General features: G+C 39.2%; 1 protein-coding gene across 1 annotated transcript; it reads right to left on the bottom strand.

The window, feature by feature from the left end:
- Positions 1–57,850: 57,850 nt before the first annotated feature.
- On the bottom strand, positions 57,851–142,272 carry LOC126094919 (RNA cytidine acetyltransferase). Its single transcript, XM_049909566.1, has 20 exons — positions 142,072–142,272; positions 141,886–141,977; positions 126,965–127,136; positions 126,625–126,809; positions 122,566–122,776; positions 105,371–105,575; positions 99,887–100,008; positions 97,816–97,952; positions 97,494–97,629; positions 95,020–95,168; positions 94,739–94,820; positions 94,545–94,661; positions 94,290–94,466; positions 94,039–94,180; positions 88,819–88,963; positions 83,228–83,451; positions 72,715–72,887; positions 63,607–63,843; positions 63,379–63,515; positions 57,851–58,134 (listed from the first exon to the last, which is right to left on the bottom strand). Exons 1-20 carry the CDS (start codon positions 142,177–142,179, stop codon positions 58,047–58,049), a joined length of 3,039 nt encoding a protein of 1,012 aa, XP_049765523.1. The 5' UTR covers positions 142,180–142,272; the 3' UTR covers positions 57,851–58,046.
- Between the last annotated feature and the right edge of the window lie 1,907 nt (positions 142,273–144,179).

Genomic DNA, 144,179 nt, shown 5'->3' with positions numbered 1-144,179 from the left:
ATGCCCTCCAGTCTTAGCTGAACCCCTTACACCCCTGCCCCAGCACCTTGGTCTGATTTCGACCCATCAGTGAACCGAACAATGTCCCCCGTACGGTGTTGAAATGTTTTATACCACTGCTTCCTGTTTCCAATTATTATATTGTAAGGCTTGTTGAAGCAGTTGGGTGTTATTATATAGTTAGCCAGCATTTCCCCAGCCATTCCTATATTTACCTCACTCACTATTTTGGCATGTGATTCTGGATATCCCAATGAGATCCAGTTTTTACCAGTTTTAAGTCTCTATGCACCAGCTGCTGCCTCCATCTTGACCCAAAGATGTAGTGGAGGCATGTCCAGAAAGGTTTCCATCCCGGCAGTTGGTGTGCTGCTAATTCTGCCTGTTATGGCTAAGCAGGCCAGTCTCTGCCCTTAGCAAGCCCCTTAGCTGCAACCTGCTGTTCTACCTTCTTCCACCACACTACGGCTCCGTAGGAAATCCTAGGTCTAACCACCATGGTGTATATCCAGTGCATACCTCTGGGGCTTAGGCCCCAGTTTTTGCCACAAGCCCTTCTGGTACTCACTAGAGTACCTTTCACCTTGGAGCAGATACACTTAATGTGAGGGGCCCATGTTAGTTTCTCATCTAAGGTTACTTACCCCTTGATATTTCACTACCCCTTCACAGATAGAGTTTCATCGAGCTTTAGATTCCAACTTGAGTGTTGGATATGCCTCTTTTTGAATGGCACCACAATAGTCATCTTAGGATTGACCCTTAGATCCTGTTGGATGCACCTGTCTTGCACAATGTCCAATGCACCTTGTGCCATATTTCTAACCGTCAGTAACTTCGCCAAGTACTACTATGACAAGGTCATCTGCATATCCTTGGCAAAAGCATTGTCTGGAATTCAGTTCCTCAATGAGTTTGTTCACCAATAAAGAGGACAAAACTCCTCCTTGTGGACAACCTCTAGTGGTGTTAATTACCATCTTTTGATTCATCATGGTAGCCTCTACCTTCCTTCCATTAAGCAAGGTCTAGTCCACTTACATATAGTGGTACCTAGGTCATGCACAACTGCTGCCCTTACCATAGAATCAAAGGTTGTGTTACTGAAGGCCTCCTCGATGTCCAGGAAGATGCAGAGTGCTATTTCTTGAAAGTGAAGTGTGTTCTTCACCCTCCCAACGAGTTGATGGAGAGCTGTCTCACATGATTTACCTGGTTGATATGCATGTTGGTTTGAATAACGAGAGTCCCTACTTAGCCTCCTCTCGCCAACATATACATGCAGCAGTCAGGCAGCAGTAGCCGACTGTGACAGATGCAGCAACAGATAAGTAAACCGCTTCTGTGACATTTACGAGTTTCTAATCAGGAGCAAATTTTATTATATCATCGGCGTGCTTTAATAGTTTAGTTTCTTGAGTTTCTGTGTGTACATTTAAAATCTAATAGCCACAGTTCTCGCATTTTCATCTGCATCATAAAGTAAACCGATTTTGTGACATATTAAAAGTTCCTTATCAGGGGCAAATTATTTAGTTTCATCTGAGTGCTTCGGTAGTTAGGTTCTTGAATATCTGCGTATTACTAGACACAGTTCATGCATTTTTGACAGTGTCTACAGTAGAGTTGCGAAGCACATGCCGATAGTCCATTTATCTGCAAAGTTCAGTTTTCCACGGTCTTTAGTATGGACAGAAACTGCGATTGTTGTGTGCGGATGCGAGCTGAGTTGGTAACACTTCGCTCTCATTTTCAGGCTGTGATGGCTTCGGTTACACAGCTTGAGGCTGCAGTGGATGGGCACCACTGTTGTGGGCCCGCCTTGGGGATCCAACAGACGTCCAGTGCATCAGAGTCCTCCGATTGGTCCTCACCGGTGGCCAACCCAGTTACTGCTCGCACTAAGGCTGACCCCTCACCTGTGGTCAAGTGGGAGGGCGAAGCAGGCGGTGAAAGACTTCCCAGGGGGCTGCACGTAAGGCCTCCCCGGTTTGTCTGACAAACAGGTTCCAGGTGCTGTCTGTGACTGACACTGTCGCTGACCCAGATGCTGTCACCTGTCCTGTTTCAGAGGAAACCACTCAGCCTGCAAGATCCGGGCAATCACAGAGGGTGGGATTATTGGTAGTTGGGAGCTCCAACATTAGGCACATTATGGGGCCCCTTTGGGACTTGGCTGACAAGGAGGGTAAGAAAACCAATGTGCATACCGGGTGGAGTCATTCCAGAAGTGGAAAGGGCCCTCCTGGATGCTATGAAGAGCACTGCGTGCAGCCAACTGCAGGTGGTTGCTCACATTGGTACCAATGATGTGTGTTGATTTGCATCAGAAGAGATTCTCTCTGGTTTCGAGCAGCTAACAGAAGTGGTAAAGGCTGCCAGTCTTGCTTGCAAGATGAAAGCAGAGCTGACCGTTTGCAGCATAGTCGACAGGACCGATTGCAGACCTATGGTACAGAGCCGAGTGGAGGGTCTGAATCAGAGGCTCAGACGGTTCTGCGATGGTGTAGGCTGCAGATTCCTCGACTGGCGCCAAAGGGTGGTTGAGTTTTGGATTCCGCTGTCCACTACACGCAGGAGGCAGCTACACGGGTAGCAGGGGCTGTGTGACGTGAACTAGGCGGTTTTTTAGGTTAGAGGGTCTCGGGAAAACACAAGAAGGGCTTCAGTCACAAAAAATTCAGGCTGAACACAGGAAGATCATAGATACAGGAACCATTGGTATAACAGCTGTAAATTGTCATAGCTGTGTTGGGAAAGTACCAGAGCTCCAAGCGCTAATAGAACGCACTGATGCTCAAATCGTTATAGGCACTGAAAGCTGGCTAAAGCCTGATATAAGTTCAGCCAAAATTTTTGCGAAGAACCTAATGGTGTTCCGAAAAGATAGGCTAAACACGGTTGGTGGTGGCATGTTTGCTGCTGTCAGAAGTAGTGGAACTTGCTGCGAAATTGAAGTAGATACTTCCTGTGAGTTAGTATGGGCAGAGGTCATTGTTGGCAACTGGAATAAATTAATAATTGGATTCTTTTACCGACCTCTCAGTTCAGATGATACAGTTGCTGGAAGGTTCAAAGAAAACGTGAGTTTGATTTCAAAGACGTACCAGACTCATACGATAATAGTTGGTGGTGATTTTAGTTAACCCTCGATATGTTGGTGAAAATATGTGTTTAATTCCAGAGGCACACTTAAAATATCATCTGAAATTGTGCTAAAATCATTCTCTGAAAATTATTTCAAGCAGTTAGTTCATGAGCCCACGTGAATAGTAAACGGTTGTGAAAACACACTTGACCTCTTAGCAACAAATAATCCTGAGTTAATAACCAGCATCAAAACTGATGTAGGGATTAGTGAACACAGGGTTGTCGTAGTGAGAATGAATATTGTAATCTCCAAATCCTCAAAAAATAAGCGAAAAATATACCTATTCAAAAAAGCAGATAAAAATTCACTTGACGCCTTCCTGAGAGACAATGTCCACTCATTCCAAATTAATAATATAAGTGTAGACCAGATGTGGCTTAAATTCAAACAAATAGTATTGGCAGCAATTGAGAGGTTTATACCAAATAAACTAACAAACGATGGAGCTGATCCTCCTTGGTACACAAAACAGGTTAGAACACTGTTGCAGAAACAACGAAACAAACATGCCAAATTTTAACAGATGCAAAATCCCCAAGATTGGTAATTCTTTACAGAAGCTCGAAATTTAGCAAGGAGTTCAATGCGAGACGCCTATAACAGTTTCCACAAAGAAACTTTGTCTCAAAACCTGGCAAAAAATCCAAAGAGATTCTGGTTGTATGTGAAGTATGTTAGCGGCAAGAAACAATCAATGCCTTCTCTGCATGATAGCAATGGAGATACTATCAAAGACAGTGCTGCCAAAGCAGATTTACTAAACACAGCCCTCTGAAATGCCTTCACAAAAGAAGACGAAGTAAATATTCCAGAATTAGAATCGAGAACAGCTGCCAACATGAGTAACGTAGAAGTAAATATCCTCAGAGTAGTGAAGCAACTCAAATCACTTAATAAAAGCAAGTCTTCTGGTCCAGACTGTATACCAATTTGGTTCCTTTTGGAGTATGTTGATGCTTTAGCTCCATACTTAACAATTATATACAACTGTTAGCTCGACAGAAGATCCGTACCCAAAGACTGGAAAGTTGCATAGGTCACACCAATATTAACGACATGTAGTAGTAGTAATCCACTAAATTACAGGCCCATATCATTAATGTCGATATGCAGCAGGATTTTAGAACATATATTGTGTTTGAACATTATGAACCTCGAAGGAAATGGTCTATTGACACACAGTCAACATGGGCTTAGAAAACATCGTTCCTGTGAAACATAACTAGCTCTTTCACATGAAGTGCTGAGTGCTATTGACAAGGGATTACAGATCGATTCTGTATTCCTGGATTTCCAGAAGGCTTTTGACACTGTACCACACAAGCGGCTCACAGTGAAATTGCATGTTTATGGCATGTCGTCTCAGTTATGTGACTGGATTTCCAATTTCCTGTCAGAGATGTCACAGTTCGTAGTAATTAACGTAAAGTCATCGAGTAAAACAGAAGTTATTTCAGGTATTCCTGAAGGTAGTGTTATAGGCCCTTTGCTGTTCCTTATCTATATACATGATTTGGGGGAGAATCTGAGCAGTCGTCTTCGGTTGTTTGCAGATGACGCTGTCGTTTATTGACTAATAAAGTCATCAGAAGATCAAAACAAACTGTAAAACGATTTAGAAAAAATATCTGAAAGGTGCAAAAAGTGGCAGTTGATCCTAAACAATGAAAAGCATGAGGTCATCCACATGGGTGCTAAAAGGAATTCGTTAAACTTCGGTTACACGATAAATCAGTCTAATCTAAAAGCTGTAAATTCGACTAAATACCTAGGTATTACAATTACGAACAACTTCAATTGGAAGGAACACATAGAAAATGTTGGGGGGAAGGCTAACCAAAGGCTGCATTTTATTGGCAGGACACTTAGAAAATGTAACAGACCTACTAAGGAGACTGCCTACACTACGCTTGTCCATCCCCTTTTAGAATACTACTGCACGGTGTGGGATCCTTACCAGACAGGACTGATGGAGTACGTCAAAAAAGTTCAAAGAAAGGCAGCAGGTTTTGTATTATCGCGAAATATGGGAGAGAGTGTCACAGAAATGATACAGGATTTGGGCTGGAAATCTTTAAAAGAAAGGTGTTTTTCGTTGCGAAGGAATCTTCTCATGAAATTCCAATCACCAACTTTCTCCTCCGAATGCAAAAATATTTTGTTGACACCAACCTAAATAGGGCAGAACGATCACCATGATAAAATAAGGGAAAAACAGAGCTCGTACAGAATGATACAGGTGTTCATTCTTTCCGCACGCTATACGAGATCGGAATAATAGAGAATTGTGAAGGTGGTTCAATGAACCCTCTGCCAGGCACTTAAATATGATTTGCAGAGTATCCATGTAGATGTAGATGTAGATGCATTAACCAGTTTTTCCAATGTTGTAAGAATGAAGGGCAGACTGATTGGTCTCATATCCTTGGCCTTGGTATGATCAGTTCTCCCTGGTTTGGAATAAGTACAACCTTCACTGCCCTCCAGGCATTGGGAATGATTCCTGCTGCTAGGCTAACCCTGAATAATCTCATAAGATTCTCTCCTGCCTGTTGCAGGAGAGCTAGAAAGATTCCATCTGGGCCAGGTTAATTGAACGGCTGGAATGTTCCCACCGCTCATTGGATTTTACTGAAGTCGACACACTCCCTGGCCGATTCCCAGTCCTCTCTTTGAATTGCTGAGAACCATTGTCTCCCAGGGATCACATTCTGGTTCTATGTTATCCGTTAGAGAGCCAAAACCACAAAAGTCAGTGGGTGAGTGGGCATATGTGCATCTCTGCTTGCTCATAAGCAGTTGACTCATGAAAGATGTTGATCATTCCTATGCTGTATCATTATCGGTGATGAGAAATGGTGTCTCATGCTGACATAAGGAAAGGAAAGGAATAGTTGAGCACAAAAAAGCAGCAGCTACCTATACAAAGACCTGCATGCATCCACAAAAGATAATGTTATGCATCTGGTGGAACAACAGTAGTGTGGTGTGCTATGAATTACTTCCATGAGGTGAAACCATCACTGCTGCATTTATTGTTAACAACTGGAATGTTATCCAATGCACTCCAAGAATAATGACCAGGAAGACTGTGTGAAATGACGATAATGCAAGATAATGCCCGCCTGTATTCTGCTACCCTGACAAAAAACAGAATACAAGAGTTGGGCTGTGAGGTCATTCCACACTTTCACCTGTATCATTACTAGTCATCTCCTTTCATGTTCCACTGATGGTAGGTCTTAAAACAAACACAGGACAGGCACAGATGAAAGTTAAATCTAAGATGTTCTACCTCTTCCACTGAGCAAAAAGTTGCACACAGACAATCAATCACTCACAAAAACAGTGTGGGTGATGGTCTGCACGTGTGATAATTTCTGCTTAATGAAGGTGGCTCATAATAAGCAATTAATGTGATGATTGGCTTGTATGATAATGTCTGCACAATGAATGGAGCAGAATTCCTTAAGAACATAAAAAGATGAAGGCAGGACAAGAGAAGCAAAACAAAACACACTTGCAGACATCACATATAATACTAGTGTAAATAGTAACACTTGAAAATAGGCATAGATTCGTGAAGCACATCATGCTGTGCATGATAAAGCAGATCTGGTGCAGTGTTTTATTACTTAAATTGTCCTAGGATTGGTTGGGGTTAAACCACAAGGTTTGGGTTCCACCTCTTAGATATGGAGCACCTAATCTAGTCCATATTCAGACATTTCTACATCCACATCTACATATACAGGGTTATTACAAATGACTGAAGCGATTTCACAGCTCTACAATAACTTTATTATTTGAGATATTTTCACAATGCTTTGCACACACATACAAAAACTCAAAAAGTTTTTTTAGGCATTCACAAATGTTCAATATGTGCCCCTTTAGGGATTCGGCAGACATCAAGCCAATAATCAAGTTCCTCCCACACTCGGCACAGCATGTCCCCATCAATGAGTTCGAAAGCATCGTTGATGCGAGCTCGCAGTTCTGGCACGTTTCTTGGTAGAGGAGGTTTAAACACTGAATCTTTCACATAACCCCACAGAAAGAAATTGCATGGGGTTAAGTCGAGACAGCGTGGAGGCCATGACATGAATTGCTGATCATGCTCTCCACCATGACCGATCCATCGGTTTTCCAATCTCCTGTTTAAGAAATGCCGAACATCATGATGGAAGTGCGGTGGAGCACCATCCTGTTGAAAGATGAAGTCGGCGCTGTCGGTCTCCAGTTGTGGCATGAGCCAATTTTCCAGCATGTCCAGATACACATGTCCTGTAACATTTTTTTTTGCAGAAGAAAAAGGGGCCGTAAACTTTAAACCGTGAGATTGCACAAAACACGTTAACTTTTGGTGAATTGCGAATTTGCTGCACGAATGCGTGAGGATTCTCTACCGCCCAGATTCGCACATTGTGTCTGTTCACTTCACCATTAAGAAAAAAATGTTGCTTCATCACTGAAAACAAGTTTCGCACTGAACGCATCCTCTTCCATAAGCTGTTGCAACCGCGCCGAAAATTCGAAGCGTTTGACTTTGTCATCGGGTGTCAGGGCTTGTAGCAATTGTAAATGGTAAGGCTTCTGCTTTAGCCTTTTCCGTAAGATTTTCCAAACCGTCGGCTGTGTTACATTTAGCTCCTTACTTGCTTTATTCGTCGACTTCCGCGGGCTATGCGTGAAACTTGCCCGCACACGTTCAACCATTTCTTCGCTCACTGCAAGTCGACCCGTTGATTTCCCCTTACAGAGGCATCCAGAAGCTTTAAACTGCGCATACCATCGCCGAATGAAGTTAGAAGTTGGTCGATCTTTGTTGAACTTCGTCCTGAAGTGTCGTTGCACTGTTATGACTGACTGATGTGAGTGCATTTCAAGCACGACATACACTTTCTCGGCTCCTGTCGCCATTTTGTCTCACTGCGCTCTCGAGCGCTCTGGCGGCAGAAACCTGAAGTGCGGCTTCAGCTGAACAAAACTTTATGAGTTTTTCTACGTATCTGTAGTGTGTCGTGAGCATATGTCAATGAATGGAGCTACAGTGAATTTATGAAATAGCTTCAATCATTTGTAATAGCCCTGTATATTACCCAAGCCACTATACGGTGCATGATGGCAGGTACCCACTACAAGTCATTACCTTTCCTGTTCCACTTGCAAACACAGTGAGAGAAAAAGACTGTCTTTACACTTTAATATGAACCCTAGTTTCTCTCATATTTCCACACCTTAAATAAAACATACATTGGCAGCAGTAGAATCATTCTGCACAGACAAATTCTTGTTCTTTAAATTATTTCAATAGGGTTTCATGATAACATCATTATCTTCCCTCCAGAGAATCCCATTTGAGTTCATGAAGTATTTCCATAATACTCATGTGTTGATCAAACCTACCGGTAATGAATCTAGCAGCAAGCTACTGAATTGCTCTGATGTCTTACTTTAATCTGACATGGTGGGTGTAATATGACAACCCTTTTGGAATCCTGTATCCTTTTCCAGTCTCATCCCCACTCTCCTGAAGAGGGCATATATGTAATATCAGTAATTTACACCAATTTAAATTGCTGCTTTGACTTTGTATTTTCTGGTTATCTGGATTCGAATACACTGAAGATTTTTTTGTGCAGAAAATTAATAATTTGCACTAATTTAAGCAATTGTTTTGACATTGTTTACATTGGGTCTCACCAGAATGTAGAATGAAGGAAACATGTTGGATTAAAAGCTAATGAACCATCACATTTTGCACATAATAGAAACTACAGGCACATGGTAGGGATAAAATTGCTATTGTAATTATGGAGGAATTAACAATTTAAGTTCCAATATTCCCAAGTCATCAAGAGAGAGCTACTTTTATGTTTATTTTTCAGTCAAAATTAAATGTGTTCATGTTCTAATTGGTGTTAGTTAATAGACCTGTAATTACGACCATATAGAAATGTAAAATTTTATTCATAAAAAATTTAATTAATTAAATCTAGGCCTTTTATTCAATAAAACTAATTGCTCTGTTCACCTGAAAATGATAGGATTATATTCCTTTAAGTCAGTAAAGTAATATATGCAAATTAACAAATAGAAATAGATTCTTTCCTGTCTTTGTATGAAATTATTCACTTTTATTTCATGTAAATTTCTATGTAATTTGGGATATGTATGTAAAAACTTTAATTGTATAAATCCAAAATTCAATATGTAACAGTGACAGTTTTTGTTTAAAACCATGTAAATAGAGGTGATTTGTACGCCGCCATAGATCAGTCTTGGACCTAATTTTGTTTCAACAACATGTAGTCAGACTTTGTACATTTGTCGCTGAACACCTAGCATGCAAAATAAAATTCTCTATGAACAAAAAGTACTGAAACTTTATTTCTACTGAAACTTATTGCTACCCTTGCTTGATTCCCATGTTGTGGTGCAGTAACATCAAGATGAGTCCATGGCAGCATTAAGCAGCAGCACCCTGGATTACAAGAGATACATATTATTTTATTGGTGGAGGATTTCTGTGATACGACATGGTATATTGATCATTAATTTTTGTGCCAAGCAATGACACACATCCCAAACTTCACCCATAAAAACATTTTTGCCGTGTTATAGTACAACATGGTGAAAGGAGCTGAGATGTGTATAAAGCTGCATTATATGCTAATGGTTATTAAGTTTCAGGTAAAATAATTGTTTACAATATACTGCACATATACCAGTATTGGGTAATGAATGGAAACAAAGACCTGTATGGAAAAAGTGGACGTCTGAGAATATCAGTGGGCCAACACCAATAGCCAGCCGCATGGACTGCCAGAGGAATTGTTGTTGTTGTGGTCTTCAGTCCTGAGACTGATTTGATGCAGCTCTCCATGCTACTCTATCCTGTGCAAGCTTCTTCATCTCCCAGTATCTACTGCAACCTACATCCTTCTAAATCTGCTTAGTGTATTCATCTCTTGGTCTCCCTCTACGATTTTTACCCTCCACGCTGTCCTCCAATACTAAATTGGTGATCCCTTGATGCCTCATAACATGTCCTACCAACCGATCCCTTCTTCTGGTCAAGTTGTGCCACAAACTTCTCTTCTCCCCAATCCTATTCAATACTTCCTCATTAGTTATGTGGTCTACCCATCTAATCTTCAGCATTCTTCTGTAGTACCACATTTCGAAAGCTTCTATTCTCTTCTTGTCCAAACTATTTATTGTCCATGTTTCACCTCCATACATTGCTACACTCCATACAAATACTTTCAGAAACGACTTCCTGACACTTAAATCTATACTCGATGTTGACAAATTTCTCTTCTTCAGAAACACTATTTATGTAACAGAGTAGTGAAACAGTTAACTGTTAGAAAGTGTCATTGCATGCTTAATTCAGGCAAAAATAATTGCGTGTGACATACTTTGAAAATATAGTAGGAAAGATAGTTTTTGGAAGTATGCTTCTTTTTTTATCATCTAGCCAAGTTGTGCAAAATTAGTCAAAATGAGCAGAAGCAATATATTTTCTGTACATGACCAAGATGGAATCACAACAAGATCAGGTCGGCAGCTACATGCATTGATGCCAACTCTAAACACTCAAAGCCACGAGAATTCATCTAGTAGTATTATTTCATCTTTCCATGGATTTCAACAATCATAAAAATACTACAAAAATTTTGTAAGTTACTAGATAGTAAACTGTCTGAAATCAGTTTTAGAAATATAGACAATACTCTCATAAAAATGGACCAGAAACTAGAAGCAATTAGGGAAGATGTTAATAAGGCAGATAAACAAATAAACAGAGTAAATGAAAGAGCAGTCAATGTAAAATCTGAAGTGGATTGTTTGAAGAACTTTGCAGTTACTGAAGTACAGCTAGTTACCAAATGTGTTGATTTAATCAATGAACGAGTAAAAAGAACAGAAAACATTGTCATTGACGAACTCGACAGATGAAAATCATATTGCTTAACATACAGACTTACATTGAGACCAAAAATAATTTCATTGATGAGAAACTAAAATTAAATTCTATACTTGTTTCAGAACAAATTTCTTCAGTAAACAGCAAAGTGAATGAAGTATCAAATGATTTTCAAACAGTCAACTCTTAAGTTGAAAATCTAGAGACTAATATGTTTAGTTATGTACACAGTTGTAATAACATGTGTCAAAACAATTGCAATAAATTATTATGAAAATTTTCCCAGGTGATTTTAAACTAAACCCTGTCAAGTACTTGTACCAGTGCAAGGTCAGCTTTGCACTGGGCATGCCAGAATATATGAAAGTGAAATTTATTAAACAATATTTAGATGGAGAAGCTTTATCCTGGGCTAACAAGCATGTTAACCCAGAAATGACATTTGCAGAGTTTGAAAAATTATTTTTAAACAAATTTTGGTCAGAAAGTAAGCAGGCATGAATAAAATCAGAATTTTTGAATGGAAGTGGATTTCGCGAAGGTGAGATGTCGAGAATGCGAGAATTTTGTGAAAAGCAGTTTATGACTTTAGCACACTTAGATAAACCACTTGAATTAATCCAAGTTGACGTGCTGAAATGGTGCTTACCTAGTCGTGTTCAGTGGAGTCTTGTTTACAGACCAGATGACTCTACTGAGGAATTTCTGAAGTATGTAGATAAATCAGATTGTGCTTAGGAGAACAATTTTCAGACTGGGGGCCATCACAACACCACTAGAATAACAACAACAGGAACAATAATAAAAGATATGATGATAATAGAAGTAATTACAATTTTGGTAACAACTATCACAACCAGAGTAATAATAATAATAATAATAATAATAATAACAGGAATGAGCAGAGTGGAGGTAATCAAAAGAGAAATGGTAACAAATCTTACAAAAATAATAATCAGGGAAATCACCAAACCTATCAGTTTGAGGTGAAGAGCAGTTACAGAAATCAGGATAGAGGTGGGAGAGGAAGGTGAAATTCAGGTGACAGACACTGACACAATAATTATGATAAAGCATTTTGCGACTTCATGCTGATGGAAATGGGTGAAGATATCAGTCAAGTAGAAAATAAATTTAAACTTAGTACAGATGATTTGACTAACTTATTTGATGAAAGTTGTGTGTTTAGTAATAGTAACATTTATTATGATGCTGATGAGTACAGTTTAGTTAGTTTATTTTGTGATGATGAATTTTCAATATTGTCCGAAAAAGATGTGGAGGAAAGCAAGGATCATATACCTAAGTTGAATTATGTTTATGTGCCTGCTGACACAAGTTCTAGTACTTTTGATAGTGATTGTGATGTCGAGACATGTGTAGTTGAAGTTGAGGTTTATCTAGGTGCAGATGATTTTGCCAATGAGTATTTTGAGACTATTGATGCTGATGCTGTATTTTATCAAGAATTAGATGGTATGGTTTATGTGGAAGTACTAGACAATAATATGAGTAATGGAATGGTAGGATATGATGATTTAGAATCCGAAAATCAGGTAAATGAAAATCAGTTGATACTCATTGAGGTCAGTGAGATATTACGTGACTGTTACAGTAAGGAAGCTCAATATAAGTTAATTAGTGATAATATACTGAAAGTATTGGAAGAGAATGAGGAGTATACAGGATAAGATGATTACTGTGATAGTATTAAATATACACACTCTAGTTGTAAACTATCTTTAAGTACTTTACAACATAAGTTAGGAAATGAGGTTCAAGTAAATGCTGATTTAAATTGTAGGGATATTGAAGATGATTTCTTGACAGAAGAGGATGGAAGTAATAAGCATGAAATACTCGGTAGTCCCTATATTGAAATATCTATAGGCAACTGGAAAAGATTTTGTCTATTGAACACTGGTAGCCCAGTAAGTGGTGTGTCTGATAAATTAAGAGATAGATTAAAGAACACTGAACAGTGTACTGAATTTCCAATTACTGGTGTTAAAATAAAAGGAGACACTGTTACACTTAGTAAATTAATCAGTAGGCAAGCATTAATTTTATTTAATGTCAGTAATGTTGTATTTGAACAGGGATGTCTGGTAATAACTGACCTGAATGAACACATATTGTTAGGGATGGATGGGACACTGAACGCTAATGCCAGGTTTGGTTAGGGAAATATGAGGTTAGATTCTATCAATCCAAAATCTGGTTTCATTGTGAAACTGAGTTATACATAATGTTTGATGAGAACTGTAGCAATAATTTAAGAGGAGTGGAAGTATTTGATGTCGGAAATTATTTATATGAAGATAATGAGTATTTTGATAACCAGGTGGTTAGTGAATATTTTTCTCAGTTGGTATTGGACAAAGTTAACTCAGCAGGAAATTTAAGTAGTTATGAAAAGAATGACTTGGAGGGATTCCTGTGGGAATATAATAGTATTCTAACAAAGAGATAGAGGGGCTGGCCAGTACTTACCTCAGCTCAGTACAGCCGATAGATACACACAAAACAAAACCGAAAATTTATGTTCCTAGCTTTCGGAACAAATGTTCCTTCATCAGGGAGGAGAGAGGGGAAAGAAAGGGAAGAAGGGAAAGGAGATTCAGTTACTCACAACCCAGGTTATGAAGCAACAGGGAAAGGAAAATAGGGAGGGTAGCAAGGATGGAGGCATGGTTGTCAGAGGGAAGCCAAAGATATTCTACTGTAAGAACTGTGCCAGCTTCAAACCAAAGAGGATGCATACAGAAGTAAAGAGGTATATAGTATAAAGATAAACACAACTATGCAGGATGAAAAGATGCGTGAATGGCTAAGAGGAAAGGGAAAGAGGAGAAGACTGAAGAGTAAATGGGAGTGAGGTTGTTTAACGTAGGTTCAGTCCAGGGGGATGGCGGGATGAAAGGATGTGTTGGAGTGCAAGTTCCCATCTCCGCAGTTCAGAGGGACTGGTGTTGGGTGGGAGAAGCCAAATGGCACATACGGTGTAGCAGGTTCCTAGGTCCCTAGAATTATGCTGCAGGGCATGCTCCGCTACTGGGTATTGGGCATCTCCTAGGCGGACAGTTCGTCTGTGTCCGTTCATGCGCTCAGCCAGTTTAGTTGTTGTCATGCCGATGTAAAAGGCTGTGCAGTGCAGGCATGTCAGTTGATAAATGACATGTGTAGTTTCACATGTGGCCCTGCCTTGAATTGTGTACGTTTTACCAGTAGCGGGGCTGGAGTAAGTGGTTGTGGGGGGATGCATGGGGCAGGTTTTGCAGCGGGGTCGGTTACAGGGGTAGGAACCGCTGGGTAGAGAAGGTAGTCTGGGAATATTGTAGAGTTTAACAAGGATGTTACGGAGGTTAGGGGGCCGACGAAAGGAAACTCTGGGTGGTGTGGGGAGAATTTTGTCAAGGGATGATCTCATTTCAGGGGTTGACTTGAGAAAATCATATCCCTGGCGGAGTAATTTGTTGATGTTTTCGAGGCCAGGATAATATTGGGTGACAAGGGGGATGCTTCTGTGTGGTCTGGGGGTAGGAACATTGTTGTTGGACGGGGAGGAATGTATTGCTCGAGAGATCTGTTTGTGGACAAGGTCTGCAGGATAGTTGCGGGAGAGGAAAGCACTGGTCAGGTTATTGGTGTAATTGTTGAGGGATTCGTCACTGGAGCAGATACGTTTGCCACGAATACCTAGGCTGTAGGGAAGGGAGCGTTTGATGTGGAATGGATGGCAGCTATCAAAATGAAGGTACTGTTGTTTGTTTGTGGATTTGATATGGACAGAGGTGTGGATGTGAGCTTCAACAAGATGAAGGTCAACATCCAGGAAGGTGGCTTGGGTTTTGGAGAAGGACCAGGTGAAATTCAGATTCGAAAAGGAGTTGAGGTTATGGAGGAAATTAAGGAGTGTTTCTTCACCATGAGTCCAGACCACAAAGATGTCATCTATAAACCTATACCAGGCCAGGGGAAGCAGCTGTTGGGTCTTCAGGAAAGCCTCCTCCATGCGGCCCATGAAGAAGTTGGCATAGGACGGAGCCATCCTGGTTCCCATGGCCGTTCCCCTGATTTGTTTGTAGGTCTGGCCTTCAAAAGTGAAGTAATTATGGGTGAGGATGAAGTTGGTAAGTGTGATGAGGAACGAGGTTTTTGGAAGATCTTCGGGTGGGCGTTGGGAGAGGTAGTGCTCAAGGGCAGAGAGACCATGGGTATGTGGGATGTTTGTGTAAAGGGATGTAGCATCTATGGTGACAAGAAAGGTTTCAGGTGGGAGAGGAGTGGGAATGGATTTGAGGCGTTCTAGGAAATGGTTTGTGTCTTTGATGTAGGATGGGAGTCTGCGGGTGATAGGTTGGAGGTGCTGGTCTACCAGAGCTGAGATACGTTCGGTTGGGGCTTTGAAGCCTGCTACAATGGGACGGCCAGGATGGTTCTCTTTGTGGATTTTGGGTAATAGGTAGAAGGTAGGGGTACGTGGCTCAGGTGGAGTGAGTAATTCTATGGAAGCCGTTGTGAGGCCTTGTGAGGGACCTTGGATTCTTAGGATTTTTTGCAGCTCAGTCTGGATGGAGGGAATGGGATCCTGGGTAACAGCTTTGTAGGTTGAGGTGTCGGAGAGTTGACGCAGTCCTTCTGCCACATACTCCATACGGTCAAGTACGACAGTTGTGGAGCCTTTATCCGCCGGGAGGATGACAATAGAGCGGTCTATTTTCAGCTCCTTAATGGCACGGGATTCAGCTGGGGTGATGTTGGGGGTTGTTGGGATGTTCTTCAAGAAGGACTGGGAGGCAACACTGGATGTGAGGAATTCCTGAAATGTCTGCAAGGGATGGTTTTGGGGGAGGGGAGGAGGATCCCTTTGAGAAGGCAGTCGGAACTGTTCTAGACAGGGTTCAACACTGGGTCTAGTATTTGGGGGCTGTGTTTGGGTAGTGAAGTGGTATTTCCAGTTGAGGTTCCGGGTGAATGAGAGGAGATCTTTAACCAGGGCAGTGTGGTTGAATTTAGGCGTGGGGCTAAAGGTTAAGCCTTTTGACAGAACAGATGTCTCTGGAGGAGAGAGGGATCTGGATGAGAGGTTTAGGACTGAATTGGGACTGGCGATATGTGGCATTTGACTGTGGTTATAGTTGAGATTTGGTCTGTGTGGGGTATGTGCTGGGATGGGGAGATTGAGTAGGGTGGCTAGGCTAGGTTTGTTGGCTATGAGGGGGGTTTGTTGAAGGTTCTGTTGTGGTTGGTGTTTGTGAGGGATAGGGAGAGGGACCCCACTTCTTAGGTGTTGCACTAGCACTGTGGATAGTTTTTTCAGGTGTTGTGTGGCATGGAACTCAAGTTTGCAGCTGGCTTCTAGGATGATGTTCTTGAGTGTGTTCTCCAAGCAAGGGTTTGAGAGGTGGAGGACTTTGAAGAGAGATAGGAGCTGTTGGGAGTGGTGGTTACATGAAGTAGTGTAGAGATTCAGGACAAGTTGGGTAAGGGCTAAGGATTGAAGGTTCTGGAAGTCCAGGAGAGACTGGTGGAAGGAGGAATTGCACCCGGAGATGGGAACTTTTAAGGTAAGCCCTTTAGGGGTAATTCCAAAGGTTAAGCAGGACCGGAGGAAAAGTATGTGGGATTGCAATTTGGCTACGGTGAATGCATGTTTCCGGAATGAATGTAAATAATGTGGTATAGGATTAGGGTACATAGTGGGTAGCTGGTGGGTAGGGAAATTAAATAACTAAAATTGAAATAGTAATCATAAGAAGGAATAAAATGCGGAGGGAAGGACGAGAAAGAAAGAAATTGTGTTGGTAATGTTCAATACCAAGGAAGACCACTAAATAAGAAAAATACGGAAAAAGTTGACCAGACCAAGCAAGTATGTCCAGATCAGGGGAAAAGAACACACGTTGCTCAAAAACAGAGATAGCAAGTGGCGAAAAAAGGATCGCGCGTGCTGCAAAAGATATCGCGCGTACCGCAAAAAAGATCGCGCGTACCGCAAAAGCGATCGCGCGTGCCGCAAAAAAGATCGCGCGTGCCGCAAAAAGATCGCGCGTGCCGCAAAAAAGATCGCGCGTGCCGCAAAAATGTCCCAAAAAAAGCCAGCTGCAAACTTGAGTTCCATGCCACACAACACCTGAAAAAACTATCCACAGTGCTAGTGCAACACCTAAGAAGTGGGGTCCCTCTCCCTATCCCTCACAAACACCAAATCAGGGGAACGGCCATGGGAACCAGGATGGCTCCGTCCTATGCCAACTTCTTCATGGGCCGCATGGAGGAGGCTTTCCTGAAGACCCAACAGCTGCTTCCCCTGGCCTGGTATAGGTTTATAGATGACATCTTTGTGGTCTGGACTCATGGTGAAGAAACACTCCTTAATTTCCTCCATAACCTCAACTCCTTTTCGAATCTGAATTTCACCTGGTCCTTCTCCAAAACCCAAGCCACCTTCCTGGATGTTGACCTTCATCTTGTTGAAGCTCACATCCACACCTCTGTCCATATCAAATCCACAAACAAACAACAGTACCTTCATTTTGATAGCTGCCATCCATTCCACATCAAACGCTCCCTTCCCTACAGCCTAGGTATTCGTGGCAAACGTATCTGCTCCAGTGACGAATCCCTCAACAATTACACCAATAACCTGACCAGTGCTTTCCTCTCCCGCAACTATCCTGCAGACCTTGTCCACAAACAGATCTCTCGAGCAATACATTCCTCCCCGTCCAACAACAATGTTCCTACCCCCAGACCACACAGAAGCATCCCCCTTGTCACCCAATATTATCCTGGCCTCGAAAACATCAACAAATTACTCCGCCAGGGATATGATTTTCTCAAGTCAACCCCTGAAATGAGATCATCCCTTGACAAAATTCTCCCCACACCACCCAGAGTTTCCTTTCGTCGGCCCCCTAACCTCCGTAACATCCTTGTTAAACCCTACAATATTCCCAGACTACCTTCTCTACCCAGCAGTTCCTACCCCTGTAACCGACCCCGCTGCAAAACCTGCCCCATGCATCCCCCCACAACCACTTACTCCAGCCCCGCTACTGGTAAAACGTACACAATTCAAGGCAGGGCCACATGTGAAACTACACATGTCATTTATCAACTGACATGCCTGCACTGCACAGCCTTTTACATCGGCATGACAACAACTAAACTGGCTGAGCGCATGAACGGACACAGACGAACTGTCCGCCTAGGAGATGCCCAATACCCAGTAGCGGAGCATGCCCTGCAGCATAATTCTAGGGACCTAGGAACCTGCTACACCGTATGTGCCATTTGGCTTCTCCCACCCAACACCAGTCCCTCTGAACTGCGGAGATGGGAACTTGCACTCCAACACATCCTTTCATCCCGCCATCCCCCTGGACTGAACCTACGTTAAACAACCTCACTCCCATTTACTCTTCAGTCTTCTCCTCTTTCCCTTTCCTCTTAGCCATTCACGCATCTTTTCATCCTGCATAGTTGTGTTTATCTTTATACTATATACCTCTTTACTTCTGTATGCATCCTCTTTGGTTTGAAGCTGGCACAGTACTTACAGTAGAATATCTTTGGCTTCCCTCTGACAACCATGCCTCCATCCTTGCTACCCTCCCTATTTTCCTTTCCCTGTTGCTTCATAACCTGGGTTGTGAGTAACTGAATCTCCTTTCCCTTCTTCCCTTTCTTTCCCCTCTCTCCTCCCTGATGAAGGAACATTTGTTCCGAAAGCTAGGAACATAAATTTTCGGTTTTGTTTTGTGTGTATCTATCGGCTGTACTGAGCTGAGGTAAGTACTGGCCAGCCCCTCTATCTCTTTGTTAGTATTTGTTTCACATCTCTATATGAGATTTTCCATTAATCATTTAGATCACCTATATGGTCCACATCCTTCATTGTTTTGTCCCTTTTGTTAGCTATCACTTACGTCTGTCATCTTAACATTTTCTCTTCTTCAGTGTTTTATATATCCATAAACAAATATTTTCGTCACCAACTGTGCTAGTTTCATCTTCCTCCTATTATCTTGTTCCGTTTATAGTCCTCTTCTCTTTTTTATTTATTGATTTATTTATTCAACATTCCATAGTTTTAACGTTCGTTATTCACTGTTTTCCAGCCAACAATCACTGCCAACAATCTCTTCCACACCTACCAGTATCATCCATTTCCGTCGATTTCTTGTTGCTGGCGATAATTTTGTGCCATTGGCTATCTTTCTCTGCCACAAGAAAATTTTTTTGGGACATTTTTGCGGCACGCGCGATCTTTTTTGCGGCACGCGCGATCTTTTTGCGGCACGCGCGATCTTTTTTGCGGCACGCGCGATCGCTTTTGCGGTACGCGCGATCTTTTTTGCGGTACGCGCGATATCTTTTGCAGCATGCGCGATCCTTTTTTCGCCACTTGCTATCTCTGTTTTTGAGCAACGTGTGTTCTTTTCCCCTGATCTGGACATACTTGCTTGGTCTGGTCAACTTTTTCCGTATTTTTCTTATTTAGTGGTCTTCCTTGGTATTGAACATTACCAACACAATTTCTTTCTTTCTCGTCCTTCCCTCCGCATTTTATTCCTTCTTATGATTACTATTTCAATTTTAGTTATTTAATTTCCCTACCCACCAGCTACCCACTATGTACCCTAATCCTATACCACATTATTTACATTCATTCCGGAAACATGCATTCACCGTAGCCAAATTGCAATCCCACATACTTTTCCTCCGGTCCTGCTTAACCTTTGGAATTACCCCTAAAGGGCTTACCTTAAAAGTTCCCATCTCCGGGTGCAATTCCTCCTTCCACCAGTCTCTCCTGGACTTCCAGAACCTTCAATCCTTAGCCCTTACCCAACTTGTCCTGAATCTCTACACTACTTCATGTAACCACCACTCCCAACAGCTCCTATCTCTCTTCAAAGTCCTCCACCTCTCAAACCCTTGCTTGGAGAACACACTCAAGAACATCATCCTAGAAGCCAGCTGCAAACTTGAGTTCCATGCCACACAACACCTGAAAAAACTATCCACAGTGCTAGTGCAACACCTAAGAAGTGGGGTCCCTCTCCCTATCCCTCACAAACACCAACCACAACAGAACCTTCAACAAACCCCCCTCATAGCCAACAAACCTAGCCTAGCCACCCTACTCAATCTCCCCATCCCAGCACATACCCCACACAGACCAAATCTCAACTATAACCACAGTCAAATGCCACATATCGCCAGTCCCAATTCAGTCCTAAACCTCTCATCCAGATCCCTCTCTCCTCCAGAGACATCTGTTCTGTCAAAAGGCTTAACCTTTAGCCCCACGCCTAAATTCAACCACACTGCCCTGGTTAAAGATCTCCTCTCATTCACCCGGAACCTCAACTGGAAATACCACTTCACTACCCAAACACAGCCCCCAAATACTAGACCCAGTGTTGAACCCTGTCTAGAACAGTTCCGACTGCCTTCTCAAAGGGATCCTCCTCCCCTCCCCCAAAACCATCCCTTGCAGACATTTCAGGAATTCCTCACATCCAGTGTTGCCTCCCAGTCCTTCTTGAAGAACATCCCAACAACCCCCAACATCACCCCAGCTGAATCCCGTGCCATTAAGGAGCTGAAAATAGACCGCTCTATTGTCATCCTCCCGGCGGATAAAGGCTCCACAACTGTCGTACTTGACCGTGTGGAGTATGTGGCAGAAGGACTGCGTCAACTCTCCGACACCTCAACCTACAAAGCTGTTACCCAGGATCCCATTCCCTCCATCCAGACTGAGCTGCAAAAAATCCTAAGAATCCAAGGTCCCTCACAAGGCCTCACAACGGCTTCCATAGAATTACTCACTCCACCTGAGCCACGTACCCCTACCTTCTACCTATTACCCAAAATCCACAAAGAGAACCATCCTGGCCGTCCCATTGTAGCAGGCTTCAAAGCCCCAACCGAACGTATCTCAGCTCTGGTAGACCAGCACCTCCAACCTATCACCCGCAGACTCCCATCCTACATCAAAGACACAAGCCATTTCCTAGAACGCCTCAAATCCATTCCCACTCCTCTCCCACCTGAAACCTTTCTTGTCACCATAGATGCTACATCCCTTTACACAAACATCCCACATACCCATGGTCTCTCTGCCCTTGAGCACTACCTCTCCCAACGCCCACCCGAAGATCTTCCAAAAACCTCGTTCCTCATCACACTTACCAACTTCATCCTCACCCATAATTACTTCACTTTTGAAGGCCAGACCTACAAACAAATCAGGGGAACGGCCATGGGAACCAGGATGGCTCCGTCCTATGCCAACTTCTTCATGGGCCGCATGGAGGAGGCTTTCCTGAAGACCCAACAGCTGCTTCCCCTGGCCTGGTATAGGTTTATAGATGACATCTTTGTGGTCTGGACTCATGGTGAAGAAACACTCCTTAATTTCCTCCATAACCTCAACTCCTTTTCGAATCTGAATTTCACCTGGTCCTTCTCCAAAACCCAAGCCACCTTCCTGGATGTTGACCTTCATCTTGTTGAAGCTCACATCCACACCTCTGTCCATATCAAATCCACAAACAAACAACAGTACCTTCATTTTGATAGCTGCCATCCATTCCACATCAAACGCTCCCTTCCCTACAGCCTAGGTATTCGTGGCAAACGTATCTGCTCCAGTGACGAATCCCTCAACAATTACACCAATAACCTGACCAGTGCTTTCCTCTCCCGCAACTATCCTGCAGACCTTGTCCACAAACAGATCTCTCGAGCAATACATTCCTCCCCGTCCAACAACAATGTTCCTACCCCCAGACCACACAGAAGCATCCCCCTTGTCACCCAATATTATCCTGGCCTCGAAAACATCAACAAATTACTCCGCCAGGGATATGATTTTCTCAAGTCAACCCCTGAAATGAGATCATCCCTTGACAAAATTCTCCCCACACCACCCAGAGTTTCCTTTCGTCGGCCCCCTAACCTCCGTAACATCCTTGTTAAACCCTACAATATTCCCAGACTACCTTCTCTACCCAGTGGTTCCTACCCCTGTAACCGACCCCGCTGCAAAACCTGCCCCATGCATCCCCCCACAACCACTTACTCCAGCCCCGCTACTGGTAAAACGTACACAATTCAAGGCAGGGCCACATGTGAAACTACACATGTCATTTATCAACTGACATGCCTGCACTGCACAGCCTTTTACATCGGCATGACAACAACTAAACTGGCTGAGCGCATGAACGGACACAGACGAACTGTCCGCCTAGGAGATGCCCAATACCCAGTAGCGGAGCATGCCCTGCAGCATAATTCTAGGGACCTAGGAACCTGCTACACCGTATGTGCCATTTGGCTTCTCCCACCCAACACCAGTCCCTCTGAACTGCGGAGATGGGAACTTGCACTCCAACACATCCTTTCATCCCGCCATCCCCCTGGACTGAACCTACGTTAAACAACCTCACTCCCATTTACTCTTCAGTCTTCTCCTCTTTCCCTTTCCTCTTAGCCATTCACGCATCTTTTCATCCTGCATAGTTGTGTTTATCTTTATACTATATACCTCTTTACTTCTGTATGCATCCTCTTTGGTTTGAAGCTGGCACAGTACTTACAGTAGAATATCTTTGGCTTCCCTCTGACAACCATGCCTCCATCCTTGCTACCCTCCCTATTTTCCTTTCCCTGTTGCTTCATAACCTGGGTTGTGAGTAACTGAATCTCCTTTCCCTTCTTCCCTTTCTTTCCCCTCTCTCCTCCCTGATGAAGGAACATTTGTTCCGAAAGCTAGGAACATAAATTTTCGGTTTTGTTTTGTGTGTATCTATCGGCTGTACTGAGCTGAGGTAAGTACTGGCCAGCCCCTCTATCTCTTTGTTAGTATTTGTTTCACATCTCTATATGAGATTTTCCATTAATCATTTATAATAGTATTCTCAGTGACAAGCCAGGTGGGGTAAAATATTACATGTGTAAGTTAAAATTGAGACCACATGAACCATTTGTCATTAATCCATGTGGAGCACTTATTTGTAACAGGAAGGTTGTTGAAAAGGAGATGCAGAAATTGCAGAGTTGGGGGATAATAGAAAGGAGTAGCAGTCAGCACAACAATCCTATGGTTGCAGTAACTGAGAAAGGCGGTGGTGTTAGAATAGTACTTGACTCTTGACATTTAAATAAATTTTTGGAAAAGGGAACTGACCACCCAGAATCAATAGAGGAATTGTATAAATTTCATGAAGCAAATTATTTCACGAGTTTGGATTTGACATCAGGATTTCATCAGATTACTTTACAACCCAATTCTAGGTTATATACTGCAGTTTTGTATAATGGGAAAAGTTTTCAATACTGTGTAGTACCTTTTGAATTAAACTTATCAGTTGTTGAATGTACCAGGGCTTTGGATATTTTTTTTTTGGAATTGAGTTACTTTCAAAATTAATCATTTATGTGGACAACATTCTGGTAGTCAGTAAAACCTGGGATGAACATATGGAAATTCTGAAAGCAATTGCAATAAAATTTCGGCAGGGGGTATGACATTAATATTGGGAAAAATGTAAATTTGGAGTAAAAGAGGTGCCATTTCTTGGGCACACTATTAATAAGAAAGGAATTCTGCCTGATAATGACAAATTGTTGGCCATTGCAGATTTCTCCAAACTGAGATCAAAGAAGGAACTTAGATAATTTTATGGTCTAAGCAGTTTCACAGGAAATACATAAGGACACAAGTTTTAAATGCTCCATGTCTTTTTGTGCTTTTAAAAAAGAACAGTATTTGAGAATGGGCTGACAAATGTCAAGCAGCTTTCGATGAGATTAAAAGACAGTTTGTCAATAGTGAAATCTTACACAGACCAGACTTAACTTTACCATTTTGTATGATGACAGATGGATGTGATTATGACTTAAGAGTTTGCTTATTTCAACAGAAGGAAGCTGAGGGAGTCACCATGCACTATGCTATTAGTTTACCTAGTAGAAGTTTACAAAAGCATGAAAAAAATTATGCAGTCACCAAGAAGGAACTTTTAGCCATTCTGTGGGGGTTTTAAAAATTTCAAAATTATTTAGTTGGACCAAAGTTGTTGTATACACAGACCATAAAGCTTTGTGCTACATCCAGGAGTGCAAACTATATCACAGTAGGATTACCAGGTGGGCAGTTTGTTTTCTTATAGCAATTTGACTATTTAATCCAGTACATTAGAGGTGATCAGATCATAGTTGCCGATACTCTGTCTAGATTAACACTAGTAGGTAACCTAGATAGTAAGAATATTCAGGGGAATATGAATTTTAAGATCATGTACATTCAAGGGATTAAAGAAGAGAAAGAAATTGCAAGAATCTGTAGACAACTGAGATGTAATCAAAATCAGGATGAGACATGGAAACTAGTCAAGAGCTACTTAGGTAAGAAAGGATGTGATGAGGTAAAACAGTATTACCAAGTGTTGAAAGAAATTTTATTTAGAACAAGTAGACCTGATTTGGATAAGTGGAAGGTTTGTTGGCCTAGACAATATATTGACACTTTGATTAACTACATACATAAGAGTTATGGCCATTGTGGATCCATGAAGTGTATCAAAAAGATACAGGAAAAGGTGTATTTTGATAATATCTCCAGGAGGGTTATGAAGTGTTTGAGTTCTTGTGATTGATGTCAAAGAGCAAAGGTTATCAACTAGAAGCTTAAAGGATTCATGCAAAGCATAATTCCACAAGGAAAGTCATAACTGGTGGGAATTGAATTATCTGGCTACACATTTGCTGCTGTTGACCTGTTTTCAAAAAAGCTACAAGTAAGAAAATTATTCAGTGTTTTACTAATGACTATTTTAGGAACATTGGCAAACTACACACTTTACTGTCAGATAATGAAAGTCAGTTCACATTTCATACGTGGAAAGAATTTGCTAACAATGAGAACATTAAGCACATTTTAATATCTGTGTATTCTCCATCATGCAGTCCTATGGAGAGGTATACGAGGGAAATTGGTAGGTTGTGCAGAACATACTATTCCAAGGTTCATACAAATTGATACACTTATGTAAGTCAGTGTGAAGACATTCTAAATAGTTTGCAATGTACCTCACCTAGATTCAAACCATATGAAGTTCATTTTAATCAGAAACCTGTTAACTTACAAGGTGAATTGATTGAGTTTGCAACTTGTACAGAGTTAACAGCTGAGGAGAGGGAAGAGGTGGTGAAGAAAAATATGGAGGCATATCATAGTAAGATGAAGAAGAAGCATGACAAAAATCTTAAAGTTACACAGTTTAAAGTAGGAGACCTCGTATTCACTAAAAGTTATGTACAGTCAAAAGCAATTAACAAAGAAACAAAAAAGTTATTGGATATATACATTGGACCATTCGAGATCTTGGAGATACCACATCCAAATGCATTTAGGCTAATTTATCCAAAGTCATGTAAGCTGTTTGGTTTAAGAAACATCACACAGCTGAAGCCATATGATCATATTTTATCAACCACCAGGGGGGTACACTCTCCATCTGTACCATGTGTCTGGCAAGCACGAGGGCCCCAGCTAATGTAGTATCTGCTTCAACATCTATATACTTCGGTACACCATTCCTTAATTACACCGTTTACTCTTAGTCTCTAGGTACATGTCTAAATCAATTCTTGGGATATGAAATGCTTCACTGATTTGAAATTAGTATCTTGTTGTTGTTGTTGTGGTCTTCAGTCCTGAGACTGGTTTGATGCAGCTCTCCATGCTACTCTATCCTGTGCGAGCTTCTTCATCTCCCAGTACCTACTGCAACCTACATCCTTCTGAATCTGCTTAGTGTATTGATCTCTTGGTCTCCCTCTATGATTTTTACCCTCCATGCTGCCCTCCAATACTAAAATAGTGATCCCTTGATGCCTCAGAACATGTCCTACCAACCGATCCCTTCTTCTGGTCAAGTTGTGGCACAAACTTCTCTTCTCCCCAATCCTATTCAATACTTCCTCATTAGTTATGTGATCTACCCATCTAATCTTCAGCATTCTTCTGTAGCACCACATTTCGAAAGCTTCTATTCTCTTCTTGTCCAAACTATTTACTGTCCATGTTTCACTTCCATACATGGCTACACTCCATACAAATACCTTCAGAAACGACTTCCTGACACTTAAATCTATACTCGATGTTAACAAATATCTCTTCTTCAGAAACGCTTTCCTTGCCATTGCCAGTCTACATTTTATATCCTCTCTACTTCGACCATCATCAGTTATTTTGCTCCCCAAATAGCAAAACACCTTTACTACTTTAAGTGTCTCATTTCCTAATCTAATACCCTCAACATCACCCAACTTAATTCGATTACATTGCATTATCCTCGTTTTGCTTTTGTTGATGTTCATCTTATATCCTCCCTTCAAGACACCATCCATTCCGTTCAACTGCTCTTCCAAGTCCTTTGCTGTCTCTGACAGAATTACAATGGCATCGGCGAACCTCAAAGTTTTTATTTCTTCTCCTTGGATTTTAATACCTACTCCGAATTTTTCTTTTGTTTCCTTTACTGCTTGCTCAATATACAGATTGAATAACATCGGGGAGAGGCTACAACCCTGTCTTACTCCCTTCCCAACCACTGCTTTCCTTTCATGTCCCTCGATTCTTATAACTGCCATCTGGTTTCTGTACAAATTGTAAATAGCCTTCCGTTCCCTGTATTTTACCCCTGCCACCTTTAGAATTTGAAAGAGAGTATTCCAGTCAACATTCTTTCTCTAAGTCTACAAATGCTAGAAACGTAGGTTTGCCTTTCCTTAATCTTTCTTCTAAGATAAGTCATAAGGTCAGTATTGCCTCACGTGTTCCAGTATTTCTACGGAATCCAAACTGATCTTCTCCGAGGTCAGCTTCTACTAGTTTTTCCATTCGTCTGTAAAGAATTCGTGTTAGTATTTTGCAGCTGTGGCTTATTAAACTGACTGTTCGGTAATTTTCACATCTGTCAACACCTGCTTTCTTTGGGATTGGAATTATTATATTCTTCTTGAAGTCTGAGGGTATTTCGCCTGTTTCATACATCTTGCTCACCAGATGGTAGAGTTTTGATAGGACTGGCTCTCCCAAGGCCAATGGAATGTTGTCTACTCCAGGGGCTTTGTTTCGACTCAGGTCTTTCAGTGCTCTGTCAAACTCTTCACGCAGTATTGTATCTCCCATTTCATCTTCATCTACATCCTCTTCCATTTCCATAATATTGTCCTCAAGTACATCACCCTTGTATAGATCCTCTATATACTCCTTCCACCTTTCTGCTTTCTCTTCTTTGCTTAGAACTGGGTTTCCATCTGAGCTCTTGATGTTCATACAAGTGGTTCTCTTATCTCCAAAGGTCTCTTTAATTTTCCTGTAGGCAGTATCTATCTTACCCCTAGTGAGATAAGCCTCTACATCCTTACATTTGTCCTCTAGCCATCCCTGCTTAGCCATTTTGCACTTCCTGTCGAACTCATTTTTGAGACGTTTGTATTCCTTTTTGCCTGCTTCATTTACTGCACTTTTATATTTTCTCCTTTCATCAATTAAATTCAATATTTCTTCTGTTACCCAAGGATTTCTACTAGCCCTCGTCTTTTTACCTACTTGATCCTCTGCTGCCTTCACTACTTCATCTCTCAAAGCTACCCATTCTTCTTCTACTGTATTTCTTTCCCCCATGCCTGACAATTGTTCCCTTATGCTCTCCCTGCAACTCTGTACAGCCACTGGTTCTTTCAGTTTATCCAGGTCCCATCTCCTTAAATTCCCAACTTTTTGCAGTTTCTTCAGTTTTAATCTACGGGTCATAACCAATAGATTGTGGTCAGAGTCCACATCTGCCCCTGGAAATGTCTTACAATTTAAAACCTGGTTCCTAAATCTCTGTCTTACCATTATATAATCTATCTGATACCTTTTAGTATCTCCAGGGTTCTTCCATGTATACAACCTTCTATCATGATTCTTAAACCAAGTGTTAGCTATGATTAAGTTGTGCTCTGTGCAAAATTCTACCAGGCAGCTTCCTCTTTCATTTCTTAGCCCCAATCCATATTCACCTACTACGCTGCCTTCTCTCCCTTTTCCTACACTCAAATTCCAGTCACCCATGACTATTAAATTTTCGTCTCCCTTCACTATCTGAATAATTTCTTTTATTTCATCATACATTTCTTCAATTTCTTCGTCATCTACAGAGCTAGTTGGCATATAAACTTGTACTACTGTAGTAGGTGTGGGCTTGGTATCTATCTTGGCCACAATAATGCGTTCACTATGCTGTTTGTAGTAGCTTACCCGCATTCCTATTTTCCTATTAATTATTAAACCTACTCCTGCATTACCCCTATTTGACTTTGTGTTTATAACCCTGTAGTCACCTGACCAGAAGTCTTGTTCCTCCTGCCACCGAACTTCACTAATTCCCACTATATCTAACTTTAACCTATCCATTTCTCTTTTTAAATTTTCTAACCTACCTGCCTGATTAAGGGATCTGACATTCCACACTCCGATCCGTAGAACGCCAGTTTTCTTTCTCCTGATAACGACATCCTCTTCAGTAGTGCCCGCCCGGAGATCCGAATGGGGGACTATTTTACCTCCAGAATATTTTACCCAAGAGGACGCCATCATCATTTAATCATACAGTAAAGCTGCATGCCCTCGGGAAAAATTACGGCCGTAGTTTCCCCTTGCTTTCAGCCATTCGCAGTACCAGCACAGCAAGGCCGTTTTGGTTATTGTAATAAGGCCAGATCAGTCAATCATCCAGACTGTTGCCCTTTTGCAACTACTGAAAAGGCTGCTGCCCCTCTTCAGGAACCACACGTTTGTCTGGCCTCTCAACAGATCCCCCTCCGTTGTGGTTGTACCTACGGTAAGGCTATCTGTATTGCTGAGGCACGCAAGCCTCCCCACCAACGGCAAGGTCCATGGTTCATGGGGGGGGGGGGGGGGTATCTTATCTCACCTATATTGACAGGAACTGACAATAATATGAATTTTGAAGAGAAGTATAGCCAACTGTATAATCCACATGTATTTATCTGCTTAACACACTAGTTGATTGGCAGGAACTATGGTATAATCTTGGTCACTTGTATAACATTTGGTATTATTTCATATCTTTATGATTTTACAATTATTCAACATCATGTGAATCTGAAATACTTCATACATACATGATTCAATGCTCAGCATGATTGTTATGGAGACTTTTAGCAAAAATTGACATAACTTACATTGCACACACATAGCCTGCTATTTGAAGTTTATACACGAACCATATTCTATGGATTTCAATGATTTACTTATTATTTACTTTATCTTGACTACAATGAATCTATAAAGGCACATTTGCATGCCGAGCGTGAGTTTCCTCGGAAACGCGAAATATTAATTAAATAAATAATCAGTGACAAATAAATAAAGCCTATGGCACACAACTGCAGCGCTGTGTCGCTGATAAAACAAAAGCACAATTACGTTACTCTTATGTTTGATTAAGAAGGGAGAGCTCTGGTAGAAGTGGTGCGAGAAGCACGTATTTTATTCTATTGTCTGGCACACCGCCATATTTCATGTTATAGAAGAATACTGCGAGTTGCAACCAGACTAGGCACTCGATTCTGTAAAGAATTTATATTTATAAAAGTAAGTAGGATTATGAACTGTAGGCTTATTCATTGAATATATCTGATTTAACTAACTGTGTAACTTTTTTATGTTTAGTAGACAATCACCTCTGTACGACGTATTGGCATGGCTGGCAAATTATTGAAATATTGAGATTTAGATTATGAGTCCGCACCTACCGCAGCAGTCTTTGGAAACGATTTATTTACGAAGTCCGATTATTTCAGTTTTATTTCACGGTCAACTACGAGTAACATTGCCTTTACGAGAAAGCCATTGTCAAGCGTCTGATACCGAATAATTAAACGTCCACGTTCCAGATAAGCAAATATTAATTACAATTACAATCACAATCACCATCATACAGATAGAAAAATTAATATTTAAATAATATTTTTTATTTTATTAATTTTATATTGGCGACTGCGTGTCGGACTTGTTATTTTGTCATTTGTTACATTGTTCTCTTTGTTTCATGTGAAAAATCAACTTTCTGGACCTGGACGTGAATGTATGAGAGATAACAAAAAATCTGAAGATATTTTCCAATTCTAAAATTTTGCGGGAAGACGCAATGAAACTTCCAGCAAAATAAGGTAAGACGCAGCATCTTTGCATTAGCAGGCTTGACCAGACGTATAATTCAGTGTATTAGCTTTTCAGTAGATTCTGTAGTGTTTCTTTCGTGCATAACAGTTTTCAGTGATAAATTTCATTCTCAGTACTTTTCCTTAAACAATAACGTATGCAACAATACCAATACACGAGTGTACAATATGGCCGACTTCTGTACGATATGTAGTAACATGGACAGCAGCCATTACCAATAATCTCAAATTCAGTTTATATTTTTAAATTAACAGACAGCCATTGTTGCTACGAGCGATTCATGCTCAACTGCATTTTATTTTAAAATCAGTGTCAAATATTTTCTTGAAACATATATCACGTGTGGCATGGTAATAACTAGAAATCAATACGCAAAAATGGAACAGCAAAGACGTACTATTCAGACGCAATCCGACTCGGACGAGAGACAAATGTTAGAAAATGACTTTACGACAGCAACCGGTAGTGACGATTTATCAAACATTGACGCAAGTGTTGACGGAAATTTTGGCAATAGGCCGTCCACTACAAAAATTTCAAAGTCTCAGTCAGAACCCATGTTGATGCATGACGTCACGTCTAATGACGCGACGGGGGCACAGACCTTGCAAACAGTAAACATTGCCGACATGTTACAAATGCTAATGAAACAAAACGCCGAAAACATGGCAACCTTACAGACACAAAATGACGCAATTAAATCTGACCTCATAGCACTCAAGACAGGTAATGACACCTTATGTAAACGTGTGGAACTTATAGAGGCCACACTGACCAAACAGATGACTGAACTCAGTACTAAATTTTCCCAGCTTAATACGAGACAAGAAAAGACTACAACTGACGTAGCACTTTTACAGACACAAGTAAAAAACCTTAATGTCACGTGTGAAGTTCTTACTGAACAAATTCAAACATATCCTTCAGTACATGACAACCTTGAAAAACGAATTACTGACGTACAGAATAAATTTGACAATGTTGAACAACACCTGACTGACATCTTACAATCTGATGCCACAGCTCATTTTCAAAATATTAATAAAGAATTTCATGATTGGGTAGTGAACAAAGACAAACATTTTGATAGATGCTTACATGAAAATTTACCAACAATTGTGCACGACTCCGTAGCGCAATACATTACTAATAACAAACAGCTGATCAGTGACGCAGTACAATCCGTCACTGCACCCATGAGACAATTCACCGATCGACCACAGTCTGTATGTAACGAAAATATCAGTCAAAATGCACAGTTCAGGAACCAATATACATTCGAGTATGACACACACATACCGCACACGACAAACACACAAGAACAAAACACACCACGATTACAACACATACCACGATGTGCAAACACAAACACAAGCTATTATCATGGTAAACCACAGCAACATTATCGTAATTACTCGCCAGCTGAACATACCAGTAATTGCAGTGGAATAAATCCATATCACAATACGAAGGAAGAAGAAAGCTTAATGAAACACAGCAATTTCAGATTTTAATCCCAGAAAAACGAACCATTCATCCGGTGATTTTTCTTAAATCTTTTAGTAACGCATTTCCACGCACTTGGAGTGACCGGAAAAAGATTTCATATATTGTCGGTCACATCCAAGGCGATGCAGCTGTCTGGGCATACAGTCAAGCTGACGTATGTACCACGTACAGTGAGTTTGAGCGTGCTTTTCTGAACAAATTCTGGTCGCAATCCGTCCAGGAGCGACTCAGAAGACAAATTTTAGAACCTGAAACTTTTAACAGTAAAAATGGCAACTTACGCAGATATTTTGAAAAATACTTGAACATGGGACACTTTTTAGACGAACCAGTCGCAACGCGTGATATACTCCGTGCGTTGAAGGCCAAATTGCCTTTCAACATTAAAGAAAAACTCCTACATGTCCCGGATGACAATTCAGATTATTTTTTAACAGCCTTAGATTCGGTTGACATGTTACTTGAAGATCAGCGCTTCGCGCGGCAAAACAGCAGCCACAATGTTTACACTAGTGGTATGCAAAACATGCAGGCTTGCCAACTCAATTCTGGCGCGCCCACAGTTGGATACGCGGTACAGCAAAAACAGCAAACTCACATGCCGTTTCAATACGAAAATCAAAATCAACACGCATATTCCAATACAAACAATAGTTACAACAGTAATAACACTTCATGCGGCAATCCATACAAAAGGCACCGCGGTAATAACTACAACGGTAACAACGGATACAAAGGCAACAACAAAAACACAAACAGAAATAGAAATAATAATAACTACGAGCCAAGACAGCATCAAGGTTGGACTCGTAACGATCAGTACTTCCATTCAAACTCTGCTTTACCACAGCAGCCACCAGGACAAAATTGGAGCATACCTTACGACCGACAGGTAAGTTATAATGCGCAACAGCAACAACAACCGCAAAAGTTTGGAGATCATAATAGGCAATATCCGAATGTGAATATAATAGAAATGACACCTGATGCACAACCTCAATCTGTGTCAGTACCTAGTACAAATGCTAATCCGACAAACTAGAAACAGTCACTTCTATGCCCCAGGTCGTGGCTGAAGAATTCTTGCGGGGCGACTGCAATGTTAATCAGTTATTTGACACCACACTTGAACAACAGAATAATGATATGCCAAATAATTCTAAACAAAAATTACCTGTTTTATTTATAAGATACAACTACAATAACAATATATCAGATGAACTTTTACAAGACAGTACACAATGTCGTTCAAACACAAATGAAATTGTTTTAGCATCTACTACTGGTGTAGTAGGTGGGATTCCAACTACTATTATCCTAGATACAGGTGCAGCTGTGAGCGTTTTGTCTTTTAATTTCTATAAAAAGATGTGTGAATTGGAACCTGTGCCTGAGTTTCCTGCCCAAAACTGTAAAATAACTACTGCACTAGGTAATAAGTCATGTAGGGTTACGAAGCAAGTTTTTGTAAACATTAAAATAGGTAATGGAACCGTACAATGGCCATTCCTGGTTGTACAAAACCTTGTAACAAATTGCATATTAGGAATAGATATTATGAGCGAGAAGGACTCTATTATAGACTTCTCCAAAGGTAAATGTATTTTAAATGATAAAGGCAGTGTAATTATTATTGATTTGGACAGGAGAACTCTAAAGCATGACAAACACTGTACAGGGTACAAGGTTTAGTTAGTACTTGACAATGACATTCAAGATATGCAAACACACTCATCTGACACAGAGCTATTGGACTTGAAAACATTGCTTGATCATAAGATAAGTGAAGCTACAGCTCTCAGTGTACATGAACGTATAAAACTACAGGAAGTGTTATCCAAATATTTACAAGTTTTTACCAAACGATTAGGTGTTATCAACACGTATGTATACAAGATTGAAGTTAAGCCTCACAAGATCTTCTACCACAAGACATATAACGTACCGTTATCTCAACGACCTGCTGTGTGGCAAGAATTAAAACAAATGTTAGACTGGAAGGTCATTGAACCATCCACCTCACCTTATTGTAGTCCTCTACTTGTTGTCAAAAAATTAAATGGAAGCATTAGGTTAGTGTTAGACGCACGAGCAATTAATGAAATAATTTTACCGGTTCACACAAAACCCGAAAATTTAGAAGAGCAATTACAGAAATTTCTAGATGCAAAATATTTTTCCACAATAGATCTCGCTAATTCGTTTTGGCAGGTGGGTATCACTCCTGATTCACGGAAATATACTGCATTTATGTTCGGGGGGCGAACCTATCAGTTTTGTGTTCTACCTTTCGGACTGAATGTCAGCTCTGGGGTATTCATTACAGCCCTGGATACCGTGCTTGGCGACGATTTAGTTGAGACAGTCACACACTATGTAGATGATATACTGATAGCTACACAGTCTTGGAAGGAACACGTTGACACACTTCAAAGAATTTTAGAAAAATACGCACACCGAGATCTTCGAGCATTTCATGCTGAATAATGTCAAAGTCATACCCATCAAAATATTGCTAAGCAACTCGAAAAACTCTGTTGTTACAACACAGATAATAAGTAGTGTAGAAATTTTCATTTCAGCGGTTCCAGAGTCGCAGTTGAAGGCAGAAGAACTCTTCTTTCAGCGCGCCACCACCGGGAAGACGGAATATTAAAATAAAATTTATGATTACGTAGCAGTGAATGATATATTAATTTTTCACGGAACATTTGTTATTGTAGGTACCACTGACTTGGTATGACACTTGACGAACTGACAGACGTCATCTGTGAAGCGATCTTTTACTTTGAGAAATAGATTAGACGCACATCTCTCAACACGAAAAGCATCTATCAGTAGTCAAGGCCACACAGACACTCTACACACACGCACAAAACGCGAGGAATCGAACATTTTTTCGCTCTTACTATTTTGAATATTTATTGAGTAGTAAAAACGCCTGGTCTTGCCTACTGATGTAATGAATGTTGTGTCTAACCTATCTTAATTTCAGATGACATCACGTGACACAATGTAATAACCTATAGCTATGTAATGATGATACAAACATGTTTATGTGCAACTGTATTATGTTTATGCTAAGAAAATATGTGACGTGTGTATGTATAATTACTTATTTTTTTAACTGATGTATCATGTAACTGTTACTATGTAAAAAATTTGAACAAAACGAGTGCCAAAAAGACATCGCATAGTGAACCTCTGTTCACGGACATTAACGAACATTACTAACTCTGCAACTACGCAGACACCTATGTGAAAGAAACGGTTAATGCCATTCATTATGCAGCGTATCTATGTAAACGCGATGAATGATTTCTTTGATTAATAACTACGAACATTTAGGTGAGCTATATTCAGCAAAAAAAAAAAAAAAAAAAAAAAAAAAAAAAAAAAAAAAAAAAAAAAAAAAAGCTGAAAATGTGAAGTGCATAATTCCTGCATCGTCTAGTGACATTACTACAGTACCTAACTTCAAGATGTTAACTGGATTAAATGAACACAAAGTGCCTGTCCAGAAAACAACACGACGGGTGGAAGAATTTTGGTTGGAACTTCAGGGAATGAAATGTTCTCGAAATGTGACGGACACTCTTACCTGGACTGTCCAAGGATCGACGCCAGCTATGTGCCGTCCGAGGTTCTGCAACCAAGCTTCCACGGAATGTAAAAAAAAAAAAAAAAAAAAAAAAAAAAAAAAAAAAAAAAAAAAAAAACGAACTGCACGTGGACCAATTACTCGACGGGTCACGTCTGATCTGTAATGAGCAATGCCTTTAGTCACAACGAACTGCATCACAACGACTATAATGGAAATGGGAAATGGACACGCTTATGTATTAATCACGTTGTTATACAACGATGTTACTGTGATCAAAAAAACTTTACCACGACGATACTAACCTGTAAAAAAAAAAAATTATTGTGCAGCAGATGAATATGAACTGTAATAACGACACGATGTGTATAGGTCAACGCACCTGAAACATACGGACATTTTTCTTTGAAGTATTTCAAAACAATACTATGTAACTAAGAACATTCAACAATCTAAGTTGTATTGTGTTATAACAAATATTGTAAATTTAAAACTAAGTTACCTGTCATAGAATGTAATCTTCATATGTAATCTTGGTTGAATATTTTCTTTGTGCAACGACTGAGAAACGCGCGCACACGAACAATATGAACTGCAATACTGTGCCGCGTGATCTAACTGTACGATATAACGGCAGTGCCGGAGTCACACAGACGCTTCTGTGCATGCGCGCACTCTATCTGCCAACATAAGAACTTTTACGGCGCACCCGCGTCATTCAAATTTTGTATATAATGTGTATAATGTAAGTCATGTAAATAGTTGTAGACAACTTAGATTTTCTTGTGCCTTTAGGTGAATTGCTCGCCTGCAGGTGTGTCCTTTCGCCTCGCAATTCAGGGGGCAATATAAAGGCACATTTGCATGCCGAGCGTGAGTTTCCTCGGAAACGCGAAATATTAATTAAATAAATAATCAGTGACAAATAAATAAAGCCTATGGCACACAACTGCAGCGCTGTGTCGCTGATAAAACAAAAGCACAATTACGTTACTCTTATGTTTGATTAAGAAGGGAGAGCTCTGGTAGAAGTGGTGCGAGAAGCACGTATTTTATTCTATTGTCTGGCACACCGCCATATTTCATGTTATAGAAGAATACTGCGAGTTGCAACCAGACTAGGCACTCGATTCTGTAAAGAATTTATATTTATAAAAGTAAGTAGGATTATGAACTGTAGGCTTATTCATTGAATATATCTGATTTAACTAACTGTGTAACTTTTTTATGTTTAGTAGACAATCACCTCTGTACGACGTATTGGCATGGCTGGCAAATTATTGAAATATTGAGATTTAGATTATGAGTCCGCACCTACCGCAGCAGTCTTTGGAAACGATTTATTTACGAAGTCCGATTATTTCAGTTTTATTTCACGGTCAACTACGAGTAACATTGCCTTTACGAGAAAGCCATTGTCAAGCGTCTGATACCGAATAATTAAACGTCCACGTTCCAGATAAGCAAATATTAATTACAATTACAATCACAATCACCATCATACAGATAGAAAAATTAATATTTAAATAATATTTTTTATTTTATTTATTTTAAATCCCATTGCTCTGTGGTACATCTGGTGTTGTCTTTGAAAGCTTTTGATTAATATGATTTAGGAGTATTTTGCTTGTTGTTGTCCTAGGGTGATAATAGTATTATTAGTGGATTTTGGCTGCGTGGTATGCCTCGTGTCATGTTTTCTACATTGATTGTTAGCATTCATCATATATGTTCTTTAGTATACATGATCTTTAGTATTTTGATATTGAACATTGTTGTTGTTGTTGTGGTCTTCAGTCCTGAGACTGGTTTGATGCAGCTCTCCATGCTACTCTATCCTGTGCAAGCTTCTTCATCTCCCAGTACCTACTGCAACCTACATCCTTCTGAATCTGCTTAGTGTGTTCATCTCTTGGTCTCTCCCTACGATTTTTACCCTCCACGCTGCCCTCCAATACTAAATTGGTGATCCCTTGATGCCTCAGAACATGTCCTACCAACCAATCCCTTCTTCTGGTCAAGTTGTGCCACAAACTTCTCTTCTCCCCAATCCTGTTCAATACTTCCTCATTAGTTATGTGAACATTGACAAGTGGTATTTTGATGCTCATATTACTCATTTACATTTTCTGCCCATGACCATCTGACCAACATATTTTCTGTTACATGATTTTTCTTTTGTATAACTTACACACACACACACACACACACACACACACACACACACACACACACAGTTTTCTCTCTCAATTTAACCTCCATGTCAGAGTTTGCCACAGAATCTTTCATGTCACCCTTGTTGAACTACTTTTGTCGGGATATGCTATAACATCAATTTCATGATATCAGTGATATATACGAGTATTGTCAATGTGTTTCTTCAACTGCTTGTTCAGGATACTGTTGAATACTTACATCGCTTTTCCTATCAAATTATTTAAGTGCCAACATATGTATTTATCTTCAAACAACCATTCATATTAAAACGTGGTATGAAATAACTAGATTGTGACTGAACATCACCTATAAAATCATTTTCACCACTTTTATTACAGTATGGACATCAATAATTTTGCTTATCTGGAAGATTTTCCCATATTTGACATGAGCTGTAATCATTGTTGGTGCTTCACTGTATCACTGAACCTTTGTGCTCATAATACTAACTTCTGCTTGTCTTATGGTAGTTGATGATGAAGTCCCATACTCCTTGACAGAGCATAGGGGAACAATGCGGGAGACCTGCACCGCCTTGCTAAGCAAGGTCCTAGCTGAGGTGAGTTGCCATTGCCTTCCTCCGACTGTAATGAGGACGAATGATGATGATGAAGATGACACACCAGCACCCAGTCATCTCTAGGCAGGTGGAAAATCCCTAACACCGCTGGGAATCAAACCCGGGACCCCGAGCTCAGGAAGTGAGAACGTTACCGCGAGACCACAAGCTGCAGACCTTATGGTAGTAGGTGATGTTTGTTTGGAACTTGAAGTTCCACATAATTTTGATTCACACATTTGCATACTTATTCCTTATGGATTTTTAGATCTGAACTAATTGATTATGAACTTTCTTAGTGGATAGTGCCCAGCGGTTTGGATTTTTCAGGTTGGTCCGATCGTCGCAAACGTAGGCTTTGAACATTTTCAGTTTGGTTTGAGATGTCTCATGCCAAATTCTAGTTTCATGTAGTTTTGCTTATTATATCCATCTGATCTGTTTTTCAGTTGTGAAGTCATGATTTTGGATTTCCTGTATATATATGAGTGTATGGTAGGTTAACTCTTGTATTTGATTGTATGTTAGGATGTAAATGATTTTCTTCAAATATAACTTGTTTTGTGGCCTTACAGTCACTTGCTGCAATCGCATTTCCTATGAGTGGATGAACTCTGTATAGTTCTATGCACTACTTCAGTCTCACTTAAAATACTGGAGGGAATTTTCCTTTGCATTTTCTGGTATATACTCTAAATTAGTGTTTTTCTATGATTTAATGTTGGATGACTCTTGAATTTGATTTGTCATTCATGGACACAAATATACATTTTGTCTGGTATAGTAGGTTAGATTTTTTGTTATCAACTTGAATTTTGCTTTCTCACACTGTAATTTATGCACAGAATAACTCTTTACATTGTATAGTTCACCATACTTCAGAACTGGAAGCTACACAGTGATTAGATTAATTAACAATTATGGGATATATGTATATATGAATAAACTAATGATGATTTTGCACTGATGCAATTTGAAATGAACCAAGGAAGGAGTTGGAACAAAGGGATGTGATGCGGAGTACGGTAAAGCACAGCACTTTGTACTGATATACTATTTACTGCATTTGATAAAGTCACAGAGGTAAGAGGCACAGTTGTTGCGATGACAAGGGGGTTATTCTTAGAAACAATTAATTATGCTTACTGATGTACATTCACACTTATTTGAAGACACTGATATAGGTGTGATCATTCTGACCATTAAATTTCTTTAGTCTATTGACATTTTGCCATTGAAATCAGTTTGATACAGCATCTAATGTCTGGCATTCCAGTTGAGACATGCTCTTACCTGGAAAAATGAAAATATGGCTACAATCTAGTTGTGACTGCATATTTAAAACCAAAAAGTGATACTATATCCATAACTTGACATCCAACTCACACTAACATTTTTTAGAGGTAAGATACAATTTCTTAGGTAATAATATATGAACAATTGAACATAGTAATAAGGAATCTCAACAGAACATTTAATGGAGTGCATCAAAAGGACACCAAGATGATAAAACTGAAATTTTATACACTTGTATTTTTCTTGTATTGCATCTTGTATAGGGGAAAGTTGACTGACTAAACTTTATATATACAGTAACATGTATTTTTCACACACACTAATTGTAAAATTGTCTGTTTCACTAGCCATGATTATTTTCTCTTCATTTTAGCCAGAGATTTAGAAGATCTTTGTCTCTCTGCAATAGTCAAAGTTAAACCACTTCAGGTTGGGGGGGGGGGGGGGGGGTGTAGGGAGTGGGGGAAGGACAGGTGCACTGTAATACCACAACAGCTTTTCCAGTCTCATCCTCTCTCTCCCAAAGAGCAAAGTAGACCACCCTGTGGCACAACATGCTGCTGAACATTACACACTTGATTTTAATGGCTGCTTCACTACCGAAGATATCTGGATGCTCCCCTCCACCACCAGCTTTTCTGAAATACACAATGGGAGTTATCCTTGCAACACAGTCTCTGTTTCTGTAATTATCCTGGTCTCAACTTATGATAACATACTGTCTGCACACCCTCCACCCAATAGTTTCCACTCTCTCTGTCCTATCATCTCTCTGTTCTCATCTCCCACCCTTTTTATTTGCCTCCATCTACCAACGCATCAACCCGTCTTTTCCTGCTCCTCCCTTTTTTGCTCCTTTTTTCCCAGTTCCCTGCCTCATGATCTGATGACGCTGTGCCTGTTTCATTCTATCCCCTGCACACTCCACCAGTGTTCATTGCTCTCCCCACCTATACACTACTTTCACTTTTCCTTCCCTACCTCCTTCACACTGTTGCTTGCATCCAATGTGATTGTTACATTCCAGACCGAGATGCTGGAGTTGGCGGTCATGTGTGCATGAGGCGTGCTTGTTAGTGTGTATGAATGGTGTGTGTCCCTCTTTTACTGATGAAGGCTGTTGCCAAAAGCTTTATGTAAATGTCTTTTAATGGTGCCTGTCTGCAACTTAATGTGTCTTCTTTACAGTAAGTAGTAATCTGTCTCTTCCTACATTATAGATATTCCTATTTGGAGTTTCCATTGGTTGTTTTTATAGTTCGTCTTTCAAGTTTTAGATCTTAAGATGGCCTTATTTGGTGGAAATGTAACAATAATTTAATAAAAAGGTGATCTAAATTGTTTGGTTTGAAAACTACTAAAATAAGGTAACCCTCTCAGGCACAATGTCACTATGTTGGAAGTTAAATAATGTGTTTCCCACTGACATGTTAGTCTCGACGCCAACTTTAAAACACTCAGTCATTTTGCTTGTATATGAGGATCTAGCTGAAGCTTTGTTCCATTCCTGCCATGGTACAAAACATTACCCATAGCAGCAACACTTTCAGGCAGCAAATGTGCATTTCAACATAAGTAATCCCAGTTGGAAAAATTTTCATTGATTTAGAAAAAGAAAGGAAGATTGGGTTTAATGTCCCATCGACATCAAGGTCATTAGAGACAGGGCACATGAGGGCACATGCTCATGTTGTGTCAAGGATGGTAAAGGATATCGGCTGTGCCCTTTCAAAGGAACCATCCTGGCATTTGCCTTAATCTGAATGACTGGACACAGGTTTGAACCATCATCCTCCCAAATGTGCCTTGTGTCATTGATTTGAATATAATGCCTCTAGTGTTCAGGATGCTGTAGAAAGTGTCTAAATATTCTGTCACTGTCTGAATAACTTATAGCAATATAAAAAGTTTAGCTATCCTCTCTTAATTTTCTTCCTGGTATTAGTTGTTTGCATTGCCAGTCAATTATACCAGTTCTCTGGACCACAATCTTTCATTTAATTTCAGGAAGAAAGATTACGGATTAACACTCATTCACAATGAAGTGATTGGGGAAAGAATAAAACTTTAGATTTGGGAAGAAAAGGAGATGGTATCAGCCATCTCTATTTCAAAGCAATGATCTCTGCTTTTACATTAGGTGACTTACGGAACTACAGAAAATGGATTTAAGTGTGGTCAGATGGGGAATGGAATCACCATACTTTCAAATGCCAGATTAATGTCTTAACACTGCACCACCTCACTCCGTATTTACTTTTAGATATCTTAGAAGCACCACTTCAAGCAGAGTCTTATGCAAAACATCCCACTTCCAAAGAAAAGGATTTCTTCAGCAGGGAGGGAATTAGTTAATGTTAGTACTATCTTTTGATTCATATAGAAAGCCTCCATTTTTTTTTAATTTCTCATCTGTCAAAGCCATCTATAATGAAAAATTTCCTGCCAAAAGTCTCTCCGTTCTTACAAAGCAAATCCAGTAAAACATATGGTTTATTATTGTATGATATGTCATACAATAGCATGGCCAATTATAATAAATTTCATTCTCAATATTATACAACAATTATTTTCATGGCACTCTGCAGCACAATTGCTAATCATGTGAGAAATCAATGAAGTCTTTTTCCTCTGCTAATATCTTCCCTTGACATTATGCACAATGTCTTGCAGTGTAGTAAACTTATACACAACTTCACCTCGCTAGATCTCTTTGTTTATATATAAACATAACTTTATATTTAAAAAGAAAGATGATGAGACTTACCAAACAAAAGCGCTGGCAGGTCGATAGACACACAAACAAACACAAACATACACACAAAATTCTAGCTTTCGCAACCAACGGTTGCCTCGTCAGGAAAGAGGGAAGGAGAAGGAAAGACAAAAGGATATGGGTTTTAAGGGAGAGGGTAAGGAGTCATTCCAATCCCGGGAGCGGAAAGACTTACCTTAGGGGGAAAAAAGGACAGGTATACACTCGCACACACACACATATCCATCCACACATACACAGACACAAGCAGACATTTGTAAAGGCAAAGAGTTTTCAAACTAAACTGGACTAAATTAAACCGTATCAGAGTTTTCAAAACTCTTTGCCTTTACAAATGTCTGCTTGTGTCTGTGTATGTGTGGATGGATATGTGTGTGTGTGTGAGTGTATACCTGTCCTTTTTTCCCCCTAAGGTAAGTCTTTCCGCTCCCGGGATTGGAATGACTCCTTACCCTCTCCCTTAAAACCCATATCCTTTTGTCTTTCCTTCTCCTTCCCTCTTTCCTGACGAGGCAACCGTTGGTTGCGAAAGCTAGAATTTTGTGTGTATGTTTGTGTTTGTTTGTGTGTCTATCGACCTGCCAGCGCTTTTGTTTGGCAAGTCTCATCATCTTTCTTTTTAAATATATTTTTCCCACGTGGAATGTTTCCCTCTATTATATTCTAAACATAACTTTAGTATTTTATCCATCCTCAGAAACTATAGTTACGTATAAAGAAATAATAAGCAACCAGTTGCATGAAAAATTTCCTGCTGACTGTATTTGGCAAGTCGCTAATATACAAATTAAAAGGGGTTGGAGCCAACACAGATCCTTGAGGGTGGCATAACACTAGACTGCTCCCTGACTTACAAAAAACATCTAGAAAACGTAAGCCAAAAGCTAAAGAGTCACAACAACATCCTGAGAAAATTGGCTGGCTCGACTTAAGGAGCTCAAGCATCCACCTTACGTACTGCCGCAATAGCCCTGGTATAATCTGTTGCTGAATATTGCTCTGCTGTCTGGCATTCGAGCACTTATACTAAGAAAATTGACGTCCAGTTGAACAAGTGTATGAGGATAATAACAGGTACTATTAAATCCACCCCAGTCCCTTGGCTGCATACTCTAAGCAATATTCCACCTCCACAATTGAGAAGGCAAGAAGCAGCAGCAAGAGAGTGGTCAAAAATTCATGACTCAGATTACCCACAGAATCTACCAATCCATGATGTTTTGAACGAAATACCATCGACCCGCTTGAAGTCACGGAAGCCTATATGGGTTAATACACAAGAACATCAACCTGACATCAAGGAGTAATGGCGGCACTTTTGGAATGATTCTGGAATTAATAAACAAGGTATCCTACTCTAGAATTACTGGGCTTTGACCTGAAGAGATGAACCTGGACTAAATTAAACCGTATCAGAACGGGCCATGCAAGATGCAATGTATATAGGTACAAGTGGGGTCTATGCGACTCACCAGCCTGTGACTGTGGAGCACCAGAACAGAATGTCCACCATATTATTGAGGAATTCCCCTTAAGAAGATACGCCGGACCTGTCTCTGAGGTTGTATATGTGAAACCTTCTGCTTTGGATTGGCTGTGCAAGCTAGATATTGAGCTTTAAATATATGAATGAGTTTCTAGTCAGACTTGCCAAGCTTTTAATATGTAGTTATTTTGCCTTGAGTGTTTGTACTTTATCCTTTTGTGCTATTGCTTGTTTTTTACACATGTACTATTTACACATTGTTTTGTTTCAAACATTTCATTTACATATTGTCGTACTTATATAAAATATTGTCGCTGTATTGCAATATGCAAATAAATAAATAAAAATAAATAGTTGCATGAAAGAAATTTAATTTCTTTACCAGTTTCGGGAACTTAGTGTCATTATTCAGAAGGCTGTACAAGAAAATATACCACAAATAAGTAGAAGTCATACAAGAATATTAAAATTAAGGTTGAAAAATTTTAAAAATTTAAAAACAAAAAATTGTACATACATATACCTATCACATTATTTGCGAGTGTCAACAATAAGATGTATACAGTAAAATGGCATGGTCCTGAAAATATACAGGAGCAATAAGTCATACAATACTGCTTGTTAATACAATAAGAGCTCCTAGATGTTTTCATGTGCTTCATAGTGTCTTTACAAACTTACTATAAAGAAACAAAACAATAAGTGCAGACACCATGCAATAACATGAGCAAACCACCTAATCACATGAATATCTTGAAGTTAGTCTCAGGGTGGGGATGAAAGTATGATAAAATAATACAAGGTGTACAACTTTGTTTCCACCATTTGCCGATAGGTGGCGACAACGGTAAGTAGCGGTGGAAAGAAACGGATCGCAGACACCACGCAGTTAGCTTGGACCTCGGTCAACATAACCTCATTCAAACATTAGTCAATTTGTGTCTGCATCATAAAGTTGTTCTTGAATGAAAATGTCAGTTTACAAGCCTAATTCTCATCATTTGCGGGAGGTGTTACTGTTTTGTTTCAATATGAAGAAAACAGCAGCTGAATCTCATTGAATGCTCTCAAGTACATATGGTACGTGAGTGGTTTCAAACTTCAAGAAAGGTGATTTTAACATTGTAGACTGGCATAGTGGTGGAAGAATGTTTTCGAAGATGCATAATTGGAGACATTGCTGATGAAGACTTACGTCAAACTCAAGAAGCATTGGCATGATTAGTGGGAGTGACACAGCAAGCCATTTCAAAATGTCTGAAGCCTATGGGCATGATTCAGAAAGAAGGAACTTGCGTCATGTGTGAGTTGAAACCAACAGATGTTGAACGGCATTTGTGTGTTTGTGGACAATCTTCAGAGGCAAAAATGGAAGGGATTTCTGCACCACATTATGACCGGGGATGAAAAACAACCCTAAATGCAAAAAATCATCGGGAATCCTGGCCATGCTTACACATCAACGGCCAAACTGACTATTCACAGCTCAAAGATCATCTTTACATTTGGTGGAACCAGCTCGGCGTCATGTACTATGAGGTGTTAAAACCAAGTGAAACAATCACAGGTGCTCATTATCGAACGCAATTAATGCGTTTGACCAGAGCATTAAAAGACAAACAGCCGCATTACAGCAAGAGGCACGATAAAGTGATTTTGCAGCACAACAATGTTCGATCCCCATGTTGCAAATGAGGTCAAAACATACTTGGAAATGTTAAAATGGGAACTCCTACCCCACCCACCGTATTCTCCAGACATTGCTCCCTCTGACTATCACCTGCTTAGATCAATGACACATGGCCTGGCTGACCAGCACTTCCAATTTCATGAAGAAGTCACAAATTGGATCGATTCATGGATTGCTTCAAAAGATGAACAATTTTTTCGACACGGGGTTAGTACACTGCCCAAAAGATGGGAGAAAGTAGTGGCCAGCAATGGAAAATACTCTGAACGATACATGTGTAACCAAATGTTGGGCAAAAAACGGTGGAAGCGAAGTTGTACACCTTGTAAAACCAAACTATAGTTATTGTAAGGCATAAAAAATGTAAGTGGGTATAAGCAGCATAACAAGTAATATATATAAAAAAACTAATGACAAATCAAATAAGTTCACATCAATGACAAGTGGCGCTATGGATGGGAAATGTGGGAACTAATTTCCAAACAGCTGTAGTGGGGTCAGTAGCATGCTTGTAAGGAACCTGTCAACAGAAACAAAGTACGAAGTACATCATGCGACTGGAGCTTTGACTGGAGTAAGTGGAGAGACTATTCTCAATTGTTACCTAAATATTAAATATTGGAAAGTGACTTTAGAGGGAAGGAAGTGTGGACACAATTATAAAATAATGAAACGGCTAGTACTGGAATATATGTAGGTCACAAGTACGTTTTGTGAAAGACTTGTATCTAGCAGCTTTTATACCAACTGTATAGTACCGCAAGTTTTAGAACAGGTCACTGCATTGGTGTAGAGACTTCAATAGTGAGGCAACAGGAAATACGCCTGTGCAAACAGCAATGCAAGATTTATCAAGTGGTGAGAACAATAACTGGAGTAAATTACAAAACAATTCCTAGTCAGTAACTAAAATGAAGACTCAAAATTAACTATAGGAGAAAGGGAATGTGAACATCATTGTATACTTTTGATACAGTGGAATAACTAGTTCAGAAATGTATACAAAGTCCTGAATACACTTTGTGAAGTTAATGTAACTACCGCAGTGACATTCACATAAGGTGTATGAAATAAGTACAATAGGTTTGACTTCATAACAGTGAATGAATAAAAATGCTTATTAGCAGTAAACATTACTCGTAACTGTAGAGTAAAGAATCTGTAACTTTAAGAACAGATTGCTTATAGGTCATTGTTTACACAGAGCTACTCTTCTGTAGCAAAAGGAATCACTACTTGTAAATTGTAGATGGTGTATCTGCAATAATAAATATTTAACTACATGGCAGTTTAAGTGCCTAACCAGTTCGATACTGTAAATGCTTCACTACTTAGAACTGTAGATGCCTATTAACGTCTAGCTGTAGATGATCAACTCACTAAAAATCTGTATAAAAAGTTGGAAAACTAATTATACATAATAAATGTACCAATATTAAAAGGTGGACTAATAGTAGCTGTGAGTGAAATACTACTACATGCTATAGCTTGGTCATACACTGTTGCATTTAGTTACTGTTAGTCAGCTATTTGAAATCAGATTTAAAGAGCTGCTCGCAGCTGTAAAAGGTGGATTAATTGTAGCTGTGTGTAAAATACTATTACACACGATAGCTTGACAATACACTGTTGCATTTAGTTACTGTTAGTCAGCTATATGCAGTCGCATTTAAACAGCTACTCACAGCTACAATTAGTCCGCCTTTTACTGTTGGTACATTTGTTACATGTACTTAGTTTTTCAATTTTTTTAGTGAGTTGATCATCCATAGCTACAGGTTATTAGGCAACTACAGTTCTATGTAGTGAAACATTTGCAGTTCTAAGTGGTTAGCCACTCATATTGCCAGGTAGTTAAACTGTTTATTATTGCAGGTATTTAACCATCTACAATCTACAGGTGGTGATTCATTTTGCTGCAGATGATTAGCTCTATGTAAACAATGAACTACAGGCAATCTCTTTTTACAGTTACAGCTTCTTTACTCTCCAGTTACAAGTAATGTTTACAGCTAATAAGCACTTTTATTCATTCACAGGCAGGTAGTCAAATCTACTGTACTTATTTCACACACCTTATGCGAATGTCACTACAGTAATTATATTGACTTCACGAAGCATATTTAGGGCTTTTGTATACATTTCTGAGATAGTTATTCCACTGTATCAAAAGTATGCAACGATGCTCACATTCACTTTCTCCTAAAGTTAATTTTGAGTCCTCATTTTAGCTACTGACTAGGAACTGTTTCTCCATTTACTCCAGTTTTTGTTCTGATCCCTTGATGCACCTTCATGCTGTTAGCATGGACGTATTTTCTGCTGCCCCACTATTTACATCTCTACACCAATTCAGCAATGTGTTATAAAACTTGCAGTACTATACAGGTGGTATAAAAGCCGCTAGATACAATTTGTTCACAAAATGTACTTGTAACCTACCTATATTCCATTAATAGTTGTTTCATTATTATATAATTGTGTCCATGTTTCTTTCCCTCTACAGTCACTCTCCAATACTCAATATTAGTTAATGATTGAGAATAGTCTCTCCACTTACTCCTGTCACAAGCTCCAGTCCCATGATGTGCTTTGCACTTTGTCGATGTGCTTTAGTCTTGTTTCTGTTGACAGGTTCCCTATTAGCATGCTACTGACATCACTAGAGCTCGCCCACCCATAGTGCCACTTGTCATCAACATTAATTGATTTATCATTAGGTTTCTATATTACTTGTTACGCTGCTTATACCCACTTACATTTTTGTTTATGACTTATGACAACTATAGTTGTTTTGTTTTATTATATTATTATACTTTTATCTCCACCCTGAGACGAACTTCAAGACATTCATGTCATGAGTTTATTTGCTCCTGTTCTGGTATGATGCCTGCACTTGTTTCACTTCTTCATACTAATTTCATACAGAGAATATGAAACACATGTAAGCATCTAAGAGCTCTTATTGTATTAATGGATTCGGTATTGTATTACTTATTGCCCCCATATATTTTTAGGACCACGTCAGTTCGCTGTATGCATCTTATTGTTGACACTTGCAAATAATGTGGTAGGTACACACAGTATCTTTTTTATCTTTAAATTTTTTAAACTTTTCATCCGTAATTTTAATATTTTTATCTGACTTCTACTTATTTGTAGTGTATTTTCCTGTACAGCCTTCTGAAGAGGAGCACTGAGTGCCCAAAACTGATAAATATTTCTTTCACACAGCTGGTTGCTCATTATTTTGTTATGTAAATATAACTAACAATTGTAAGGAATGTAAATAATATAAATAACACAGACAACAAGAACTACATATATACCGTCACACTCCTCGATAATACTATATTGTAATGTGGACTGGTATGAAAAACAACCTGTAATAATGAAATACTGTAATAATTGTATGCTGCTTGTATAACATAGCAAAACAACATGAATAGGAATGAGCCCATAAGATCAGTTCAACGGTAGGCAAATCTATGACAACAAATTGCAGAAAGTGTCCTGGGAAAGGGTAGTGCACCTATAAAGGACACTACACATACGGTGCTTGCTTGACCACTTCTCAAGTACTGCTCGAGGGTATGGTATCCAAACCAGTTCAATAACGAGACAACAAAGCAATCCAGAATGTGTAGGTTTTGAACATGGAAGTATAATAAAGGAGATGGCATTACAGACATACACTGTACATTGATCTGATGCCAGTGGTTGGAACGAGTGATTAAAATGAGGACACTATAATACTGTTCAGTTGACATTTGGGTCATGTGACAGTCCTCACTTGCTTAAAGAATAAAGGTAAATCTACTACCACAACCTTTTATTTGGTGTTTGCATTCTTTAGTTCCACCAATTCACAACCAAATTATCACATTTCGACTTAACCTAACCATCAGGCTATGTAACAGATCTGTCTGTGCCACAGTCAACTCAATCCACTTTGGTGTAACTCCTGTTATATGCCCTTGTTTTAACAACTCATGTAAGAGAGGCCCCCCGCCATCGTCGATGCCCCAAAACATTAGCAGGCCACTGTTTACATTTGCATCATGTCTTTATTTTCTGTCATGTGCACACAAATCTGTTTTAAATTGTAAATGTTACAGTGCTTACACAAATAACAAGATATTTTTCTGGTCTTATATGCATATTTGATTCAGTAACAGACAAATTTGACCTTGTTAATCTAACCTTTTGGTTTGTTTATCCATTATGTTCATTTAAACAACAGCCAGCAGGTTCACATGCATGCACAGAGCTCGAAACAGCTGTCAGAATTCTTGTATAGAATTGGCAGGTGCATCCACATCATGAGGACTGCACAACAAATTCTGCAGCATCAAGAAAGACTACATGGTTCAATGAAATCTTTACTTGAGTCATAGTGGTCACCCAAGTGACAGATTGTGCACAGTTTTCTCAGAGGTCCCTTGTGCAACACGACTTGTTCAGTGCTAAGTGGGCGACTTTGCTATCAACATACTTAGTGAGCAATGGTGTCTTTCATGTGCCAGAACATTCCTGTCCTACTTCCTATGTAAATTATCCCAAAGTGGTGACATGTAACTGGCACAGACCAATTGCTTTGTGTGTATTGTACACTCTGATTAACTCCAATTAGGCCATTTCCACTAACTGCTTAGCCATTGCTGCTACATCATCACTCAGCAAACTGTATTCTACAATTTTCAACGTCGCCGTCTGACTACCACCTTTCTGGCCTACATGTCCAGTCCTCTGTTTGTGCAGGTCGAAGCCAGGTTCCATTGCAGTGGTGCAACATCAGAGCATATAAAGTACACTTATGTTGTCAGCCAGCTTGACCAGCACTACACTGCTGAGGTCACATGCACCACCATCAGTGTGGTTTATGCTTGGCTATCCCTTGCATAATTTGACCACAACACATTTGTCTATGTTTAGTGGGCCAGGTATAGCTGCTGCTTCACCCATGATATTATTAGTACACAAACGAGGGATGCATTGTATACAATTAAATCACCAGCAGCTTCCAAAGTGTCTGTGGGTACCAGCTTCACCACTACGTGGCACATGAGTTGCAGCTCTATGTTATATTGTGCAGTCATATGCTCAAGTGGTATTGTGCCATACCCTTCCACAGATGGTTACAAAGGTTTGTGCTCCTCCTACAGGTGCCAGACACATTCCGGATTCTGATGGATCAAGAAATGCTTCAAATCTCCGCAGAGGACCCAGCCAGCCTGCTGTGGCCTCTTCTGCTACCACCAAGTGACTGCGGCATTTTTGCTTTGAGCCAAATCTGGTATTGCACTTCCAACAGCTACTCATTAGACACTTCCTCATCACGGTTACCAGCAGCTGCCTATGAGCTTCTCACCTCGTAGGACCATGCCTAGCTCTCATCCCTCCTGCTCAAGGTAACTGTCCAGAATAGAAAGTTTTCTCTGAATATACAGTTACGATATCACAGTGTGTTTCATCATTCCTCAGAAGAGGATAGAACAATCACTGCAGTGCCACCTACTGAGCCATTCCAGCAACCCAAAGGGAACTCATAAGCTACTTCTCTGTGTCTTGAGCTGAGAGTGTATGTCAACTGCTTACTGGTGGCAAAATTGGCGACAGAACTCCCTCACAGTTCATGTGCCGCCACCTCTGGAGGACGGATGACATTGGCACAGTTCCAGGTGAGGTGATCTGTGTGCTTTGGCTGAACCAGCTGTCTAGCCAGGCACATACCATGCTCACAACTCAGCAAACACTTCCACTGCAACAACTAGCAACCCTCACTGACACCATGGTCAAGAACCTTACTGCAGCTCCATGTTCTGCCCCAGCAAACGTTACTGCTACCAGCGTAACCAGTGCTGCCTCTGGCAGACAGCAAAACCACCTTCCCGCACAGGGGACCGCAATACTTTGACACCCACTATGGTCAGCCAGGAATTCTAGTTGCTTTCAGTCCACATCAAGTCTTTAGAACTTATGTGTTCGGACTTCGTGCCAAGCCAGTTGCAGTCCCATATTGTAATATCCTCGCCAGTGAACTCATGAGCACTGTCGTGCTAAAGATCATGTGTTGGTACCATAGACATTTGGTGAGCAAGCATCCCAGCACCATCTACTTTGCAACCATCCAAATAGCTGCTTCATCCACAAGTGAACGTGTACAGATGCCATCCTGCCTCAAAGTGCTTGTTCATCCTGGACAGGTCTGGTCAGCATTTCCTTGTAGACACTGGGTCCAACTTGTGTGTCTATCCACACAAATTACTTCCAGGGCACTGACCTGCAACACCATTTCGGCTCTCAGCTGCCACCACCTATGGTGTCTACCCAGCGTTATTTGACCTAGGATTGCCCAGTACCTTCACCTGAAAATCCCCATTGCAGATGTCACAGAGCCAATCAATGACACTGAGTTCTTAGCACATTTTTGGTCTCCTCCTGACACTGCTCACTTTCATCTCATTGACAAGGACCTGAGTGCTCAATTGTTGGGTTCTGCTGTATTGCATAAAACTTTATGCTCAAGCTTGTCCATCCTGTTGATGTAGGGCAGTACCAGGACCTTCTTGACCTTTTACCAGCCACTACCTGTCTGCCTGGATCATCACAAGAGATATGGCACAGCACAGTCCATCATATCCGCACGATGCCTGGTCCTCCAGTTTTCAGATGACAACACCTCGCACTGGAGTGACCTGCTGCTGCTAAAGCCAAATTCAAGGTTATGCATCAGGATGGCATCATTCGCCATCCAGACAGTTTTCCATCTCATACCGTAAGATGCCTCTTGGTGACACTACAGGGACTACTGTGGTCTTAATGTATTCACCAACCCAAACAGGCATCCAATCCCAAACTTTCACTACTTCAACAGTACCCTCAGTGGCACTTCTGGGTTTTTCATCCCAGACTGTATGAAGACATTAATGCTAATACCAGATGCCATAGAAGAAATTTCAAAGACAGTCACCACCACTCCTTTGGCCTCTTTGAATCACTTTAGATGACATTTGGTCTCCAAAATGTTGCACAGGCATGGTAGCAATTCATCGCTTTGTGACCTACCCTTTTGCTTTGCCTATCTTGATGACATATTGGGGTGTTTTCTTCTTCACAGTAGCAACACTGAATCCATCTGTCAGCAATGTTTCAATGACTAAATGATTTTGGGGTTATCATTAATCCCTCCAGACGTATCTTCGTGCCTCTGAGGTGACATTCCTGGACTACGAGATTTCTGGAGGCATTGTTACTCCCCTCCCTGAAAAATTCAGGCTATTTGTTGTGGACTGACAAGACAGCCAGTCCACAGTGACGGGTAACCGAAAGGCACGTGTTTACACACGCAGGCTTGCGTTATGTCTGAAACAGGATACGTAATGAAGGCTATAAGAAAAGCTGCTGGAATACTTAACTTTAATCCATCATTTGTTACAGCATTCTTGATGATACAAGTGAGACTCTCTCTAGAATTGGTTAATGGCGCCTTGCTAGGTTGTAGCCATGGACTTAGCTGAAGGCTATTCTAACTATCTCTTGGCAAATGAGAGAAAGGCTTCGTCAGTGTAGTCGCTAGCAAAATCGTTGTACAACTGGGGCGAGTGCTCGTAAGTATCTCTAGACCTGCCGTGGTGGCGCTCGGTCTGCGATCACTGACAGTGGCGACACGCGGGTCCGACATGTACTAATGGACCGCGGCCGATTTAAAGCTACCACCTAGCAAGTGTGGTGTCTGGCGGTGACACCACACTATTCAGCACCCACAAACTTTTCAAGAATTCCACCAGTGCATCAGGACCTGCCACCATCGACCTGTCACAGCTCCATTCAAGAGCCACCAACAGACACTCTGGCTGGTCCTGTAACAATCCCATTTCTTGGATGCACCAAATGGATGTCACCTCCACTGCTGCACTTCTGGCTTACCCAACACGACACCCAGCTGGCACTGGTGGTCAATGCCAGCTGCCAGTATGTCTTAGGTGCAGCCTAGCAGCAACTCATGGTTCCTGGAAACTGTTACTACAAAACACCAATCGAGTGCCTATGACAGGGAGCTGCTTGCCATCTATGAGGCAGTCCACTACTTTTGCCCATTATTGGAGACCAGGAAATTCATGATATTTGTTGACCACAGACCCCTCACATACACCTATCAGCAGGCCAACGATCACTGCTCACCACATAAGTTCTGCCAACTGTAATACATTTTTCAGTTCAGCATAGACATTTAGCATATCTCTGGAATGGACAGTACAGGGTTATAACAAATGATTGAAGAAATTTCACAGCTCTACAATAACTTTATTATTTGAGATATTTTCACAATGCTTTGCACACACATACAAAAACTCAATAAGTTTTTTTAGGCATTCACAAATGTTCGATATGTGCCCCTCTAGTGATTCGGCAGACATCAAGCAGATAATCAAGTTCCTCCCACACTCGGCACAGCATGTCCCCATCAATGAGTTCGAAAGCATCGTTGATGCGAGCTTGCAGTTCTGGCACGTTTCTTGGTAGAGGAGGTTTAAACACTGAATCTTTCACATAACCCCACAGAAAGAAATCGCATGGGGTTAAGTCGGGAGAGCGTGGAGGCCATGACATAAATTGCTGATCATGATCTCCACCACGACCAATCCATCGGTTTTCCAATCTCCTGAAGTCGGTGCTGTCGATCTGCAGTTGTGGCATGAGCCAATTTTCCAGCATGTCCAGATACATATGTCCTGTAACGTTTTTTTCGGAGAAGAAAAAGGGGCCGTAAACTTTAAACCGTGAGATCGCACAAAACACGTTAACTTTTGGTGAATTGCGAATTTGCTGCATGAATGCGTGAGGATTCTCTACCGCCCAGATTCGCACATTGTGTCTGTTCACTTCACCATTAAGAAAAAATGTTGCTTCATCACTGAAAACAAGTTTCGCACTGAACGCATCCTCTTCCATGAGCTGTTGCAACCGCGCCAAAAATTCAAAGTGTTTGACTTTGTCATCGGGTGTCAGGGCTTGTAGCAATTGTAAATGGTAAGGCTTCTGCTTTAGCCTTTTCCGTAAGATTTTCCAAACTATCAGCTGTGGTACGTTTAGCTCCCTGCTTGCTTTATTCGTTGACTTCCGCGGGCTACGCGTGAAACTTGCCCGCACGTGTTCAACCGTTTCTTCGCTCACTGCAGGCCGACCCGTTGATTTCCCCTTACAGAGGCATCCAGAAGCTTTAAACTGCGCATACCATCGCCGAATGGAGTTAGCAGTTGGTGGATCTTTGTTGAACTTCGTCCTGAAGTGTCGTTGCACTGTTATGACTGACTGATGTGAGTGCATTTCAAGCACGACATACGCTTTCTCGGCTCCTGTCGCCATTTTGTCTCACTGCGCTCTCGAGCGCTCTGGCGGCAGAAACCTGAAGTACGGCTTCAGCCGAACAAAACTTTATGAGTTTTTCTACGTATCTGTAGTGTGTCGTGACCATATGTCAATGAATGGAGCTACAGTGAATTTATGAAATAGCTTCAATCATTTGTAATAGCCCTGTATTGTTGCTGACCATGTCACATATCACTGGGATCAATCGTTGTATCAATTTTGCCACACTTGCTGCAACCCAAGAGGTTGATATGAAGCTAGGCATTATTGTCAAGACCCAAATGTTGGTCTCATGCTGGAGTGTGTGTCTATCCCTGGCAAAGACAAAAAACTGTACTGTGACACCTCCCGTGACAAGCCACAACTTTTCATTAGGTTGGGTGAAATTTTAACTATAATATGCTATTGCTGTTGTGATCTTCAGTCCAAAAACTAGTTTGAGGCAGCTCTCCATGCTAGTCTATTGTATGCAAGCCTCTTCATCTCTAACTACGGCAACCTACATCCACTTGAACCTGCTGTCTATATTTATCTCTTAGTTTCCCATTACAATTCTCCCCTCCCCCTCTCTCTCCCTCCAACACAATTGACTCCTTGATGTCTCTGAATGCATCCTGTCAAGCAATCCCTGCTTCTAGTCGAGTTCTGCCAAAAATTTCTTTTATTCTCAATACTATACAAAGTGCCTCATTAGTTACCCAACCTACTCATCTAATCTATTGTTCTTTGAAGCACCACATTGAAGGTTCTATTCTCTTGTCTGAACTGCTTATCATCCACATTTCACTTCCGTACAATAGTACACTCCAAACAAACATCTTCAGAATGGACTTACTACCACAATTAAATTTATATTAGATATTACCACATTCGTCTTTTAGAGATATGCTTTTCTCACAATAGTGTGTGCATTTTATATCCTCTTTAGTCTGGCCAACATCAGTCATTATGATGGACAAATAGGAAGACTCATCTGCAAGTTTTGGTATATCATTCCCTAATGTAGTTCCCTCACCATTGCCCAATTTAATTCAAATACATTCCACTATCTTTGTTTAAATATATTGGTTGAAATTTGTGTATTATTGAGTAGAGAATGACAAGGTAATTTGCATTGATTTCAGTAGGTACCTCTGTCAGCTTCACTCAGTTGTTGTAATGAATTTTTTTTAATGTTGTATCTTTATTGCATGTTTCACGTCACAGATCTGACGATGGGTTTCTCCCAAATTATGTCATTAGATTACAAAATTATTTTGGTGATCAAGACAAGTGTATTGTTGTTTAAACCAAAATAACCCTTGTGCTCCCCATACAGCCAGCCATTCAGGGAACCCTACAGTTCTCAAACCTATGGTGAGAGTTGTGAAATCACAATCTGTCTTGATACGGAACAGTTGAAGCCTCTGGTTCAAGGTTTCTACTCATATCAGAACCAGTGGGTTGCAATCAACTCTGGGACAATGCTGCAGTTTGTCAGCTGTGTCGAAACTGATAGCTGTTACCCCACAGTTGCTTCATCAAAGATGTTTCCTTTTTTATTTTGATTTCCTAATACCTCTTAACTCTCTCATCTCTCTTCGGCATTTGCACTGCCCCCCACCGTCAATATACAAATTCTCATATTTCTTGATCTCAGTTGTAAAATGCTAACTTTACTGATTTTTTTTTCAGATAACCCCCTTCAACGGATCTGCTCAAGGCATAAAATGAAAATCTCTGCACAGAAGGCAAATACAATGGTTTTTGGAGGTGAATACCCAGTATGAACGAACATATTCCTAGATAACAGTATTATTGAACAAAGGTCTCACTTCCAATACCATAGTTGTAACAGTTTCTGACACTGGTCATGATATCAGTCACAAACTTAATATATGTCCGGCCACATATGAAACAATCTTAAGAACATTATTTAGGAAAATGACAAAATTTTACAAATTGATAGCTGTGCATATTTTGCCCTACAGCTTAAGAGATACTGGTGATGTATACTAAATATCTTAGTAAGATACCGGGATCAAAAATTAGATTCCTGAAATCTATGGATTGCTGAATAGATTTAAAAATGATGATGACTGGAGAGAACTGAATAAAATAGAAGACCAATGAAAATGAAGAAAGCTGGCTCCATACTTGAACAGAATGCAAAATGGAAGAATGTAAACAGAAATTTTATCATACAGAGCACATGGAAGAATTTAAAAGAAAGAAACAAAAAGAAGAAAATAACCTCCCCTCCCCCCTCCACACACACACACACACACACACACACACACACACACACACACACACCCTGTCCACTTACCATGGAGAGAGATGATTTTCTAAATGGTTACCTCTTTTTTGCAAGTGCTGTCGTGATATTTTGATGACACTCTTTCCAGCTGATAGGAGTCAAATATTTAGTGTAGTGATTTCCGTTACCTTCTACGCTTCTGCATAAATAAAAAATGGTGATTCTTTGTCTTTCTCATCTTCTACCACAAAAGAGTGCCTTAATCTGCTACTTTCTGTTTTTTAGTACTTTTAAAAAGAGCATTGACGTAATGAAGAAGACATTTATCCATGTGTATTCATTCCCCAAAGGCAGTGAATTCTTCCAAAGTCTTAAGAATGGCTTAAGCAAATCTCAAACGTTTTATTTCATAGTCAATGACTTCAGTCACTAGACTGCACTGATCGATGATACTGTGAAAGACAAATTGTTACAATGCTGAAACCAGCAGAAGCCAAGAATATTACAGATTAATTTGCATTCACTGCTGATATTAAATAAAACCAGCACAAATTTTGAACTTATTCGTACCTTTCATTTAGCAAAATTAGCAATGTCATGTTCATGCATGAAGTCTTTTCTTTTCAGATTCCTTTACTTGTGGCAGGACACAGCTAAATGACACCAAATAACAAATGTTCATGATGAAAAGAAGGGACAAAACTTTAGAAAGTTGAGAAATACAAACACTACAAAAATTAACAGATATATTATTTTGAATATGTACATAGTCACTGTTAAAATAGTAAACTTTTACAGTTGACAACAAATATTATAAACAACACTTTTTACAAAGTTTATGACTTTGGGGGCATAGGTCAAGATAAGTTTCAGTCCTCCTTGTCATACATTATATTAAGCTAACATAGTTAATTATAATTAACAGCCATTCAACTGAAGGACTTTTTCTCCTTTTTCTTCTTCTTTTTCCCAGAGTTTTCTGGGATTGACGCCTCTTCATTTATTCTTTTCTCACCACTGAAAATAATGGAAAAATTCATAATGAGTAAAAATTATTCCATTCCATTGTGGCAGGGTGCTACAGCAACCAGTTTTAGATTATTTCAGAATAAAAACAGTCTTTGTTGCGAAATTATTTAATGTCAATGTTGTGTTTCAGCCTGTTGGGACAATGTCAGATTGTGTAAAAGTAGCTGGATATGAAAGCTATCCAGCCATGTAAAATGAAAAATGGACAGAACAGTGTCTTGAACTCACCAGCTGACACTGCCATAGTAGTACAAAGTAGGGCCAATGCAGTGTGTCACTTGCTGGATGGTGTCCTTTTGGCATGCACACAGTAATTTCACAGTAGTGTTTGTGTGCATGCCAAAAGGACATTGTGCTGCATGCGGCTCATACTACATTTAATTTTGTAAGCATGGCACTATTTTGTACTATTATGGTGGTGCCAGCTGTTGTGTTCTACGTCCACCTTGCATTTTATATGTTTTTGTGATGGATTGATTACATAACCAGTTACTGTTGTGTCCATTTTACCATTTTATATGGCTATATAATGGATGGATTACGTAACCAGTTACTCTTGTGTCCATTTTATATTTTATATGGCTATATAATCGATGGGTTTTATATTCAGCTACTTTTACACAATTTGATGATGGCATAAAAGGGTGAAACACTTCTCTCTCTCTCTCTCTCTCTCTCTCTCTCTCTCTCTTTCCTTGTGCCTGTGTCCCACTCTCCGCAGGGAGAGTGGGTTATTGTCTGATTTGGCGAGGTTAATTGAAGGGGTGGCCAGATCCCCTTCCTGTCGCCAAAAGGGTGAAACGCTCCATTGACATCAAATAATTTCGCAACCAAGACTATTTTTATTCTATCATAGTGAAATTCTGTTCTTTTACAAGGAACTAACAACCAGAACTCTCGTACATAATGAAACCACTACAACAATTTTAAATTAAAAACGTTAAAATTATGTCATATGGTAGCTATGTTCGTTACATATGAAATGCTTATTTCCAAAATGGTACACTTCCAGTTTTGTTCATTTCAAGATTCAGAGGCTTAAACATAACTGAGTGATGAGAACAGAAAGAAATGGTAAACCCTTGCAACAAGCAATGGACTGCAATATTTCAGGTATATCAGTCAAAGAATTTGATCACTCAATTATGTTTAAGCCTCAGGTGTACCATTGTTGAAATAATGCCTTCATATAAGACTCCATATAAAATGTACATTTCATCTGTGAATATGTCTGTAAATGTGTAACACACATCAATTTGCAAACTGAAATGTATAGCGGTTGGACAAAAATATGGAAACACAACAGGAAACACATGCTTGTGCATAAATTCAGATGCTAGCCAAACCTGCATGTTGCACTGTTGTACCTGACCATGAACAGCACCTGTGCAACGTCCTCAATATGTTGCAAGTGTCTGTCATGGTCAGAACAGCGTACTGTATAGTTGTGAATGCATTATGTCAGAACTAAGTGAATTCAAGTGGATGCAAATTATTGGCACTTGTATGGTAGGTGCTTCCATAACCATGGGAGCCAAATGTCTGTGTTTCAGGGGCACTGTACTGAAGATTTATACTGCATGCAGGAAAAGCGAGAAAACATCATCCACCAAGTCACAACACTGATAAAAGTGTGTTAACATGACAAATGGTCACTGGAGAGGATTATGATGAAAAATAAGAATCACTGCAGAATGGTTTGTCGCACTCCCCGAAGCAATGTCAGCACCAAAAACCACGAAGAGAGCTCCATAAACAGGAAATTACATGATGATCTGCAATTTCAGAACCAATAACAGCTGGGCTATGGAGCAATGGTAGAAAGTCATATGGTCAGATGAGCTGTTTGGATTGTATCCAAAAGTCTGGTTATATTTACATCCCAAGAGGGAAACATGGCAGGGATTCAGTGATGATCTGGGCAGCATATTGTGGTATTTCATGAGCCCCACGGTTATTCTGCAGGGTCGCATTATTTGTAAGGATTACCTGAACATTTTGGCTGATCAAGTCCATCCCATGGTACAACGTTTGATGCCCAGCGGTGATGCCCTGTTTCAAGATGACAGAGCACCAGTTCTTACAGCTCGCGTTATCCAGGACTGGCTTCGTGAGAATAAGGATGAACTGTCACATCTCCCTGGCTGCCATAGTCCCCAGATCTCAATATTACTGAGCCTTTGAGGTCTTCTTTCGAGAGAAAGCTGCATGATCACCAGTTACCTTCATCACCGTTACCTGAACTTGCTACTATTTTACAGGGAGAATAGTATAAGATCCTTTGAAAACCACGTAGGACCTGTATTTTTCCATTCTAACGTGACTGGAATCTGTTTTGAAATCCAATTGGTTTCCTACACTATATTACACATGATAATGCGTAATATTTTTGATGTTTCCATTTTTTGTCCAATCTCTACATATGGTACTGTTGTGCAAAATGTTAAGAGAATGATGATTCTGCATTTAGGTAAAATAGCACAGAAAGTAGCTAACATTTGTAAGCTTTTAAATGCTGAAGTTACATTTGAAACCAACGTTGTTACAATTTAAATTAGGGAACAATTTAAAACAGAAAGTTGATAAACACAACAAAGCTGGTATTAAAATAATAATAATAATAAATAAATAAATAAATAAATCTGTGTAACAGAAGTTCTTATATGAACTACATCAGTCAGATTGGTAGGTCCTACAAAGTGAGGCATAAGGAACACTGGGATGCTTTTTAGCTTCATAATTTTGAAAAGATGGCTACAAGCACACACTTCCATGAAACTGACCAATCTTTTTGGGAGGATAAGTGTAGAAAACTGAATCTACGGGAACAGTTAGAAATTACAATACGAAGCAGGACAAATGAAAATGCATTTAGGAACAGGAGAGAAAACAACTTTTTAAACATTTCAAAAGCTTTTTAAAACATCAGCATCATGTTAGCTACTTTGTAGTCATACTCTTGACATTCAGTGTATGATGAGATTCATGCCCCTGACCATCTATGCAGAGATGTGCATCATCTTTGATTTCTTGATTATGAACACAAACTGCACAGCCATGCTGTGTATGTTTTTGTATCTGAGTGAGTCTTTTCTGGAGATATACAGACTGCGCACGCAAATCAGTGTGCGATTTGTGGTTTTAGCAATGGGGGGCATGTCTTAGAGGGTTAGTATAATTACATATGTTACTAGCTTGGACCGTGGCATTACCCATGGTTAAACAGTTATTTATAAACAGATGTTAATACTGAAACTCACTATTCACGCGAATGCACTGTCAGAAAAGCCATCGCTTGTTATATCTTTATAAAAGTACATTATAGGTAAAGCTTATTTACAAAATCATCTATATACAGGTATACGATGGGAATTCAAAAAGTAAAGGCACATTTGTGAAAAGCTGCACTTATTCTGATGATAGAAAACTGAAACATGTGTTATTTTTCTACGTAACCTCCCTGGACTTCAATGCAGTTTTCCCGACGTTTTACGAGTTTTTTTTTTTTATTTCATCAGAAAATACGTTTTTCGGTTGCATCTGTAATCAATTTTGCACCGCAGCAATGACGCCTTCATCACTTTCAAATCTTCTTCCCTGTAGTGCTTCCGTTAAGGGTCCAAACATGTGAAAATCACTTGGAGCCACGTCTGTACTGTATGGTGGATGCTCCAGCACCTCGAATCTCCCTTTATTGCGACGGCTGTCAGTTTGGCAGAATGTGGGTGAGCGTTATCTTGCTGCAGGATGACACCTCTTCACAGTTTTCCACGACGTTTGGATCTGATTGCAGGTTTTAGTTTCGTACGCAACACATCACATCCACCATACAATACAGATCTGGCTCTAAGGCCTCGTTTACGCTGGAGCGACGTCTTGCAACATTGTGGCATGCTACGGAAATGTGGCGTGCGTCGTCTTGTAGCATGCTATAACAGGCAACATCTTGTGGCGTATGTTGCATGCAGCAGGTTAATTTATACCAAAGCAACAGAATTTGTGCCACACGTGTGTCTGTCTTGCAGTATGAAGGATGATAAAGTATCGCAGCGGCGGCCTACTTGGTACTTGCACACGCAGCTAACAACGGAAATGAAAACCAAAGGAAAAGAAAACGATGGTGGGAGAGAAGAAGTATTTAAAGAAGGTCCACGAAATAGTATCCTAGGAATTAGAAGCAGACGATGGTGCGTTATTTAGTAATGTGTGCTTTCGTCCCAGGTGCGTTAGTCCACGCCATACTGTTGCCAAAAGGTGGCCTAACGGTGAATGTTCGCACAGGTACTGGGCTGGTCACCACCCTGTGTCAGGGCCCGGGGTGGGACTTTCAGCCCCCAGCTCACCCAACTCTGCGGTACGACTGCTGCGGTATGACTGCCACACTACTTCTCTCGCAAGCTCGCAAGTAAACGGGTGACGCACCTTAGACGAAAGCAACAATGACAACATGAGAATGATGATTTAGTTCTAAATGTTTTGAAATGCTTAACTACTACATAACACTTTTTCAAAATTAATAAGCAAACATATTAATAGTAAGACTGTATTAAAAACTTTCAGTGTTCGGCTCCACAAATTTAAATTATATGTAAAGTTTTACTCCAGTGCGTGGGAAATAAACATCCCAGGTTGGGATGCATAAACTAAAGTCAGAGGAGGGGATGGTCTGATGCAGAGGGGGGGAAATCCCCCCCATCCCCCCCTGCAAATCGCACACTGACACAAATAGCTGGTGCTGTAATACTGCCTACATTTATGGACAGCATATGCCAATCCACTTAGTTTATTTTACATACTGGAAAATGATGTTGAAATGTATTTTAGGGTGACATGGTTACAAGGGGAATAATCATTAAATTTTAACATATTTATTTATATTTTTATCTTTATCACTTTCATAAGAGTCTTGTGAAATAATTATGATGATGAAGTCTGGCTCTCAAACAGTTCAATGTAAGTGCTTTTGCACTGTGGAAGGTGGTTCAACCTGCATTTTGAACATTAAAACAAAACAAAATTTTGAATAGCATCCAAAACTACCTTACAGCAAAAAGTCACACAATCAAGTAATTCCTCATTTCTTGTACAAATGAATCTCACTCAATATCTATTGACAGTTTTTCATTATCAACTTCAAATTCAACTATGAACTTCCCTCCAGCACACTATATTGTTGACAATTCTGAGTGGAGTGTTGTAACAAGAATGATCTAAAAATTGTAATATGCTTACCTCTTCACAGAAATTATGCCCTTTGCTCCTTTTGACAAAGCTCTGTCCCATTCTTGTTCTGAGCCTTTTATAACATACTGACTCAAATTTTCATTTTTCAGCCTCTTTAATTCTTCCTGCTGTTTTAGTTTAAGGTCCTGAAATAACAAAAAGAGGTTAATAATTTTCTAACTGGAGTCCAGTACTTAAATACTGTTTTACATAATTATGAAATGCTCATATTCACACCTTTGCTGCTTCATCCAATTCTTGCTGCATCGTCTTCACTAAAGGATTTAGTTTTAAGTCTTGCTTTGGCTGCACAAAATCCTTTTCTATTGCTCGCTCAAGAACACCTGTCAGGTACTGAACTAACCGACGAATTGTACGATTAAAAAGACCCAGCAGCTGTGACACTGGCAACTCAAGCTCAGTGGCCAAGTCATCAGCTGTTTTGTGTTGCAGCCCCAGTCCAAGTAATATTGCCTGGAAAAAAAAGGCAATGGCGATATAAAGATTAAGATGAAATATTGGGAATGACAAACATGCTACCACAGAATGCACAATATTACAGTCAAAATAACATGTACTATTTACAAATGAACACAAAATACAATGCCACTACACATATTCAACTTTTATTGTATACTACTTTTCTCATTTTCGATGTAGGTAATTACACTTCACTCTCTTAGCTTACCATGGATATCAACTGTTTATGAAGGAAGGTGATACTACCGACCCTGCCATCCACTTGAAGGGGAGTATATCCTCTCCCAAAAAATAATCTAACTCAGTTCTGTGTTTAAATTTCCTGACAGATTAAAACTGTGTACCCATCTGCGACTTGGGCCTGGAAAAGTTTACGGCAAAGATTTGGCTAATGGTGATAGCTGTAGCTTTGAATAATGGACTACTTGAGTACACATACACCAAAAATTATGTAGCATGTCCACATGCTACCCTTGTCAACTGTGCCACTGTTCCTTACCACAATATTTTAATACCACGTCAATTACGAGTAAGGGATGAATGTATGACAAAACAGCAACTTGTTCACATTGTTGTGTGGTTTGGTTTTCTGTGGTTTCACTCAATGTGATGTCTCCTTTCAAAAGGAAATGGTCAAGAAGTCCAATGTGCACACCAGAGGGGGCATGGTGCGGGGAAGGAGAGGGGAGGGTTGAAGGAGGGGAGTGCCATCCCAGATACAGAACTGGTTCTTCCAGATGCCAAGAAGCACAGGATACAGCCAACTGCACATGGTGGCTCATGTCGGTACAAACAATGTGTGTCATTTCTGATTGGAAGAGATTCTCTCTGTTTTGGGCAGATAGCTGAAATGGGAAAGACTGCTAGTCTTGCTTGCGAGATGAGGGCACAGCTCACTATATGTAGCATCACACACAGGACTGATTGCAGATTTTTGGTACAGAGCCGAGTGGAGGGTGTGAATCAGAAGTTCAGGTGGTTCTGCGACCATATAGGCTGCAGATTCCTTGACTTGTGCCATAGGGTGGTGGCCTTTTGGGTTCCGTTTAATAGAAAATGGATCCACTACATGAAGGAGGCAGCAACACAGGTAGCAGGGGCTGTGTGGATGGGACTGGGCAGTTTTTTGGGGTTGGAGTATTTTGGAAAATTACAAAAAGGGCATCAATCCTGAAGGGTGCAGGGCAAGCACAGGATGAGTGTAGACGTAGAAACAAACAATACTGCAGTTGTTGAGAAAGAACAAGAGCTCCAAGTGCTAATAGAAAGCACTGAAGCTCTAATTGTTATAGGTATGGAAAGCCGGCTAAAACCAGAAATAAGTCCAGCTGAAATTTTTACAGAGTGCCCAAAGGACAGATGAAGAACAGCTGATGGTGGCATGTTTGTTGCTGTTAGTAGTACTTTATCTTGTAGTGAAACTTAAGTAGATAGTTCCTATGAATTAGTGTGGATTAGAGATTATACTTGACAATCAGAATAAATTAATAATTGGTTCTTGTCTGATCTCTTGAGAACCCTCAGGAAACTGAAGAAACCATTTCAGTGTGTTTGTCACCACAAAGATACAAATTCCTCATTACAACACAAGGCCTTATGCAAGCCTGCGCACCCAAATTTCATTAGAATATTCTTCCTCATCCACCCTGCACTCCAGATCTTCATCTGTTTGGGCCAATGAAGGATACACGTTGCGGGGTTACAGGGAGATTATTGAGCAGCAAAACGTTAGCTCCAACGTTGACCAGTAAAGTGGTACCACACCGGCCTACAGACCTTCCTAGCAAGGTGGTGTGAGGCCATCCATCATCCTGAACATAGATTATGTTGAAAAATAGCATTCCTTCCCAAAAAAGTGGCAAATAATACGGTGTATTGGAATCCTGAATAAACCAAGCTTGCTTCCAGCAAAAAATGTGTTGCATTACTTATCGAACACCCCTCGTACCCTCGATAAGTTAGTGAAAATACATGTTCAAAGCTTGTCGTAGGCATAAAATACTGTCTGGAATTGAAGTAAATGCTTTCTCTGGAAACTGTTTTGGACAATTAGTTCAGGAGCCTACTCAAAGTGCAAATGGTTGTGAAAACTTACTTGACCTCTTGGCAACAAATAATTCTGAGCAAATAGAGACCATCGTGATAAATACAAGGATTAGTGACCTCAAGGTCATCGTAGCAAGACTGAATACCATAACATCCAAATCCACCACAGATAAATGCAAAATACATCTACTTTAAAAAAGCAGATAAAAATTCACTTGACGCCTTCCTAAGAGACAGCTTCCACTCATCCCAAACTCATTATGAAACTGTGGACCAGATGTGGCTTCAATTCAGAGAAATAGTATCGATGACAATTGAGAGATATAAACCAAATAAATTAATAAGACATGGTACTAATCCCTCACGAGACGCAAAACAGGAAAGAACAGTGTAGCAGAATTAATGAAAAAGGTGTGTGAAATATAAAAGAATGCAAAATCTCCAACTAGCAATGTTTCACTGAAGCTCAAAATTTAGCATGGACTTCTCTGCGAGATGCTTTCAATAGGCTCCACAAAGAAGCTCCACCTCTAAATCTGGCAGAAAATCAAGAGAGATTCTGGTGGTATGTTAAGTGGACCAGCAGCAAGACACAATCAACACCTTCACTCTGCGATAGCAATGTTAATGTTGTTGATGACAGTGCCACTAAAGCAGAGTTATTAAGAATGGTTTTCAGAAATTCCTTCATCAAAGAAGACAAAGTAAATGTTCCACAATTTGAATCAAAAATAGCTGCCAATATGAATAATTTAGAAGTACATATAATTGTTGCAGCTTAAATCACCTAATAAAGGCAAGTCCTCCAGTCCAGACTGTATACCAATTAGGTTCTTTGCACAGCATGCTGGTACAATAGCTCTATAGTTAGCTATCATATACAACCACACACTCAACTAAACACCTGTTCCTAAATAATGGAAAGTTGCACAGGTCACTCCAACACTCAAGAAAGGAAAATAGAGGAGTAATCCACTGAATTACACACACTATCACTAACATCAATTTGCAGTAGGGTTTTGGAATGTATACTGTGTCTGAAGATTATGAATTACCTCAGATAAAAAGGTTTATTTACAAATAGCCAGCAAAGATTCAGAAAACATCTTTCTTATGAAACACAGCTGGCTCTTTACTCACATGAAGTAATGAGTTCTATTGACAGGAGATCTCAAACTGAGTCCACATTTCTACATTTTCAGAAGCATTTTGACAGTGTTCCTTGTTGTAGCAGCCACAATACTTTAAAAATGCATGCTGCCATGTTTCCTACAGCCACCGTGACAGCATAACGCTGCTGCCACAAATGACTACACCACTGCAAATAACATGCAAACATTCACTCTCCAGAGCTCCAGCAATGGATGTAATTAAGTTCAAACTTTCATGCACTGTCCCCATTTTTTTGTGTTTGCCAGATGAATAACATTCACAGACTTTCACAGTGGTCAGGGCTTGACGTCTTCTGAATAGAGATTGTATTGAAGAGTGACAGATTTATAAATCCTTTGCATCTGTACGTATTTCTACATTAAAATCTATTATTAGCAACTGACACTGCAATTAAAGCAACAAAGTTATGTTTAATTTTACTATCTGATATTGGATGTAGAATAAATTAATATCTGAATTCTCTGTTCATGAACAGCATCTGTTCCTCACTCCTGTGTCCGGTATAGAACAACAAAGTGTGCAAAGGAAGTCATAACATTCCTCACATGGGACTTCTAATCAAATTATGTGGCTACAGAGTACCGACTCAGATGTGCAACGGGATTCATGATTTCCAATCAGAAAGGTCACAGTTCACAACAACCGACAAAAAGTCATCAAGCCAAACACATGTGATATATGGCATTTCTCAACGAAGTGTTGTATGCCCTCTGCTGTTCCTAATATGTATAAATGATTTAGGATACAATCTGAGCAGCCTTCTTCAATTGTTTGCATATGATGCTGTCATTTGGCATCTTGTCAGATGATCAAAACCAAATGCGAAGTGATTTAGATAAGATATCTGTACAATGTGAAAAATGGCAATTGACCTTAATTAATGAAAATTGTCAGGCAATCCACATGAGTACTGAAAGAAATCTACAAAATTTTGATTATGTGATAAAGCACACAAATCTTAAGGCAGTGAATTCAGCTAAATACTTATGAATTATAATTGTGAATAATTTAAACTGGAATGATCACACAGATAATGTTGTGGAGAAACGCAACCAAAGACTGTGATTTATAGGCAGAACACTTAAAAGATGCAACAGGTCTACTAAATTGGCTTTCTACACTATGCTCGTCCGTTCTCTTCTGGAGTAATGCACTGCGGAGTGGAATCTGCATCAAATGGGATTGAGAGAGGACATTGAGACAGTTTACAGAAGGGCAGCTTGTTTTGTATTATCGTGAAACAGGGGAGGGAGTGTCACAGATATGCTACATGAGCTGGTGTAGCAATCATTAGAACAAATGCCTTTTTTGTTGTGGCAGGATCTTTCTCCTCTGGATGCGAAAATATTTTGCTGGCACCAACCTACATAATAAAATAACTCAGAGCTTGCACTGAAAGGATTTAAGTGTTCTTTCTTTTCACGTGATCTTCAAGAGAGAAATGGTAGAGGAATAGTCAGAAGGTGGTTCAATGAACCCTCCACCAGGCACTTAATTGTGAATTACAGAGTAATGACATAGATGTAGATGAAGATGAACACCCTTCCCTGCTAAAGCCTGTAATATGTCTCTAATGTCACAGTCACGAAGGGAACATTAAAGCCCAATCTTCTTCCTTACTCTTCTAACACTCATCATACGATTTGAAGTGGAATCATCATATAAAATTAATTGTTGGTAAGGCAGGTGCCAGGTTGAGATTCATTGGCAGAGTCCTTAGAAAATGTAGTCCATCAACAAAGGAGGTGGCTTACAAAACAATCGTTCGACCTATACTTGAGTAATGCTCATCAGTGTGGGATCCCTACCAGGTCGGGTTGACAGAGGAGATAAAGAAGATCCAAAGAAGAGTGGCGCGTTTCGTCACAGGGTTATTTGGTAAGTGTGATAGCATTACGGAGATGTTTAGCAAACTCAAATGGCAGACTCTGCAAGAGAGGCACCCTGCATCGCGGTGTAGCTTGCTGTCCAGGATTCGAGAGGGTGCGTTTCTGGATGAGGTATAGACTATATTGCTTCCCCCTACTTATACCTCAAGAGGAGATCACGGATGAAAAATTAGAGAGATTTGAGCGTGCACGGAGGCTTTCCGGCAGTCATTCTTCCCACGAACCATAGGCGACTGGAACAGGAAAGGGAGATAATGACAGTGGCACAAAAAGTGCCCTCCGCCACACACCATTGGGTGGCTTGCAGAGTATAACTGTAGATGTAGATACTCTTTGCCTATACACACACATCTTCTATCACCCTGGTACTGAATGATACTTTATTGGTCTGCAACCATGTCACAGGAGAGGAGGATTAAATCAGGATTAAATGGAATAATGTATTTTTCTTTGAAGTAAAAAAATTAATTTTTGAAGTAGTCCCCATTCAGACCAATGACCTTGTATTGAACACTTTTTCCACTGAGTAAACTACTCAAAAACAGTTCTGCACCAATCTCAGGGCTTGTATATTTCATGTTTATGATTGAAAATATGCTTCCCAATACTCATACGCCCACATGAAATAAATGTGCAGTCACCAGTGTCATTCTCAAGGCAATTCTCTCTCTCTCTCAATAGAGACCATGACAGTGTATCTTTGTATACTACTCCGGCTGTCAACATGCCCTGAAAGGTAATTTCAAGCTTAGACCATGAAAGCCATGTCACTTTGTAACAGGAGGTTGTCATCTAGGGAAATTACCTGCCAAAATGACATATACTGCAACAATGCCAGTCAAAGATTAAGCTGCTCTTGTGTCAGAAAAAACACTGAAGATCTGCTTCATGGTGGTCACCTGTGGTCAACACCACTAGCTGATGATCGCTAACTACACATTACAGTTCCTAGTACTACGGGAAGAATGCAACAGAACTGTGCACTGTCTTTTTGGAGGTAATAACAGGGCTGTGCTGATCCAGACAATACACAAATGCCTCCCATTCAATCAATTCGGCCTCTAGGTGACTGTTACCAACTACAGTACAAGACCCCCCCCCCCAAAAAAAAATCACCATAGTGCACAAAGGAGGTCAGCAAGTAAACACCTGAAATGGAACTGGTACTTGGATTATTTGTAATGTGTTCTCCTTACTAACAAGGGCAGGATTAAAGCAGAAGAATATGGAGGCAGCCAGGCACATCTCAGGCACATCTCAGGCATGCAGCCCCATGAGTTAGGCAACAAAATGGGTGAATCACGATTTGTGCTACTATCATATATGGATGTCAGACTGCTCTCAGTGCTACTGCTAGCGATAATATATTGATTTAAAAATCACTTGGACAGGTCTTCTAACCAACTGCCCAGCCCTACAATCAGCTTATCGGTGACATGTTCATCTTTTATGACGATAATGCATGAGCGTATCATGCCCACCCAGTGAATCGATTGAAGGAATTGCCTGTGGTATCTACTGAAATGATCCCAACTGAGCACGCTGGTGACCAACTGAGACCTACAATGCTTCACTCCCAGAACCCTCCTCCATCCTCATGCCTCAGGAATGTTGTTGTAGAAGAGTGGGATATGCTCAAGCAGGAATGTGTGCCACAAAGGACTGAGCATTTTACTGTGCAGAGAGCAGAGTAACACAGTACTCATTGTTATCCAGCAGCTGATTTTGCTTTAGCAGATGCACAAGGATGTGCCATTTTGAACAGATTGCCTACATTTTTTGTTACTGTTTTGTTTTCATTTTACTAAAAAGTTATTTTAATTTCATAAAGGTTATTCTTTCAGTCCCAGCCCTCCCTGAGTCTAAGCTTACACGTGTTTGCACATATGAAGATGGTGAAAAGTTTATGAGCATCTTACCTTCCGTTCTTTAAGTGAAATATTTGGAAGGTCTACAAAATACTCATCTTCAGCTGCCATGATTTTTTCACGGGATGCAAATCATTTTCTAGCCACAAATTTCCTGACAAGTGAGAATCGGCCATAGTCAGAGGATATCAAATGTGGTGATTTTGGTGCATGTACCAACAATCCCTCAATTTTCTCATTGTCAAAGCATCTTGATATGCTATTTTGCAATCCACTTCTCCCCTCACATTTATTCCATCCACTTGTTCCAAAAGACTATCTAGAACATATTTATTTACACTTAACACCTTTCTGGCACATGAAATTGACACTATCTTTTTTGCCTCAAGGCCACTGACACTCACGTAATGCTATTTTTGATGTTTCATTTCTAGCGTAAAATTGCCCAATCGACAATAACAAACTAACACCACGATCAGCTTATTCTTTTGAAACTGATCCAGACTTTGCAAAGGAAATCAAATTGGATCATTCCACACCAAGTGTGCTGATGGTCCCCGCCTGTAAGCATCAGCAACCACAATGAAGTTTTGCACAAATGTTCTAAATGAATAAAACCAAGTTTTGCAAAAAAAAATTTCCTGGCTCTCAGTAGCGGATTGCAAATTGTCATGTAGGCTCTATGACAGTTTAGCCGAGACAGCTTAAAATTGAAGTTAGTAGTAATCCAGAGAAAATAAATGCATCAGATACATCACACACCGTTAAGATTTCAAGGCTTTGTCCCTCACAATTATCATGCTACTTGGGGCCAAAGTTGGGAAAAAATGAATCACAATTTTTCAACTATCTTGTAACTGTAATTTTTTAATTACTTTCTTTATGCCAAGTGCAGCTGTGCAGAAAAGTTGAGGTCATTCATTCCACATCAAGCAGATCAATTTTAGGAAGCATAACTACATGACCCTCTCTAGTTTGAATAAAATTGTTCACGAATGGTTGCTAATGAATAGAAATAAGCTGTGCAAAATTTGAGCTCAAGATGCAAAAATTATATGTCTTAGGAGGTTTTCAGTGGAGGGCTGAAAAATTAGTTGTAAGCTCTATGAGAACGGAGCCAAATTTAAGACAGAGCAAAACTGAAACTCTCTTAACTTTAGCCAAAACTGAAATAATTTGATACAGCTTAGTTGCAGTGATTAGCAAATCACCATTAAAAATTTCATTCAAATTGTAGATGGTCATGTGGGTATGTTTCTTAAAATTGGTCTGCTTAATGTGGAACGACCTTCTGATGAACACTCAATAAATGTATTTCACAAATTTTTTCACAGTTCCTAATCATTAATAACAATATTGTCCACCTCCATAGCTGAGTGGTCGACATGGTTGACTGCCATATGGGGGGCCTGGGTTCAATTTCCGGTACTGTCAGGTATTTGTTATTGGTGGGAGGAATGGAAAAGGCTGCACTTAGCCCCATGCTGCCAATTGAGGAGCTACCTGACAGAGCAATAGTGGCTGCAGGTAATGAAACTGACAATAGCCGGGACAGCGGTGTGCTGATATCACGCCCCTCCATACCACATCCAATGACGCCACTGGTGGAGAGTGACATGGCAGCTGGTTGGTACTGATGGACCTTAGAGGGCCTGAGGATAGAGTTTAAGTTTATGTAAATATGGCACATGCACTTTCCAGATATTTTTGTTTGTGGTTTTAATTTTGTGATGTCTTTAACATGGATCAACTTCAAGAGAAGTATGCCTACATTTGAATTCAATCTCCTGTTTGTCAACTATTGTAAATAAAGGAGCAGGATTCTTATAAATATTCATAAAATTCAGACAAATTTCCAGTGGTGATATACACTAAAAACTGTTACTTACCGACTGTACTGCTGATAAGTGAGTATCTCCCATTTGCCGCAAGAAATAAAGGCGTGCTAACATAGGCAAGAGATCCATGATCAAATGGTAGTCCACCAGATTGTTGGAGTACATTTCCAAGCGTTTGATGTCATACTTGGTGACATAGCAGTCCAGCTCTTGCTGTGTAAGATCTGAAAAAGCAAAATATGGATGCCACATTGAAAAAGAAGTATAAAATATGCAGGACAGATACTTGAGTTGTAGCCTAATGAAGCACTCAAAGCTAGAAGCTCAAACTTTATGACAGTGAAGTGGAAATTGGGTATGCATATAGAAATCATTGATCAGGAACTGTGGTCAACAGCGTAAAACAGCTGGCAATGAGAATGAAAGGAAAAGATTCTTGAATGATATGATCTTCTCAAACACTGTATAGCTGCATCAATTTTTGTTTATTAACTTCTGGAAATGTTTTGTATAAAAACTTTGTGTCAAAAGTCAGATGCAAAAATGTGCAGAACTAACAGTATTTATGCACAGACATTGTGGTGCAAGTAATTTTGAACTATCACATATTTTAACTATTATACACTGACTTTTATCATGACATCTGTATGTAAGCACTTTTAATCCTACCCATATTTTCATATCTTACAGTTGGTAATGAGTTTATCTCAAAACATGCCTAGGTAATGATAAACAAAATATTGGTGCAGCTGTACGTTGTTAGTGAAGACGTTATTGAAATTGACTGCAAGCCATGGTGTTCAGAAAATATTTAAAATGAAATTAACGAAAAGTGCACCAAAAAACAATAGTAAAATAGGACATCTTAGGACTAAAACTCAAATAAAATTAAGTGATATGACACAGAATAAGAGTCAAGGAAAACAACAGACCAACAGAGAAAGAACTCAAGATGAAAAAATGGAGGGAAATACAACTAAACAAGATTAGTCAGCCCAAAAAGATATAAGGGGAGAGTACTCAGAAGAGAGTGGAAGGAGTGGAAGGGGGGGGAGTAAGGAGGACGGTATGAGAATGAATGAAGAAATGTGAGAAAGAAAGGCAGGAAAGACAATTAAGGTTCAACATCCTGTAGACGACTATGCCACTAGAGATAAATTATTAGAGAGGAGTTACAAACATGGATAAGACAATGATGGGAAAGAAAACTGGCCATGTCCTTTTAAAAGAAATTATTGAAACTGTAATTTGAAGTGATCCAGGGAAACTACATAAAACATAAATCTGGATGGCTGGATGGAGATTGGAACCGCTATATCACACTGATTAGTAAATTTATTCCTGTGTTTCCAGTTTTTGTCATCATTTATCTGGCTGAACTTTCTTTTTCCCCAACATTTGGCAACAGTTCATTTATCTGTTTCATCTCATATAACCTAATACACAGTGAGTCAAAAAGGACTTTCGAACTTTGGAATGATGTAGAAATTTATTGAGGTAACTCTGAGAATCGATAGAGGTGTCACCATGCAGCAAACAATCTCAAGGTTGATTCATGTAGTGCATCAGTACCCTGTTCCACCACCAGGAGCGTCAGCATAATGAACAGTTAAAATGGCTGCTTTCACTGTTGCAGAGCGTGATCCCTGTGTGTTTTGGTTTCATGAAAAAAACTCTGTATCAACTATGGTAATCGAGACTCGAATGTCTCAAGGAAAATTTAATTATATCTGCATCAATTGTTTGGTGCAAATTTCACACTGAATATGCTAAAGAACCTCCAAGCAGTCCTACAATTTACTCTTGGCAGAAGAGTTTTGTTGCAAAAGTTATGCACGATTAGCTGCAACCAATGTCGGAAGAAACTGATTACTGGTGGGATGTTTGCTGTGTCACAAATGGTAGTCACACTGAACCAAAATGACATTTCACACTTTTAAGTGAAACTTGAGATTGTTTGCAACAAAATGACTCAGCTAACAATCCTATAAGTTATCAGAATAAACTTCTGTATCACTACAAAGTTGCAAGGTCCTTTTTGACACACGCTGTATTTTGCCTCTAATTTTATTTCACATGCTGTTTTCCTCATTATCTGGTGGGTAACTTTAAATTCACAATTTCTCAACTGCAGTCAGTTGTTCACTGTACCTTGTAGTGCTACCTTTTCTGATCATCGGTCACTGGGTGTTTGAGCCATATGCATCATTCATCATAGCAAAGACCTTGCAGTAGACGTGTTTCACAACAGCAAAGATGAGCAAACATTCATTGCCCTTAAGGTATGCATTTTAAAGCAGACTGGCATGATGCAACAGTTGTGTAAGGTCCTTAAGTTGTTTGATCAATATTTTCTTACTCCATTCTAGCTAGTTCAATTGCAGTTGACTGATGTTTCTTTATGAAGCCATCATAGAACCATGTTTAACACCTTTATATACTTTTCGGTTTTTCAAAATTAGCAAAACACAGTCTAGATCACAGAGGTTATTTTATTTCAAATGACCAGTTTCGACCTAGTCTTAGGCTATGTTTAGATGCTGAAACTGCTCACTGAGGTCTACTGACTGTTCTGGAGATAGTCAACTTAAGCTAATGATGTTATTCTGAAGATGGCCTAAGATTAGGCCAAAACTGGTCATTTTAAATCAAATAACCATTGCAATTTAGACAGTTTCTCACTAATTTTATACAGCTTACAAGATCACTGATCTCCAAAAATGTTACAAAAAATTTTTGTTTTATTTTGGTCCATAATACTACTGCCTCTCAAAATATGGAATACTGTTTTTTTTTTTTTTCTTTTCTAACTTGCAGTATATTACCCAAGTAACTCACTTTTAGCATTAAGTCTAAGTTCAATAATGCTGCCCTAGTTAAAGGCTATTTTCTTATCATGCAATACCAACTGGAAAAATCATTTCAATATCCAATATCAGAACATTTCAATAAGCAAACATGCTTTGAATTGTTCTACTGGCAAACTCAGTATGATTGAGCACCACTCCCATAAAACCACCCCCTTACAAACTTTCCAAGGCTTTCTGATCCCCAGCCTATACACTGTTCTCTTCATACTCTCAAAAATGGCAACTCCACCATTATCCTTAAGGACAGGAGTATGTGAGAGAGGGTGTGTGCCCCATTTCCTGACACACTGGAGTTACAGCAACTGCATCTAAGATCACATTCTCCTGGTCCAAACTAACCTTCAGCTTCTCCGCAAGTGGTAGGTGCTGTATCTTAACGTAATGTATGTCAATATATCACGAAAAGATTATGTAAAATTGAACAATGGAAAGCCCAGGACAGAATAACAATAAGAAAAAATAGCCTGCTACTCACCACACAGAGGAAGAACTGAGTTGCAGATATGTGCAATGAAAAATAACGCTAGTATTTCAGCTCTTGAACAAAGTCCTTCTTCAGTAGTAGAAAACTCATATTCATACAAGTGCAACTCACACGCACATGGCCACTGACTCTGAGCAATATGGCTTGACTGTGACTGCATGTGATGTGAGCAGCACTCTACATGGTTCTAGATTGTGTGGGTAGCGGGGTTAAGAAGAGGTGTGTGGCAAGGAGGAGGAGGGGGGAGAGGGAGAGCGGATAGCAGGGTAGCATTTTGCATTAAGAGATGCAGGGGGGACAGGGTTGGGCTGCTATGTGCAACATTGGGAGGCTGTGCTGCATTGGTGAGAGGGGATGGGGATGGGGGGGGGGGGGGGAGAAACAAGTGAAGTAGAGAATGGGAAAGCACTACGTAGGTGTGTTGTTGGGATAGAAGTCATTTATAGCACTGGAGTTAGGAACAAGGAAAGGGAAAAGCAAGTGGGAGACAGGGACTAGCAAAACTTGAGGCCAGGTGGCTTACAGAAAAGATGGATATGTTGCAGGAAGAGTTATCACTGGTACAGTTCGCAAAAGTTGATACTGTTGGGAAGAATCAATATGGTACAGGCTGCAAAGCGGTCATTACAGTGAAGCACAGCATGCTGGGCAGCACGTTCAGTAACAGGGTGGTCCAGCTGTCTCCCGGACACAGTTTAGCCATGGACATTCATGCAGACACAAAGCTTGTCATTTGTAATGCTCGTGTAGAATGTTGTGCAGTGGTTGCAGCTATGTTGCTAGATCACACAGCACAGGTGGGCGGCAGAATACCTCTGTGGGAATGATGGGGAGGGTATTTCACATTGCAAGGCACAACGAGAGGTATTCAAACCCTGACAGAGGTTGTGATTCACTTGACCCCGTCCTAGGTGGTACTGAGTCACAAGGGGAGTGCTCATTGGTGGCCAGACAATGAAAGGATGAGTAGAGGATAGTACGTGAGTGGGGAGACAAGGCACAAGAGATCTGTTCTAGGTGTGGAGCTGGAGGTACTAGCTAACATCTCACTGCACTCATGGATAAGGTCTCTGAAAGGTTGGCAACTGCTGATCAAGAGGAATCCTTCCTAACGATCTAGAATCCCAAATCCCTCACCTGATAACCATATACTGATGATATCTTTATGATCTCAACTAAGGGCAAGAACACACTATCCCCATTCCTCAAAAACCTCAACACATTCTCTTGAACTGGTCCTCCTCAACCCAACAACCCACCTTCCTTGATTTCAACGTCTACTTCAAGGGTGGCTACATCAGTACCTCCAACTGCGTCAAACCTAATGACACCAACAATACCTCCATTCTGATCGTTGTCACCTAATTCACACCGAGAAGTCCCTCCCATACAGCCTAGCCACCAGCGGTCGTTGCGTCTGTAGTGATGAGCAGCCCCTCTAAAAATATACTGTCGGTCTTGCTGATGCCTCTGCTGATCAAAATGATGTTCTCCTCCTTGTCCAGAAACAGATCTCCTGTGCCTTTTCTCATCAGTCACCTTCCATCTGTCACATATCCATTTTTGGGCCATAACTGGGTCAAGTGAATTACATTCTCTGTCATGGTTTTAACTACCTCTCATTGTGCCCAGAAGTGAGAAATATCCTCCCACAGTAGTACTCCACCACCCATCCAACCTACACAGTATCCTTGACTGACCCCACTCCACCCCCACTCCCAACCCCTTGCCTGAGGGCTCATATCCCTGTAATACACCAAGATGCAGCACCTTTTCCATACATCCTCCCATTGCCACATATACCAGTCCTGTCACAGGCATTTCCTAACTGTTAAAGGCAGAGCCACCTGTGAAAGCAACCATGTAATCTACCAACTTAGCTGCAACCACTGAGCCGCATTCTACGTGAGCATGACAACCGACAAACTGTCCATCTGCACAAATTTCCACTGCCAAACTGGCCCGAAAGACAGCTGGACCTCCCAGTTGCTGAACATGCTGCCCACATGATGAGCTTCACTTAAATGACTGCTTCACAGCCTTGCATCTGCATTCTTCCTACCAACACCAGCTTTTCTGAACTGCACTGGCGGGACTCCCCTGCAATATATCCTTCTGGCCTCAAACTTCACTAGTCCCAGTCCCCCACCTGGTTATTCCCTTCCCTGCTCCTCCTCCAGTACTACATGTGCCTTCTATCCTGCTAACACATCTACATAGTCCTTTCTCCTTCTTTACTTTCCTGCTACCCCTCCTCCCCCTTCTTCACTCCTCTAAGCATGGTCTCCCAATGTGGCACCTAGCTGCCCTAGCCTGTTCCCACCATGTCCCTGCATACTCCAACAGACAGCACTTGTATGTTACCCTGTCCATATCCTGCTATATCTTCACTGTCCCCGCCCCACATCTCTTCCTTAAAACACTACCCACACAAGCTAAATTGCTGCTCACTCAGACACACTTGCAGTCAGGCCTTAATGCCCAGAGTCAGTGCCAATGTTTGTGACTTGTGCGAACATGTATGAGTTTTCTCCTTCCGAACAAGGACTTTGTTTGAAAGCTGGAAAACTTCTATCATTCTTTTTCACTGCACCTATCTGTGACTCAACACTGCCTCCATGTGATTTGTGGCAGTCTACCCTTCCAAACAATTGTGTAACAATTTCATTCTGGACCAAGAAGTTCTACTATTTACCATTTTTTGAAAGTAATTCACTGATTGTGAATTTCTTAAGATCAGTTGTATTAGGTACATATCTAGATTTGTGCTGGACCAGGACTCAAACCCGGATTTCCCAGTCATTGAGGGTGGTCGTCTTAACATCTTCGGTTACCTATGCACACTCCCTAGACTGACCCTAACTCCCACATGTCACACTATCTACATATTTATATTGTAGTCCACTAAGTGCATCACCTAATGCTCGCGACATTACCTGGATTCCTGTAACAGGAAGAATGAGACAACTACAAATCAATACCAATATTGCCATCATTGTGTGGCCACCTAGACTTGTAATTCTTATATACTCATCTGAGAGCCAGACTCTGTTAATGAACCACAGCTGTTCCAAATATTTTTGCAAATTAATTCGCTGACTGTGATTTTCTTGGTACCAGCAGTGCTAGGTATAGAGCTACTACTTGACAGTGACAGTCTTCTTCCAGACATGCATGTAATTATTTACCATTGTTTCCTTAATCCTATCACTGCTATGGGTGTGTATACCTGTTCTGCTCTGCTGTTCCCCAGGTGGTGTGGATGTGTATACTCATGCTGCTTGGGTTTCCTTACAGTGCTATTGATGTCTGGAAGTGACCTGAACCACTGACCTCTCACTGGCACCGACAAGTTACTTCCATGTCTCAGTGAATAAAAAAGTTTTGAGTATTTATCAAACAACATATGTGCCTCTTTGTGTGCCATAATTCGAAAAAAAAGTCTTGTTTCAATGTATTGAATTGTTTATGAAATATAATGATTGTTATGATGACATAAGTCCCAATTTGAGGGAACAGAAATGGCCATGTCGCATGTGACCATTCATCAGATATAAAAATCAGTAACTCGAGAACAAAATGAGATAATGTTCTGCTCTCAACTTTAAATGAAATTCTGATATTTCGCCGACATTTCATATACTGTAATGTATGAGCTGCAATCAACCGTATGAAACATGTTTTCACCTCTGCAAACTCTTTAAAACTGCAAACAATGTTTTATTTAATTTCATGCAGTGCAGTAGCTTAACGAATAACGAAAAGAAATTTGGTCCTTTATCGAGCGAAGATATCCAATAGTAAGATGTTCAAAACTAAAATTTTTTCAGTAAATAGTTTTCTTAAAATCAGATGATAAGTATTTCAAAGTGGCTGGAATGTTGTTCCTCAGCACAGGTATCAGCATTTGGTAAGCAGTACAGCCACATCAAATCTGTGCTCAGTATGGAATGCAGAGAACACATCTATAGCAGTGAAAGGGTTAATAATCTTAGAGAGCTATATATTTGTTGACTGTTACCATATATGGCTTAATTTAGAGCATTAGGTACAGGATGTCCCACTCAAAAGAGGCCCCACAAATAAACATTTGCTGAAATTACACTTAATTACGCTTAAAGGCTTTGCATAAAAATTGGGAAATGAAATGTGCATGTCACTCCTTGTTCATCGGAAAAATCAAGGTGAATCACAAAAGGTGCTGGAAGAAGATGCTGCAGATTTTCAATAGTGCTGCCAGAACCTCTGATGTCACTGTCTGGATTTCAGGAATGACTTTCTCTTGTAAATCTTCCAAGTTGTTCCTGTAAACCTTGCCTCTTAGCCCATCCCAGAAGAAAAAGTCAGGTGGTGCTTAATCAGTTGACCTTGAGAGCCACAGTCCTTTCGAAATCACTCTGCTGGCGAAAAATGAGTCAATTTCAGGCAAGGTTACTCGAGACATTTGGCATGTGGCACCATCCTGTTGGTATCAGCCGAGGGTACATTCTGACCTGTTAAAATTCCTGGAATCTCTGAACACCCTCTCCCAATTAAATTTCTCATGGTCCTATTCTAAATCCCATGCCAGTTTCCTTGGTGTTGATCTCATCCTCACTGAAGGATAACTACACACTCCTGTCCACATTATACCTACTAACAGACAGTACTTACATTTTGACAGTTGCCAAGTTTTCCATGTCAAATGTTCCCTCCCACACAGCCTTGGTATTTGAGGCAAACGTATTTGTTCGGATGCAGACTCTTTACAGAAATACACCACCATTCTCACCTCAGTCTTCACTGGCTATAATTATCCCAACAGCCTCTTACAAAAGCAGCTTTCCCGGGCAATCACATCCAATCCTTGTACTGCTGATCCCTCCAACAAAAAAACAACTTCAGAGCACACCACTTGTCACTCAGTATTACCCTGGTCTTGAATGTATTAATTAGATACTTCGACAAGGTCATGACTTCCTAAAATCATGCCCTGAAATGAGATCCATTCTGTCTGAGATTTTACCCACCACACCTAGAATAGCTTTTTGTCACCCTCCAAGTCTCCGCAATATGCTTGTCGGACCCTATGCTCCTTTTGCATCCATCTCCCTACCCTATGGCTCCTACCCCTGTCACTGTCCCTGCAGCAAGACTTGCTCTATGCACCTTCCTACCACCACCAATTCCAGCCCTGTAACTGGCACAAAATATATTATCAAAGGGAGAGCCACCTGTGAAACGACATGTCATATACTGGCTGTTATGTAAACACTGTTCAGCTTTTTACATCAGCATGATTACCACCCAGTTATCAGTCAAGATGAATGGACATAGGCAGAGGGCATATACCAGAAACACTCAATATCCTGTTGCAAAGCAATATGACAGTCACGACCTCAGTACCTGTTTCACCACATGCACCATGTGGATTCTTCCTCCAGACACCCGTTTCTCAGAACACCGCAGGTGTGAACTAGCGCTACAACATGTCCTTGGTTCTCATCACCCATTTGGCCTTAATTTACGTTAATTCCTGCCATCTCAGCATTTATTCACAGTAATTGCTTCTTTCTTCACTCCATTTTAGTTTTCTATATCTTTCATTCTCTGATGTGTCTATTTTTTCCCCGTTCCCACTCTCACCTCTATTCCATACAAGGAACTCTCACCTCTATTGCATACAATGCACTTATCTTTTTACTCTTTAACTTGTGCACATTTTAGTAGTAATCTCTGTATTGCATATTACCCGTCTTCCATTTTTAAGCTCTCAGGTTCTCAAATCTCGTCTGGTGCAACCAACAATCAGTCTTTCCTTCTCATCTCAACTGTTATGTCACCCCTTCTGACCCCCTAAACCCCATCAGTCCTTTTCCTTCCCCCCTCTTCCTTCTCCTTCAGCTCTTCTGCCAGAAAAAGGTGCCACTGACTCTGAAAGCTTGTGTGAATTAAACCTTTTTGTGTGTATTCTACTGCTGCCACTTGCTGAGTGGATTTTTTATGTATCCATATACTCTGCAAACCACTATGAAGTGCACGGCAGTGGTTACTTAGCATGGTACAATATGTTTGGTTTCTTCCCATTCCAAATGCATATGGAACATGGAGAGACTGATTGCTTAAATGCCTCTGTGGGTACTGTAATTAGTCTTATTATGTGTTCATGATCCCTACGAGAGTGACACACAGAGGAAGCAGCAACACGGATAGTTCCACTGACTCTGGTTCTGAATTAAGCGGTGTTTTCGCATTGTCTGATTAGTGTGTAGTGTACTTACTGCCATTAAATATTGTGTTGGTGAATTTATTTCGATTAATTCTTATTCTTGTTGTGAGACTAAGAAATACTGTTTGGCCAGCTCTTGTCACCTCCTTACGGTAAGCTAGGCTGAATTTTAATTCTATTTCATTTTGTGTATACACCAAGATGTTATTCAATGTGTGTAATAGTTTTCGAGATTTGCAATCTAAAGAAGAAAACTTTTCCGGACGTGAAAATTTCTCACACTTCAATAGTTAATGTTTTCTCACACTTCAATAGTTAATGTAACAACGGCCCTAATTAAAATTAAGAAAAGATATCTGATATACTTATAGATACCACTGAGACCGATACTGTACGTAAATTTCAAAATATTTACGTAATATTTATAGGAGATAGAGATTTTAAAACGTCATACTTGTTTCGAGTTCAGTACTGATAGGGTTGCTTAAAAACGCTGTTTTCAAAAATTTATATACAGGAAACGTAATGCACTATGAAAACTTTTAAGGATTCTTTGCCGAGTGCATTATTTTGGTAATGAATGGAAGAAAATAATTTTGCTGTGACACTAATATTTTTTTAGTAATGACATGATAAGTTATAAGCTGTTTGCAAAATTGAGAATTTAAATGGTTTCAAACAAATTAATGTAACTGTTGTCCTAATTAAAATTAAGAATAGATATTTGACAGATTGAGAGACATTGTAGAGATATACATCATATGTGGGTTTTAAATTTTTTACTTACTTTTTGTGGAAGATACAGGCTTTAAAACGATTTTCTATCACCGGGGGTAGCGGTGCACTGAGGCGGCTGCCTCCAGTCAGTGCTTGACGTGACAACGCCGCAACTTCGCAGCGCAAATGTCAAGTGACAACTACTTTAAATCAGACTATAGAAGATGATAGTATGAGAGTCTTTCACATTTTCGTTATATGGATAGGAAGGAATGTATTTATTACCTTTAGATGGAAGGTTCAAGGCCTTATTGTGCAGCACACTAAGTGCTAGGGCAGGTGAAAATGTGCGAAACTGAAAGCCAAGCAGTGAAGAGAAACGCCTGCAAAAGTCGGATCCAAATGCACACAGCCATCCATCTTGTCTTTCCACACTGTCTTCACCTGATGAGTTGATGGTCCGCAGCATAATGCATGAATGCTCTCCTGTCAATTCATTTGTCGTCTGCCTGCATCATCCAAATAGGACATAAAATTCAACATAAAAATATATATTGTACGTGCAAAAAGGGGTAAAACTGTACTGACTATTATTTATTACATATTAAAAACAATTTCAAATGTGTCACCAAGTGAAGAAGCACAAATAGTTACAGCAGAAATTTTATTCTTTGCATGCAAATGAGACATATCAGTATTCTCTTTTTTTTCAATTTGTCTGTGAAATTTAAAAAATGTACAGTTAGTTACTGCTGCATATAGTAAATACAACTGACTGCCTAGGATTACAATACTTTTAAGTACAAAAGTAATTTTCACCATGTTTGGTGGTCTTTCTTATTGTCAAGAATGATTTTATGATGCAGTGTTCCTGCACAAAACTATGTGGCCAATTTTCTCTCAACACTTCCTACATTAACATTATCCATCTGTGACGTGTATACTTGCAGAGAATCAGCAGAACACGCAAATCTGAATTAAAAATATGTTGTAAAAGTATTTCTGAAATTTTCTCAGCAGTCAGAATATTTCACATTTTTTTTGGCATGCACCAAGAGCAGAAACTTATGTTGTCCAAGATTTACGTCCGAAAAATAATGGAGTTGGAGCTGTTCACTATTTTCCATTTGATATTGTATTTCTATTACTTTACAAATACAAGTATCCTGTCATAAGACTTCAAAATTACTGTCATATTTATCAACACCTCAATAAAGAATAATGAGAAATAAATAATTAGTTAACACAGCACACCAATAAAAAGTATTAAAAAGTATGCACAAATTTATTAATATCAACAAAACTCCCAATCTCACTTACAGATCCTACCAACAAGTAAACATTTTAGTGCTATGATTTTTGTCTTGTTTAGTTATCATTACAAGGTCCCATTTCTCTTTTACGGATATTATTTTATCAGTACATAGATTCATCTACAATACCACCACAAAATGCTACAATGGAAGCAGGCACATTTTATTCTGGCTTGTAAAACTGGCAAGAAACTTAGTACTGTCAATGGTAAGTAAGTAAAATGCTTGTTATCTTAACTGATGAACTTCCTAGAATTATTTTGGTACGGCTTAAGGAATTTACCAAAAAAGGCTGGGTGCTGCGTGATCTCTACGTATTTAAAAAATATAAATAAATAAAACAATTACTGCACGTTTTCATTTTTAATGTATACTGAGCATTGTGAATTGTAAGTGAAGTGTAGTATGCATGAGTTTCTGTGTAAGAGGACTTCAAGATAAACTAAAGTCACCAGAGTAATGCCATGACATATAAGTGCCATAATACACAAGAACACACTTGCGAATGAGAATTACTTCCCAAAACATGTCAAGCAGAAAATGAGTAAAATAAAATTGTGGCAGAAGTTATTTTATACCAAACAAAACCACGGCTTTTACAGCTGCAAGCTTCCACCAAATGGCTAAAATACAACTGTTATTTACTTTTTGTATGCACAGTACTTATTCATCATCCAAATGGACCAGCAGAATATTGATCAAGACATATGATGTCTGTTCAAAAAATTCCGGAACATTCGTAATTTCGCGCCAATTGTGTGTTGGAGTGAAATGTGGTTGGCATCCCTGCACACGCCTGTGTTTAATGTGTAACTGCCAGAAGTTTCATTTTTATATGTCTGTTAGATATTGTTCAGTACTTTAATGAGAAGAACATTGTGCTGCACAGTGAATTTCAAGATGGCAGAGTTAGAGAAGCAATACATCTGCATTAAATTTTGCATGAAACTCAAGAAAATCTTTACAGAGACACACCAAATGACGTAGGAAGCCTACGGTGATGAGTGATTAATTTGTACTCAGTGTAACGAATGGTTCACACAGATTAAAAATGATTGGATGGAAGTTAAAGATGTCCCTCATTCAGGACGCCCTTTGATGTCTACAGACAATGCACACGTCAGGAATATCAATGAAATTGTACACGCCAATCAAAGACAGACTGTCTGAGTGATTGCACAAGAATGTAATATTTCAGTTGGATCATGTCATGAAATCCTGACACAGCACCTTGGAATGCATTATGTTGCTGCCAAGTTTGTCCCACAGCTCACGAAGTAAGACCAGAAAGACTATGCTATCTGTGAAGATCTTTTGGATGGCGCAAATGAGAATGAGATGTTCCTTAAGACATTCATAACTGGTGATGAGATGTGGTTCTGCGGTTATGATCTTGAGACCAAGGTGCAAATCTTCATACTGGGCCAGGAAAGGTTCTCCAAGACCAAATAAAGCTCATCAGGTCAGGTCAAACATCACAGTCATGCTGATAGTTTTCTTTGACTTTGAAGGATTAGTTCATCATGAATTCATGCCACAGGGACAAACTGTTAATCGATGGTTCTATCGGAATGCGTTGCGATGCCTGAAAAAATGAGAGATAGAAATGGCCAGGAATGTGGTAAGACAATTCATGGCTCTTCCATCACAATAACACACCCGCAAATTCATCCCTGTTGGTCCATGACTATTGCACAAAAAATGAATTACTTTGCTCCCTCATCCTTCATACTCTTCTGACCTGGCTCCTGTGCACTTTTTTTTCTTTCTTTTTTTTTTTTTTTTTTTAAATTTCCAAAGTCGAAAACCCCACTGAAAGGATGAAGATTTGCAACAAAAGATGAGATAAAATAAAATTCACAGATGGTGCTTCACACAATCCAGCAAGAGGCATACCAAGACTGCTTCTGGAAGTGGGAACGGCATTGGGAGAGGTGTATCAATTGTGGAGGAGATTATTTCAAAGGAGACCATGCATAATAAGTAAAAGGTATTATTATTATTATTATAGGTAAGTGTACAAAAATTTTGTGGACAAGGTTCTGGAATTTTTTGAACAGACTTCATATAATCTTATCTGACTGTTCTACCTATTCCAGTTTTAGTTTTTCATCTGTGTTTATGTGATTATAAGGTTTATGCAGTAGCTATAATTGCTTTCTCATTTTCCACTGTTAACCTTACACTTATTTTGCAGCAAAGGAGACAGATAGAGTTTTGTCTGTTTTCTGACATGATTAGTTATCTGTCCTTCCTGATTTTGTCTACAGCAATGACAAGTAATACTCCTTAAAAAAAACATCTCCCATAGTGACTCATTTACATATTTATCAGTTGGAGAACTAGAAAAAACTCATTGATCAGCAACATGATCAGAGCAGAAATAAGCAAAAGTATGTAAAATGTGTTACTTACCAATTTATTGGAAACCAACACAGTTATTCTTATGGCAAAAGAAGCTGAACTGAAATATCTTCACATGTTGACTATATGCTCTTTCTTCAGTTTAAATTTTCGTCAATAACACAGTCATGCATGTGGGACTTTCTACTCTGGTTTGGCCTTGTCAGTAACAGACTGTGATTTTGTGTGTGTGTGTGTGTGTGTTTTGTCTAATTCTGATAAAGTCATTTTCTGGCCAAAACTTACTTGTGTCTTTTTGTTGTACTTATCTGTGGCTCAGCATCTCCGCTACATGTTAAGTAGTAATAATGCTTTTCATAGTGTTGTCAAGGACTTTTTACTCCACTAATTACAAAACATCACACATGGGTGTTACTTAGTATTCAAAATTTTTACTATGTTCTCCGTGAAAGTATAAACAGTTATATTAATAGAGCAATAGGAATCCAAGCTGTGATTTTCTAATTATGTAGGTGGGTACCAAACTTTTAAATCATTACCTCATAAAAAAATTTGAAAGAAACAGAGTGTGGCTCTGTGGGCTAGCACAGGATTACCAATCCACATACTTGTAGAAAAATTTCCAGCTGGTTCTACAAGTGTTCAGTCACCCGCCATTTCTTTCACATCTGGCAATGGTCTGTTAATATGAAAAATGCCAAGACGCACTAGCATTCAGTATCCTCATTAAACTGTAAGTCTCCCTATGACTGGTAGGATAAATCAGCTCCGAGATCAGAGGTAGGCAAAGGCCTGCCACTTCCAATAGGACCATGAATAGTACAGCACATTGGTATCAAAATCCACCTTCAGCTTGTAGATGACTTCCCCTTTTTTTATAAGGGTGGGTGGTTGACAGTAACTGGGATCTGTGGATTCACTTTTCTTATAGTGGGGCCTCAAAATAGCATATTTTAATCCATCTGGAAATCATGTTGAATCACACATGTGACTAAAAACTTTACATATTATAGGGTCACAAATAACTATCTTTTTTGAACTGTCACCAATGATAGATTTCTAAAGTAATTTGGCACATTCTTAAAAAAGGCTGCAGCTGGCTACACAGAATTTCAGGATTCTCCATACAGTCAACAGACTAAGTTTATTCTCTTGAACCTCAAGCAGGCATGCCATTTCCCGTAACACAAGCGGGTGCATGGCATACTTTGTACACATGTAAAGAACAGCTGTCTTTATGCTACCAAGGTAAGCATGCATGAGTAAAATCACTGTTTAATTTTAGGTTAACGAAACAACAATAAAATTAAGTTATAATATATAAGCTAAACCACTGTTTAATTAAACAATAACAACATAAACTTCTATTATATCATTATGTTACTGCATATAAGTGTTACCCCACAGCAATGACCCATTCGAAGCAATAAATAGTGCAGCTATATAAGATCCCTGCCAACTGCTTATTTGATTACCAATTACATTGTATATAACTGCCTCATCATGAGATTCTGATTCTAGCTCAGAAACTGTGTCATTTTCTTGTACGATCTGTAAATTTTTTCTCATCTAGCTCACTGTTTATTTCTTATTACTGCTGTTCCCTTGGACATATGACAATACAAATTATCACTGTGTGAGCTAAAGCCATAATAGAGAAATAGGTTGTCTCATAACAGTAAAACAAGAATGGAATGGTACAAGACAAAGTTATTTGAGAATGGTGCAATGTATACAGAAGGGTGCCTGTTTGAAGATTAAAATCAACTTTATCTTTCTGCTGTATTCACGTAATAATACAAAAAAACATCATCCAGTCAGGTAAGTCTCCCCTGACCTGGAATTTTGGGTGATTTTTCCAAACTCTACCACTTTCCCCAAAATTCACCAATCCTTTTCCTTCACTCTTCTTCCTTCCCCTCCAACCCTTCTGCCTGGAGGGGAAGCTACTGGCTCCAAAAGTTTGCATACATAACACCTTTTTCATGTGTGTGCTCCTGCTGTCACTTCGTGAGTAAATTTTTCATCTATCCAATAACTTTATATTTTTAAAAAACAAAAACGGCAGATTGGGAAGGATAAGGAATGTTACTTGCAAAATAACAATGTTATGGAGTTACAAGGAATTGAAATCATAATTAACCTGGAATAGAGAATGCTTGATATACTCTGACCTAAAAATAAATCTTGATGTCATACCTTAGATACACTGGGACAAACTTAGCTCTTTTCCAAAATTTTAGAAGTTCTGCTGTTAGTCCAAATGATACACCCAAATAGTCTAACCTCTCTGGTGGTCGTTCACTTAGTTTCAGCAACAAAGGCGGAAGTGCTTTACGAGGTTCTATATGCAGAAACAAAAGGCACATCGTTAGGAATTATGTTATTAACTTCATTACATAAAATTATTTTATACACTACTGATTAATGCAATAATAGGTACAAGTTTGCAAAGCATCCCTTTCATGTTTTTATCAAAGTATAAGAGTTTCTTGTCTTACAGTGTGTTGTAGCTACAGTATCGGACTTACGCTCACTGTGCTACAGTAATAATTAAATGCACAAATCCAGGCAAGTTTCACGTTCAGTACTGTCTACAGATTAAAATTAATAGCTTATAAAGTTGGACACAGGATTGTAAGTTGGGAAAAGTGAACAGGAAGGGAGAGGGAGGGATGGTCCCATTCAGGACACTCACATTGCTGATGCTACATATTGCAATCAGTGCAAGCACTGTGACTGTTTATTGCTCATGGCTTATATGAACAAGTGTTGTTACATTCATTGAAGGAACTGTGATCAACTGTGGTTAATGGCTTCTTTTAGCATTTCCTATGTCTGAAATTGATTCAAGACGCACTTGATTTATTTGATTTATCAAAAGCACTTGTTTTACCAAAACAAACGAAAAGCAGTACAGAAAGACAATCATCACCCAAATTGTATTTTTTATTTTATCAGATAACCTATTTTAACCATTTTTAGGTCATCCTCAAATCCATTAACTGCTAAAAAGGAAAGAAAAGGGTTATGATAGCATAATGATAATTGTAATGCGACATAAAATACATACAGTAGCAATAAGCAAAATAACAATAAATCAACATTTTTGTTATCCTGACGAACGTGCAAACAGAAGATATGGATGTAGCGAACCGCAAGAAATCACCCATGTCTGGGGAGAGTGTCTTCAACAGGAAATCCACGAGTATCACAGACTGTGACCCAGCAACTGGCTGGCAGACAACTGCTGCTGCTGCCTACCTGCACCAACTTAGACTTGTGTTGGACAGTGCTTCAGCTGATGAGCATGTGGTTTCTACCACCACAAGTTAAGTGAAACTGTCCCTAACATTATACTTTCAATATGTGTGTTTCGCAAAGTAGTGGTGGTTGGACTTAGATTAATTTCCACCTAGAATATGACTTACATTAATTTCCATTAAGAACTATTATTGTTTAGTTTCACTGACTAACAGACAATTTTAATGTTTTTACAGAAAGCGTATTTGTTTTCAATAAATGTTGTTTCGACAAGGAGGTTCCAGTTTTGGACCACCAAGCACTAACATGGAGTCCAATTCTCTTGAGTTTTGGCAGCAACAACTCAACCACCATCAGGAATTGGACAAGCAGGCATCCTGGCATTTCAGACAATCAGTGAGGCTCAAGAAGACTGTGTAGTACCTCAGAAACACCTCATGCTGTCCTTTTAGGCAATGATATCAAATGTCCAGAACACCGACAGGCCTATGAATCTACAGTTATATTACTTGGCTCAAACGTTAGCCTCCATTGACTGACTTGTCTGTGTTTCCATTGTCTGACATATTCTCTTTACTATCTGATCAATTTTTCCAACGAAATGCATGGTAGTGGCAATGCTAGAATTCTTACAGAATCATAAGTCAGACGCTGTACGTTAAGCATCATGGACTGAAGACTTGCAGGGGTTGAGCAGAATATGTAAATCATCTGTGGTGGTTGTAAGTTCTAAGTGGAAAGTTTAATCTGTGATGTGATTTGCTTAGCCCTGGATAAGGAGGTCCACACACAAGCCTTAAGATAGTCTGACCCCTCCCTGCAAACTGAATGTGCATGTGAGATACTGAAAGTCACACAATATACTTTTTCAGCAGACTCAGACATTTCACTTGTGGCTCAGAGCCATAGTTAAACAGTGCAGCAGGTTTCCATTACAGACACTTTCAGAGGTGGCCAACTGGTCTTATTCTCCACAGACCCAGGCTAGTAGAGTGATCATTTGCAGTAATACTTTTTGCTTTCAAATTGCCTGGACTGTTTTTATTTGCATCCCAGATGGAACATCCACATTATGAGGATTAGAGTTGTATGTGTTTACGTAAAGTCATACTGCAGAAGTCTACCATAGCATGGTGGACACTAGGCATTGGCCTCAGCCAATTCAAATTAATGACATTTCAGGCAGTGGTCATGTGCTGCCACAGCACAAAATTTTGTTACACGCAATAATCCAAGACAGAAATCCAAGTCAGCCCTCCAATCAGCTCCACTTGCCTTGGTCTTGGCAACAGGTGTGTCATCATATGGTATTGGGGCTGTTCTCTCTTGCATGTTAATGGACAGTGTGGCCAAGTCAATCATATTTATATCAAAGACACTTACCCCAGCTCAAGAACATTTCTCACAGATCTAAAAGAAAGCATTGACCATCATATTTGGCATACCTGTAATTCGAATTTTTTTGTATGGTCATAGATTTCATCTTGTTACCAATCACAAACAGTTCGTGTCACATTTTAGACCCAAGGCAAAACATGTTATATGTAAAACATGGCAGACTTCAGAAATCTCGTAAGTCAGTAAAGCTGTTCCTCCGACTGAGATGGCAAGATGCTTCTTCCTCTCATTTGAAAGTGAAGAGTTTGCCCCACAACTTTGTTCGGTGAAGTAGAACAGCAGAGAGTAAAATAGACTTCATCAGACTCTCTCTTGATGGGCACCTACCTGTCCATAAGTTCAACTTCTGTTCACACTAATTCCCAGAAAAAATATCTTGACCCACACTCTTTTCAGTTTGTGAGGAAACTCAAACAGAAAAAGGAACTGAAATTATGTACAAAGGAAAATACTAATGAGAATGAGATTTTCACTCTGCAGTGGAGTGTGCGGTCCGGCACACAGTTTTAATCTGCCAGGAAGTTTTGAAAATACTAATTACTACAAAATATCATGACTAGGGGAGAGAGTACACCACTTTAAAATGAAAATCAGCACCTGTCCATTTTCTTCTATTGTTGCAGTAACTGTCTTAATGGCCAAAGAAGGGTAATGAAAGATGAAACAATGGAACACCAACAACAATTTGGATAAATAATCTTAACACTGGGAGGACACCACAATATATTACGCTACACTATACTGCACCCACACACACCATATAAGAGACAAAGAGACAACACAACACACACACACACACACACACACACACACCACACACACACACACACACAGGGTGACTTACCTAAGATGCAATGCACGTAATATTTCATAAACATCTGAAGATATCAGAACACATTTCAGGCAAATGATAGTACACAGAAGGCACATAAGTTTTCTATGCGTTTCATACACATCACTTCACTGAGACATTGAAACTAATTTTTTTAAAATGGAACAAGCACTTTTTAATGAGATTTTTGAGCACTTGAAAAGAAATACTCAGTGGTATGACACCACCAAGTGTTTACAATGAAAAGTTTCATAAAAGCATCCGTGGAAACAGATAAATTTAGGAGCAATGCAGTTCTCAAGGCACATTTTGTTTTTGTCAGCCCTGTTTGGTGTTATTTACAATGCATTAATGATGAAAATAGCATGTTCATTTTTAAATCAGTATTATTGTAACATTACAATAAAATGACATAATTTTTTTGTGCAAATTGGAGTTTTATACACCACAGTGTTCCTTTTATATTGTGATTTGGGTCTGGCTCTGCATGATTAAAAGAGAAATTAGATGGGATCAACAACAATACATGCTGTCATGGCAAGGCAGGAACAGCCATGGAGCTCAACTCAGAACTGTATCTGTCAAATGCAGTCGCCACGCCAGCAGGTCACATCGGGCAATGTTGTGGTTGCTTCAAGTTACGATACCAAATAAAGTAATGATGGAGCATATGGTGAGTAACTCTGCTTGCTCTACAGTTTAAGAAAACAAAACAAATATCCAGAGCAACTTTTTTTCACAACAAAAGTAAGTAGAACATCATGCACAACTTTCAACATGAAATACATTCTGGAGTCAAAATAATGGAGTGGACACTTGTGAATAAGCAAGCAACAACAAAGCATGCTGCTCATGACATTTCTGTCAAAACAGCACAATGGCTGCTCTATATTCTTCATTAGAAATGTTTAAGTCTGACTTTTCACACTGATGGCTTACGAGAAACACAACAAGAAAACAACAACCTGAATTTTCTGAATATATTAATGGAGACGTTTGTGGGCTAATCATTAAGTAGACACCTAAACAATGACATAGAAATAATATTTTATTTATGATTTTATCAACAATTCTGTAAATTGTAAGCTCTTGCCCCCCTGGACATTCCATTGTCATCATTACTGGGCTCCATTACATGCCACGCTGTGTCACTGTGATAACCTTAATATATGAGAAATTCCTCTGTGCAAGCCCTGGTTTCTCTTACTTTATCGTGATGATCACTCCTCCCTATTTAGGTGGGTATGAACAGAATGTTTTCGAAATTGGAGGAGAAAACTGGTGACGGAAATTTCATGAGAAGATCCCGTCGCAATGAAAAATGCCTTTGTTTTAATGATTGCCACTCCAATTCACGTATCATGTCTGTGGCACTATTTCTCCTACTTCACGACAATACAAAACAGGCTACCTGTCATCCGTCGGTCCCATCTGATGCCGTTCCCACACCACACAGTGATACTCCAGAATAGGGTGGACAAGTGTGGTGTAAGCAGTCTCTTTAGTAGACCTGTTGCACCTTCTGAGTGTTCTGCCAATTAATCGCAGTCTTTGGTTGGCTCTACCCACAACATTATCTATGTGAGCGGTCAAATTTAGGGTATTTGTAAAAACATTTACTATGAAAAAGTAAGCAAAGTACAACTTTGCACTGAGATAAGTAAAAAAATAATTGAAACCTGAATATTCAATGCTCTCTATAAAACACACATGTCCCAAAATGGATCAATATTTATTTAAATAAGGCTGCACACTCAATTATTTGTGCATAAGAAGATCAGAGTGGTTAGTACTTTAAGACCCCCACCTCACACTGAAGTAATTCCCTAACAAGATAAATTTGAAAGCTAACCAGTTCACAGAGATTGGCACGTAAAATAATGAAAATAAGTTCTCAGGTCAGGTTTTAGCTGGTATATGTGTACCTATGTGTTCCTCTAGTAAGCCAACCTCATCATCTTCCACTGGTTCTATGACTTCAGATGGCAACTGGTCTTCATCTATGCTGGACACTTTGAATTCATAGTACTCTTTCAAAAGATTCAAAGCTCTGCTGCCATACCCCATCTACGGAATGAAAAGAAAGAGCAACAATAGCAACTAGAAAGCAAATGAGAGTATAATTCATCTAGCAGTTTCCAGAAATGAAAATAGCAAAAAGTCAAACAAAACATACCCCCTGATAGTCAGGATGTGTTGCTATCCTGACAATACGAGCACCTGCCAGGGATGGGAAGTCTTCATCTTGATACTGCTGGGCTATTGTCCATGGGATAAGATCTCCAGACGCACGTTTACCACGAGACAGCCCATCGACAACAGACCCTCTGGATACCTGGCCTTCCAAACAAACCTGCAAAATTAATTCCAGTCTTCAAATGTGAACCCATAAGCTGACCAGTTCAAATTCATAGCGTCATGTTGTTAGTACCTGAATTACAACTAGGATTTCAGGCAATGACTTTTTATTGGGATCCACAGGGCCAAGCAAACAGAAGAGATGATGTGCTGGAGCATCCGACATCATTTGCAAGTCATTTGGGCTATTCTGAAATGAATGATGACATATTATTATGCAGAATATTTGAAACCTTCTGTTTTGCCAAAACTAGTTTTTCAACTAACCTTATAATGTGAGGCTACATAGAGTGCAACTAATCGGTGCAAAAATGCTTCCGAGGCTTTATGGTAACAGAAGAGTGTATCCCTGAAATGACAAAACATGATTTCGTACACTGCATGAACAAGGTTCACTATCAAATCAAATCTTAAAGTAAAATAAAAGGATCAGCTGCAAACATTTCTACATTTCAAGAGGATTTGTATTATCTGTTTTTCGTTCATTATTCAAATTTCCTTCTTGAATTACATTTTGTTTATTCTAAAAAAGAAAGAAATATAGAGACCTGTTTATGTAGTAGAGATCACAGCTGTCGGGAGGGGGGCACCCAGACAGTAATGGCTGTACAGACGTGGCATCCAAACACAGTAGATCTGTCAACCATTTCTCAACATCATCATCTGGTTTATAGCGAATGGATTCTTCCAAAGCCACCTAAAATAATTTATAATAAAGGCTGTTGCATCAAATGGAGAATTCATTCAAACGAACTACAAAATTAGAAGATAGACTAGCTGACCAGTAAGTACCTTCAAGAGGTGAAATTTCAGTACTGCCTATAAAAACATTTAGAAATAGGTGAAAAACATTTTTTTTTCTAGTTTCAAATACTGGTATTTTGCATGCTGAAAATAAGTTCTGGCCAGCCGTTCTGTCTCCTTGTAAGTTCACATAATGAAGGTTTTGTCATAATATACAATGCACCTTTCTCAGATTCAATCTTCTCCCTTTGTCACTTGCAACACACTTCATTAAAAGTGTTTATTGTCTTGTGATGTACATAAATAATATCATCTGAAAATAAGGATAAGGATTTGCTCTCTTATTATGTTTTCTAGTAATGATATTAGAATTACGGACAACCTGCAGACAAATGTTGAGAAAGACAAGAGAAAGTATAAACATTGTATCACTCAGTACCCCTTCCCCACTTTCACAGTGACACTCTTCCATTTCTCTTGTCCTCACTCTTTCCTCTACTGTGCTGACATCCCTTCCCACATCAAATTTCTCTTTCACACTATCTCTTCATGTCTGTGATTGCTATCAGAAGTTATTGACATTTTATCACTATTTCTGAGAGTAATCTGTCTACACACTCTCCAACCACCCAATAGTACTTTCTTATCACCATCTTCTGCTGTGTCACTTTAACTAACCCAGCTGCCTCAATTCTCCTCCTCCCCCTCTCCCTGCAAAATAGTCACCTACACAGCCACACATAAGTAGTGTTCCAGTGATTGTGTGTGTGTGTGTGTGTGTGTGTGGGGGGGGGGGGGGGGGGGGGGTTTGGTGGGTGCATGCGCATGTGTGTAGTGAATGATATAGAATATGAAGGAAGATCGATTCAATTTGCTATCAGTGGTATTGTCTAATCAAATACTTTGAAGCAATTATGGAACTCTGTCCAGGAAGTAACAAAAACAATGTAACAACTAATTAACAACCTTTAATGTTCATGCAAGTGAATGTTTAAAGATACACAATTCCTTTAACAAAATTTACAAAGTTACCATGGAGGAGGCACACACAGCTACAAATTGTGTGGCAAAGTCAGAGCAAATTCTAAACCCCAACACAAGACGTGACCTACAGAGAATCCCTTTGGGATGACTATTTTGTGGCTCATTAGCTTGCACAGATGACGTCTTTCCACCTTATATGTTCTTCCACGGCACCCCCACACTCTTGCAGCCACATCCTAGCCAATGTCCAAATCCTTGCCTCATGGTGGTGGACAAGATAACCCATTCAGCTTATCGCAGAACAAAGTGACCCCATGTGGTGAGACGCTTTTTTGCTGTGTCCCTAACCACAGTTGATATTGATAGCATTACCGGCAGCTACCAGATGGTGCAACAGCAGTTTCTTACTGCTGTGCGTGCTCTATATGACGGCATACAGATGCAACTGTCTCTTTTCACATATTCCTGGTACCCACCTGTTTGTTTTCCAGATGGCATGCTGAAGCATAGCCTGTGTCTGCATAGCGTTGCTTCGCTATGTTCCTGTGCTTCTCATAACCTTTCAATTCCAATAATCAATATAATATAATCAACACACCAGGCTGAAAATTTGCAAGCAGATTTGGTTGCTCTGGCTACTGTCCTTGCCTGCTCATGTCGTACTGAGGCTCGTATATGTGCGAGTAATTACACTGGAGAAAGAATGAAAGTTGGGTTAATTTTGGTGATCTTTTACTCATTCAACTGCAGGTGAGTGGTTGACATTCTTTACGCTTTTCTTATTGAAACCTTGGGCTTTCACTAATGATTTATTACAGTAATGTTTATTGACAGAATACCTGGGCATAGTGACATGGTAGAAGGCAAGGGAATTTTAACAGTTCCCTACATGGTAGTATTAAAAGGAAAGATATCAGATCAGTTTTGGTCTAGGTGAACAGCTTGTACTACGTGTTTTAACAGTTGAATGTAACTCAGCATATCATGGATACAGGCAAAAAAACAGAAGAATGGAACGTTTTATCATAATAAATGAGCAATATACTCTCAGCAGAGAAGTAAAACGGGCTTTTATCTGGCTATCCATTTCTCTTGGAGAAACTAATTAGGTGTTGCACTTGAAACAAAATCACGCACAATACCAGGAATGACTCAGTGAGTTGTGCTTTGTTTTAATTTATCTTTTAATTACTCTTGCCAACGAGGAAACCTAGCTTATTGTAACTGTAGAAATCTGAAATGAGAATTTCCACTACAACTGTAAAATACACATCAATATGAAGGTATTTCTCACCTCATGGAGGGCCCTCCCAGTAGCTGCTGCTGGGGTTTTTGTTTTTGCTTGATCGGCGGTTGCACCTACAGGAGCAGTTTGGTTCCTTAGTTGCTGCAGGAGCTTCAAGGAGAGTGAGCGGCCTGTTCCTTCATACCTAGGTTTTAATTAATGTGCATTTAATTTTGCATATTTCTAACAAACACATATCATGTTCAGAATTCACTGTCACAAATTTTAGGAACAGTTTAAAAGGATAGAATCATAACATTCTCAACAAATGGAATAATAGAAGCATTAAGTAATCCTCTAAGAAACAGTACATATTATTTTCTGTACTCACCCATTAATTGTTGAAGCCAGAAACACAAGGTATGGTCCCAGCATATTTCTCACAAAAGGTAAGGGTATAGCTGCAGCTTCGTCAATCACCACCAACTCTGCTTGGCCAAGGCGATGCGAATCTGTAGGATGGATGTACTGCAATGGTAATGATGAGGAATGCATTTTTATAAATTTGTTTACACTAATTCTCAAGAAAAAAAAAAAAAAAAAAAAAAAAAAAAAAAAAAAAAAAAAAAAAAAACCGCACAATCTCAAGTGCCCCAAGAACACAAAATAAACACTAACATGCATGCGTATGACTGCCCCTCCCCACACACACACACACACACACACACACACACACACGTACGTGTGCGCGCATGTGCTCACGCTCCACACACACACACACACACACACACACACACAGAGAGAGAGAGAGAGAGAGAGAGAGAGAGAGAGAGAGAGAGAGGTGGGGGTGTTTTGTATGATTTTAAAGAAGAAGACAAATAGATTTCAATAATTGCAAGTTCTAGAAGAGAGAAATTTATTTATTTATTATTTATGGTTTTATAAAAAATACACCAAGGGTACCACCAAATGTGGATTAACCTCACATTTTGATATAATAGGGGAAATAGTTTCGCTTCTGCGTGCAGTGACTACAAAAGCAGTGTTAGGTTTGATAAGTGTGCTAACTGCATTCATATCCACACATTTAAACTTAGAGGTACATCCAGTAAAGTTATACGTTATTCGCAATCTTCCATTTTCAATAATTAAATTAACAACAATAATATACTGGATGTATCTACAATGTGAGCATCTCTACTTCCTCATGCATCAAACTTTGTTGTGTTACTAAATACTGTCAGATTTGAAACACTAATAAAAACAAGACTAATAATGCATAAACAAAAAGAGACAGATGATATTTGTGCAAGTTCGTTGCTTGGGGTAGTGCAGAAAAATGTTAAGCTAGGTCATTGCTTCAGATGTCATTGATAAGAGCTTACAGAAATTACCAAAGTGAAACAATAAAAATATCTAGCAGAATATAAGTGAAAAACAGTATTAAGTTGAAAATTACAAAATAATTAAACATGCCATCTCATATGACTCGCATGCTTGGAATCATGGAAAATGCAAGAAGGGAAAAGCTCACAGCCGAAAGAATCCAAAAAGCCTAAAAGTCCAGTGTCAATTGAATGCAAGAGATGTGGCACTGTCGAAACGGAAATCAAAAAACCTCACAAGGTGATTAAGTATCTGGCCCATAGGCCATACGATGGCCAGCGATAGTCCAGGCTTGTGATTTATCTACTCCATAACCATTATAATACTCTGGGTAATCACTGGATTAAAGAGTGATAATTAAATTAGATATTAATAAGAAATGCTCTTTATGATTTTATCCTGACATTTTCATGATAATCTGTGGTACACATCTGAACTGTGCACACAGAAATCTTTTCCCTATTTAATGCATTCTGCTCAGAACTTCATTGCTTTGTTAACTAGGTGGATGGTGACCAGTCTCTACAAAGTATGCAATTGCTGCTTATTTCGCAGAATGCTTAAATAACTTTTCCACACCATAAAGATTATTTTTCATAATTGAAAGAATGTTAGCTGTATGACAAATTATTCAAATACAACCCATCTCCATAGCTGAGTGTCTAAATTTTGGCTAACAATTGTGCTAGTGACATTATACTACAAGAACACTTCAAATCAACAAAAGCTGTAGTTGCCTAATAACAAAAGCAATAAAGAAAGTAAACTTCATTTTTATAGTTGATGTCCAAAGTCAAATTACATAATGAATTTAATCTCTTAAGATGCTACGAATGCAAGACAACATATTCCATCATTTGTTTATCTTATCCTCAGGATTAATCTTCCGTATTGCGAAAAAAGGTGCCAAAGAGCCATTGCAATTCAGTGAACTGCCTCTGCTCGGGACAAATTGCCTTATATCAAAATGTGACATGTCATTTGGTTTTTGCTAAACTATAATCAAAGTATTCTTTCTGTCTAATACTTAACAATGTCTGGGTGAAAGAAAAATACATTATTGATACAGATCATACCTGAACAGTCTGTCTATGGTCTCTGTATACATTAAGACGTACAACTGCTTTGTTGAATTCTGGGTTTGTAGACTGTATAATGTCATAGTCCAAATGTTCTTGGTACTCGAGTACATCAAGGCCTGAAAGACAAGAGTCCAGATTTATTACATTAAAAGGGTAAAACAATTTTTTTGTTTTTCATTTTAGAGAACTTTATTGTAATTAAAAAAAATTTCTATTCTGTAACTATTTTATGTTAAAATTGGGCAGGACGCCCTAAAATATTCCTGCCACCCCCCCCCCCCCCCCCTTCTGTACCTCAAAACAGGCACTAATGTGTAATGCTCCCTCTAAAACCTAATTGTGTGGCAACCATTTTCAAAGATCCTCAAATATTAAAATTTTAAAATCATTTGTTGCATGTATAATATGTCTGATTATAACGCAAATGCTGAGTAATGTTAACAAAGGACTGAGAACACTGTTCAGAGGTCATATTGTACAAATAGGTTCCCTAAATTAAAAAAATCAACTCTTCATCTTGGACATATGGTTGTAAGGACATATCTTGAATGGATAGTTATAAGAGCATACATATTTCAAAAGAAGCATTAGATAGCCCCAGTCAAATAAAAATGAGACAGATGGAAAAAAGTAAGTAAACTGTTCTTTATTTCAAAAGTAATCAGCGTAACTGTTTATACATTTATCCCACTATGGGACAAGATGGTCAATATCCTTTATGGGAAAATGTTGGTGGTTGCCTATGGAACCATGATTGTACCCAGGCACACACTTCTTTGGCTGAAGCAAATCAATGGTCATGAATGTCTTCTTCAGGGTTCTGAAAATATGGAAATCATATGAGGAAAGATCAGGACTGTATGGAAGATGTGTAATGGCTTCCCAGTGAAACTTCTGCAGCCTAGCTGAAACAACTTTGGTAACATGTGAGCAGACAATATCCTGCAACTGAATGATGCTGTTCATCAACATTCTTGGGCATTCGGATTTGGTGGCACACTTCAGTTTTTGTGAAGTGTCCACATGCGCACCTAACCCAGTGGCAATATCACTCAGAACAATTTTTCATTCAGGCTCCATCACATTGTATCAAAAGCACTAGCAAACCTGCATATGTGTGAGAGCCTGCATATGTGCAAAAGTTTTTGCTACAGTTCACGGCAGAGGCATCTATACCCATTATCTATTATCAGTCAGTTAACAACACCCTGATACGTCTAATGCCAATCATTGACACCACAAGAGGCATTCCATAACATAACAACCAACAGTCTACAGAAGCAACAGAGTGGAGATGACAAGCAATCATTACAAGAAAATGTTGTAAGACTATTGTACTCAAGAGATATGTATTCATCTATAAATTTTTTCACAGCTCAGTTGATACATCACAGAAATAACATCAGGTATCATTTATTCCTATATCCAGAAAATGAATAGGTCCTTTCAACTTTTGTAAACATTTCCTAACACCAGCAGCAAGATATTCCTTGTGCTCTCATGTTAAGGGTCGCGGTACTCACAAAATGCAAGGCTTCCTTGCGATGAAGTAATCTTGTCAAATGGTACAAATTCCTCTACATTCCATTATGCAACAACATTCCTTTCAGTGAAGGATTCCTATCAGTGTGGTAAGAACACTCAATGCTGAAACTATATCTTTGAAAGTATCTTAGGCATCTGAATATGATTGAGAAATGTAGGTAGTTACAATGGAGGTAGTTCCTCAAAGCAGTTTTCCACTGTAAGGACAGGGTGTATACGTGGACAAGGAAAAAAAAAATTCCCGGATTGTTCCTGGATTTCCCGGTTGAAAATACACTTTCTCCCGGATGAAAATACACTTTTTCCGTGTTAAATGACAGTATACTTTTCCTCGGCACTGTAAAACTTGCCAATCATTGGAATGTTTATGGTTTTCTAAACAGATGTAGAATTTACCGGCACTTTAGAAAACGAAACACAGGGGGAAAAACACGTTTTGGAAAGATCTTTGATGTGCAGCAACATGTGCGCTGCATTTCTTCATTTTACGGAGGTATAAATTCGAATTCCAACAAACACTGCATGTTACTTTCCGAAGCAATGAAATCAAGATTGCGACGCGCTTTTGTAAGCCAGTCGTAGCTCATGTCACGCGATCTCGACAGCTGATGACAGTACAAGACACGTAGTGTAGTCAACCAATAGCAAGATCACTCTTAAGTAGCGCGAACACACAAAAAGAAAAGTTAATGGTTTAAATTAGTACACATAGTTTTGATAGAAGAAAAACAAGGCTTTCACAAATAATATTGGCCTCTAAGATTAATAAGCTGCAAGAGAAGCTAAGCTTCCACATATAATGCTGATCATTTTGCGCGTGTTACACTTTAAGATACATGACACAAATGTGCCAGTAAAATTTTTAATAACGACGTAAATGTCTGATCTTCTGGGCTCTAAATTATTCTAGATGGTCGTCCTCAAGGAGTTGATTTTTACATGAGAGTCAAACGCTCTGTGGTTTAAGAAATTCATCGTACATTCTCGCACATAGTTCATCTTGCGTAAAAGGAAATTTACTTTGAAAGTAACACTTTTCAAACCATCATTTGCAATATTTTCCCGTGACCTGTTAGAAACTGGTTCGTTTCAGCAGTTGCCAGAGAGCGCCAGGTAACAGGCGTCACCGCGCCAGCGCAGCTACGATGACGCAGGAAGCCCATATGTTCGTACGTGCGATCTTGCATTATGTCATAAAAGAAACAAGACATCAAAGGATACTTCAGGAGCATCGTAATTTCGTGAACCATACTAAAATGCGTAATTTGGCTTAAAGTGCACAATCGTATGTCCAGATTCGGATGTAAATTTTCTAGATTACCAGTACTGTATTATCTCATGTTTGGTTCTTTATTATGGCATAATGTCATACGAGCTAGAAGATGGAAAACATGCACTTGAAATGCAGCGAATAGTTGAAACTAGCCAACAGCGTGAGATTAAAAACTTGGTTTAAAATAAACTGACTTCTGAGCGCAAAATATTAATAAAAGCCCAATCTCTTTAGCAAACCGACAAAAATAACTTCATTGTTCTGCAAGGTGATTCATGCTTGATTGTCAGAAAGGTGGAAATAAAACCTGGAACTAACAACATATTTTAGCCTTCCGTAATTATGTGAATGTATTTTAATTAATTTGGTAGATCCTGGCCACAGAAATCCGTTTTGTTTTCATTTAATGTGAGAGCAATAAACGAAGAGGAAACAGCAAAATCACTAAACGTAAACACAGGACACGTGGAGACTACCCACCTCCCCACTTCAACTCAGACTGCTCTGTGCATCTGCCCTGAATCTATGACATTTCCGAACCGGAGCAATTTGGATAGTGGCGCTCAGCCACACATCTGTAGCCAGAAGCGGGAGAAGGTACTACCCATAGGCGACTCAACTGCGCATGCGCAAGAGCCCGCCCGCAACTACTCAAATGAATCAAATGTAAACAGCTGTCACGCCACACTCATCGGAGGCAATTTGTTGTTAGGAAGCACTGCATATACTTCTTAAAGCCTTTGACACATTTTTGTTGGCAGACACTTGTATGAGCACTGTGTTTTGTTGTATATGGTGCAATTCCTTTGCCGCTCAAGTTTTATTTTCGTTTTTCTTCCTCTTGTTAATGTTTTGTTGCTGCAATATTATCCTGCAGACATGGAATACAGTAATATCCTTTGTTGGAGTATTGGTTCTTACCAGTCAAAATAACAAAAATTTAACTGGTAACTAAAACAAGGAAAAGTTCCCGGAATTCCAAAAAATTCCCGGGTTTTTCCCGGTTTTCTCCCGGAGGAAAAAATTCCAGGGTTTTTCCCGGATCTCCCGGGTCGTATAGTACCCTGAAGGAAAATATTTGTCACTATTAGTAAAATATGTGGAGGCTGTGGCAATAACTATGATAGTTTCTGAGTATTCTTGAATAATGTCAGTGACTAGGTTACTCTGCATATTGCTTCTTTTTTTACAATAGATTCAGGAACTTCACTGATGCAATAGCAAGTTGTATTGGAGTACTTCCTATTTCATCACCCCTGTGATAGGTTACAAACTGGAGGCCCTTTCTCACTTTCAAAAGTGACCTCAAATGCAAAAACAAGCTGACGCCTTAGTGGACCTGCTTCACTTCATCGTGTTTGTTGTTATCCTGGTACCAAGTTATTACTCCATATCATTCTGTTGTGGGTATACATTATTTTGTTAGAATGCTCTCCTTTGGCTGGCAAGCCTTTTAGACAGGATTACCTTGAAACTGTTGTGTCCCTCCTCCCGCCAAGGACTCATTCCATTAGGATATGGTCAGGTGTACCAATGACTCCACAATAACATATGTACCACACTTTTCTTCTGACTTTATACAATTATTCTGGATGTGGATCATGCACTGTCAGATGTTGCACAATACCCCAGACATTTGGGAAGAAGTGATGTGTCTGCCTTCCACCTAAATTAATGTGAGCCACCTTTTCCTGGGAGGCTGGAATGATTCAAATGGTTCAAGAGTAGGCACATCTACAAATATTTTTTTCCCGCTCAACAGTGATAACCTGTTTACTAGTTTTTTTTATTAAGATATATAGAGGTGAAATTCTTATGAAGGATGATTAGCTAGAATAATGTATGTTTACGTTTGATGCTCTAAATTGTGATCATATATGGTATCTGACACGTGATCAGACTCCTCAGTATCAACCTGTGGATAAGAATAGAAACTTTTCACAGGGAATAAGCACCAACACATTACTCCAGTTAATAGTGAAGGAATAAATCATATTTCAATTCCCAACTGTGGGAAGTTATCTCACACTGATAATATTAAACATGAGATACATTCCTGATGTTCTGCAAAATATTATTTATTTGATCATGAATTGACTTTAGGCTTCTTATACCTTTGTCAGGTGACAACCTGCACCCAAGAAGTGGAAATCTGGTTCAGAGCAAATAAATAATATTTTGTGGAGCACCAGGAATGTGTTTCCTATTTAAAATTGTTGGCATGTTCTGTCAGGCACCAAGGAAAATTTCAGTTAAGGCTATTTCATAATTGCTGAAAAATGAGACATGCCCTAATTTCATAAGGCTAAACATTACCCTATTCAACTATGTCTGTGATTTGACTGGGGGCAATGCCAAGAAGGGTTTACTATTCATCCCCATACTTTGTAGGTTACTGTATACTGTGTTGTTAGAATGCATACCAATAAAGCTGCCGCTCATTAGTGCATTCTACTCTCACAATGGTTCACTTATGAATCTTTAATTGCTTGTTAATTGTTACAAATCTTTGTCAAACTTCAGAAGCTATTCTAACACTGTGCTATGGTAACCTAATGTCTCAGCTGCTTCATAGGAACTGCACCACATTCGGTCAATTTAATTCTTAATATTCAACAATAATAACTGGTAAAAAGAAAAATGGGAATAAAAACACAAACCTTTGAAGACAAACTCAAAAAGTGTCTTTAAGTTTTCAGGACTGGGACTTGTGACAAATATATTAGAGTAACCAAATGCTATAGCTGCTGCAATTGCAAGTCCAAGAGCTGCAGATTTGCCTCTGCCTCTTGCAGCTGTCAGAGATACAGTTGAACGTAATGATTTCTCTGAAATAGCTTCAATGAATTTCAAAAGAGCCTTTGCCTGAAACATAAATACAAAGAATTTATATTATAAACAACAGAACCAGAGTAAACAAATGATAATACATAAAAATACTTAACACACATTACTGGTGTCTACTACCAGCTTTAGCTACTTTAATAAGTATTTGTCTGAAGCTATGGGGGGAGATCAAATATGAACCAGAATTCTTTTCTGTAAAATTTATTAAATGAAGCAAAACAGAATACACCCAACTAATTTTTCTACATAGGCTTCTGACACGTTTTTCCCATAGAACTGGCAATTCTTATGCCAAGGAAAAGGGACATGTGCACAGCTATTTGCACACAAACTTCTCTACTGCTCAGCAGTCAATCTGGTGTCCTCCCCAAATTGTTCTTTCAATGGTCCAAACAAGTGATAGTCACTGAGTGATGAATCTGGACTGTAATGAGGATGTTCCACAGTTCCCCAACGACTTTGCTCCAGTTGATTAACTCAGCAGAGTGAGGCTTTGTATTGTCATGTACAAGAATCATGACCAGTGGCAATGGCTTGAGCACTTCCATAGCTTATGCCTACTATCGAAGCAATTCTGGAAAGGTTTATGCGCAAATCTTCTGCAATAAGACACTGTGTGATACAAAAGTTGTCTGGTGTGATGCTTCTCTGTGATCATCTTTGGTGGGTTATGTTCCCCACAGTTACCCATCCTGCCACAAATGTTTTATGCCACTGCTACACTTGGATCTCTGAAAGGGTTTCTTCCCCTAACTGTGCATGGAGCCTCCTCCGAATTTCAGCAGGGTTGGTGCCTTCTTTTGCAAGAAACTTGAGGATTACGCGATGCACAATAGACTTGTGTACCTTTTGCTCGCACATGGTGACCTGACACTAGCAGTCATGTGATGTTAACTGCAGCATTATAATGCTATCCCCAACATCCATACCAACATCCTGTCATGGTTATGTCCATTTCTGTCCACTACTATAGCCATTCCACTATCATAATCTTCAGGTTCATATTTGATACACCATTCACGTACTTCATGCTACTCCAAACATACAAGAAAAAAGACAATATGAAGAAAAATCACAGGAGAAAGAACAGTCCAGTGATGTAACACATACACACACACACATACACACACACAAATAACAATACATTGTCATTTCACAGGAGAAAGAACAGTCCAGTGATGTAACACACACACACACACACACACACACACACACACACACACACACACACACAAAAATAACAGTACATTGTCATTCACAAAACGCATGTGGATCATTTGTTACATTAACACTTCTTTTATTTTAGGGATCCGAGAATTTTCCTTTAGGGCTACTAAGAATTGTTTCGGTGATAAGAAATCTTGAACGGCACTTTTCCTCAGCAGCAGAGTGTGTACTATTTTTGAAAGGTTCTGGAAGATTAAAATTGCCTACCAAACTCTGAATTAATCTTGAAATAATTTTTGTCTGCCACTTCTTTCAATTCTGAACTGCCCATTATCCTGATAAAATCTAATGGAAGCTGTAGTATTAATATATTTTATGTATGCTTTTATCGGTTGCATTAACACCTCTTCCAATTGCAGCATTCTGTAATTTTGTCCATTGCTTGCAAGTTGTCCATTGTGCTATATCCTTTTCAAAAGTTAGCTAGTTCATTTGTTTTATTATAATACACTATTTTTCATCTTGTACATTATGGAAATGATGTTGCAGGTCTGTAGTTTTCAATTCTGTCCTCCTCTTTTTGTCTTGTCTCTCTCCTGTCTTGTGAAGTAGAATAATTACAGCATTGTTCCAGTATTAAGGAATTGTCTTCTGCAGATACAGTGTAAATATCTTTTGTAAGCCCCTTTTGTATAATTTTTGATCCACAGTTAACAATTTCTATTGAAGTGCCATGATCTCCAATGTTCTTTTCCTTTCTTCATAACTTGAATAGCATCCCATTTTGAATTATTCCATAACATCATAGTTTTGATTGATAACTATAAGTGCTTCTGATTCACATCTTGCGACAATTCATACACTCAAAACAATAACCTTCCATTGTTTGTGCAAATGTCTCTCTGTTGTTAGCTACAGTGTCATCTGAAATCTTAACTGATGAAATTTGCTATCTATCAAACACGTTTCTGTTTTATTTACTTCATTCTTTTACTATTTTTAACTGATTCTCATGTCAAATTTTCATTGTACCTCTTTACATCCTTTTGGCGACTTTTCAGATAGTTTCATTTGGTACAGCATATTTTATTGTGTTCCTATTATCACCTCCTAAACAGTTACCAGCTTCCATATGATATTTCCTTTTTCTTTCTTCATTCCCGCAACATCTCGTGCTGTTTGCCTAAGTACCTGTTTAAATAAGTTTCATTATCTGTATCTTTAAGAACAAAAATGTAGTTCCTCTTTGAAAATTCTTTGTTTCTGCTAAACTTTAAACAATGTTTCCATTTAGGTGACCAACAGCTGACATAAGAAAAATGCCTAGCTAACAATTTCCAACAACTACTTTAGTACTGAATATGTGGCAGCTTTAAGTTTGCCTCACACATATCACACAACTGAAACAGTTCAACTCACTATCAATGTGTATGAAGAAAACGCTGATATGAGAATAAACAAGTTACACACATACTGAAAAAAGTCAGGTCCCATTAGGAGACACAAGAAAAAAAGCATGCACATCTGTTTAAGACAAACACACTCACTGGCATGTAGCAACAATGTGAAAGTTGTTCATATTCTGTAAGAAAAGCCCTCTAACAACTAGCATATAATATGCGGGTATCATATATCACAATTATTAAGAGTGCTGATGATGTCTTATATTTGATAAAGTACAGGAGAGTAATAATGTGACTATGTAGACTTCCAGTGTATTAACAGATCAAATTCTTGTCAGGTCTTCAGCCGGATCAGTCATCTGCACACAATACTTCCACGAACCATCTGGCCACCATCATCAGGAAAAAAAGCTAAGCCACTCTCACCGATAACTGATTCAAACCATGAACAATGGAACCTTTATATGCAGTGAAAATACAAAAGTGCATGCACTAAGGTAATGCACAAGTGCTCAAACATTGCTGCTGATCCCTTGGAACAAGAAGAGTTGCAATGCCTCCAGTGGAGAATGCTATAGAAAAATGACATACCATTTGAAAGTTAATACTCACAGCCAGCTGATTCAGATGCCATTGTTTCTTTACATCTGATGCAATAGGATTACAAGTTTCACTTAGCAGTTATCCATTATCACAGTTAATGATGTTATCTGTTAGTCTGATTTCGAAATATTCTTTTAAAACACAGTCCCAGTAAAGAGAGGTATTTGCAACCACTTGTGTCTCATTGTGTAGGTGCCTACCTTCCTCTGTAAGGCAGTGCTCAGCCACTGCAGACTTGTCAGGTTGTAATAACCATGAATGGTGATGATGTTCAGCACATCTGTCATTGATGATACAAATAGTTTGGCTAATGTATACTTTACTGCACTCCAGTGGTATTTTGTAAATGCCGGGCTTCCTCAAACTTAGATTATCCTCAACAGAGCCAAGAAGTGCTCCAATCTTAGCTGGCGGACACAATACACATCTGATTTCATATTTCTTCAAAACCTACTAACTCTTATGCATGTCGAATCTGTCTGTCAGTATAGCTGTTATGATTAAACACGTCCTTCAGATGTAACAGCTCTTGTGGTAAATTCTCAGCACCTGAGATAGCACACACTCTTGACCAAGGTCTGTAGGATTCCTGTACATTGAAACAGTGGATGACAGCTGGTAGCATGAAATAGCTATCAGCATGTGTTGGTTTCCCATAAATTCTGTGTACAAGAGTTCACTCATTTTTTTATAAACCAGTACGTCCAAAAAGTGTAACTTCCCCTCCTTTTCAATTTCCATCGTGAATTTGATGTTAGGATGAAGGCAATTAAAATGGTTCAATACCAGTACAAAGAACCTATTCCATGTGGCCAAACAAGAAACATATCGTCAAGATGCCTTGAAAAACAAGTAGGCTCCAAAATAGATGTTTTCCAGGGCATATCCTTAAAGCCCTCCATAAAAAGATTAGCGACTATGGGGGATAAAGGACTCCCTCAAAATATCTGTCATTGAATAAAAAAAAAGGTGGTCTTCAGTACATGACGGCAGAGCTTCATCATTTCCATATCTAGTTTTTTATCAATTAATATAAATAACTCTTCAAGAAGAACCCGAGTAAAATGAGACACCACAACAAAACTGACAAGTAATCACAGGGACTAAGAAGAGGTGACTTTAAACATTGAATAAAATCCATGGAATTGGAAATATGGTGTAAGCTTTTACCCAAATGAGGTCTGATGTCCGACACTAAATATTTTGCCAAGCTGTAAGTCAGTGAGTCCAAATTACTAACAATCGGGCGTAAAAGGACCCTATCTTCAACAATCTGTATAATCTATGGTTTATAAAAAAGATGACAGAACTCTTTGACACAGAGGTTATAGGAAACCAACACATACTGATAGTTATTTACATGTTATCAGCTGTCATCCACCGTTTCAACGTATAGGAGTCTTACGTACCTTGGTCAAAAGAGCATATGAATAAAGGACATGCTTTATCATAATGGCTATACAAACAGACAGATTCGTCATGCATTTGAGTTTGGACCATTATCTAAATCAGCTGAAGACACTTTTAGTTCTGTGGCTTTCATTCCATATTTTGGGAACGTACCCACCAAGATTGGTAGTTTTGAAGAAATATGAAATCAGATGTGTATCCTGTTCGCCAACTAAGATTAGAGCATGTTTTGGCTCTGTTTAGGATGATCTAGATTTGAGGAAGCCTGGCGTTTACAAAATACCATGCGAGTACGTTAAAATATACACTGGCCAAACTATTTGCGCTGTCAATGAAAGATGTGTTGAATACCATAGCCCTACACGATTATTACAACCTGGCTGAGCACTGTCTTACAGAGGAACATAAGATGCTACACAATGAGAGACAAATGTCTGCAAATGCCTCGCATTACTGGGATTGTATTTTAAAAGAATCTGTCGACCTCAAACTAACAGATAATATCATTAACCATGATCATGGATACCCGCTAAGTGAAAATCGCAATCCTGTTTCATCAGATATGAAAAACAATGGCATCCGAATGGGCTGGCTATGGCTATTCATTTTTAACAATATATCATTTTTCGACAGTAGTCACCACTGGAGGCACTGCAACTCTTCTTGCGCCAGGGTGCAGCAGCAACTTTCGAGCACTTGCGCATAACCTTAGTGGTGTGCTTTTGCATTTTTGCTGCATTTAAAGGCGAACGAGAGCAGCGTAGCTTTTCTCACCTGAGGATGGCAGCCAGGTGGACTGCAGAAATATTGTGTGTAGATGACAGTTTGATCTGGTTCAAGACCCAACAAGTTTTTGAAGAGTAATTATTGGTTATGTTTTGTTGTCAACAAGATCATCAGGTAATAAGATATGATGGTCACAAATGAACGAATAGAACACTACCACTGATGTTCTATGACATCCAACAAGTCAACAGGACAGCCGTCATGACTGGTACAGATTCTGTATTGTTATGTTAATACCTACACTACCACTGATGTTCCACGACATTCAAAACAGTCAACAGGACAATTGTCAGGACTAGTACAGGTTCCACATTGTCACAGGTTAACAGCAACACAGAAAGACGGTACAGAACTTCCACGCCTTTTGAAACCAGTCTTATTTGTAAGTACTGAGGTAAGGGTGAGAGTGAGGGTGAGGGGGGAGGATAGAGGGAGAGGGGAGAGAGAGAGAGAGAGAGAGAGAGAGAGAGAGAGAGAGAGAGAGAGAGAGAGAGAGAGAGGTATGAAAATTAAGGTTTAACATAACATAAAACAACATACAAGCTTGGATTGGATGAGGAAATAAATTAGCTGCAGTCCTTCCAAATGATAAAATAAGAAAAACTGGAGCAGAAGCAAGAAGAAAAATATTCTCAGACAACCTATCAGTAAGGTGAGGAAAATAATGTAATACAATGTGACACAAAAGATGAAACAAACTTATTAGTTAATTATATCTAAAAACAAAGATGATGTGACTTACTAAACGAAAGCGCTGGCATGTTGATAGACACACAAACAAACACAAACATACACACAAAATTCAAGCTTTCGCATCCAATGGTTGCTTCGTCAGGAAAGAGGGAAGGAGAGGGAAAGATGAAAGGATATGGGTTTTAAGGGAGAGGGTAAGGAGTCATTCCAATCCTGGGAGTGGAAAGACTTACCTTAGGGGGAAAAAAGGACAGGTATACACTCACACACACACACATATCCATCTGCACATACACAGACACAAGCAGACATCTGTAAAGGCAAAGAGTTTGGGCAGACATGTCAGTTGAGGCAGAAGTACAGAGGCAAAGATGTTGTTGAATGACAGGTGAGGTATGAGCGGCGGCAACTTGAAATTAGCGGAGGTTGAGGCCTGGTGGGTCACGAGAAGAGAGGATATACTGAAGGGCAAGTTCCCATCTCCGGAGTTCTGACAGGTTGGTGTTAGTGGGAAGTATCCAGATAACCCGGACGGTGTAACACTGTGCCAAGATGTGCTGGCCATGCACCAAGGCATGTTTAGCCACAGGGTGATCCTCATTACCAACAAACACTGTCTGCCTGTGTCCATTCATGCGAATGGACAGTTTGTTGCTGGTCATTCCCACATAGAAAGCTTCACAGTGTAGGCAAGTCAATTGGTAAATCACGTGGGTGCTTTCACACGTGGCTCTGCCTTTGATTGTGTACACCTTCTGGGTTACAGGACTGGAGTAGGTGGTGGTGGGAGGGTGCATGGGACAGGTTTTACATCGGGGGCGGTTACAAGGGTAGGAGGCAGAGGCTAGGGAAGGTGGTTTGGGGATTTCATAGGGATGAACCAAGAGGTTACGAAGGTTAGGTGGATGGCAGAAACACACTCTTGGTGGAGTGGGGAGGATTTCATGAAGGATGGATCTCATTTCAGGGCAGGATTTGAGGAAGTCGTATCCCTGCTGGAGAGCCACATTCAGAGTCTGATCCAGTCCCGGAAAGTATCCTGTCACAAGTGGGACACTCTTGGGGTTCTTCTGTGGGAGGTTCTGGGTTTGAGGGGATGAGGAAGTGGCTCTGGTAATTTGCTTCTGTACCAGGTCGGGAGGGTAGTTGCGGGATGCGAAAGGTGTTTGAACCCTTTACACCAACAACCTGAAAACAGCTTTCGCATCCCGCAACTACCCTCCCGACCTGGTACAGAAGCATCTGACATCTCTGCCCAAACTCTTTGCCTTTACAAATGTCTGCTTGTGTCTGTGTATGTGCAGATGGATATGTGTGTGTGTGCGCGCGTGAGTGTATACCTGTCCTTTTTTCCCCCTAAGGTAAGTCTTTCCGCTCCCGGGATTGGAATGCCTCCTTACCCTCTCCCTTAAAACCCACATCCTTTCGTCTTTCCCTCTCTTTCCCTCTTTCCTGACGAAGCAACCGTTGGTTGCGAAAGCTTGAATTTTGTGTGTATGCTTGTGTTTGTTTGTGTGTCTATCGACATGCCAGCGCTTTCGTTTGGTAAGTCACATCATCTTTGTTTTTAGATACATTTTTCCCACATGGAATGTTTCCCTCTGTTATATTTATTAGTTAATTAGTTACTTTTCAGTATATCACCTACATGAAACATGTTATGATAGTTAATGAGTCATTTGTACAAATCACAAAGAATCACCTGACACCTGCATTTACATACATGTTTGTTCCCTGTGGGTCATTTTATCTCTTTGAGTAGCTTATCGTGCACAACTGCTTACTTCACTTATACCAGAACCACAGTTAGAATAACTAGATGACAGTGTATAACAGCTCTCCTTCTCCTCATTTGTGAATGGATTATGGCTACCTAATTTCATCGCCGGTTAAATTTGGGACTTATGTACAAATTTCCAATGTGCAAAGTGTTTAAATACATGCTTGCAAAGAAATAAATAATCTGCTTTTGTGAAACTGATACTTTCTACCTAAATGTAAAGTTATTTAAAAATATTATCCTGCAGGAGATCAGTTAAGGAGAAATAAGCTCTGAGAAAATATTATTTCACGAAAAGAGGAAGTAAATTAAGATGAAATGTGAGATATGAGAGTGTGGAAAGAATCTGACAAAGGTTGGAAAGACTCTTGTGAAAGAAGTCCCCATCAGTATATGAGATTCGCTCAGAATTACTGAGATCCTTGGGGGAACCAGTTACAACAAAACTATTCTCACTTGTAAGCAAGATATATCACAAAGGTGAAATACTATCAGACTCTATGAAGAAAGTGATAAGTACAGTTCCAAACAAGGCAGGTGACGACAAGTGTGACATGGCTGCAAAATACTAAGAAGAATTATTTACAGAAGAATCTAAAAACTTGTAGAAGCAGATCTTGGGGGAGATCAGTCAGGGTTCTGGAGTAATATAGGAACACACAGTGCCATATTGAAACTATGACTTATCTTAAAAAAAGACTGAAGAAAGGCAAACCTATATTTATGGCACATGTAAATTTAGAGAATGAATTTGACAATGCTGAGTAGAATGCACTCTTTGAAATTCCAAAGATAATAAGGTTAAAATATAGAGCGCATGAAGTAAACTAGAACTTGTACAGAAAAGAGACTGCAGTTCTAAGAGTTGAAGCACAGGAAATGAAAGCAGTAAGTAAGAAGGAAGTAAGACAGGATCATATCTTATTCCTAATGTTATTCAATCTGCACACTGAGCAAACAGTAAAGAAAACCTAGGAAAAATTTTGAAAAGCAATTAAAGTTCAGGGAGAAGAAACAAAAACTTTGAAGTTTGCTGGTGACACTGTAATTCTGTCAGAGACGGCAAAGGACTCAGAAGAGCCGTTGAATAAAATGGACAGGTTCTTGTAAAGGGGCTATAAGAACATCAACTAAAGTAAAAGAAGAGTATTCAATTTAAATCTAGTAATGCTGATCAAATTAGCTGTTGTGTGGAAAAACTCCTAATAATTTTGCATCCATTTGCCACCTCTTCTTCAACTCTGTTACTTTAATAAACATAACGTAGCCTTTAAATCCTTTTAAAAGCAACCATCCTCCACTATACATGAGACAACTGTCATGAGAGAATGCAGCAACTGTGTTGGTATTTAACCTGTGAGAAGGCACGCTATGAGCATTTCTCTCACACAAAAATTCATTTCAATAATTGTATATGTTATTAACATGATAGTGTGGTGAGCGTCTCAGTACCTTTCTAAGCATTCATCCCCTCCCCGTGCACCACACTTTCACATCTCTCAGTGTGCCTGTGACCTCGTAGTGATCGGTTGGGCCATCGCGCCGAAAAGTGCATCATTCAGCTCATCATGCACCTCTCCGTGTAAGTATTTTTTTCTTGTTATGTAAATGTTTATTTCTTGCTTCATTACATTTTAACAAACTGACGGTAATTTTATTTTTAGTAATTATGTTCTTTATTATATACAACTTACAAAAATCAATATGGATGATCGACAAACAAAACAAATACTTGCATGGCTGGAAGACCTTGATTTGGACGAAGAATGTATATTGGATCCGGATGATACAGACGACGAAAAATTTTCACAAGAAAGGGACTGTAAGATGACAGACGTGGTTGAAATAAAGGCATTTATTGGATTGTTGTACATGGCTGATTTGAAGAAAACAAATCATTTGAAGTGAAAGGAATGTGGACTGATGATGGTACAGCATGTGATTTTTTTACAGAAACAATGTCCATAAAATGCTTCTTATTTTTGTTACGAGTGTTACATTTTGATGAAATCAATACTCGGGAGGCAAGAAAGCAAGCTGATAACCTAGTGCCTATCTGATAAATATTTGACGTCTTTTTAGACACTGTAACGACAATTATACATTAGGAGAGTACTGTACTATTGATGAAATGCTGGAGTCATTCAGGGGCCGCTGTAAGTTTCGGGTATATATTTCATATAAATCTGCTAAATACGGCATAAAAATCTATGCCCTTTTAGATGTGAAAACCTTTTGTACGTGTAATTTGGAGATATATGCTGGAAAACAGCCACTAGGAAATTATAATTTGAGCAACGCAGCTGCTGACATGGTCAAGAGGGTTGCTGCTCCTATACTGAACAGTATTAGAGACATAACACTGGACAATTATTTCACATCCATTCCACTATTCAAAGTATTGAAAAATGTCTACAGAACAACAGCAGTCGGCACATTTTTGTCAACACAGAACAGATCGATGCCTGGTTCCATTTTTGGTTTCAGTGAAAACAATGTCATTGTATCTTACGTACCAAGGAAAAAAATGAAGAAAATTGTACTTATGTTATCCTCACTCCACAATGACGATAATATTGACCAAGAGACAGGTATTGAAACTAAACCAGAAATTGTTGCATTTTATAACAATACTAGAGGAGGTGTAGACATTATTGACTAAAAGAAAGAGGATTATTCTGTTGCACGAATTTCTTGAAGGTAGCCAATCAGACTGTTCTTCACTATTTTGAATATAACTGGGATCAACGTGCAACTTATATACAAAGAAACCACACAAAGTGTAATTGCAGGATGTGTATTCCTGAAAGATGTGGCTCTAAAGTTGGTGAAACCACATATTTCATGAAGAATAACACTGCAGAACATTTCATCGGATCTTAAGTTCCAGTGGCTTTTGTGTGCTTTGTCCAAGAAGGAAGAATAGATTATCTAAAAAAGCACGTACTTCGTGTCACAAATCATTCTGCACTGAGCATGTGACATGTTGTTATGAAGGACACGCTTCTTCAGATACTATGGAAGACTGATCAATTAAATTGTATGCAATTTTTGATTTTTTTAATATATTATATTCATTATATGTGCCATAAGTAAACAACAACAGTTCAGAAGACTTTCTTTATGCCTGAGACTGCATTTTTTGTTACTTATACCTTAGTAAATACTATGATCAGGTAGATAAGTGCCTTTCATTTCATACAATGATTTTTTATTATAGTATTATATTTCCTTTTAGTAAAAAATACGATATAAATAGTAGCGAGAGCATTTGCTCCCACGTGCTAACTTTCTCACGGGTTAAATTTTTTATAAATATCATTTATTTTTCAGTCTCAGTTACACATTTTTTAGAGTGCGGATAGTTTCAGTCTCCCTGGATCATCTTCAGACCTATATAGTCACACAGTAAAAATTTTGCAACTTAAATTACATTGTTGTTGTTGTGGTCTTCAGTCCTGAGACTGGTTTGATGCAGCTCTCCATGCTACTCTATCCTGTGCAAGCTCCTTCATCTCCCAGTACCTACTGCAACCTACATCCTTCTGAATCTGTTTAGTGTATTCATCTCTTCGTCTCCCTCTACGATTTTTACCCTCCACACTGCCCTCCAGTACCAAATTGGTGATCCCTTGATGCCTCAGAATATGTCCTACCAACCGATCCCTTCTTCTAGTCAAGTTGTGCCACAAACTTCTCCCTAATCCTATTCAATACTTCCTCATTACTTATGTGATCTACCCATCTAATCTTCAGCATTCTTCTGTAGCACATTTCGAAAGCTTCTATTCTCTTCTTGTCCAAACTATTTATCTTCCATGTTTCACTTCCATACATGGCTACACTCCATACAAATACTTTCAGAAACGACTTCCTGACACTTAAATCTATACTCGATGTTAACAAATTTCTCTTCCTCAGAAATGCTTTCCTTGCCATTGCCAGTCTACATTTTATATCCTCTCTACTTCGACCATCATCAGTTATTTTGCTCCCCAAATAGCAAAAATCCTTTACTACTTTGTGTCTCATTTCCTAATCTAATTCCCTCAGCATTACCCAACTTAATTTGACTAAATTTCATTATCCTCGTTTTGCTTTTGTTGATGTTCATCTTATACCCTCCTTTCAAGACACTGTCCATTCCGTTCAACTGCTCTTGCAAGTCCTTTGCTGTCTCTGACAGAATTACAATGTCATCGGCAAACCTCAAAGTTTTTATTTCTTCTCCATGGACTTTAATACCTACTCCGAATTTTTCGTTTGTTTCCTTCACTGCTTGCTAAATATACAGATTGAATAACATCGAGGAGAGGCTACAACCCTGTCTCACTCCCTTCCCAACCACTGCTTCCCTTTGAAATGACATATATGAATTTTTAAATATCAATCATCTTTGGTCATTCAATGTTCTAATGCTTTGTAGTCAATCAGTACATGCTGCTGTCTTCAGATCAGATTTGGTGGTTGCTTTCCCACTGCAATTCCCCACAGGACAGCACTGCACATTGGATTTTAGCAGGGACAAGCCTCCGGCTGTACTTAGCAGCGGGTAGAAATCTCCATTAGATCTGACTTTGAGTGTTGCTGCATGCCTGCAAGCCCTCTACGAAAAATCATTCGCAAATTTCCTTCTTAGATTGCACCACTGTGCAGAGTCAATTTCATTTTCGTTTTTTTTTTTCCCCTCATAATTGCAATTTCCTTCCACACCACAAGGTTACATCTCTCCGTCCACCCACAACATCAGCAACACTGGTATTTCTGTAGCAGTCATAAACATTGTGGTTCACTCACATTCTTCTTTATGCAGACACTTTTTGCATGAAATCTTTCCCCATGAGAAGAACTCTGTTTTATATCTTTGTCAACTGTAAATTGAGCTTAGTGGCAAAATTGTCACATGCGATGAAGAGGCTAAACTATAATGCCATGATATTGTAGGTGTTATTGTGGATACTTGCTGTAAGTTTTGAATGTCAACGATGTAGGAAAAGATAGACTGCTACTTACCGTAAAGATGACATGTTAACTTGCAGACAGGGAGAATTAAAAGGCAGTCACATAAAAAGCTATCAGCCACAACAGCCTTCATCAGCAAAAGAGAAGCACACACCATTCATACATGTGTTTTGCTTTTGCTGATGAAGGCTGTGGCCAAAAGTTTTTTATGTGAATGTCTTTTAATTGTACCTGTCTGCAACGCAGCGTGTCATCTTTACAGCAATCTATCTTTTCCAATATTTCTGACATTCCTACCTGGAGTTTCCACTGTTTGATTTTGCTGTGTTTAGACATGATTCAGTGTTTTGGTTTCAGATAGTTTTATATGTACTGTTAAATGTGATAGATTTTGGATTGTGAGTAATGCTAATTCATCAATGTTAAATTCTGAACATTTGACTCTTTTTTTTTGTCCAACTTCCTAGGACTCACAAACTAAATAACTATAAACATTTTAATCTTTACAGAATGTAACAAGATTATGAAAAGGATAGCTGCTACTCACCACATAGCAGAGATGCTGAGTCGCAGATAGGCACAACAAAAAGACTGTCACAAAATGAGCTTTCGGCCAACAAGGCCTTTGTCGAAAAAGGACAACAGACACACACACAGACACTCAGTCAAATGCAACTCACACATACATGACCACAGTCTCTGGCAGCTGAAGCCAGACTACGATCAGCAGTGGATGATGGGAGGGACAACCAGCAGGCAAGGGGGTGGGGGGTGGGGGGCATGACCACAGTCTCTGGCAGCTGAACGAGCAGCAGTGCACGATGGGAGAGACAACTGGTGAGGGGAGTAGCAATAAGGAGGAGGCTGAGGGAGGGATAGCAGGGTTGGTGGGGGATGGTAAAGTGCTGCTAGTGCGAGCATGCAGGGACGAGGCAGAGAGTAGGGCAGCTAAGTGGAGTTGGGAAATTAGATGGAGGGCGGGGGAGAGGTGGGGAAGTACAAAGACACAGTGTGTTGGTGGAACAGGGGGCTGTACAGTGCTGGAATGGGAGCAAGAAAGGGGTAGATGGGTAAGGCCGACAACTAATGAAGGTTGAAGCCAGGAGGGTTACGGGAAAGTAGGATATACAGCAGGGAGAGTTCCCATCTGCGCAATTTGGAAAATCTGGATTTGGTGGGAAGGATCCACATGGAACAGGCTGTGAAGCAGTCATTGAAATAAAGAATGTTGTGTTGGGCAGCATGCTCAGCAACAGAGCGATCCTGTCGTTTTTTGGACACAATTTCTCAGTGGCAATTCATGCAAACAGACAGCTTGTTGGTTCTCGTGCCCATGTAGAATGCAGCACTGGCTGCAGCTTAGCTTGTAGATCACATGACTGGTTTCACAGGTAGTCCTGTCTTTGATGAGATAGGTTATGTTTGTGACCGAACTGGAGTAGGTAGTGGTGGTAGGATGTATGGAGCAACGTTGGGAGAGTAATTATGATCTGCAAAGACCTAAGGGAGGCCCTCAGTATATTTCATCATGGCAGATGTGATGGCCACGGGCAGCTAAGCTGTATGGAAGGGACTTCTTGGTATGGAATGGGTGGCAGCTGTTGAAGTGGAGGTATTGCTAGTAGTTGGTAGGTTTGATATGGACAGAGACCAGGTGAGAGGTTTGGGATTCTGGGTGTTTACGAAGGATTCCTCTAGATGGCCCATGAAAATGTTGGCATAGGATGGTGCCTTGCAGGTGCCGATAGTCGTACCCCGGATTTTTCTGTAGGTAATGCCTTCAAAGGAGAATTCATTTGAGTGAGGATATAGTTGGTAATGGTGAGTAAGGAGATTGTAGGTTTGGAATCTGTTGGGTGTTGGAAAAGGTGGTTTTCAATAGCGCTAAGGCCATGGGTATTAGGGATGTTAGTGTACATGAAAGTGGCATCAATAGTGACGAGCAGGGCAATGTGTGGTACAGTAACAGGAACTGTGGAGAGTCAGTGGACGCAATGGTTGGTATCTTTTATATAGGAGTGTTGGTCGCAGGTTGCAGGTGTTGGTCTACAAGAGCAGAGATTCTCTCATTGGCGGCACAGTAACTGGCCACAACAGTGTGTCCAAAAAGGTTGGGTTTATGGGCTTTAGGAAGCATGTAGAAGGTAGGAGTGCGGGGAGTGGTAGGGGTGAGGAGAGAGATGGACTCTGGGGAGAGGTTCTGGGATGGGGCTAAGGATTTGAGGAAAGACTGGCTCCTGGTGGACTTATAGAACAGGGCCACTGTGGTAGGGTTTGTAGGTGGATGAATCTGACAGCTGGCGGAGTCTTTCTGCCAGCTAATCCTTGTGGTTCAAAACAACAGTGGTGGAGACTTCGTTCACAGATAGATTACAAGGTCAGGATCAGTTTTAGGTGCTGGACTGTAGTTCATTCTGCAGATGTAAGGTTAAGAAATTCTGGGAAGTTAACGGGGTGATTTGGGGGCAGCGAGGGGGGGGGGGGGGGGGGAGTGAACTGAGTTCAACATTGGTCTTTGGTTGAATCTGATTGGTAGGGTTGGTGGTGAAAAAGTGTTTCCACTGTAGGGACCTGGAGAACGAGAGAAGGTCTTTAACAAGTCCTGCGTGACTGAATTTGGGAGTGAGGCAAAAGTGAAGCCTTTGGAAAGGACTGATATTTCTGCATTGTTGGAGGAAAGGTTCACGACTGTGTTTCGGGACTGCTTAGGTTCTGGATTCTGTGTGGTGGTGAGAGGGAGTTTTGAGGGGTGGGGTAAATGTAATAGGTCTGTGAGACATGGTTATCAGCTATGAGGGGATGTAGGAAGGTTTGGAGGTTGTCGTCAAGGCAGTGGACAGTGGTAGTACAAGGCAGGAGTAGGAAGTTATCAGGTTGGAGAGTTTTTTGAGATGGCATTGTGCATGTTGTTCTAGTTCCTGGAGGGCGAAAGTTTTAATGTGTTTTATGGTATCCAGTAATTTGGGATAGCATAGCAGGAGGATTTTAAGGATGGAGAGAAGGTACTGCAAAGAGATTTGGGCTTGATTGATATGGTTTTGCAGAAATGTGTTGGTAAGGGCTAAGGATTGGCAGATTCTGAACAGATGGAGGTCAATGTGGGAGGAAAGGTGGCAGCCAGAGATGGGTGATTTGATGGTAAGGCTATCTGGGAGGGGGGGGGGGGGGGCGATTCCCTTGAGGCAAGCAACAATGCTGGAACAGTATGTGGAACTGGGTTTTGGCTAGGGATAAGGAAATCTTTCTGTATTGAAGAAGATGGAAGGAGCAAGAATCCATGGTGATGGACAAAACACGAAATAAAATGTAAATAACATAGAATTACATTTTAAAAAATTCACAAAAATACATTGGAAAACTCACGAAACGGATGAAATAAGGGGAAACAAGGTGAAATCTGATGCAGTACATTGATATTGAAAGGCTAAAACCAACTGAAACTAATGTGAAGTCACAATGAGAGCAAAGAAAACAAAGAATTTTTAAAAATATGGGAATGAGTCTTTGGGTGGATAAATGTGAAGGGGGACGACAGATGTGACTGGATTAGATGACATCAGTAGTAATATTTATAGACATCTCCTAATGTAAGATTTTGAGTGACACAGCTGTCCTTTATAATCATATTCATTTTCATATCTACTGCTTAAAATTATTAGCTCTTGAATAAAGAAACACTAGTTCTGAATGTTAAAAATTAATTTCATATTCTGACAACTTAAGATTCATTCAGTCACTAATCATATTTTGGTTAGTAATTTTTGTAGTAAGTGGATTATGATTATTTGTTATGAAGATTACAGCAATTTTGGTGTAAGTTTTCAATTTCAACCTGTTATAAATCAGTATTACTACTACAAAGAGCAGAGAACATTCAGCATTAACATTTACTTCATGCACAATAGCCAAGGGCACCCATATGATATTTGTATGGGCTGGAAGGGGGGAGGGAGAGGGGGAGGCATAGACATGGGAGGTGCTGAATATTTTTAATATTTTGGAAAACAAATGGTGACATGCAAGCAGCCATAAAAAAGTTCCAGTTCTGACTCTGTTAAAAACGTGCATAATACTAAAAGAAAAACACCTGACTACACTACTTTTTTTGTCCTTTCTTTGAGAGTTAGGGGGAGGGGAAGGGTGTGAACCCCTTGCCCTCCTGTAAGGGTACCCTTGACAGTAGCCTACTATGATGAAACTATACCTGGTCTACAGTCTTGCAACAGTTGACCAAAACACCCACTGGTTGTGTATCCCGTAAACTCTCTTTCAATTCTGATAGTTCTTGCTCAGTTGCAGCTGCCTCAGGCCTACCAACAGGCTCAACCTGAAGGTTGTGTGATGAAACAGGCAACACAGTTAACTGGTCATCCACCACCAAACAACGTGAGCACGATGACAGCGACAGCAGAAACCTGTATGTATTTAGAGAAGCGTCATGTTATTGCTGAAAGTGTTTTGAAGTCTGAGAATAATACATAATGTAATGTCATTTATATTTTCAATTTCAATAACTAATTTCATGAGGGGACCTTGTTTCTCAATTTTCCAGCACAGCTTATGACTCCATTTTTGCCTATGGTATTTCAAAGACAAATCTAGTTATTTCTTCAGGTGATGCAAGTAGTTGAGTAGTCGTAGTAGTAGCGTGACCAATGACTAGAGTCCAGTCATACTCTGAGACACATGAAATCCAGCTATCACTTTATTAACTCCTCTGTGGTTATTCCAGAACTGGGAAACACGGAGAGAAAGTGCATCTCACAGAATTACATCACAATCAAGGAACAAAAGTGTGTGTGTGTGTGTGTGTGTGTGTGTGTGTGAATGATGACACTCTCAGACATAGCAAAACTCATCGGCTGTTCATGTCTTACTGTCGTGAGTGATTATGGGAAGGGGTTGAAGCACTGTGAAACCAAGAGTAGGTGACAACATTTTGGATATACACACCTCATCACAGAAGATGGAGGTTTGCTTGCTTCAGACAGCAGAATACGCTGCTGCCTATGGAAGATCTGAATCCAGTAAACAAGGCTGGCACGTGTTTTGTAGCAAACTATTTAGCAGACATTGCTTAATATGGAGCTCTATCAGCAGGCAATCCCCACATGTTCCCATGATGATCCAATGACATCATCAATTATGAGTGCACTGTGAAGGGGATCGCAGAGATTGGACTGTGGATCAACGGAATTGTATCATCTGGTCAGTTGACTCTTCTTTCTTGATACACCATGTCAACAGTTGTGTCTCAATATGCTATCAACAAGGCACATGGCTGCTCAAAACCAACATCACACCATGAATGCAAGCCTTTAGGGAGAATACTATGCTAATGAGGACATTCACCTGGGCTTTCATGAAACTTGTGGTAGTAATCAAAGGCACCAAGACAACTGTGGACTACAGGAACATTATAGCAGACCAGCTGTATCCCTTCACGCTTTATGTTTTCCCTGATGGATATGGCATTTTCTAACAAGATAACTTGACCATTCCATGCCAAGTGGCCCAATTTTGGAAAAAGGGCCCGAATGACCTTCACAGGTTTTCCTGGAATTTTGTGTGAACATTCACATATGTTCCCAATAAACATTGGTAAAGTTCCACAAACACTTATTCAATACTTCCAGAGATACGATCATTTGTTTGAACCATAGCCCAGCTATTAAGAGCACTCGTGAGTTTTTGGCAATTTTGAGGCATAATATCTGTGGCAATATTTTCTTGAAACAAACAAAACTAGGCCATCTGGTATAACTTTTTGTGCTCTTTTAAGCAAAATAATTAAAAAATGATTTCCTGGGGAATTTTCATGTGAATAATGTGAAGAAAAGTCAGCCGAAAAAAATAGATGCTCGAAAAAATGTGAAGTTCAGCTGTTTTTAACTCTGGAAGTAATTGTGAGTAAACCTGAAACTTTGCACTAATAACGTATTGATACTAGGTCTTAGAATACAAAAATTCATTCTGCTACTGCTTTCCTACAGTAAACTATGCTGTCAATCATTCATACTGAGGAAACCTCGGAAATAAATTAATGGCTCATCTATCATGAACTACTGGAAGTCAGTATACTGACTAAAAAGAAAACAGTGGTGATTCATAACCAGAAATAACACGTTATTTTTAAGCTGATGTTTGGTAATATCATAATTATCACTTTATCCTGCAAAATACAACTTTATTAAATATTTTTTAACTTCTACATGGAATTTTACATTTCACTGATAAATCTTTATTATTATTATTTCCTATTTTACACATTATTATTTATAGTCTTTAAGACAGAGGAGTTTCTGTTACCCAGCCTGAAACAGAACAAATTTAAAGGATTGACACAGAAACTGATTTAAAAATGGTAAAATTTTAGTGTTTTTAAGTGCAAATAGTTCTTGCACCTGGAGAAGAAGTACAATGGCAGGAGCTGAAGAGAATGAAAATGAACTGTAAGCCCATCAACTAAGTGAAATACAAGGTATGGAAAAGAAGTGCTACTTTTCTGGCATACACAAACTGTCCTGAGAAAACTCTGTAGTCTATCCAATAGATCATTTATACATGAACCTCATCCACAGCTAAACCCTCTTCCTCCCTGGTTCTTTGCAAGATTTTTTTTACTGTCTATTTCCAATTTTTTTCATTTTAATACATTGACAAGGTATACCATGCGTGTTTCTGTTTACACACATGGCAAACATGTACTTTGTCTCTGGTTTACACAGTTTTACTACTCATTTTATACTTGCATATTTTGAAACTAAAATTAAATATTTGCACAAAATACTAGAGAGGATTTCCTTTTCTAAGCACATTGGCAGTTCTTTCTACTATTTATCCTATCTTGTTGTGTCATATGAGATATGTTGCATATTTTCACCTTCTATGAGACATGTTCAGAAAGTAAGTGTACTGTGACCATAATGGGCTTTAGTTTTTTTGAGAGTTGGCAACACTGGGTGGTAGAGGGGGATCCCCTGGCAAAACCAAGCATTGCAGGAACATGATAGTATGTAAACTCACACTGTAGTATCCTGCTGCATGAAATATGTCAGTAAGAAATCCTGCCAAGTGCGAGCCACATGCTGTGATCTGCCTCCTACTTTTGGAATGAAGAACAATCTACTGAAGTCTTTCTGTGCATCAAAATGGTTTATGGCAAAAGTGTTATGAATAGACTGAGTTTTTTAAATGGTGTAGGGAGGTTAGAGGAGACAGACCAAATGTTCATGATGAAAAGGAATGTGAAAGACCTCCCATTTTGACTGATGAGTTGGTGAAAAAAATGGAAACTGTTCATGAATACTGGATGAAATTTCCAGGAAGTTCCCACAACTCTCCAGAATGCTCTTATACAAGACACTCACAGAAATTGTGAGCTACCGGAAAATGTGTGTAAGACAGATCTCAAAACAGCTGACAGAGCAGCACAATAAAAAAACATGTCAATAGAGCCTGCAAGTTTCTCGTGTAATTTGAATTTTAAATTGAGGATTTCTTAGCTCTATTGTGACTGGAGACGAAACATGGATGGCTCATTATATGCCTGAGACACAAAGACAGTTATCACAGTGGCATCAGACCAACTCTCCATCCGCCAAAAAGTTCAAAACTGGAATTTCAGGCAGTGTTTTGAGATCGATGTGATATTACTTTTGCCGAATTATGCCTCACGTGGAGACCATCAATGTGCAATGATATTGTGAGACCCTAAAAAAACCAAAGGAACATTCAAAACAAAAGGAGGGGAGCACTGTGCTTGTTGCACACCTGTCCTCATACAACCTTAGCCGCCAAGCACTCTTGGACTCATTTGACTGGGGTGTTTCGAATCATCCCCCATATTCCCCAGACTTGGCGCCTTCAGATTATCATCTTTTCACCTCCTTGAAGGCACGTAAGAGTGGAATAAAATTTTTAATCAACTAGCAGGTGCAGAAAGAGTTCCTGAAGTGGGGAAGGAGTTGGCAGGAGAGTTCTTCAAGGATGGCATCATACTTGTGCCATGGCTCACTGCATGCTCTGAACTGGATGGTGGTTATGTGGAAAAATAGTCAACAAATATATCAGCAATATCCTGTAATTTCTTTTCAAATATGCTTTTTCCAAGATATATATATAGTATGCTTACTTTCTGAACATGTCTCAAACATTTATTTCTAGCTTGGTTACATTAACTATATACAGATACAGAAACATATAAGTGGCATTATGCTACTGTACACAGAACATTCATGTATAGATAAATCACACCAATTACCTCTCATTGAAGCGCCCAACAACATCCTGGTGGGCCTCTGTGCGGTAACGTTCATGGACATCCATACTCATTGTGTACAGCTGGCGCAGTGATTTGACAGTTCGCAGTAGTAAAACAATGATTCCACCACCTTCAACTGTCTCTATAGTTCGAGCTAAGAGATTGGGTGTAAGTGCTTCAAAATCCTGAGCAATTTGCAAAAAAATGAAAACATTGACAATAAGAAGAAGGCAAAGAAGACATACAACTGCATTTAAACCTGAGGTAATTTAAATCCTATAGCTAAACAAAAACCACGATCAGATAGCACAACCGTAGGATGATCTAGTTTTTCAATTACCTGGAGAACACACATGCCATATGTGTTTCCCAATATTTTGTGTGTCTCAGCATAGTAACAATATCGTATATTTGTTGAGGCTACAAACAACTCAAACGGATCATCTTCATTAACATTTAGCTTTCCAGATTTGATTTTACGTTGAAGGTTCTTCATTCTCTTCTTGCGGTGGCTAAGAAAATAAAATAAAATTATAGTTCACTAAATGACATAAAAGGAGACTTCTGCAGTTGGCAGTACAACTACAGTAAATAAAGTATTTGTTCAATGAAAGCAAAAAAAAGAATACTTTGAAAATATATTTACTCTTTAATAGCTTTCATAGCAAACAACAAAAAGGAAGAGAGAGTGTATATCTAAAAAAAATTGCTAACCTGCTTGAGAGAGAGAGAGAGAGAGAGAGAGAGAGAGAGAGAGAGATCAACGGATGAGTATATAAGATTTCATGTCCATGATTTGCCTACTACACAGAAAAACAGTCAGAATTTTAAAATCCTGTTCCAATAGCACACGAATACTTTCCAACTGAACCATTTTGAAAAATCAGCTATTGCACAAAACTTGCTCAGCACAAAATATGTTATTAATGATATGCAAAAGAACCTGGCAGGTCTACACACCCAACCCAATGACAAGAATCTACAACTGCTAGAACAAATTGAAACATGCCACCACAAACTAGAAAAACCCAAATCCTTGCTAGGTGAACAAGTATAATTTGAAAGTCACAATTATGCTAGTAATTTTAAAGACTTATTCTTAATCTAATAGCTGGTAATGATGTACAGACTTATTTTAATGCCAGAGATCATAACAATGTAACTACTACACAAATACAAACATACTGTTTCTGAAGTCTTGGAAAGAGTCTCAGCCCCCAAAAGTACCAAGTATAAATATGAATATTATCACAGGTGTTTAAGGTGAAATCAGCAACAACTTTCTAGAGCATTTTTGGCATGGCACAAATTATAAACAATGCTACTAGAGCATCAAAACATTCAGCATGAGTCTTAGACCACGTACTTACAGATATCGACAGAGAAAATTGTGAAGTATTTACAGCAGATCTTGGCCTTTCTGGTCATCACTGTCAAAAGCCAAAGACAGGCCTGATAAAATCCGCAAAATTGCAGGCCTACAAAAGCATCTTCTCTGAATGTAAATCACATACTTTTTCTATGCCACTGGTAAATCAAAGTAAGTAAATGAAGTATACACGGACTAGAAGCTTAGTTCTCTAAATTCTGCACACCGTTTAAATTAAGCCATGAGGAGATATTTCCAAAAGTAGCCGCTTTCTATAGCACAGCTAAGGAAAATAGAAAGATAACTGTGATTATTAAAAAGCTGTTGCATACATTTAAATTTTTCAGTTCTTTACAAAAGCACTACACTAAGCCACAATTTCTAGATTACTATCACATGTATAAAAAAAATATACAGCAGGTACTGCTCGCTGCAAAAAAAAATAAAATAAAAAAATAAAATAAAATAAATAAATAAAATAAAATAAAATAAAAAAATATAAAAAAATACTCGAAGATAAAAAGATGTAGAATGTAGAAAATAAATGGAAGGTGCTGTGGGATCTCATAAAACATGGATCTGGAAAAGGCAGACGTAAGTATAACAACATACAAATGAAAGATGAGGATAAAATTGTAGATGTACCCACAGTAATTGGCAAAATTTGTAAATGACTGGTTCTCTGGAACTGCAATATCTTCTTAAAACGTGTGGCAGCCACAATGACTTACATGGTGAGCAAGCACAATGATGATATTCCACAGCAGAGCTTGAAGTCAGGAAGCCAATACAGAAGTTAAAAAAATAAGAAGTCAGCAGGCAGACGAGGTTCTATTATGAAGGTGTGCAAAGAGAGCACACAAGCCCCACTGACAAATTTAATACATAAGACCTTCTGTTTAGGTATTTCTCCAGAATACCTGAAGCACACATGAGTAGTGCCATTACTAAACAAAGATAGCACAGGCTGTACTGAAAACTACAGGACAGTTTCACTACTGCCTTCACTCGAAAAAATAATTGAATAAATCATGAAGATAGATTAATGAGTTATATGAATAAATACACCATTTTTTAACAAAACACAGTTTTGTTCTTGAAGTGGCAGAAGTACACTATCAGCCATTGCAGAGTACACAAAAGTGATACTTGGAGCTCTTGACAAAGGTGACTGTGTTACAGGCATATTCTTATAGTTGTCCAATACTTTTGACACTGTTGATCAGAAAATGCTACTACACAAGTTAGAAGTACTAGGTGTAACAGAATAGCAAATTGGGGGGGGGGGGGGGGGGGGGGGTTCTAATCTTACTTGGAAAACAGGATGCAAAAGGTGGGGATAGTTCACACATCTGCTGATGAAAAATACTTAGTAACACAATTGACAGACAAGAAACACATAAACACAGGAGTTTCTAACGGTAACACACACACAAATGTGTTCATAATATTGTTACATTCCATCCTGAATTTTCCACTGTTTAATTTTCTGGACAGTAGAAGACATGGAGAAAAAGTTATCTTCGCTGACAACAGCAATGTCATAGTCACTGATAAAACACCAGCAGAGAAAGCTAATGAAACCCTCAAAGATGTTTATGATTGGGTTGTATGTAATAAATTAACACGTTTATGATTGGGTTTTATGTAATAAATTAACATTGAACATTCAGAAAACAACCACTATGCACCTCAGCATAAAGAGGGAACACAATTTTGTCACATTAAGTATAGATGATAAATTTATAGATTGTGTGAACAACATACAGCTTTTAGAGATGAATAGTGACGGTCAGTTAACATGGAATGAACACACAAAGAAGCTTGTAAAAAGAATGTCATCGGAATGTTTTGCTCTTAGGATTCTATCATCAATTTGTAACAGCCAATGTCTTATGGTGACATACTCAATTCTTAGTTATGGGATTATTTTCTGTGGATCGAAGGCACGAAACATGGATACAATTCTTAAACTACGAAAAAGGGTGGCAAAAATAATAACTGTAAGTTGTAGTTGGGCTCACTGTAAAAAGCTGTTTAAAATTTGGGTATCCTTACTGCACCAAGTGAATACATTTATCAATCTGTTGTTCGTATCACGAAAAAATTATCAAGGTTTTTACTAAAAGTTTTATACATAATCATTGAAGATGAGCCAGTCTGGACTTACATTTACAAAGGAAAAACAAGCAAAAAGGCTCGAAACAGCATTTTCTATCAGGGAATAAAATTACACAATATACTGGTCAAGGCGGTGAAAAAGATTCTATATCTACTCTGAAATTCACGCCAAATGCCTGGCAGAGGGCTCATCAAACAACTTTCACTCGCAAACAGTGCACAGGAAAAACTAATATTTAAATCTTTCTGGTGCGAGCTCTAATTTTTCTTTTTTTTTTATTATCATGATTATTCCCTTTGTGATTTGATGTTGACAAAAATTTTTCATTTTACAAAGAGAAAGCTGGTGACTGAAATTTTGTGAAAAGATCTCGCTACAGAGTAAAACATCTTCATTTTAATGATTGCCAACCCGATTCACTTATCATATCTGTGATACTCTCTCCCGTATTTCATGATAATATAAAACAAGCAGCCCTTCTTTGAACCTTTTCAGGCAGTTTAAATTGTTCCAGATGTAATGTCTCTCATAGATTGTACTGCAAACTTTCTCTTAAAAAAGACTGCTCTGCTCTTCAACATGTAACAGCATTCATGCAACTGTGGAAGAAAAATTCCAAAAACAACCACTGGGCTGTGTCTAAGCAATTCTCAATTATATCCTTTCTCTGAGGCATGTTACATCTCGGAAACCATTCAGAATAGGCATATCTCCACAATAAGTTTTCTGCTTCAAATGAGTATTCCTGCCATATCTCTGAATACTGACAATGCCTTCTGTATAAGTTTTTTTCTTATTTGAGGAATAATCATGATTTGGGGTACAATGCACCAAATTTTGCCAGTTTGCTGTTTGTAAGATTCAATTTCAGACTGACACTCTAGGCTGGAGATAAACCAAAAGGAATGCACAAGAGCAACTAATTTTCATAGTTATTTTAAAATCTTGTGCAATCATGTGTCTTCTACATTTCCTTTTTGTTTGAAATTTTGCTTTAATTCAAATGTTGATGAAAATAATATGATTGTTACATCAAATTGAATTATACTGTAACAGAAAAGTTGTAAACTGCAGTTCAACAGAGTTTCCAGGTAGGCTTACTGCATACTTCAGATGCAGTTTATTCATCTTTATGCTGCAAGGAAAGTGCTATACCACCACCTATCAATGAAGAGTGAAGGAATGGGAGGCTTCAAATGTTCATATTAATAATTTATACTGCCAAACTAACACAGAACATACTGATACTTAACATACTCTAGCACATTAATCTCCATTTATTTTTCTTATCACAATACCTAACAATTTTTAGGATATATGAATCTAGAAGCTGAGATTATTAAGTGCTTTTTTTAGTCAAAGATGTCATATTTAGGACGAAAAATGGTAAAGCTGCCATTCACCCTGAGGGCTAGTTTGTACAGAACTGTGCCTTAATAGGAACAGTCCAATTGGAGGTGGTATGCCCTTGCCTACCTCCCACTTTTGACCTGATTTATCCAGCAATAAGGGGACCTACAGCTAGTTTAACAAGGACTCAGAAGTTTCACACAACAAGGTATTTCTCACATCAGAAAATGATTGCCAGAGGAGAAAGAAGGAATAAGTGAGAGAAAAAATCCTTTGATTGAGTGGGGATTGAGACCCATACCTTCGGATTTGTCATCTGACCCAATATGCCACCAGGCTATACCTAGCACTAGAGTAACACAAAAAATACTCATTATACATACATAGTAAAGTAACTACAATTACATATTGTAAGAGTCTGTTTAAAAATCTATAAATGCTAAAAATGCTGCAATTTATTTTTAATGTCATTTACAAATGTGATATCAGAAAGATCTCTGTTCTAATCTGAATTTAACTTCGAGACAAATTAGAGGGGAATTACTGCAAAAATCTTTTATATTACAGATGGTAGAAATAAATTTAAAAGAAGCTTAGACGAAGAGAGCAGAGAAGACAAAATGCTAGGAATGAGTTCAAAATTTTTTTTCTTTTTTATGGCCAGAAATCAACTATTTAGTTTCTCAACTAAATACTAACTCCATCAATGGCACATTTATCTGCCCTCCGACCCTCCCCCACTTGGTTCTTCAAGCATGCACTGGATTGGAAAAATGGGGCACTTCGTAACATTCCGCAAGCCATCTGTGGCACAGTCATGGGCACCCACACGGCGCTGTCCTATATGCCAAACTATTTACGAGCCATCAAGAGGAGACCTCCCGACCTTTCCAAAACACCTAAGCTCTGGTCTTGTTCTTTGATGATATCAAGATCTGGAGTCACGACCAAAACACCCTATTCTCATTTTTCACAACTTTCCCATCTGCTTCACCTGATCTCCTCGAAACCAGCATGTGACCTCACTGGATGCTGACTTCCTCCTCTCTGATGGCTCCATCCATAGTCCACATTAAATCCAATAGCAACTAAGTGCCTGCATTTGACAGCTGTCATACCTTTCATACCAAAAAATCCCTCCCAAACCACCTGGCCACCTGCAGATGGTACATGTGCAGTGACCAGAATTCCCTTACCCAGTTTGCTGAAGATCTCACCAAGATCTTCACAGAAAGGCACTCCCCCCCCGGCCTGATCCACAAACAGAACTCCAGAGCCTTTTCCTCATACATACTCAATGCTCCCACCACCCCCATGAACCAGCTACAAACGAGTGCCACCTTCATCACCCAATATCATCCTGGACTGTAAGAACTGAACCACGTCCCCTGTCAGGGCTTTGTTTACCTATTATCATGTCCTAAAATATGGGACACCCTACACACGATACCTCCCACCCCCTCTAAAATGGTGTTCCGCCACCCATCCAACTTCCGAAACATACGAGTCCATTCCTATGCCACTCCCAATTTCAACCCATAGCCACAGGGATCATATGTCAGATGCAAGACCTGCCCAATGCATACACCACCACTTCCCACTCCAGTCCTGTCACAGGCTTAACCTACCCCTTCAAAGCCCAGGCCAACTGTGAAAGCAGCCAAGTTATATATCAGTTCTACTGCAATCATTGTGCTGCTTTTTTTATATTGGTACGACTACTAACCAGCTGTTCACTGCCAAACTGTGGCTAAGAGTAAGAGTGTGGTAGACCACCCTGAGATACAATATGCTGCTGAACATAACATGCTCAATTTCAATGGCTGTATCACAGCTGAGGCCACTTGAATACCCCTCCACCAAACAGCAGATGATAATCATCTTCACAACAAATCCTCTACTCCCAGAATTATACCAGCCTTAACATATGGTAACCTACTGTCCTTACACCTTCCACCCAACAATTTCTGCCCCTCTGTCCTATCACCTACTCACATTCCCTAACCCTCATTGTCTGCCACCCCTATTAAATATTATTCTGGAAGAAATAAATGTTCTTTTCAGAGCTGAAAATACTAACAGACCAAACGGCCAATGCTGCGCATTGGGAACAGGATTTTCAACTAACTTAATATTCCTCTTTCTTTAGCTCACAAAATATGGATCAAGGTTATACTCATGTTGCCATACTCTGCAACTGAATGAATACGGAAGTTTCATATCATTTCTTAATTCACAGACCATTCATGTTGTTGCCTACATATTCCCAAGATGCCAAGTTATTAAAATCGCCAATCAATAACTGAACTGCACGTGAATTTAAACTATTCAGTGGCTGAAATATAAATAGCAGTTTTTTTTTTTTTTTGGCGGTTTCGATATAGATGTCACAGCGCAGTTCCAGCGTGTTTATTACAGGATAATAATTTTGGGTGAAATCAATAATCAACTATTTAACCGAGTTTTTAATTAAACTATACTATAACATTTCACATGCAGTAGATCATTAAGTAAGTTTCTACTCTCTATTGTTGGTCTCTTTGTTTTGTCATCCTTGTATTTATCATATGTTGCAATTATCACTTTAGCAGAACTCTGATGGAGTATCCTGCTGGGTCATTCCATGTCAAGTCAATCAATTCGAGAAAATGTTCCAGCTGATAGTCTCAGATTTGGCTGAAATTTAGCGCATCAATGCTACCAAGAGTGGAACCCTCATGTACAAAATTTTAAGTTCCCCTGCCAATTAGTTCCAGAATTATGGCTTGTGAAAGAAAGTGGCATGACCCGGAAATTGCAACTCGCATCTGGCAATCTATCTTCAGACCCAACTTCATGTCTTAATAACTTTGGAACTATTCCACACAGTCCAGTGAAGTTTTTACAACCCAGTAACATCCACTTAGAGAACACACTCTATGAATCAAAACACCAACAACATATTTCTGAGGGAAAATAAAAAATTCCAAAATGTGATCAAAAAGATGTAATATGTTAAAAGGTACATATTGTAGGTGCTCTCCATGCCAAATATAATTCACTCAAAAAGAGTATAATTTTTTTTTGTGGTAAGCTTAATGTGGCCTAAACACACACAGAACTCTTCTTGCCCATATCAGTCACGCAAACAGAGTTACATGCACACAAAAATACAAAAATTTGAAAAATTACCTGTAAAACATGGATTTTCTAAGTGTGGTAGCACAAAAGGGACAAGTGATATCCACGTCAAATTTCAAACACTGCAAGAAGGCCATAATATAATATGTGGCAAAATTTCAGCTTGTTATTACAAGGCATTTGTGTACAATAAAAGTTGAAAGAGATGTATTTGGTTACATTTCTTTTAACACGATTTAGCAAGTAATAGTGATGATGCAGACAGCTTGTTTCAGATAAAGCTGCAGCAATTGTTGGGAACCATTAGGCAACAGAAAGTTAAACAATGGTAGTTTTCAGGGACAGAACAAGTCATTATTAGGCAGGAACAACAAAGGAAACAAGCAACAATTACAGGTTACTCATGTTTTTAAGATTCTAGTTCAGATTGGTCAGTATTGTTGTGGAAAGTCAGTGTGGAGGCAAAAGAGTGTACTAGTGGTGGTTTTGTTCAAACAAGTTGCAGTATTGGTAGAGCACAGGCATCTGAATGTCATAAAACAACATATGGAACAAAATGTAGCATTCGCTTTGTACTGCATGATCTGGATGAATTGAACCAAGATTTGCTGCTATGGAGATCTGGGATACACCCTGTGGGCACAAGAAGTACAATTCCAGGAAACTTTAGTGTTTGTTATCATTATACGAAAGTGTTTCTGGATAAGTATTCTTTCCTACAAAGAAGTTGTCTTGATCCATTTTGGATTCATAAGAAGACAGTGAAGTGTAGCCTCAGAGAAATTGATATAAAATCAGTATTGAAAGTGAATCAGTGCATGGGACTTAACATGAAACCAGGACAAAAGTTATGTTCCAGGTGTGTTACACTGCTAAAAAATGAAGAATATTCTGATAATTTACATGACAGTGATGAAGAGTATCAGCCACCTACAACCACAGCAGATGAGCAATTAAATACTTCAGTGATTGGTCTTGGTTTGTCTCCCATGAAGAGACACAAAGTTGGGAAAAAGAGACAGGCCCAGCTATGGTAGAAGAAAACTACAAGAAGCTCAAATGGAATTAAAACACAAAATAGCTGACACACTAATGGTGGATGAGGAAGAACTATCTGCTCCAAAGGAACAGAAATCATGCCAGAAATGCTCTGATTTGGACAAAATTTTGCACGATTTGAAAGGAAAATGTGCCATATCCACATGCCAGAAAAAAAGTAGCTATTCTTACCCTTGTATCTTCCAGATGATCTATTGACTACAATGCAAAGGAATTCAATGTTTCTACATATATGGTAAAGCAAGCTAGGAAAATAAAAGCAACCCAAGGAGTGCTCCCACAACTTCAGCAGGCTCAGAGCAAGCAATTGAGTTCAGAAATAAAGGTGCTAGTGTCGGAGTTTTATGAAAATAATGACTACAGCCAAATAATGCCTGGAAAAAAAACATTGTATGGTGAAAATGGGAAATGTACATGCACAGATGCAAAAAAGACTGTTGCTATGCAACATATCAAAACTATATGTAGAATTCAAGGAAAAGTATCCCAATGCCAAAGTAGGTTTATCATCTTTTTTCAATCTTCGGCCAAAATGGGTTGTGCCTGTACAAGCAAGGGGCACACACAATGTTTGTCTATGTGAGACCCATCAAAATGCTAAGCTGATGTTTGCTGCTATAAAGGATTCTGGCCCGGATCACAAAGGTGCAATGAAGCTGCTAGTGTGTGACATCAGTTCCTACCAGAGCACGACACACAGGTGTGAAAAGTGTCCTGGTAAGGCAAATCTTGAAATCTTGCAGAACACATGAATAACAAACTGTATGGTGAACTCCTTATGGATGACGATGAACTTGTTTCTTATAAACAATGGACACACATGGATCACACAAGTCTTGAAACAAAGGAAAGTACAGTGGAAAACTTTGTTGAAATGTGTTGTCAAAAAATGGACGAACTGACCACACACAGCTTCACAGCAACAGCACAACTGGCTTATCTCCAGTTTTGTAAGGATATTTGAAATGGGGTGAAATTATAGTAATAGGTCTACTACACTTTTCTGAAAATAATGCATTTATAGTTCAAGATGCCATCCAAGGATATCATTGGGACAACAGTCAAGCAACTCTCCAGCCATTTGCAATTTACTATAGAGGTGAATCAGGTGATGTGTCTGTCATGAACCTGTTCGTTTTAAGTGACTGTTTAATTCATGATGCCATTGCAGTTCATGCCCACATTCGCACTGTCATGGCATATATGAAAAAAAGCTGCCTCACATACATTTTGCGAAATACTTCAGTGATGAGGCAGCTAGTCAGTACAAAAACTGCAAAAATCTCAAAAATTTATGCATGCATTACCATTATTTTCAGATTCACACAGAATGGAATTTTTTCGCAAGTCATGGTAAAAATGTATGTGATGGTATTGGTGCTACCATTAAGCGCATGGCATCATGAGCTAGTCTGCAGCCCCTACAGAATGTGACATTCTAACACCTCTTCAGTTATTCACCTGGGTACAGAAACATATCTCTGGCATACAATCATTCTATGTTTCAAAAGATGAGGTGAAATCAGTGGAAGAGTTGCTAAAAAGCAGACTAGAACACGTTAAAACTGTTGCAGGCACAAGGAGCCATCATCACTTCTCTTCAGCGGAATCTGACAATGTGCAGATGAGCAGACTGTCCGGTTATAACTATATGTTCATGCACATGTGTCTGACTCAAGATTCAGAAGCAAAAGCAGCAACATACAACCAGGTTGCTATGTTATTGCTGTTTATGATGACAAATGGTAGTTTTGATGTGTTGCAGAGTAGTGTGAAGCAGAAGGTGATGTATTTGTGAACTTCATGGCACCAGCAGGACCAGCAAGACCATTTCATTGGCCACATTTGGCAGACAGGTGTTGGATTCCTTTTGAACATATTCTTATGACAGTTCCGGTTCCTACCACAGTGTCAGGAAGACAGTACAATTTGCCATTCAATGTACAGAGTACAGTAGGTAAAGTGTGGGAGAACTTCCGTTCGAAGCACAATCGATTGGTTTTTAGTAGTTAAGGTGCAGTAAACATTAATGATAGGTTGTGTTAATCTGTCTATATGTTGTTGCTTAGTGATTAAACTGTTGTGGGAGAGGATAAGAAGAGGTAGAACAGTTTACGATATGTTTTTACAAAATTGTGTTGTGGAACAATGGCCACATCACCAAATACATCTGTCAACTTCCATTGTACACAAATGTCTTGCAATAACATGCTGAAATTTTGAGATATGTATCATTATGGTCTACTTATGCAGTGTGTGAAATTTGGCTTGGATACCACTTGTCCCTTTTGTGCTACCACACTTCGAAAATCCATGTTTTTCAGGTAATTTTTCAAACTTTTGCATTTTCTTGTGCATGAAACTCAGTTTTTGTGACTGATATGGGCATGGTGAGTTCTGTGTGTGTTTAGGCCACATTAAGCTTACCACAAAAAAATTATACCCTTTTTGAGTGAATTATAGTTGGCATAGAGGGCACCTACAATATGTACCTTTTAACGTATTTCATTTTTTAATCACATTTTGGAATTTTTTATTTTCCCTCAGAAATATGTTGTTGGTGTTTAGGTTCATTGAGTGTGTTCTCTAAATGGATGTTACTGGGTTGTAAAAATTTCACTGGACTGTGTGGAATAGTTCCAAAGTTATTAAGACATGAAGTTGGGTCTGAAGATAGATTGCCAGATGCGAGTTGCAATTTCCGGGTCACGCCACCTTCTTTCACAAGTCATAATTCTGGAACTAATTGGCAGGGGAAACTAATACTTTGTACACAAGTGTTCCACACATGGTAGAATTAGAGTACTGAATTTCAGTCAAATCTGAGACTATGAGCTGGAGCCCCTGGTTGAACTGACACGAAATGACCCTGCTCCATCTTCATAATGCCTCCTATATCTATGCTTAGTATTGTTAAAATTTGCTCTGAGAAGAACTGTTTCTTATTCATAATAATCATCTTTGTTTTTCCCAGGACGAAAGGACTGTCTGTCACTGAGACTGCTATTAGCTCTCTTTGCTGCACCTTCTGTATTAGTTCTGGTAATTTCGCAACTGTCTTTCTTGTTTAGGAATTGTTTGAATGACCACAGGTACACACATTTAAAGGTAGCTGAACAAACTTTTCTACAACACTGGGAATTAATAAACTGGATCTTTTGTTACATTACAAATAACAGAAAAAAACCAATCAACATTCCGCTCTAACAAAATCTCTAAAAAGGAAGTAACAGCACACATTAAAATCACAGTGATGGTATCTACAGCTCCCTTCCTTTTTTTTTTTTTTTTTTTTTTAAAAAAAAAACCAGATAACATCACAACTCGCGAACAATAGACCCCAAAAAACAGCTACTTATCACAAAAAAATTCTGGTGCTACACACTAAGTTAGCCAACCCCATCAAACAAACACACACACACACACAAACATCCAAACTACCCACAAACTACCAACCCCATCCCCTCCCCCAAACATCACAACCCCCCAACCAAAAAAAAAATATCCGCCAACAAATAAAAATCACAAAATAAACGAAAATCAATCACACATTATAATTCACAAAGCAACTGCAACAAAACAGATCCTCTGTAACATATTCCTAAAACAACCCCCCCCCCCCAATACAAAACCCCCTCAACTAACCACCCAAGGCCTGTACATCTTACTAACTGCCCTCAAAAAGATGCGAAAAATACAATACTCCCCTGGGACGCTCTTCCGCCAGCAATACTCATCTAAATGAGATTGTAGGTTAGAAGAGCACCTCTTGCCCCTCCCTGTGACTGAATTAACTACCTTCCCCGAAACCCCTCTATTGTATGCCCCAGTTTCATAATTTTTGAACTCTAAACTAGGTTTACAACTAAATGACCATAACCCGTCTTCCCCAACCCCCTATATGATGAAAAAGCATCTGACACTGCAGTAATCCCCTCCTCTATATACTCTTCAATTAATCCCACCAATTCCCTCTTTGTACACCCCTCCAAAACCCTGAAAATACAATCCGCATACCCACTCCCAAAATAACAGCCCCCCCCCCCCCCGACACAAATAAACCAACCAGAGACTTACCGCTCCCATACTTTCTCTTCCCAAACTGAGATTCGTCTATCTCGACCACCACCCCGACCCACCCAACTTACCCCTATACTTTACATATTCCAAAAATACTTCCCTACAAAAAGAAAACCAATCTAAAACTGTCCTCTCACTCAGTCCAGTCTCATGTGAGCAAAAGCTGATAGAGGACCTATTACAAAATTAGTAAGTTATCAAAACAATCTCTCTCATGGCCAACCTATATTTCTCGAACCAGGTACTGTGTCTGATGGAGCGCCAAAGGTTGTCCTTTTGACACTGCCACATATAACAGTCCCTGGTCCGAGATGTCGTAACTCTCGCCAACCTCTCACACTCTCTGCCAACAGTCCGAACATATGGAGAAACTTGATCAAAGACATCACGTCCTCTCCCTTCTCCGTACGCAATGTCTTGCTATTGTATTTCACAGTCATATCCATACCTAACAAAAGAAGCCACACAATAAACTCAACATCTTACTGCACCACAAACAGCAAAAAGGCAGAGATGAGTATTGCAAGAAACTTAACTTTAAAGTGGTGATAACAAAGTAGACAAAGCTGAAGAATTCCACTACCCAGAAAGCAAAATTACTCATGATTAACTAAGCAAGGACGACATAAAAAGTGGACCAGCACAGCCAAAGAGGGCATTACTGGCCAAGAGAACTCGACTGGTATCAAACACAGACCATAATTTGAGCAAGAATTTCTAAGAATGTACGTCTGGAGCACAGTATTGCATCATAGCAAATCGTAGACAGTGGGAAAACCAGAACAGAAGAGAATCAATGCATTTGAGATATGGTGCTACAGAGGAATGTTGAAAATTAAGTGGACTGATAAGAACAGCATGAGGAGGTTCCCCACAGAATCAATGAAGAAAGGAATATACGGAAAACACTGACAAGGAGGAGGGACAGAATGACACATTTATGTTGACAACACGGAATAAACTCTATTGTACTAGAGGGTAAAAACACAAGAAATAATTAAGGATGTAGGATGGAAACACTACTTCGAGATAAAGAGGTTAGCAAAGGACAGGAATTAATTGCGAGCCCCATCAAACCAATCAGAAGACTGATGACTAAAAAAATATCCATCATATGTCACAACATTGCTACCCATTTGCAACAAACTGTTGGACAGACTAATTTATATGAGGAAACACAGAATGACCAATGAAGGAATATTCAGAAATACACAGATAAATAGCTATAAGACAACTTTCAAAAGACCATCATACAGGTTGACTCCACCACTCTCTACTAAAATAGGAGGAGATAAAAACACGCATCTCTCAAAACAAAAAAGCAGGTGGCTAATGTGTTAGTACAAAACATTCAGCTTAGTGGTTGAAGAACAAATAAATACATTAAAAATAGCTCATCACAGGATTAATGTGATGCTACTATACAGCAATTCATCCAGCTAAGCACTTTATGCAGCAAAATCTTTAAGCAAATAGTTGATATTAGCAATCGAAACCACAGAAATAAAAAAAGGAAAAATTTGGGACCAGTTGAAGGGCAATTCCAATAGAATAGAGACCATAGTGAACTTTATATAGGCTGAAAAAATTAGATATTTGATTACAAAAAGAAGAGATTTGTATGGCCATATCCAAAGAATGAATCTCTACAGACTGCCAAAAAGACTGCTCAATTACCACCCTTACTTTTAGTTAGGTTATTTTGGCTTTTCTATGACACATTCTTCATGCGGCCATTTCGCTTTAGCTTCCTTGCACTTCATATTTATTTCATTCTTAAGTGACTTGTATTGGCGGCCGGAGTAGCCGAGCGGTTCTAGGCGCTACAGTCTGGAACCGCGCGACCGCTACGGTCGCAGGTTCGAATCCTGCCTCGGGCAAGGATGTGTGTGATGTCCTTAGATTAGTTAGTTTTAAGTAGTTCTAAGTTCTAGGGGGCTGATGACCTCAGGCGTTAAGTCCCATAGTGCTCAGAGCCATTTGAACCATAATAAGAAAACAGCTTTAAATGCATAATGGCACTGCTCAGTTAATTTCTACATAATGGTTTCCAATTTCACTCAATAGTACACAGCTCCTAAGCTGTGGCACATAAAAAAATGAAAAACATAATAAATAAATAACTATGGAAAATCGATTATTATGAGCGAATCATACTCACCTACTAAATCCAAGTTCCTTTTTGTAGCACCATAATACGTTTGGTCTTGCCTTGACAGTCGCTTTCGAGAGCATATGATGTAATATAACAACCTAGGAGAAACAGCACATTCATGAACGATATGACAGTGACAGACCAATAATTAATATTTATTTTCATAGCTGCATTTCGTAACTGTCTAACAACCTGATCACGACCCTTATCGCCAACTACAACAAACATTGTTCTGTGTCCTAGAGTCACTCCATTTTCAATTAGAACTCTTATTCTGTTGTCTATTTTCTTTCTCACCATCTTGTCAGGTTTTAGTAATCTACACACTCAAACTCAAATATAAACACGTGCTGTACAGTGTACACAGTGCCACAATTTTGTTTACAATTCAAAGATCACAATACCAGCTGAAGATAGTACACCACACCTCAGTTGACTATTAATCGACTTAAGATCGATCCACACCTGACGGAACGAAATGTCATTTTCACTGGACTGTAGCCTCAGACCTTCTGACGGGTGCCACCATTCTACGAAGCTTTTCAAATGCTGGTAGTCACACAGACCATCAACGGAAGGAAAAAGTACAGCACGGAACGGGAGGTCAAAGTCAAGGTTTCCGGGGAACCAATTTTTGACGTTGATTTGATCTGGGAGGAATAGCTATCGTCTTCTGCTAACGTCAGAGTTCTTTTTTTCTCTACGCACACTCATGTTATAGAAGTGGATTCGTGATTTGGTATTTTCTTAGTCTTTATTTTATTATTATGCTTTGTTTTCGTGATACAATACAAGTGTTCCATAACGGCATGGATACTTTTTCCGCTGAGTTGAGGAGAAATACCTGAAATTAAATGTAAATAAGAACATAAAATCATGAAGCGGTTTTCGTTATACACCATAACTTATTTTTGATAGTGAAAACTCAACTTCACTGAATTAGGAAATTGCAGTTGGTTTTTTATGTTATTTTCACAAACATGTAAAAAACATGCAGAATAATGCAAATTGACTGTATATATCGCCGTATAAACATAGTTTGAAAATGTGTTTGAATTTACATATTTTCGGCAGGAAAGAAACATCAATGTTTCAAAATGGTTGGATGATACTTTTTCTGCTGTTCAGTTCTTTGCAGCTAAAAATAAAACTTTAACAAGAACATCTTTTGTACAGTTCGCTTTATTCATGAACAAACTTTATCACTGCTGCTACCTGGATTCCAATCCTATATTTCCATTCTTTTATATCACAGATGGTATTTTATAACCTAATTTTCACCATCTATGCCGAGATAAGTGGCACTGACATGACGTTTTGTCTAGCGCGAAGACACCATCTGACGGTGAAATCGCCTGCAGTTACGTTTTGTTGATGTCAGATATGAATCTACCTGTAAGCTACCAGCAGAAGGTAACAGGCACTATTTACTGTAACCAAGGAAACTTCAGATTTTTGCCAAGTAAAACTTTTCTGTTAATTTGCTAGGTTCCATTTAGCTGACAGAAGAACAAATAGTATTGAGTATTGCAATGATATTTTATTGTTATTGCAGTGCACATTTTAAGTTTCTCATGGTTACTTGTCTTTTGTTGATATACATGTGGACTTGTTCTACATCTCTGAAGGTTCTTCTTGTCGACTGTAGTCTACCTACGAACCACAACCAATGATTGAGAGAATGAATTAACATTCCATTGATATCAACTTCGTTAGAAATTGAACAATAGTTCGTGACTGAACAAGAAAGCATAAATGAATTGATCACAATCTTGCCAAAGTAACAGTTTGTAATTTCCCTCTCCTTCCTAATTCTAGGTATTTTCCACAATAAAAAAATTTGAGAGGAGTGAAGACTACAATAAACTTTCTAGTTTATTTAGCTTTTCGTGTAGAATTGGTTCCAGTTCTTCTTGTCTACGGATCTGATATTCTCACATTTTAGGTCCTCATGGTTGAATTGATCTAAATAAATTTGAAGATTGTTGTTGCAGTATTTTTAAAGTTTTATCAAATTTTAATATATCATACAGTCTTTTGACTTTTCACATTAACAAAACGAAAATTACATTGTTTGTCCAAAATACGAAAATACGTTCAATCACTTAAGAGGCGTGCTTACTACTACTACACTCTGTGGTAATAACTATATTCCAAAGGGTTTACAATTTTTCTTGACAAATGAATTTCTATTAATTTCGATTATTATTTCATAAATGACATAGTAAATAGTACTAGACTGCGTAGTTAGTTACTAAAATTTTTAGTGTGCCAAATGAGTTTTAATTTCAAATGTTTCT

This window comes from Schistocerca cancellata, chromosome 8, assembly GCF_023864275.1.
Source record: "Schistocerca cancellata isolate TAMUIC-IGC-003103 chromosome 8, iqSchCanc2.1, whole genome shotgun sequence".
NCBI lineage: Eukaryota > Metazoa > Arthropoda > Insecta > Orthoptera > Acrididae > Schistocerca > Schistocerca cancellata.
Note: the sequence above shows the minus strand (reverse complement) of the source record. Positions and strands in the feature narration are given on the sequence as shown.

Bases quoted from the DNA above. Each gene is read 5' to 3' on its own strand.
- LOC126094919 (XM_049909566.1), bottom strand. From the start codon at position 142,179: ATGGTGAGAAAGAAAATAGACAACAGAATAAGAGTTCTAATTGAAAAT. The intron at 97,630-97,815 runs GTGAGTACAGAA...ATTAAAACCTAG, and splicing joins CTGGCTTCAACAATTAATGG to GTATGAAGGAACAGGCCGCT. The intron at 95,169-97,493 runs GTGAGAAATACC...AAATTATTTTAG, and splicing joins CTGGGAGGGCCCTCCATGAG to GTGGCTTTGGAAGAATCCAT.